Raw genomic sequence first — 104,764 nt, forward strand, 5'->3', positions numbered from 1 at the left:
AAATGAAATTTCGAAAATTGTATAGAAAATAAAAAATTTTGTTTAGAAAGTATAATTTGTCAGTTTATGATAAGAATGCAATCTATATTATCAACAATAGGATAATTTCAAAAATTTTACCGCCCTTTTTTTAAAAAAATTTTTTCGTAAATTTTTAAATAAAATTTAACCATTATTTTTAGGAAACTGAACAAATTAAAAAATTTATTTTTTTTTTTTTGTATTTTCTTGTTCATTGACACCCAAATATTCATTAAGGGGTCTACCCACTTTAGACGCTCTAAAATAAAGGTTGTTTTCAAGAATTTTTCTGATTGGTTTATATTATAAATATTGACATATAAATTGTTAGACTAAAGAAATACACTCCCGAAATACATGAAAAAATTTTTGTTATTTGTTTTTGTAAATTTTATATGCATGAAGATGGTAGTTGAAAAAAAATCCCACAAAAAATTTTTTTTCCGCGCTGTTGATGAAATCTTGGAAACGGCTCCACCGATCCTTACCAAATTTTTACCACATATTCATTGGGACCATAGCTCTTGCGCATATCAAGGGATTTTAAAAATTTTTTTTAGGCCCTAAACGGTCAAAAAACAACGTTTTTTTTACATTTTTTTCGTAAAATAGCCGCCATTTTGTCAATTTTGCATAAAAAAAAAAATCGTATGATATGCGCAATAGCTATCAACATGCTGAATCTAATACCGTTTGAATTTTTTGTTTCAGACCATCCGTGTCAAAAATTTCATCAACAGCGCGCACCACATTTTTTTTTAAACATATTTTTCAACATGTATTTTTAAATAAAAAAATTAATTGAAAAAAATCAAAAACATTTTTTTTTGCACTTCGAGAGTGTATTTATTATGTGCAATACCTCGCATATCAATATTTGTAATATAAACTTAAAAAAAATATATATGAAAATAGCCTTTTTTAGCCTGTCTAAAGTGGGTAGACCCCTTAAACGCAGGAATTTTGAAATAAACACAACATCATCATTTTTTTTGTTACCAATTTTTTCAATTGATTTGCAATTCTTTTTATATATTTTTATAAAAAAAATTAGAATTAAACCAATTTTTGTAAATTTAGTAAATGATAAAAATTTCTCATTGGTAGTTTAAAAAAATTTTTTTTTTTTTTAAAGTTCCCCGCAGATTTTTTGTCGGTGAAATTGGAAAAAATAGATTTAAAAAAAAAAATTAATTATATTGCAAATAATTTTTTTTTTGCAAACATGGGAAAAATTAAGATTAAGATGGGAAAAATTGACTCACGTGAAGATGTTCGTTTTTTCTACTTTTTATTTAAAGATAAAGTAAAGAGATGTTTTTTTTTTTTTTTTTTTTAAATTATTTTTCAGCTTTCTTCGTTTTTGTTGAAGCTTGTTGCGCCCTGATAACCTTGATGACAATTTTTTGTTCCTCAATCAAGAAGGCTCGAACGATCCTGAAAATAAAAAATCGGCAATTGTAATTATTTTAGTAATTTTATTTTAAAAAAAAAAAAAAATTTTTATTAAAATTTATTAAAAATATTTAATTAGTATTTTTTTAAAAATATTTTATTAGTAATTTTTTTAAAAAATGTTTTAGTATTTTTTTTTTTTTTTTTTGAGAATAGTTAAAAAATAATTATTTAATAATATTTTCGTAATATATTTGTAAAATATTTTATTAGTATTTTTAAAAAATATTTTATTAACGAATTTAAAAATGAAAAAAATAATAAAAGAAAGAAAATATTTTACTATTTTCTTTATTTTTTTTTATAATTATTCTCTAAATATTAAGGAAAATAATTATAAAAAAATACAATTTAATTAAATTGAAATTTACCTTTCTTTGACACATTTGTGACAAAGAACACCACCGTAAACACGTTTTACGGTCTTCTTTCTTTTGCACATTCGAGAACGTTCCATTGGACGTGCCGGTTGAATTCCTCTCAATTTATCTTTGCACTGTCCACATCTTGGGATCTTCTTTGGTTTCTTCAAATATTGATAAACCAATTTTCCACCAGGAGTGCGAACACTAAATAAAAACAAAAAAATTTTCTCATTAATCAAAAAGAAAAGAAATTATTTTTAAAAATAAAAAAATTTGCATTTTTCAACTTTTTGGTTATTAAAGAAAAAAAAAATTAAATTACAAAAATATTTCAACAAAAATTCTTAGAAAAATGAAAATAAAAAGAAGTGAAAAATAAAGAAAATACAATTTTTTGTATAACGAAAAGAAAATTTTTGAAAAAGAAATTTTTGATAATTTTCGAAATTTTCAAATTATAAACAAAAAATTTTGCAGGGAATTTTTATTTTATTTTATTAATTGTTAATTTTATTATTTTAAAAAAAAATTTTTAATTCTCAAAATATTTGTTTATTTTTAAATATTAAATATTTGTTAATTTTTTATTCTTAAAATTTGTGTTAATCTTTTATTCTTAAAATATTTAATTTTTGAATTTTAAAATATTTATTAATATTTATTTACAAAAATATTAAAATATAAAATATTTAATTCAATTTAATATTAATATTTAATTATTAATTCAAAAATTACTCAAAAAAAAGGAATGAAAAAACCGAAAATTAAAAAAGAAATTAAAATTCTACTTCTATTTTTTAAATAAAATTTCCCGATTTTTTATTAAAAAAAATTTCTCGCTAATTATCTTTTTGTGACTAATTAACATTTTCAATAATTATTAAATAAATTAGTTTAATTTGTTTTTAAAAAAAAAATCGAAATTTACTTTTTTTGACAGATATATTTCCGAAAAACATAACCTCACTTTTTTTTTTTTTTTTTTTTCAATCCCACTTTTCCAATTCGACAAAATTTTGGTTAAACAAAAAGAAAATTAGAAAAAAATAACGAAAAATTCCAGGAAAATACAAATTATTTTTTAAAATTTTTAATTAAATTCAAATCCACGTGGAAGTTAGCGTCGACAATTCAAAACATAACCTGATTTTTTTATCACCGAACGAAAGTTTTATATTTTTTTTTACGCCCACGGAAAAAAAAATTCGTAATAATTTTCGAAAAAAACAAATTCCAAAGGAAAAGAAAGCAAAGAGAATAAAAAAAAATAAGAAAACTAAAATAAATTATATATATTCAATATTTTAACTCACACTCGTCTCCTGTTGCTGTTTGTGTTGTACGACAATCGTCGTCTATAGGTTAAACGCTGGACCATTTTCGTTTCTGTAAATGAAAATCCAATTGTTTTTCTAAATATTAAAAAAATATAATTATTAACAAAAACTTGGATTATTTTCGTTTATCACAATATAATATATTAAAACATTTTATTAACGATTAATTCATAAAATTAGGATATTATAACATATCCTGAAAAAAATAGACACAAACCTTTTACAGAGAACAACAGGAAAAGGAAGTTTCGGTTTTGCGCACGCGCAAAAAGTTAAAATTACAATTTTTAAATACCAAATCACAATCTAAGCTTTGATCGTTTTTTTTGTTTTCTACGAAAACACTATTATTATTTTTTATTAATCATTGAGAATTTTAAATTTTTGATATTAAATTAATAATTTTTTATTATAAATTATTTAATTAAGAAAATTAAATAGAAAATAGAGAAAAAAGTGATCGCAGCGCTGTGGGAATTTTGAGAACTCAAAGAATCAATACTCCGTCGATAATAAAGGATGTATATAAAAATGGTATTTTTTTTGTATTATTTTTAATATTTTGTATTATTTGTTACATATTTATAAATATTTATAGTATATTTCTATTTTATTTATAAACAATTGTTTTTTGGAACTAAATGTATGTTAGTTAATGGTCCGTTTGCATGAGCCAATAGAAACGTTTGGTTCAATGGAAATAATTCTAATAGAGAGTTCTCATTGGCTTTCAAACGTAAACGTTTAATTTCCCCCATTAAGGTGCCGTCACATTTCGACGTGAAAAAAAAAACCATCGACGGTAAACGTAAACCTTCTGAGTGAGAGAGAGACAAAAAGTTATCACTATCTTTGTCACTCTCATGGTTTACGCTTTTCGTTGACGATTTTACGGTGACGTAAAACGGAATACGTTTAAGGTGCATTTATACCTCCGTTGTTTCCGGCTCTGACAAATATTCCATTTCCGCCATTATAAAGGTGGTTTCACAACAACTTAATTAGTAATTAGTAATTATAAGTAGTCTTTAATTAATAATTTATTTATTTTCGACAACTGGACACTGTTGCGCGCGCACCTTTTTGACTTAACAAAGCAAAAATCTTTGACAAGTTGTTGTGGAAACACCTTAAAAGATTTAAACGAAAATGGAATATTTACTATTTTGGTCAAGCAATCGACTGGATTGAATTTTCACGCTTTCTATCACTGAATTCGATTGGCTATGACAAATATTCCATTTCCAGTGTGAAAATTGAATATTTTTTAGAACCAAATAAATTCAATTCAAAATTCTCCAAAATATTGGAGTTATGAAAGCACCTTTAAGGTGCTTTTATACCTCCAGTATTTTGGTCAAACAATCGGCTGAATTGGATTTTCACGGTTGTATCACTGAATTTGATTGGCTCAGGACATATATTAGATTTTCACTGTGATAATTGAATTTTGTTAAAGCCAATCAAATTCAGTGATTCCTCCGTGAAAATTCAATCCAGCCGATTGCTTGACCAAAATACTAAATGAGGTATAAAAGCACCTTTACCCATGTAAAGAAAGTATATTGTAAAACAGCCTTAATAAATTTTGTGGCGGTATTTGTCCAGTGAAATAGAAAAGGACACAAATATATAAATCTTTGTTCTTTTCTTAATAGATTTCTCAATTTACATTAACTATAAGAATTTTTTGTTTAAAAAAAAGAATCTAGCATAAATTTTTCTTTTATTCGGAAAATAATGTTTCGTCATAAAAAAAAACAAATATACTCGAGTTTCTTACATAAAATAAATTAACAATTGAAAATAAAAGGTTATGTTAATTTATTAAAAATAAAATATAAGTTTTCAAATAACTTTCTAAACTGTAATACATTGAAATTAATAAAAACATTAAATTTTTATAAATTATTAAAAAAATAATTATATGAAATGCATAAAACTTATTGATTTTAATAATTATACTATCAATTTCATCATTTTTTTTTTTTTATACATTTTAGACAAAATTTCAATTTCCACGAATTTCGTGGACCATTATCGTATAAAAATCGCGATTTCCAGAGTTTATTAAAATTTGTTCCACTTTTGCACATCATCAATCGAAAGGGCGTTAAAAAATGTGTCAAAAATAAATGCATGTATTCGATTTATTTATAATTTATCTAAAGGAGAACATATTACCCCATATAGAACCAAGTCTAGATTATTGAATGTATAGCTATACTAGACGAAAATATTTTATGGGAAACTTGCTTTTTTCAATTTTTAATAACAAAAGTCCTCATTATCTTTTCAATTTTTTTTTTTGAGTTCAAAAATCAAGATAAAACTATACTCAGTAGGCTTCGAGATAGAAAAAATATTTTAAATATTCCACAACATCGTACTTGTAAAATGCAAAAATCGTTTGTAATTAGGGGTTCTAGATTATGGAACAAAATTCCTGTTAAGATTAGGGATGCATCGAATCAATATATTTTTAAAAATAGTTTTTTTAAGCTGTTAATTGAGAACGAGAATGAATTGCTTAATATTACTTATTGATAAAAACATAATTGGATTATATCAACTTAAATTTATAATTTTTTTTTACACACTGTTAAAATGCTTATATTTCCGAATATTTTTATATAATTCTGAGAAATTATGAATGAATGAGAGTATATGAATGAAAGAATAAAAGATTGCAAGATATCTTTGTGCAACTGTTATCTTGTTTCTTTTTTTTTTTTTATTCATAAACTGTTATTTTTTTCAAGTTTTGTTATAACTAGAGATTTGTTTTTTATTTTGTTTTTATTTTATTTTATTATATATTTATCATTATTACTATCATTGAAATATTGTATGATTATAAAATATGCTCTATGTAATTGTTCCTTGGAGGGCTTATAAGCCCTAAGGACTTTATCATCTAAATAAATAAATAAAAGAGGGGAAAAATAACAAATACTTTACAATTTAACGAATTCGATCAATAAAAATCCTGACTTTCAGAGTTTATTAAAATTTGTTCCACTTTTGCATATCATCAATCGTAAGGACATAAAAAAAAATGTGTCAAAAACAGAAATAATTATTTCCAAAAAAGAGCCTAAAATTTTCCGTTTATTAGTCGCTAATTATTTACAGTTTGTTTGGAAAAATTAATTACCTTTAATTTAAAAAAAAAAAGGAAAATTTTTAATCCGTCCACTTAAATCGAAAATAAAAAGTAAAATATTATTTTTCATAGTAAAAAAAAAATCGAATCGTAAAGGCAAATTAAAAATAACAATCGCATTTAATATAATTTTTATTAGTAAAGGATTTTTTTTTTTCGAACATGCGGTACAACACACACACATTCGCCAATGGAAGCGTTATTTATTTTTTTTTTTTAATTAATTTAAATCTTGACTTTACAAACGACGCAAATATACATTTCAAAAAATCTTCATTTTTAAAAAAGATATGAGACAATAAAAAATTTTTTTTTGATGGTCATATTTAATATATTTATATATATAATATATATTGTATATCGTTTTACAAAAAAAAAAAAAAAGAAAGAAACAGTCAATATATTTTCATAATTAATTAAATCTTGTCAATGATTTGTATTTTTTATATCAGAATTTATTTCGACGACACTTTTTCAAAAATTGTTTATTCAAAAAAATTTTTTCTTTCATTTTTTTTTTCTTCTACAGGCACATTTGACATCAAAAAGTCTTTTCTCTTTTTTTAAAATTATATTTTTTTTTTTTAAATGTCAATGTCAAAAGTATCGTCACAGGAAATTTTTCTTTCTTTTTTTTTTCCTATTTTATGCGAGCAATTCCTTTTTTTTATATATATTTTTTTATGCGATACAAATGCCGGGGGAAAAAAAAACATCTCGAAAAAAAAAGTTGACGAGAGTTTCAAAATATCGAGGTTTTTTTTTTTTTTATTTATATTTATATATTTAACTTTTATTTTATTTATTTATTTTTTTTTTGATAAATTGTGACTAAATTGCCAAGTCGAATTTTACGAAAGACGAAGAATTCTTTCTCTTTTGTAAAATATCGACAGATTTTTCCTTTCTTTTGGTAGCGTTTTATTAATTCTTATTATACGAGATTATTATCATCATCATCATGTATAATAAAACGAGAAAAAAAATTAATACAAAAATTATCTAAGCCTTGGTAATGAAGTTTTTTTTTTTTTTTCTTTTTTTGACGAAAAATAATCCTCATTTTTTTTTTTTGTTTTCATTGTGGAAAGCATGGAAATCTCCCTGAGATTATTTGAGGAATTTTCACGTCACAAACTCCAGTGTCGAAGCAAAAAAAAAAAAAAGAAAAATAAAAAAAAAGAAGAAAAAAATTCTCTAAACAAATTAATCTATTTCGATCATTTCTTGATCCTCTATGTTGTGCCTGTTGAGGATGAAAATAATTTTATTATTTATCTAATAAAATTAGTTTTCAATAGTAAATTAGAAAAAAAAATTTATAAGACCTGTGATTTGGCATTCGTGAATTGTGATTAAGATGCGTCCCTCTTGGAGAGAAACCTCTCATATAAACTCTGCGTGGACTTCTCGCGTGAACGACTCGTGGTTGTGGATATTCGTCCAATAAACTTGGAGCTACATAAGTAAATCCCTAGAAAAAAAAAAATTGTTTTTAAATTCTCAATTGAAATTATCGTTCTGGACACCCTCTAAAAACTTTTTTAACGGGCCCCCCAGAACACAAAAAAAAAATTCTGCAAAAATTTGAAGCAAACCTCAAAAATTAAATTTGCACTCTCACTGAGTGTATGCTCAACTGGCGAATCAATTGGATCCGATGCAGTGAAACGTTGATCAAATTGTGAGACATCATCTTCACTAATTAATGTTGGTGTAAATGGTGGATTCATACGTCGACAAATAACATCATTCCAATTGATTTTTTCAAAAAATTTATGATTCTTCACATGTTCAGCGTCAGCTTGTCCCGAGCCAAGTCTTTGTTTAACTTGTCTCTTGAGCAATTTACGTATTAAATCACGTGCATCGGCAGTTAAATACATTGGCAGCATTAATTTACCTTTTAAAATTTTATCTATTGTTTTTTTACGATTTTCACCAGTAAATGGTGGGGCACCAGTTAACATATCATATAATAATGTACCCAAACTCCACCAATCAACTGCTTTACCATGACCGCTACGCATTAAAATTTCCGGTGCCATATATTCAATTGTACCACAAAATGTATGTGTTACAGTATCATCTTCAATATGTTCTTTACATAGGCCAAAATCAGTTAATTTAATATGACCCTCAGCGTCAAGAAGAATATTTTCTGGTTTTAAATCACGATAAATAATACCCTGACGATGTAAATGTTGTAAAGCAAGAATAATTTCACATAAATAAAAAATGGCAGTGTCCTCAAGGAATATACCCTCTTTATTTAAATGACGAAATAATTCGCCACCGCACATATATTCAAGAATTAAGTAGAGTTTACCGCCTGTTTGAAAGGCGTACATCAAATCCACAATGAATGGATGCTGTAAAAAGAAAAAAAAAAAATTGGAGGTGAAAAAAAAAAGAATAAAATTTTTACTCCAGAAATAGTAAAATTTACTCCTGAAATAGGAAATATTCTGGAAATAGTAAATTTTACTATTTCTGCAGTAAAAAATTGCCAGAAATGCGCAGAAACTGCGGACAGTTCAGGTTTTATTTTTAAAGTATAGTAAAAGTTAATTTATTCGTTTTTCCATTTTTCTCCGTGTCATAATTATTTTTGAGCCGAATTTTTATTGCTTCAAATTAGTATTTTGCAGAATTTTCATCAAAAACAGTTTTCTACAATACAGAATTTCTATATAACCGAAAATTCACTTCACAGAATTTTTACTTGTTCGAATTTTTATTTGTCAGAATTTTTATTGGCTAAAATTTTATTGCATAGAATTTTCATTTTATTCTTTCAAATGAATTTTCATTTATTCGAATTATTATTTGATATAATTTCCAGAAATACCGATTTTTCTACAGAATTTTTAACTTAATCGAAAAATTATTTATAACAGAATTTCGAATTTGATAGAATTTTCATTTGTCCGAAATTGCAAATGACCGAAACAACAATCGATTTTGGCGCAATTTTTAAATTTTATCAACCAATCACAATTTTATCGATTATTTTTGATTGGTTATTAATTTAAAAATCGCGCCAAAATCGATTGTTGTTTCGGTCATTTGCAAATTCGGACAAATGAAAATTCTGTCAAATTAGAAATTCTGTTATAAATAATTTTAGCCAATAAAAATTCTTTAAAATGCCCTATTTATGTTAAATGAAAATTCGAGTAAATAAAAATTTGAAGAAATAAAAATTCTGTAAAGTGAATTTTCGATTATATAACAATTTTGTAATATAGAAAAAATTGGTTTGGTAAAAATTATGCAAAATACTAATTCGAAAAAATAAAAATTCGGCTCAAAAATAATATTATGAAAAATAATGAAAATCTAACTAATGATTTTTAGGATTTTTAACAAATTAATGTGAAAAATTTTTTTTTAAATAATTTAATATTTGACTAAATTTTATTGAGACTTTAAAAAAAAAATATTAAATTTTCGACAAGATATAGGTAATTAAAATTTTTTCAAATAATTTCATTATTAGGATTTCTATTGAAAATTTAGAAAATAATAATCGAATTTAGAAAAATTTTGTTTGATTTTCATTGAAATTTGGTTTTGAAAAAAAAAGTATTTGTCCAATTATAAATTATAATATTGAAAAATAATTTAATTTTTGGAAAATAATGGAATTTTTCACCATAATAATAAGTACATTTTTAGAAATAATTGAATTTATGGCAGATTTTAACTAAAATCTTAGAAAATAATTTAATTTTTTTTTCCAATTTTTATTACTAATTTGAATTAAAATTTTTGTAAATTAAATTTTTGGCTGAATTAAACTAAATTTTTTTAAAAAACATTATTGAATTTTTGATAAATTTAAATTGAAATTTAGGAAAATAATTGAATTTTAGTTGATTTTGAATTGAAAATTATTGAATTTTTGATAAATTTAAATTGAAAATTTTGGAAAATAATTGAATTTTATTACCATAATAATAAGTATATTTTTTTGAAATAATTGAATTTATGGCAGATTTTAACTAAAATCTTAGAAAATAATTTAATTTTTTGTCCCAGTTTAATACTAATTCGAATTAAAATTTTTTCAAAAATTAAATTTTTCGCTGAATTAAACTGAAATTTTTAAAAAACATTATTGAATTTTTGATAAATTGAAATTGAAATTTAGGAAAATAATTGAATTTTAGTTGATTTTTAATTGAAAATTATTGAATTTTTGATAAATTTAAATTGAAAATTTTGGAAAATAATTGAATTTTTGTTGACTTTAAATTGAAATTTTTTGAAAATTTTAAATCGATCTCTTCTAAAATACAATTATTTCTTAATTTTTCTATCTACAAATTTCTTTTTTGTTGAATAATTTAATTTTAATAAATTTTTAATCAAGATTTTCAAAAAATTCAATTATTTAAAACAATTTTTCAAATTTAAAATTCTCCAAAATTTAATTATTGTCTAAAGCTCTTAAAATATTTATTAGAAATTTCAATTTATGAAAATTTTAAAATAAAAAAATCTCCTTATATTCAATTAGTTTCAAATAAATTTTAACTATTGCTATTTTAAAACTCAATTATTTCATAAAAATTTTAACTTCAATTTCATTGTGAATTAATTATATCGGATTAACGTGTTTTTTTTTTTTTTTTTTTTGTTTCAAGACAGTAATTTTTGGATTAATTTTACAAAATAGAGTAGTTTTGCCACTAGATCATATCTGATTAATGTATTTTTTTCTGTTTCAAAATAGATATTTTTTGCCCCTAAATCAATATCGGATTAATGTATTTTCTCCTGTTTCAAAATAAAAAATCATTATTATTGTTATTTTTGGATTAATTTTCAAAAAAAAAAATTTCATTACCTTAACAGCTTCCAAAATATTTCGTTCGGCTTTAGTGTGTGCTGTATCTTTCTGATTTCTGATAATTGAAGCCTTGCGTAAAACCTATTTAGAAAAAAGTATAATAATAATAATAATGAACAATATTTTCATTTTCTTTAAAATTTTGAAAATAAAAAAAATACATTTACATATTGATAAATATTAATAAACACTCTAATTGTTTGCATTATTAATAAAAAATTTTCTTAATATATTTTATATATTGTAATAAAATGGTAGACACAAAAAAAAATTGAATGATAATTACTTTTCTAAAAATTTAAATAAAATTAAAATGAATATTAATGAAATTAATTCTACATTTTTTTTTCTTCCTGTAATCAGATACGAGAGGAACAAAAAATGAAATGGCAAATTTCTTTCAGAATTCCAAAGAAATTATAAATTTAAATTCATAAATGGAATTATTTTTATTAATAAAAATTTTTATAATTTTAATTATAAATTATAATTATTAAATTCTAATAATTATAATTATTAAATTCTAATAATTATAATTATTAAATTACAATAATTATATAAAAAAAAAAATGATTATAAATATAAATTATTATACAAAATAATAATTATCCAAAGAGATAAAATTTACCTTCATTGCAAAAAGTTTTCCACTGTCTTTGCCGGTTTTTTTACGAACTTGGAAGACTTTTCCGTATCCTCCTTTACCAATAACTTTGCAAATATCAAAATCCTGTGGACCAGCTCTCTCTCTTCCTTGATTAACATTTTTCTCCGATATAACGACCGTTTCCACTTCCGTGTCATCGATATCCGGTCTTTAACAGAGAGAATATATCACCTATCTTTCTTTTTTTTTTTTAATTTTTTTTCACTACATTCTATATTTATTTAATTAAATATTAGTTAATAATTATTTAAATATATTTATTAAATAAAAATAATTCATATTATTTTATTTTCATACTCAAATATAAAAAAAAACAACTAATTTATTTTTTTAAATATAAAAAAAACAACTAATTTAATTATTTTTTTAAATATAAAAATAAAACAAATTAAATTATTTTTTAAATATATTTATTGATAAAAAAAACCAATTAATTATTATTTAAATATATTTAATTATTAACTAATTACAAAATAATGAAACATATAATAATAGAGTTTTAATTTAATTTTTCCATGTAGATTATGAAACAAAAACAAAAAAATTTATTTCTATTTTTTTTTTTTCTCTTAAAATTAAATTACCATGTAATTTATAATATATATATATTAACTTTTTGAAAAATTAGTTTTTTGATAAAAAAAAAAAAAAAAAATTATAATTAAATTTCAATTTAACAAATTATTATCATTGTAAATGTAACTTGGGGGCATAAAAAGAAAAATGATTGGGAATTTTTTTTTTCATAATTTCCTAAAAAAAAAAATTGAGAAAAAATTGAAGAAAAAAAAAAAAATGAAAAATGATATAGAATATATTATATTTGTATTTGAAATACTCACTCGATTAATTCAATTAATTCATTATCGTCCGAATTAACTTCATACTCGACCTCCACCTGTAGATTAAAAAAAAAAAAAAAAATAATAATTTCTGAATTCAATCGTTATTCAAATTTATAAACAAAACGTTTTCGTTTATAATTTTTCTTTTTTTATTAAAAAAATAATAATTAATAATTATAATTATATATTATAATAAATAATAATTATAATTATATATTATAATAAATAATAATTAAATTTAATTTAATTAAAAAATAATTATTATTATTATATATTTACATACAAACTAAATTATTACTATTATTATTATTTTTATAATTGAATAAAATTTTTTTTTAAACAATTTTCAAATAACAATGTAATTTTTAATTTTTTAAATAAAAATAAAAATAATAATAATAAATAAAAATAATTTATTTATTTATTTCAATTTTTATTATTATTATTTATTTTATTATTTTAAATTTATTTATTAATATTTTATTAAAAAATTGATATTTTTTTCCCCGATTTTTGTTCATATTTATAATATTAAATTTATTAAGTATTTAAAAAAACGAGAAAAAAAAGTAATAATTATTATAATAATAACAATAACAAAACAATAATACAATAATAATACTAATAATGATAATAGTAATAATAAAAAAAAATTCAAAAAAATTGTACTGTAATAATAATAATAATAATAATAATAATAATAGAAAAATAATACTGTAATAATAAAAATATTTTAAAAAAAATAACTTTAATAATAAAAAAAACACGAAAATAATACTGTAATAATAATAATAATAATAATAATAATAATAATAACAATACAAAAATAATACTGTATGTAATAATAAAAATAATTAAAAAATACTGTAATAATAATAATAATAATAATAATAATACGTAAATAATACAATAATAGTATAATAATTCGAATAATAAAAATAACGAATATTAATAATAATAATAATAATAATGATACAACAATAAAATAGTTTAAGTAGACGTAAGAAAAAAAAATGCGAGAATATTCTTTTAAAATTTAAATGTAAAGATAAAGAGAAATGTTTAAAAAAAAAACGAAATTCTATACCTATAAAATTTTTTTGTCAATAATAATAATAATAACAATAACAATACCTCAACGACGTCGTCGTCCTTCTTATCTTTGATGTCATCAAAAGCAAAAATTGTTGCTGCCATTCTTTGGATTCTTTTCTCTCACATTTATTTTAACTTTTAATATACGAAACACACACACACATATAAACACATACAAAAACACAATTCACGTACAAATACACATTTAAATTACACAGACGCGCGCTCGCGATGTATTTATTTTTAATTCACGCACTTTGGTTTTATATAGGTGATTTAAGAAAAAAACAAAAAAAAGAAAAAATAAAAAAAAAATTAAAATAACCTCCAAAACAAAAAAAAATGGGAAAACAATTATTGTTTAAAAAAAAAAAAACACACAAATATTTACGAGCTCCAGGAGTGGTCACACAGGAAAACGCAAGCGAGAGAGAGAGAGAGAGAGAGAGAAAGAGGAGAGAGATGGAGATTAAACCTCAAAAATGTCAAATCTGTCGAGATAACACCAAAAAAAAAGGAGTTTTTTTTTTTTTTTTATTTTATTGATACCGAGGCTTTTTTTAAAAATCCAGTCTGATATTTAAAATAATAAACACCAACACTTGACATTTGAAAATGTTTTTCTTCTTTTTTAATATAAATCGTGGTAAATGAGAGTATCGAAGAGAATGTTGAAACACCTGGCCTCTCTTCCTCGTGGCTTGGTAGATTTATAATACACACACACACACACACTATATATATATATATTTACAAAAACGGGGTCTTTTTCTCAATCGATTTTGAATAAAAAGGAAAAAAAAAGCTTTTAAAAAAACACAAAATTTAAATATACTTTTTTGTTACTGATTTAATATACATTTTTTTAATGTTACGAAAAAAATAAACACTGGGATTTGGATATTTTTATGTATTTTTCTAATTTTTTTTTTTTTTTTGACTATATATATATATACCAATGACACGATATACAATACTGATATAAAATGGGTATAGTTTAGTATTTGGGAAAAACCTTCTGCTGATGATTTTGCAATATATATATATTTATTTTTTGTTGGTGTATGTATTAAAAAGAGGGGATGTAGTTTTTAAACCAATCACAGAAGGAGAATTTGTGTTGAACGAAGGGAATTGTCCAATGGAAATAATGGAATTTTTATGTGTGTATGAAGTTCTATTGTGTATTTACCATGGTGGGGGATGTGCACGGAGGGGAAACCATGATGTTAGGTTGATACCACAATGAATAGTAAAGGTATTTACACACCTTTATTTTTTTTTCATTAACACCTCCGTTTCTGAGTATGAGTTTTTTTTACTAATTTTGATTGGCTTTGTAATGAAAAATTTCAAAGAGAGCCAAATCAAAATTGGTCAAAACTTTGACATACAGAAATGGAGGTGTGCAAGCGCCTTTATGTAATTCGAGATGGGTGGGGGAAACTTTTGAAAACATGCTCATTTTAAGGCGCTCTCACACCTTTCTATCTGCCTGCAGGTTACCATGATAAGCTGTAGGGAGATAGAAAGGTGTGAGTGTACCATTATTCTTAAGGTGCCAATCTATTTGGTTTTTGACGAGCGACGCATTTTCACGGAGAATCACTGAATTTGATTGGCTCTGACAAATATTCTATTTTCATCGTGAAAATTGAATTTTTTGTCAGAGCCAATCAAATTGAGTGATTCTACGTGAAAATACATCGCTCGCCAAAAAACAAATGGTATAAAGCAACCAAGCTGTGAACGTACCCTTATAATTTCCGAAAACTAAAAGGTTCGTTTCCATTGTTCCCACTCGCCGCCATTTATCATAATTCTCGTCAACTACCGCACTCTGCTCTAGTAAAAATTTAATAACTTTAAAGACCTGAGCAGAATAGAAACGTAACCGTAAACGAAAGAATGTGTTAGAGAAGGATAGTCATATATTATTGTTCTTCTCTTACTAATTCTTCCGTTTGCGATTGTAATTACGATTTCGGTTACGTTTCTATTGTGCATAGGCCTTTAAGGCCAACGTAGAATAGAAACGTAACCGGAATAATGAGTTAGAGAAGGATAAACAATGCCTATCCATTTCTAACTCATTCTTTTGGTTGCGTTTGCAATTATGATTCCGGTTACGTTTTTATTCTGCTCAAGCTTTTATTGTTAAAATTAAAAATTACTATAAAGTTACTAAATTTTCACTAGAGCAGGTTGTGGTAGTAAAAGAAAAAAATCATTTTTCGAAAGAAAGTGTGAATGTACCTTTAACGCAAAACACAACGAATGCAGTTGGCAGCAGTTGCCCTCTATAAGGTTATCCAAGTTGGGTGGGGGAAAACCAAGATGAATGCTTGCTGGTGCACAAACATCCGGTCTATCAGCCAATCGGCATTCATTCCCATGTGAAAGTACCGTGAATTTCACATGGGAGTGAATGCTGATTGGCTGATAGGCCGGATGTTTGTGCACCAGCAAGCATCCATTTTGGCTTTCCCCCACCCAACTTGAATAACCTTATAGTGAAACGTGCCAATTGTGAATAACTCCACAATTTTGTTTTATTTCACAAAATTTGAATTTCGTAATATAATTGTAAAATATTTTAATCAAATAAGAATTTAATATACAGTTAATATTAAATTTAATCGATTATTTAATATTTCAGTGAAATGGCAAATGAAATGTTTTAACGGACATTTTGAACTCTTTTTTTTATTCGCTTAACTTCCCAACTCTGTTAACGACAATAATCTAAATTTTCGATATAATTAAATTAAATCGTTTAAATATATACAATCTCACAATATTTTTAATCAAATTAGGAATATTATTTACTATTCTCTAATAGAAATTAAATTAAAATAGTATTTTCAGTTAAAAAGGAAAAAAAAAAAAATTTTTTAAAACCACCATTTTGGCAACGTCGCAAAAATGTGTTGGTATCACAACATTTGTCTGTCAAAGTCAGACTGATTTCTCTAATTATTTAAAATGCCGATTAAATACAAGTGTTTTTTTAATAGAATTTCTTTAAAAATTGTGAAAATTTAATAAATAAAGTGAAAAGTGCAGTGAAACAAAAAATAAAGGATCATGTAAAATTTTCTTAAAATTCAAATGACAATTTTTCGTTTTTCTCATCTCTCATCATTAACAAGTAAGTTTTTTTTATTTACTATCAGTATAAAATATCAATTTTTTATCATTATTTATAACAAACAATTGTTAAATTAATATAAAAATTATTTTATGCGAAATATTTTTTTTTCAAAAATATCACGTGAAACATAACCTAGAAATAATTTTTTTTTTTTTCGATGTAAATATTTTTCCTATCAATTTGTTAAAAAAGTAAAAAGAAATTCAAAAAAAAAAATGGTTAAAACAAAATATATTAAAAAAATAAAAGGCAAAAATACGTTTTCCTTTTTTTTCGACAATTTGGCAACACTGGAAACATTGCTTATCGGTAAACAAATTTTTTCGTGCCTAAGTATATAAAACGTCAAATTCGGTACAGTCGACGTTAATTGAAACAAAATTGTAGGAGAAATTTTGTGATTAAAAAAAAATCAGTCACAATTAATGCTTCATAGAAGCGTTAATTTAATTAGAAATTTATCGAAATCCGCAAAAATATCGTCATCAAAAATGGTGAATCGACATCATATCGAAGGTTATGAGGAATTTGTTAATTATATGAAAAAATTTAAAGAACCCGATGTTGTTTATATTTTATATAGTGGAAGTAAATTACCAAATGGTGATAGTTGGTGTCCTGATTGTGTGGAAGGTAATTATTATTTTAATTTAAAATTTAATTATAATTAAAAATAAATATATATATATATATATATTATGAAAAAAATGTGTTTCTCGATCTACATAACCTAAAAAAATAATTATCAATTATTCCGCGATTTTTATTACGTTATCTGTATATATGAATTTTTTTTTTCGATACGAATTGATAACAAAAAAAAATTGAAGTGTTTTATCAAAATTATTATTATTATTATTTTATTTCTCAGCAATGCCACATATCGAGAAAGGAATTCAATCCGCTCCCAAAGATTCGCATTTTGTCTATGTCGAAGTCGGTGATCGACCTTTGTAAGTTGTTTTTTTCAGGTTTTATTGTTTATAAACATTGGGTAAATTTTTTATTTTATAAAATTTAATTTTATTTGAAAAAATTTTATTTTATTTGAAAAAATTTTATTTCATTTAAAAAAATTTTATTTTATTTAAAAAAATTTTATTTAAAAAAATTTTATTTCATTTAAAAAAATTTTATTTTATTTTAAAAAATTTGTTAAATAATTAATTTTAATTAAATTAAATTTATTTTATCATTCAATTGAAATTAATTATATTTAAAAAATTAATTTTCATTAAATTTATTTTTAATTAAATTGAAAATAATTTGAATTAAAAAAAATAAATTTAATTAAAATTACTTTTTAAATATAATCAATTTCAATTTAATGATAAAATAAATTTAATTTAATCAAAATTAATTAAATTTAAATAAATTTAATTTAAATTTAATTTAAAATAAGTTGAATTAAAATTACTTTTTTTTATTTGTACCAAAGATTTTAAATATAATTAATTTAATTTAAAAAAAATAATTTTCATTTAATTAATTTTGCTTTAATTTAAAATAAATTTTAATTAATTTTATTTAAATTAAATTTATTTTAAATTAAAGTAAAATTAATTAAATTAAAATTCAATTTTTTTTTAAATCAAAATTTATTTATTTTCATTTATATTTTTTATAAAATATATTATTAACTAATTAAAAAAAAATTTTAATATATAATTAATTTTTATAAAAAAAAAAATACTTCTTTTTTGTGAGGAAAAATTATTAAAATAATCTTATTTATTTCTTATTTTATTGTTAATTTGATTGTTATTAATATTTATTTATTATTTATTAATAGTTTTTTTATATTATTGTTTATAATTATAATTTTATTTCACAGCTATTATTTATAATAATAAAATATTTTTTCCAAATATTTATTATTTATTTATTCTTTATATTTATTTTAATTGGCAGTAACTAATTAAATTATTTATTTTATAATTTATTTATTTTTTTAATAATTATTTCCAATTGTTTATTAATTATTTCATTAAATATTTTGTTAATTATTTTATTTATAAATTCTTTTTTAAATTATTATCTATTTTTAATGATTTTTTAACATTTCGAAATTTATTATTTATAAATCTATTTTCAATTATTATTATTAATTTTAAATAATTGTTATTTCGGTAAAGAAAAAATTTTTTATTTTCAATTAAACATTTCTTTTTTTTTTTTGGTCTTTAATAAATAAATAATAAATATAAATATTTTAGTTGGAAGGACAATAAATGTCCATTTCGAACGGACACAAAGACAAAATTAAATGTTTTGCCAACATTATCAAGATGGGGAACACAAAAACGTCTCGAGGGCGATGATTGTTCGAAAAATGAACTTTTGGAAATGTTAATCACCGACGAGGAGGATTAAATTAATAAATTGTATTTATGTAATTAATGAAATTTAAAAAAAAAAAAAAACGATTTTTATTTTCAATGACTTGCTTTTTTTTAATATTCCTTAAAAAATAATATTCATATAGTAAATAAAAAAAAAAATTCTACAAATTTTTTTTTTGGCTTATTTCTCATTGATAATTTTGTTGCTTTTTTTTTGTTTCGTTTTCATTCGCTTATAATAAATTATTTACAAATTGCACATGGGATAAGAAAATAGAAAATAATTTTTTTTCTTTTCACTTTTTCACTTCTTCCAAAACGTTCGTTGGAGGCAAAACTCGTACGGAATAATGAATTTTTTTGTTTCTCAACAAACTGTATGAATTGTCGAAAACGAATGAATCTGAAAGAAGAAAATAGTAAATTAATTTCAAATTTGGTGGAGTTGTATTCTAACAAAAAAAAAAAAAAAAATGGTCATGTTGTGTTTATTGCAAAATTCCTGTGTTTAATGAATATTTGGGGGTGTCAATGAACAAGAAAATACAAAAAAAAACAAATTTTTAATTTGTTCAGTTTCCTCAAAATGGGGGTTTAAAGGGTTCGAAAAATGTCTTTTTTGGTCACTTTTTGAAGTACTATAAAAGGAGGGGGGCATAGAAACCTTTAAGGGGGCTGGTAGTAGTTGGTCAGCTTATTTTGTTTAGTGTTCTCCTTTTTTTTTACCAACCCCACATAACCTTGGCATGTGGAAGCCAAGGTATCTGTATACAGATTTCCCAAAAGTCCCTAAGCAAAAAAAAGGGGGAATTCGCAGTTGTAACTTTCAAAAAATCGATTTTTTTTTGCATTTTCTTAAAGTATATGTTGTCAGAAATATGTCTACAAAATTTTAAGATGATCCGATGAAAATTGAATGAGATATACAGGCTGAAAGGGAACGTTCATAAAATAATAATAATAATAATAATTTTATTATATCTTTATCATTATTGTAATTATTTTTTAAATAAAATATTTATAATCTATTATTACTATTATCAATATAATATTTATTAATTAATTAATTAATAAATATTAAATTGATAATAATAATAGATTATATATTTTATAAATAAATAATAACAATAATAATATAAATATAATAAAATTATTAATATCCTATTATTATTATTATTTTTACATACTTAAGTACATTAAGTAAATTAATATTTTTTTATTAGGAAGCAATATAATTAACAAAAAAAAAAAATAAATAAATCCAATAGTGAAAATATTTTTATATTGCTTTATTAACGTTTTCTTATTATTAAGCATTTTATATAAGCGCGCTTTTTTCGACCTATAAGAGAGGGTGTTTTCGACGTTGACACTCTGAGAGCTCGAAAAGGTTCTCAACCACATTTTATTATTTTAGTGTATTTAACCTAATTTAACCTAACCTAATCCAATGCAATCTTCTCACTACGCTTTCAAGACCGGTGAAGACCACGCTGTTGCATCATGGAGGAAAGAATAATTTTAAATGATTTAGTTTTAAAGAACAATAAAACATTATTCAAGAATAATGGTCGCATTTCATGCGACGTAATGAACGTTGATACGAGTAAATATTAATTTTAATGTAATATTTATATTTTAACAAGATTTTGTACAATTCCTATAGCGTTAACGTAATTGACTTCAGGGTTTAAATTTGCCATTTTTGAAAATTTTCCGTTATTTACTTTCGCACTCAGAAAACACGCTCGGTTTATTAAACAAGATTGAGAAACCAGAGCACGAGCACAGCCCGAACGCATCCAATTTCAAATAAAGCATGCAAATAACACACCCTTTTTTGTGCACATCACCTAAAACTGCAGCCCGTATCACAAACATGTCACTTTTAGCATGCTTTAGCCAATCATAATAAGTTATGGCTAATCATAATTGGTTGAGAACCACTTAACACTTTCAGAACACTCAGAGCGTCGACGTCGAAAACACCCAGAGTTGTCGTAGCGCAAGCGCAGTAGCGTTTAATTGGCAACTCATGCATTTGGGCGAAGGAACCAATTGAAACGTACCTTAAGTAAATTTAAATTCAATTTGAATTTCATTGCACACTGACTCAATAGTATATATGAATGATCTGATTCGAATTGAGAGCTAGAAAGAATAAAAATAAAAATATTATAATTACATGTACTCGAGCCCTCGCATGTAACAACGCCAATTTCATCCATTTGATGTGCCGAAACTCGATGAATTGGAATAATTTCCATTTTCCCTCCCTCTTCCGTTTTTCTTAATATTCCAAATTTAATATCATGATCCTCGGTACGAAATTCCCAACTATTAACAAAAAAAACATTTCATATTACAAATTTTTTTTTTATTTTCTATAAAAAAAAAATATTTTTATTTATTTATTTTTTTTCAATAACCTTAAAATTGAGCCACTTTCGTTCACGGGTAATTCTAGTTTTAATTTTTCACCTTTCTTCACCGTGGCAGTTGTAAAATCGTTTTGTTTTTCCTTTTCGTTTTTATTAATGTACATACTTTTCGGTACTTTGCCTCCTTGAGAAATCTGAAATTTTTTTTTTTTTTTTTAATGTAGATTTAAAGTATATATAGTTTCAAAGTGGCTTAAATTTGCAATTTTTGGATAAATAAAAATTCGGCGTTTTAAGAATTTTGTAAAAATAAAATTTAAAGAGAAATTGTTTAAGTAAATTTTTTTTGTACTCTTAAAAATTGAATTTAAGAAAACAATTTCTTTTTTTTAATCCTAATTTAAAAGAATATATGTAATTTACTTTTGTCGTTAGTCGTGGATTTCCATCAGGATCCGTGAGTGTTCCGCCAAAGTGCATAGGAAGTTGATCAGCGTTTACGAGTTGAAGGATAGCCGGTTTCCATTTATTTGGATCGGCTTTGATAATTTGAATTTTCGAAAGTGTGTACTCGTTCATGAATCTTTTTGCAATAGAGAAGGCAAATGTGAATACTTTCGGTGCTGAAAGAAATAACTTTTTTTTTTACGAAAATTTTTTATTCTCACTTCTTTCTTTTTTTCAAAATTAGTAAAAATTGTTTTTATTACTCAAAAAAAAAAAACTCACCGTTTATAATGAAACATGTTTTCAAAATTTCCGGATAATTTGACTCGTACATTTGAATTAGGGCTAAAACAACTTCTCCAGCTGTAAAAGTATTTTTTTTTTTAACGGTGAAGAAAGATGAAGAATTTTTTTTTTTTTTTTCTTATAGAAAGAATTTTTTACCCGGTCGCCACATATATTGACGAAGATTAAAACCCTCCATGTCAAAAATAATTGTTATTTGTCCAGCGATAGGGCCATGTTTTTTTGCTTGTTCGTTGCAAATTTTTAAATAGCACTCCAAATGTTTTACCGTTATTTTAACCATTTCTTTTTTTGAGACCACGTGCAGTATTCCATACATGTCGAGTCCAGCGAAAGGTACTATCACCACTGCAAAAAAAAAACGAAACAATTTTTATTTTATAAATAAATTTTATAAGTTATTAGGCCAAATATTTCCTCTTAATATGATTTATTTTACGTTATTTTTTTTTATAACGACGCTTCGGCAGCTACCGCTACTTTTTTTTTTTTTAATAAAAAATGGTTTTCCAAAATAAAATTTTCCAATATAAAAAATCAAATACAACATTAGCTCAACATGCCACAGAAAATAATCACAATTTTGATTTTTAATAAAATATCAATTCTGAACACTGAGGAAAATTATTTTTAAAAGAAAGTTTATTAAAATGGTTTATATATTTCTAAAGATAAACATTCAATAAACTTTAAAACTGACATAGAAAAATTAAGTAACATCTATTAAGGTTTTTTAAATATCTAAAATTTTCCTTTTCTAAAAAAATACATGACATAAAAAGGTCGAATATATCGAAAACTCTCGAAAAAATCGAACTTTTAATTAAAAGCATGGGAAATGTAAAATCTTAATAGAAGGGCGAAACATATCTCTAGATTAGAAATGTACAGGTGGAGCTAATGTTGATTTCGTCAAAAATAAGCGGTAATATTTAAATTTTATATTACACATATTATAAATCTTATATTTATCAAAAACACAAACTTTGAAAATGTTTAAATTGCATACAAAAAATTAATCATTACACTATTTTACACAAAGCGGAAATAAATTTCGAATCTCCTTTAACGTTTTTTTATTATTCTTTTAGATTAGAGAATAGCTGTTACCACGAAGTAGTATAAGAAGACCCCACTCTATAAGCGAATTAAAAAAAAAACATGTAGTCGGTTTTCCAATTCTTTTTCAATATGTTATATTAGCGATACTAGCGCAGTCTTCAAAGAAAAGCGCCGCAACCACTGGAAATTGCAAATGGCTGACTGCATTATGTCCTTTTAAATTGACAGTTGTAGTTTTCCAAGTATTTATTAATAATCGTGTTTTTAATATTCTAAAGTTTTGTGATGGGTCACTGATAAAAAAGAAAGATAAAAGTTGTTAGTGTTACAAGATAAATGGAAAATAATTTAAGGATTATTATAAGGCTTTTGTTATTATAAAATACACTTTCTTGTGTAGATTTATATATTATCACCAACCTGCAACAAGTGTGATATATATTTCATATCTGTTTTGTAATAAATAAAAAAAATAAAACTTCGCTAGTATCGCTAATATAACATTTCGAAAGAGAATTGGAAAATCGACTAAATGTTTTAAAAGGAAGTGGGGTCTCCTTATACTACTTCGTGGTTGTTACGTTGTGGAAATGAACATAACCTATTCAGTTAAAGCCATCTAATTGGTAGCAATAATTAGCGCGCGATGATTTTAAAATATGTAATTCATTTTAATATAACATTTAAATAATATAATATATTATTTTCCTTTGTTATTAATAAATAATTTATAAAAAAAAAAAAAATTAACATAATTACAACTGTAGGTAGTGAAAAATATTGTTATCAAAGAAATTTTTTTGAAAATGATTAGCGCTAGAGAGATTATAGCGTAAATCACTCTCTCTCTCTCTCTCTTATTTCACATTCATAAATTTTTTCTTTACATTTTGAATCGATATGAAATAAAAAAAAGAAGAAATTAAATCATTTTTTTTAAATGAAATAAATAAAATGAAAATTGAACAGAAGCAACGAAGACGGCCGTCAGAGGCGCTAGTTTTAAATAATGTAAATTGACATGAACATATAGTAATCTGAAATACCAACACTACATGAACGAATATAAATTAATATGATAATATCGTAATCTGAAGTATCAACACTACCTCTGAACCTCTAATATACTTTTTGTTGGGTGTTTCTAAAAAAGAATATTGAATAAATTACACTTGTTATTCTAATAATTATTAAAAAGGGTATTAAATGAAATTCTGAATTTTAAAATTCTATTAATTAATAAAATTTCTCTAAAAAGATTAAGAGAAGGAGGGGCAGCTATATTAAAAATACATAATAAAAATCAAAATAATCTTAATTGAGGAGTTAAATTTATTAATCCTTTATTAATAATTATTCTTCGGGATTTAAATCGAGAGTAAGATAAGTTTACAATAAAAAATAATGCGGAGGAACATTATTTTCATTTAAATTAAAACAATGACTAACCTCAAAATGAGATAACCTCAAAAATATTTTTAAATTTACAAAATAAAATCACTGAAATATAAATACAATATTTAATTGCTTCATTTTGATGTTAGAAAATAATTATTGACAAATTATATATATTTATTCATTTTTATAATGTTAAAAAAAATTTTCCAGTAATATTTTAATATAACTTGATAAGGGTAGCGGTAGCTGCCGAAACGTCGTTATAAAAAAAAAACGTAAAATAAATCATATTAAGAGGAAATATTTAGCCTAATAACTTACAAAATTTATAAATTTCTTTTGCTTGCTATTAAATTTTTTTATTTATTAATTAATTTTAAATTTTTTAAATAAAAATAAAATTGAACCTGGAGCTCCGTCTTTGTCATATCCACACACTCCATGAGGAAGATAAACATTAAATAATGGATGGTCCCAATTTTCCAAATTATCTGCGTCCCATTGTTTCCGCCACTCCATAGACTTAAATTTTTAAAAAAAATTTATATTTGAATTTAAAAAAAATTCCTATTTATCATTTTCTTCTTTTTTTTGTCATTTATAATGAGTGTTATCTCTCTCTTTCTCTCTCTCTCTCTCTGTATATAATTATTTTTAAATTGATAGAAATTATCATAATGCAACCACTTTTGACCTGACATTTTCTTATAAAGTGCCCCGCTATTTAATAATTCCGTTAAAGAATTTGCGTAAAAATTTTGTTATGCTGTTAATATTTAAAAAAAAAAATTATAATACTCACATCGCGAAGCATTTTTTCCGCCGCTGCTGCATCCCATTTTCTTGCTACAAATAAATATTTATTTTTGTCAAATTTTTATTTTTTTATTTTATTTAATTTTTTTTTTTTCAATTACCTCTCAACCATCTCAATAAAAATTGATCGTCATGTTCGGGCTTTAAACAATCTTGTACGCTTCTTCTAAACTGAAAAAAAAATTTATATTGTTTGTTTATTAATTTATTTAAAAAACAATGGAATCATTTAATTTGATACTAAATAGTTATTATTTTTTTTTTAAATAAATTATTTCTTTTTAATTTCTGTTTTGTTTATAAAAAAAAAAAATGCAATAGTTTTTAAATGTAAACATTTTAAAGAAAGAATTTTTCAAAATTTCGTGCAGATAAATATATGTATTTTAACTGTACACCTTGACCGAATAAAAATAGTTTTTCCTTATATATTCTTGCACGCAAATTTATGAAGAAAGGAAGTGAATTATGTCAAAAGAGTTGTAATTTCCGTTAGATTAGTTTTCGCGCAAGTCCATATATGTATATGTATATATATATATATATGTCGTAATAATAAATATTATAATTGTAAATATTGTCCGATTTAGAAATAATTATTTTTCTATTCAAGGGCATTTTTAAATTAAAATAATTTTTTGAAATTATTAAACATTTTTTGATATTAATTATAGTTTTAATTAATTTTTTTTTTTTTAAATTTATACTCAAATTAGTATTATTATTTGACATTTTTTGGTTTAACGGAATATCTAATTCGCATCTTCTACGCGTTGATTTTTTCAATTTTTTTTTTTTTATTTAAATTTTAGCGTATAATTAAGTTAACAAAAAAAATTTTCAATCTGAAATTTTAATTTCATTTCCTTTTTAGTTCCAGTTTTTGTTTTCATTTTTTATTTTAGTTAAATTAATATTTAAATTTACAAATATTAAAAAATGAATTTTAATTTCTAAATTTATTATAATTGCAAATTAGTATATAATTATAAATGTTCATAACTATGTTTTTTTTTATTAAAAAACTTTTTTAATATTAAGCGGATTTAAGTTTTTTTTAAAATTTCATATTTAAATCGATTTTTTTTATATCGAATTCTTGAGAGTTTCAAATCTATTATTACAAGGAATTTTTTTTTTTTTTCTTTTCATTTGCAACAAAATATCGAGTATATTATTTAAAATAAAAAATAGGAAGCAATTAGTGAACATAATACATATGGAAAAATCAACGAAATGCAATTTATCTCCTTTATAATGAAAAGATAAAAAAAGAAAACGAAAAAAAAAAAAAAAAAAAATTTGAAAGTAAATTGATGGAAAGTCGCAGTAAATGCGCAGCTTGTTTGAATCTAAAAGCAATTTCTTCTATTATAGATGTATAACTGTGTGTTTACCGCGAAAGAAATTATCTCGAGTAAGAATATTGATGATGTTACCTCGGGAGAGCGAAATTGAAATAAAATTACCATGAATTGGAATGAATATCAGGAAAAATTGTTTTCTTAGGTATTAAATTTTTTTATTATTATATTTTTATGTTTATTTTTCATTTTATTTATTTATTTATTTGTAAAATGATTTTTAAATATTTACAGAGAGTTGATATAATAATTTACGTTTGTTTTTTCATGTATATATATATATATATATATGTATTTTTGTTTTTGTAATCTGATCGCAAAAAAATTGTTGCAAATCAACTTTCTAAGATTGTTGCAATTTTTTGTTATTGCCCCCTTCGTGTACAATCTCGTGCGAACAATTGGAGCGAATGATTTAAACTTTCTCTAAAACTTAATAAGAAATTATGAAATCTTATCTCAGGACCAAATGATAAATATATATATATATATATATCGCCGCGATTTGTAATATCAAATGACTAATTAATTTATATTTCTTACGTTTAATTCGCTTAATCGATTTTAAATTTGACTAGAAAATTTTTTCGATTAATTGTCATTTTGTTAGATTAACGTTTAATCGATATTAAATCGATAATACTATTTGCGATTAATCGATTTAAAGTCGATTGTTTGCAAAAATCGATTAATCGATTGAAAACATCTACAATTAATCGATATTTGCAATTAATCGATTGTGAACTCTACGATTAATCGATTTAAAATTTATTTTTTCGATTAATCGAACTTTAAAGTCGATTAATTGTCGAATTTAGAATTTACAATTGATTGATTGCAAAGATCGATTAATCGATAAGAAACATTTAAAATTAATCGATTTTTTCGATTAATCGATTGAAAGATCTACAATTAGTCGATTAATCGACGAATATTTAATCGATTAATTGCAAAGATTGATTAATCGTAGAGTTCACAAGTGATTAATTGTAGATGTTTTCAATCGATTAATCGATTTTTGCAATTAATCGATTGTGAACTCTACGATTAATCGATTTAAAATTGATTTTTTCGATTAATCGAACTTTAAAGTCGATTAATTGTCGAATTTACAATTGATTGATTGTAAAGATCGATAAAACGATTGAAAGATCTACAATTAGTCGATTAATCGACGAATTTTCAATCGATTAATTGCAAAGATCGATTAATCGTAGAGTTCACAATTGATTAATTGCAAATGTTTTCAATCGATTAATCGATTTTTGCAATTAATCGATTGTGAACTCTACGATTAATCGATTTTAAAATTTGATTTTTTTTTCGATTAATCGAACTTTGCAATTAATCGATTGTAAATTGTAGACCTTACAATCGATTAATTGAAAATATCGATTAATCGAAAAAAAATCAATTTTTTTAATCGATTAATCGTAAAGTTCACAATCGATTAAATTGCAATTATCGATTAATCGATAAAAAAAAGAGTTAATTTAAATTAAGAACATTTTGAAAATCTGGTACATATAAGTAAAAATAACATTTTTTTTTTTTCTTTATGCTAATCGAATACGTATCATAGAATATTATTTTTATACAATTCCCGGATATTATATATATTTAATGGTTTGTTTTGAAAATTTGAAAAAAATACAATTTATAGTATATTTATATATTATTATTATAATGTATAAGGTCATCGAGTTTTTCTGAATATTGTTTTGATAACCAGTTTTTCAAGATTCCAGATGTTCCTTGCGATATATTGTATATAGGATGAGATTTATTATTTTGAACTTGGAGAGTAAAAAAAAAAATTGGTTCATTAAAAATATTGAGATCAATAAATTCTTATCATTAAATTTATAACAATTGCCCTAATAACCTTTTTTTTTTTTTCTTTTTTTCGAATTTATTATTTCAATTATTTTAAATATTATTATTAAATTTTTTTCAACAACTAGTATTTTTATTATTATTTATTATTATTATTATTATTATTATTATTATTATATAAATTGATTAATAAATATAAAATTTTTTAATTATTACCATTATTTTAATTAATTATTATAAATTATTTTTTCGTAAAAAAAGTAACTATAAAATTTTTTTTTAATTTTCTAAAAATAATATTAAATACTAAATCTTTTCGTTAATTAAATAATCCCTTTGAATGTTGAGTGTTTTTTTACTTCTTAAAAAAAAAAAAAATTCGTTATTTTTAAATTTAGATTTATTTAAATGAGATATTTTTAATTCCTTTTTAATGTAAAAACCTTTTTTTTTAAATAAAAAAAAAAATTTCTCATTTATTTATTTATAATATAGTCTCTTTCTCTCTCTTTTTTTTGTTTTTCATTTTGCAAATTTTTTATTTTTCTCTCTTGTGTTTTTTAAAAATAAAAATCTTCAATATTATAATTGTTTATGGAAAATAATTTCCTGTAATTTGGAAAAAATATTTATTTTTCAATTGTTATAGACGGTTTCTCTTTTTGCATATTAATGAAGAAACAAGAAATGACTGTCATCGAATATTTCTTTTAAAAGTAAATTCACGTTAAGTCAATAATCGAAAACGTGACTTGCGTTTTTTTTTAAAGAACGTAATTGATTTTGTTTATTTATTTTTTTTTTTTTTTGCAAAAACTTTATAATTTTCTATTATATTTCTTATCTCTATTTTATTTTTTTTTTCTATTTTTCCTTTTATTTTAATTTCCATTTTTTTTTCTTTATTTAAAAGTATAGATAAAAAAATAAATAAATAATTACTAAATAAATATTTTTTGATTTTAAAGAATAAAATATTTTTTTTTACCTTTTTTAACAAAACACTGATATATCCCATAACGAAAATAATTTTCTCTTTTTTGAAGCAGAAAAAAATAAATTAAACTTTAATTATCAAAATACTTTTTTTTTTTCTTTACTTATAATTATTTAATTATTTTTATTTATTTATTTAATTTAAAAAATATTTGTAACTAAAAAATTTTTTATTTCGAAAAATTTAAAGTAGAATTTTTTTTTTCTTTATTTATTTATATAAAAAATGTAATAAAAAATAATTTTTGTTTTTAACGAACACTTTTTAAATCTCAACTGGATGCTGACTGAAAGTTTAAGAGGGGAACACGATCCCTTTATTTATTGAGTCGTGTGCATTAATTGAGGGAAATTGCATTTTGAGTGCGAATTAAAATAATCACAAACGAAAAGTTAATGTAGCGTTAAATTGTTTTCTCCAAGAAACACGTCAATGAAAATTATAAATTTTTATTTCCATATATTTTCATGAAATTAAATAATTAAAAATCTATTTTTATAATAATATTTAAAACAAAAAAAAACGTTATTTTCTATTTTTTAAAATAATTTTTTTAAAAATTAAAATTAATAATAATAATTTATAATATTATATTATTATTATTATTTTAAATGATTTATTTATTATTTATTTAAATAATAATAAATAATAAATTAAATTTTTTATAAATTTTTCTTATTTTGTTTGATTTTTTTTTTATTTTCCGCTTAAATCTATCGCTAGATTTTTGTTTTCTAATTAATTAAAATAAAAAAAAAAAATTTCTGGCACTCGAGCTATTATTGCAAATATATAATTTTTAACGATATATAAAGTTGAACAACTTTAGCCACAAGTTGCAATTCATTACATCATCAAATGTGGGTCACACAACACATTTTTTTTCGTGCACGTGATATAAATCGGAAATTTAACAAACAAATATTGCAAAATGAAATATTTTTGTATTTTTTTCTCTTTTTTTTTTTTGCATTCTAAAAAAAATTTTCAAATTGTCGGAATTTTTTTTTTTTGAGAATTAAAAAAAATTAATTACTAATTATTTTGTTAATTAATAAAATAATAATTCGGGAAAATTAATTTTTGAATTTTTTTTTTTTTATTAACCGTTTTCGAAAAAAAAATTTTGATAAATTTTTGTAAATAAATTTTTTTTTGTTTAAATAAAAAAAAATTATTAAAAAAAATTATACATCTATTAAAATTTTATTACTTTATTTGTAATTTATTATGTAAGGGATTTGAAAATATAAACACTATGTATACAAGAATAAATAATAATAATAATAATAATAATAATAATTTATAAAAAAAAATAAATTTATAAAAAAATAAATTTATTTATAAATAATGATGATCCTTGATTTTTTTTTATTATTGAAAGTTAATTCCTTTCAATGCATTCTTCTTTCTCTCTCTGAGAAAGTAGAACTTGCTACACGACGATGATCATCATCAATGCTTTGCGCGTGAATTAACCTCTTTTTATAATTTAAAATAAACAAAAAAAAATTGTCCGTTAAATTTTTTTTTGTTTATTTATTTTTTTTTTTGAATTTTTTTTTTTTGAATTTTTTTTCTTTTTAAGGAAATTGAAAAAAATTTAATATTTTTTTTTTAAATCGTGTTTTAAATGATTATATGTTTTTAAAAAAAAGGGAATAATTTTTTTAAATTTTCAATCACGATATACGATCTCGACCTCATTGGAATTCTTCCAGGTTAATGCGTATAAGGCTAACAACCTGAAACGATTTGCTTTCGAACGTCTTAATGTAATTTTTTTTTCTGTTCATTTATTTAATTTGCATTTTTTTTTATTATTTATTTTTCAAATCCTCGAGTAGACGATTTTTTGTTTTCCATTTTTTTTTTTTTGAGATATATTTACATTTTTTTTCTCTTTGTAAATTTAACGGTATTTTTGAGCTATTTTTAATTAATTATAATTATAATTTATGATTATTTCTGCATATTAATTAAATAATTAATTAATATTTTTTAATTCTCTATTTTATTATTTTTTTTTTAATTTTAATTTTCTATTGAATATTTTTTTTCAATTTTAATTTTTATAATTATTATTTTTTTAAATAATTTATTAGTAATAAAATTAATTAAATAAATTGTAATTATATTTTTCAAATATTTTTAATCATTTTTTTTTTTTTTAATTTTGTTAATTATAAATATTTTTCTAATTTAGTAATTAGAAAATTTTTTTAGAAATAATATTAAAATTATTATCATGAATCATTAGGGAATTATTTTAATAAATTAGTAGCGAATTATTTTTATCATTTTTTTTTTTTATTTATAGATCGCGAATTATCAGTGAATTTATTTTTGTTAAATTCCTATCAAAATATTTTTATTATTAATTTTACATTAATTATTTACATTTTTAGATTTTAATTAATTTAATTATCTAATTTTTATAAAATTAGTTAATAAATATTAATATTAAAATTAATTATTAAAATATTAATATTAAAATTATTATTAAAATGTAATTAATTAATTGAATTAATCAATTAATGAAAATAGTAATTTACGAAATTTTGCATTAATTTTTTATATATTAATTAAATAATTTTTATAAAATTTAATCATTGAAAAATTACGAGAAGTAATTTATTTATTTAATATATTTTTAATTCTTTTTTTTTTTTTTTTTTTTTTTGATTAAACAATAAATTTTAACTTTCTATAATTTTTTTTCCACCTTGAACTATGGGTCAGAGTCAACAATAAATAAAGATAATTTTACCTTCATTAGAGCAAATCGTTGATCGTCCGCAAGTTTTAATGACGGTGCCATGGTTTCAATTTACTGTCACCTTTGAATTTTTTTCCTTTTTTTTCACTTTTGTTTCCTGAACACTAACTTTTCAATATTTTGTAATTTTCTTTATTTACTATAAAAAAAAAAAATGTTTTCATTGGAATTTTTTTTTTATTACTTTTATGGAATTATTTAATTATTTTTAAATAATTTCATTGTTATTTAATTTGTAATTTTGGAAAACTTTTCCGATTTTTTATTTTCAATTCTTCAATTTTTTTCTTTTTAAATTATTGTTTATTTTTAATTTTCAATTTTGCTAATTGAATTATTAAATTAAAAAAAAAATTTTTTTAATTACAATTTTTATTATACATTTTTTTTAGCAAAAATGAGATTTTTTTTTATAATTAAATATTTAAATTAACTTTGGAATTTTAAATTCATTTTTTTTTTTTATTAACTTTTTTGTGGAATCGATTTTTCAAAATAGAATTTTTAATTTTAAATTATCGATTCAATTTTTAAAAATTTTATTTAAAAAAAAAAATTAAAATTTGTTATTCTATAGTAATTTATTTATTTATAAAACAAGACCTTTATTTATTTTTAAATTATTCTGGCAATGCAAAATATTAGGGAATTGATGAATTATTATTTTTTTTTTTAAAATTTTATTTCAACAAAAACAAACTTAAATGACACGTGTCAATTAAAAAATAAACAATACAGAAAAAAAATGTTTTTTTCAAAAATTAAAAATATAAATTTTTTTTTTTTAAATTAATTTGGAAATTTAAGTGAACTATTTTCATATAATTAGCGAATGAACTGGAGAGCGAGTTTTATAAAGTTAAATATATATATAAATAAAAAAAAACTCGCTCTATCAACGCGAAAGCTGATTGAAGACTAAACAGAAATCATAAAACTTGGAGGGACTTGAGACAACTCCAGGTCATACCCCACTATTTTCTTTCTCCTGAGGTGAGAAATGCTCATTTCGTTTCAGTAATTTAATTCCTTAAGCTTTTTGTATACATTTTATATTTACGCATTTTCAGAAATTAACTTTCGACAATTTAAAAATAATTACATTCCTTTTAATATCTATACAATTGAAACGTTGCTTTTCTTCGTTATAATTTATTTCCAATCGTTCAAACGTTTCAGTCTATTTTTATTTTTTCATTTTTTTTTTTTTTTTAATATTTACGAAACTGTGATTAAATTTTTTTTTTTTTAATTTTAAGGATAAGTTTTTGTCGATATTCTATCATTAAAAAAAAAGTCGAAATATCGATATTATCGATAATAATCGATATATCGAAGTTTCAATCGATAAATCGAGGTTTTAATCGATAATTGAATCGATATATCAAAGTCACAATCGATAATTGAATCTATATAACGACGTTTCAATCGATATATTGATAATTGAATCGATATATCGAAGTTTCGATCGATAAATCGAGGTTTCAATCGATAATTGAATCGATATATAGAAGTTACAATCGATAAATCAAAGTTTTAACCGATATATCTATTGAGATTTCGATATATCAATTAAAACTTCGATATATCGATTCTATAATCGGTTACTATCAATAATTAAATCGATATATCGAAGTTTCAATAGATAGAAACTGATAATTAAATCGATATATCGAAGATACAATCGATAATAACCGATTATAGAATCGATATATCGAAGTTTCAATCGATATATCGAAATCTCAATTGATATATCGAGGTATAAGTCGAAATATCAATTAATCGAAGAATAAATGTCTCGAAGTATAAATCGATATATCGAAATATGAGTCGATTAATCGTAGAATCAATTAATTTATCGATACATCAAAATTTAAAAAAAAATGCATAAAAATTTATTAATATATGTAATTAATGTAAAATTTAAATGAAAGAAAAAATATTGTATGTATAAATTTAGTGTAAAGTCACATTATTATCATATAGCCTACGGCCCTTACTGTTTACAATTTTTAACCTCAAAGCCACGTCAAGGTTAAGATTTGAGAGACATTTGACAATTTTTTTTTTTTGTAATTTTATTTACCTTCTTATATATATGTATTAGTCAAATTTAAATTTTCTCATTTTAAAATTAATTAAATCAAAACATTCAAAATTTACTCAATTTAGACAGTAGGTTTCGAATTATAAAATTTTTAATTTTTAACAAAAATATTTTTTTTTAATTTAGAAAAAAAAGAATGAAAATTATTTTATTGTTTCTAAAATTAAAATAATATTAAAAAAAAAAACAAAATGTTTACATAAAAAAAAATAATAACAAAAATTTTTCCTGTTTTTAATTAAAATTGAAACTTATCTTCCATCTAACGGATTAAATTCGAATGAATCAAATTGTTATTATCGACTGAAGAGCATTTAGATTATTTTTAATGTTGACATTGTAGTATTCGCTTATAAATTAAGCATTCTATAAATTATTTTTTTTTTAACTGTTAATATTATTTAATTGGTATTTATATAATATTTAATTTAATATAATAATATTCGATAAATCGATAAAAAATTCGATTTATCGATTTATGGTTCGATATATAAATTCAAAAATTCGATTTATAGTTCGATATATCGATAAAAAAATTCGATTAATCGATTTATGGTTCGATATATCGATTAAAAATTCGATTTATCGATTTATGGTTCGATATATCGATTAAAAATTCGATTTATCGATTTATGCTTCGATATATCGATAAAAAATCAGATTTATCGATTTATATTTCGATATACCGATAAAAAAATTAGATTTATCGATTTATAGTTCGATATATCCATAAAAAATTCGATTTATGGTTCGATATATCGATTAAAAATTCGATATATTGTTCTATATATATCGATTAAAATTATATTTATCGATTAATAGTACGATATATCGATAGAAAATTCGATTTATCGATTTATGCTTCGATATATCGATTAAAAATTCGATTTATCGATTTATGCTTCGATATATCAATAAAAAATCAGATTTATCGATTAATACTTTGATATACCGATAAAAAAATTAGATTTATGGTTCGATATATCGATTAAAAATTCTATTTATCAATTTATGGTTCGACATATCGTTAAATAAAATTCGATTTATGGTTCGATATATCGATTAAAAATTCTATTTATCAATTTATGGTTCGACATATCGTTAAATAAAATTCGATTAATTGATTTATGCTTCGATATATCGATAAAAAATCGACTTATGATTCATTTAAAATTTTTTTTAATTTCTCTCCTTTATCGAATTTTGATTGGTCAAATTTTTTAAATTCTCGCCAAAATATTTTTGTAGGTTATGTTTGTGTTCGGTCATTATTTCAAAATTTATAAATTTAAATTATAAATAAAATTTTTTTTTGTTATTATTATTATTATTTAAAATATAATTAATTAAATATAAATAAAGTAATTAATTATAAATTATTTATTTAAACAATATTATTAATTAATTTAATTTCTTAATTAAATATAAAAGCAATTGGCTAGAAAGGAATAATTTTTTTTTGTAAATAAAAATTTTATAAATTATAAAATATAGAAAAGGAAAAAAAATATATTTTCGTTTATAAAAAAAAAAAAAGAATAGAAAATAAATATGAAAATGCCAATAAAGACGGGGGCAATAAACGCATTTTATTGTGTCAATTATAAATTATTATTATATGTATACGTATATAGATATATATATATATTGAAGTTCACGACGTTGTTATGTATACGCGTGCGCAATAGTTTAAAGACATTTCAATTTTTCCCACGTTTGTAAAACATAATCAACCTCACACAGAGTTTATATCTGTCCTTTTGACAGTGAACCAGTGTCTGTGTTCGAAGAGATTAAATAATTCTCGTTTTGAAAAAATCCTCAATATTATAATTATATTTATTATAATAAATCAATTTTCTTCACTTTTTTTTTCACGTAAGTAATTTTAATTTTCAATTTTACTGAAAAAAAAATTTTTTTTTCTTTAAATTTTTAGTTAAAAAAAATTAATAATTTCAAAAGATAACTATTTAATAATAATTAAAGTTTTATTTAATTAATTTTTAATAATTAATAATTATTAATTAATTGTACCAATTATTTAATTAATTATTTTTCATTAATTATAACTATATAATTATTTAACAATTTCTTATTAAGTATTAATTAACTGTTATTAATTATTAACACTAATAATAATAATATTTAATTAAATAATTTATTTAATTATAATTTTAATTAAAATTAATTTTATTTAATTTGTTGTTTTTTAATTTTTTTATCTATTGAACATTAAATTTTCTAATTAATTAGAAAATTGATTATAAAGAAAAAATAATAATTCTAAAAAGAGTAATTATTGGAAATAATTATTATTTAAAGATATTTTCTAGTTGGGAAATGACGATACTTTTCTTTTTTTTTTTTCATTTGAATAATGTCAATGTAATTATGGTGCTGTTTCCAGTCTCCAATCTTTTTATATATATATCTCTCTCTCTCTTTCTCGCGGCATGGATTTTAATCTATAGCTGCGATGAAAGAGAAAAAAATTATATTCACTTTCCTTTGGCGACCGTGACTGGTCACTGGTCTCCAAAGGGACTTTGATCATTGTCGTTGTCGTCGTCGTCGTCATTATTAAAAACGACGAAAAGACGATCGAGTTTAAAATTATTCTCAATCATCAAATGATTTTCATAATTTCACAAGTGATTGAAAAATTCATTATTAATGATCTTTTTCAAGACATGCAATAGTTTGAAATTTTTTTACAACGACACAGAAATTGGAAACAAAAATAGTATTGGTATTTTTAAGCAATTTTATGCTAACAAAAAAAGAAAAAAAAATAGTAAAAAAGTAAAATAGTAGTGGTAGTAGTAGTAGTAGTAAAATAATAAAAATAAAAAGTTGTGAATATTTCTTTTCTTGGGATAGAAAAAAAATTTTTTACAAAAACACTTTTTTTTAGATTTTACCCTCACTTTTTTTTCAAAATCCTAACATAATAGACAATTTTGGAACTTGGCATCGTGTTTAGGGAGCAAAAATACATTGAAAAGCACTCCCAATATCGAAAATGAAAAAAAAATTTTTTTTTGGTCCTTACCCCCACTTTTCTTAAAATCCTGACGTACTAGACAATTTTGAAACCCGGGATAGTGTTTAGCGAGCAAAAATATATTGGAAAGCACTCCCAATATCGAAAATAAAGAAAAAAAAAATTTTTTTTGCTCCTTACCCCCACTTTTCTCAAAATCCTGACGTACTAGACAATTTTGAAACCCCGGATAGTGTTTAGCGAGCAAAAATATATTGGAAAGCACTCCCAATATCGAAAATAAAGAAAAAAAAAATTTTTTTTAGTCCTTACCCCCTACTTTTCTCAAAATCCTGACGTACTAGACAATTTTGGAACCCGGGATCGTGTTTAGCAAGCAAAAATACATTAGAAACCACTCCGATATCGAAAAAAAAAATTTTTTTTAGTCCTTACCTCCACTTTTCTCAAAATCCTGACGTACTAGACAATTTTGGAACCCGGGATCGTGTTTAGCAAGCAAAAATACATTAGAAACCACTCCGATATCGAAAATAAAAATTTTTTTTGGTCCTTACCCCCACTTTTCTCAAAATCCTGACGTACTAGACAATTTTGAAACCCGGGATCGTGTTTAGCAAGCAAAAATACATTGGAAAGCACTCCCAATATCGAAAATAAGCCAAAAAAATTTTTTTTTGGTCCCTACCCCCACTTTTTTCAAAATCCTTACGTGATACGTAATTTTGTGACCCGGGAATGTATTTAGCGGGCAAAAATACATTGAAAAGCACTCCGATATCGAAAATAACTTTTAAAAAAATTTTTTTTTGGTCTCAACCCCCACTTTTTTCAAAATCCTTACGTGATACGTAATTTTGTGACCCGGGAATGTATTTAGCGGGCAAAAATACATTGAAAAGCACTCCGATATCGAAAATAACTTGAAAAAAATTTTTTTTAGTCTCTACCCCCACTTTTTTAAAAATTTTTTTACGTGCTATAAAATTTTTGAACCCGATTTTAAGGTTTTTGATTTTTTTTTTCTCTTTAACTTGACGTGTTAGAAACATCCGTAAGATCTTAAATTAAAGCTTTCATCGTACATTTTAAGACGCAACATGCGCAAGACAAAAAAATGAATTTTGAAAAATTGGGGGTGGAGGCCAAAAAAAAAATTTTTTTTTTTTCTGTTCGATATGGGAATCGTTTTCAATGTATTTTTGTCCGCTGAACACGATTCCGGATCTCAAAATTGCCTAGCACGTCATTATTTTGAGAAAAGTGGGGATAAAAACCACAAAAACGGGTTTTTTTTGTATTTTTTCAAAATCCTAACGTACTAGACAACTTTGGGACTCGGTATCGTATTCAGTAGACAAAAATACATTGAAAACTACTTCGATAAAAAAAATGTTGAATTTTTCCTTAAATAATTTTTGTAACGAATTTCCATTTTGATTTGTTTGACGGTTTTATATACTTGCCTTTAGTAAATTAAGATTCGCGTCGGTTAAGATGACTCATGTCTTTTATAATTTGAATAAAATAGAAATTTTTTTTCGTTTCCTTTGTTTTAAAGTTTTGCAATTTTTTTTTTTTTTTTTTTTTTTTTTAATGTATGGAAAAGTGTCGTCAAGGTTTTTATCTTCACTTTTGTATCTCCATACATAAATATAGAGGAACTGACATTCGTAATTTCCTGTTTGTGTTACGAGAGATTCATATATGATAGTTTCTTCTCTATGATTTTGATAGTGATGCGTTATTATATTTTACCTAGGTTCTCATAATTTTTGTATTCATCGAACATTTGTCGAGAGCCTTAAATTAAAAAAAAAAAATAAATAATAAAAAATTATATTTTACAGATTAGCGAAAAAAATGAGGGACAAATATTTCTTATTCATTATTTTTATAATTTTTTTTAATACACTAATTCGTGACGTTTTATTATTACGTTTTTAAATTTAATAAGTTGTACTCAAAATTTATTATCTGGAAATAATTTTTATTTTAGTATTTTTTTTTTTTATCTTTTTTTAAAAGGAAATAAAACAAATAATTTTAGTACCGGCACGAATTTATTTTTATATTTAGTAAATTTTTAGAATCATCAAAAATTTCTCGTAAAAAAAAACATTAGAAATGTCGTAATAATTTCAATTTATTTATTTTTTTAATATCTATGTAAAAATTTTGCATTTGTTCTTCTTAAAGTTAAAAAAATATTTTTTTTTTATAAATTCCTGTAAACTTAAATTACCAACAGAAAGGTTTGTGTCCCTGCTAAATTTTTGCGGGAATTTCTTTATCGACTTAAAATTTTCCTAATCTGCACCATAATTCGATATATCGAATTATAAATCGATAAATCGAACTGTGAATCGATATTTAGAACCATAATTCGATAAATCGACAAGTGCATCAAAATATCGAACTTTATATCGATATAAATAATCGATATGTCGAACCATAAATCGATACATTGAATTTTTAATCGAAATATCGAACTTTATATCGACGTAAACGATCAATATATCGAACTATAAATTGATAGATCGAATTGCTAATCGAAATATCGAACTTTATATCGATATAACAATCGATATGTCGAACCATAAATCGATATATCGAACCATAATCAATAAATCGAATTCTTAATCGAAATATCAAACTTTATATCGATAAAAAAATATCGAATATAATATCGAACCATAAGTCGATAAATCGAATTTCTAATCGAAATATCGAACTTTATATTGTCATAAAAATCGATATATCGAATTATAAATAGATTTTTTTTTCTTTTATTAATAATTTAAATTTATTTTCTTTCGAAATAAATAAAAATTATTTTATTAAAAATCAAAAAAAAAATTCGATATTTTCATTTATTTCATGGAAAGAATAAATTTTTGAATTATTTGACAAGTGTAGAAATGTCACTCATTAATTGTCTAATTGGAAGGAAGTGAAAAATGAATATAAAAATTGTTGATATTTGAATTTTTGCCAACTTACGAAATTAATTTCAAGTGTATCAAAAATGTTTTGGTATTTTTTTTTCACATTCACAGAATTAACGGCAATTTGCCAAATTTTTCATTTATTTTCGTAAAGCAAAATTTTGTATTATGCAAATTTTCTTAAATATTGTGTAAATTATCGGAAAAAAAATCGCCGTAGAGAGGGGAAGGGAGGGGGAATTTTATGAAAAAAAAAATTTTTTTTCAATTAATTTTGTTACATATTTTAAGATATAATTATTTATTATTGTAATATTCAGATATAAATAAATATATCTAATAAATATTATTTGGTAATAAATAAATAAATTTTTTTGATTTATTAAATATTTAAAAATATAATATAAAAACAAAAAATTATTAAATTTAACAAATTTAAAATTGTTTTTAATTTTTTAGAAAAATTATTTTATTAACTTTTTTTAAAAATATTTTTTCATATAAATTTATAATTTTTTTTTTAATTTTTCATTTTGTTATAACAAAATATTTTCGAGTCTGTATTTTCTTGCTCTTTGCCTTGAACTTGAAACAGCGAACTCTTCAGATCACCTCGTTTCAGCGATTCTCAACTATTCGAGACAATTGAATATTATATATATATATATGTTTAACAATAAAAATAATATTAACATTTTTAAAAAATTAATTTTTTAAATTTTGGAGAAAATTTTAAAATTTTTTGAATAAATTTTTCATTTTAATATCATTTATGAAATTAAAAAAAAATTTCTTTTCTGTACACAGTAAATTAAAAAAAGATATTAAAAATTTTTTTAAAAAAGTACTAAAATTAAAAAAAAATTTTTTAATACTTTAAATAATTATAATATATATAATAAAAATAATAATAATAATAATAATTTAAATATAATTTATTTATTTATTTAATTGTTTACAATATAAAAAACTTATAATTTTTTGAATTTTAAAAATGTTTTCAATATTTATAATTTTGTTTAAAAATAGAAAATGAAAAGAAAAAAATTCAAATTTTCCAAAAACATTTTCAATTTTTGCCTTATAAAACCAAAAATTAATTTAATAAATTTTTTAAAAATATTTCAATTTTGTTTTTTAATGAAAAATTTAAAAAAAAAATTATAAAAAATAAATAAAAAAAAATTATTTTGAAAATTTTTTTATTTTTTAAAATTATGGTTTTTTTTCTTTAAAATAAGAAAAAAAATTAAATTTTTTTTTTAATTGCTGTAATATATCATAATAATAATAATAATAATAATAATAATTGAGGTTCACTGAAATGTGAATTGCTCGTTTGTTCTCGGCAATATTCGAGGCAGATCGTAAACACACACACAAACATAGTCATTTTCTGATTTGTTTAGTTGCCGCGACCATCTGAGTCCAACGACAACGCATTGACAACGCATGTGAACTGATTATTTGAAATTATATTGTCAGCTGTCCGTGACCAAAAATATATATGTGTCAGTGATTTGATTTTTGTTTAAAGTTGGGACAAACAAAAAATAAATAAAAAGTTAAAAAAAAGTGTTCTTTTTTTTTTTTTTTTAATAAAAAAATATTTTAACGAACAAAAAAAAAATTTAATGTAATCTTTACACGTCAACATATTTTTTTTTTCTTTTTAAATGTTTTAAAATGTGCCTCAAACTCATTCAAGGTCTTCTCACTTAGAAATGGTAAAAACTATAAATATATATTTAATGCTTATTCCCCCTTCCCCCCCCCAAAAAAAAAAAATTAAGTCCAAAATTTTTGGTTTTTATATATTTTTTTCTTTATATATATATATATATTTATTTTTTTCAAATTCGCGCCATAATGATGTATTTTTATTTTGTAATTACGATTTTTTAATTTTCTGTATTTAAAAAATTTTTTTTTTTTGTTATTATTTTAATTTTATTCATTTTTATAATTTTTTTTAATTTCGTTTTTTATTTAGAAATTTATTTATTTATTTATTTATAAATAAATTTTTTATTTTTTCTTATTAATTTTTAAAAATTTATTTTGTTCTTTTTTATTTTTTTAATTTAATTTTTTTATGTTTTGTTTTTTTAAGTTTAAATTTTTTATTTATTTATTTTTTTTTATTTTTACTTATTGTTACATCATTTTTTTTAGTTTTTTCAATTTTGTTTTCTTTTCTTTTTTTTTATATATTTATAATTTTTCTATCCGTTTTTTTTATATGTATTTTTTTTTAATATTTTGTTTCACTTGATTTTTTTTTTATTTTTACTTTCCCTTTTTTTTTGGTTATCAATTTTTTTTTCCTTTTTTTTTTAAATCAACTAATTAAAAACGAAACTCGCGATTTTCCGATCAGTCTCAAGCAATTTTTTTTCATCGTACCAATTATTCGCAATTAAAATTGATTATGATTCTGATTAAAAAATCAACAAGAGATGACAATTAAAAAATTTTTTTTCTTTTTTTTTTCTTAATCATTTGACTGAAATTTTTGCATTGAGAAAGTGAAGATTATTTTATAAAATTAAATGCGCGAGAATTTTTTTTTTTTCATTTTGAAAGATTTATTAATTGAAACCTCGACTTTGGCACAAATTCCCCCGAAAAATCATTGCGCACGGCCAACTAAACTCAATTCTTGATCTTGAAAGTTCGATGTGTTATATAAAAATCATTTCAATTTTTGCATGATAAAAATATCTTGGAATGTAATCGCGTTTTTTTTTTTTTTTTTTTTTATATTAACATTTTCTTAAAATTTCATGAAAAAAAATTATTTTTGCTTGTGCAATCAATTTTTTTTTTAATTAGAAAGAGGAAAGTTTTTATTGAAATTAATAAAAAAAAAAAAAAAATTGAAAAAGAAAATAAAAATTACGTGATGGATGTAAATAAAAAGTGGTTTAATTTTTTTACTGCCTGATTGAAAGTAAGCGATAGGAAGTAGTTTATTGCATAGAGTAATTGAGCTTCCTGTCTCACAATTAATCTGAGTCTCTGTAGGTAACGAGAGTTGTGATTTAAATTTGTACACGAGCCGCAAGAGACAATCCAATCAAACCACTTGGTATTTTTAGTTATATGCACTGGCACTCTTTATTCAAGGGTCGAAAGCGTCAATATACTTTTTTAAAAATTTTTTTATTGGAATTTTTAATTTTTGATATATTTTTTATAAATTTTTTATTGAGAAATTTTTATACTTTTATTTATTTTTTTTTTATTTTTTATTGAAATTTTTATACTTTTATTTATTTTTTTATATTTTTTATTGCAAATTTTTTTATTTTTTTAATATATTTTTTAAATTTTTTAATGAAAATTTTATTTTTTTTATAATTTTTAATTCAAATTTTTATTAATTTATTTGTTTTTTTTCTATATTTAGAATTTTTTAATGAAAATTTTATTTTTTTATATATTTTTTAAATTTTTTATTGAAAATTTTATTTTTTTATATATTTTTTAAATTAATAATTAAAATTTTTTATACTTTCATTTATTTTTTTTTGTATTTTTTATTCAAATTTTTATTAATTTATTTGTTTTTTTTATATATTTAGAATTTTTTAATAAAAATTTTATTTTTTTATATATTTTTAAAATTTTTTATTAAAATTTTTATACTTTCATTTATTTTTTTTTATATTTTTTCTTCAAATTTTTATTAATTTATTTGTTTTTTTATATATTTTTTAAATTTTTTATTGAGAATTTTATTTTTTTATATATTTTTTAAATTAATAATTAAAATTTTTATACTTTCATTTATTTTTTTTAATAATTTTTAATTCAAATTTTTATTAATTTATTTGTTTTTTTTATATATTTTGAATTTTTTAATAAAAATTTTATTTTTTTATATATATTTTTTAAATTTTTTATTGAAATTTATATACTTTTACTTATTTTTAAAAATTTTTATTAATTTATTAATTTTTTTTATATTTTTTGAATTTTTTAATGAAAAATTTTGTACTTTTATTTATTTTTTAAATTTTTTATTAAAATTTTTTATATTTATTACATTTTTTTTAGAAAATTTTATTCTTTTATTTATTTTTTTATATAAATTAAAATTTACAACCCTCGGGGATCGAATCCATGACCCTATACCTAACCTAAGACATATAATCTAACGCCTAAACGACCGCGCCAAATCGACTTTATTTTTTTATATATTTTTTTGAAATTTTTTATACTTTAATTAATTTTTTCAACATTTTTTTATTAAAAATTTTATTTTATTTATTTTTTTTAATTTTTTATTGAATTTTTATACTTTTATTTGTTTTTTTTTTTTGTATTTTTATTGAAAATTTTATCTTTTAATTTATTTTATTTATATTTTTTAAAATTTTTTTAAATTTTTTATATATTTTTTTATTTTTATTGAAATTTTTATTCTTTATTTATTTTTTATTTCTATTGAAAATTTTATTCTTTTATTTATTTTTTAAAGTTTTTATCGAAAAAATTTATTCTTTTATTTATAAAAAAATTTTTTTTATTTTTTTTTTATTGAAATTTTAATTTATTTTTTTGTATATTTTAAAAATTTTTTATTAAAATTTTTATTATTATATTTATTTTTTTATATATTTTTCTAATTTTATATTGAAATTTTTATTATTTCTGTCAAATAAATTTTTTTAATTCTTTTAGTTAATACAAAAAAAAAAAAAAAATTTGAAAAATAAATAAAGAAAATTAAAATTACGAATTCCAATCGATGATGTAATGAAAATAATCAATTGTTCTCGTCTCGGTCTATTTGTCCTTATTCGATGAATCGTTTTCTGAAATACTCGTAAAATGATACAATTATTTGATTATAAATCGTCACTGAGAAGAAAATAATTATTATTTAATTTTATTATTATTTTAATTTAATATAATATTGTTTTAGTATATTGTTATTTTATTATATTATTATTTAATTATTTCTTTAATTAATAATTAATAAATTATCAAATATATTTTTTAAAAAAATTTAAATTTAGCGCCATTATCTACAGTTTTGTGTTACATGGTTGGCACTACTATGCAGTTGCCGATTCCTAACCTAAAAATTCTACTACTTTGTTAATTCATAAACAGCTTTGAAATTAAAATTTCTTTTTGAATAATGTTTGTTCATGAAAAATAATTATTTTATTTAGTAAATTATTATTAGCAAATAAAAAATTAATTAAAATATTATTGAAACACTTTTTTTTTTTTTTTTTTTTTTTTAATTCAAAATAAATTAAAGCTGTATCTTTTTTTTTTACAAAAATCGAATATTGTACGGAGATTTTTTTGTTTGTTAATTGTGAAATTAAAAATCGGAAAAGAACAAACGACTGTATAATTTACTAATCTCTCGACAAATAGAGAAATATTGTCCCTGAGTAAATGTTTAGAAAAGATTTTCTCAGCGGATTAAGAATTATTCTTATGTTTGTCTTTGCCACTTTATTTCGAAAGATTATTTATTTCTACAATGCGAGAATTTAATATCGAAAATTAAAGTTTGCAATATTTTATTTAATTTCAATTTTTTTTTTAATTTCTGCAAAACTTTATTTTCCAATTAATTAAATTTGGAAATTTTCTAAAAAAAAAAAATTCTTTTTTTGTATTTATTTCTTATTTATATATTGAATTTTTTTTTTTAAATTACAGCTTGTCTTAATTTTTATTTAAAATCAATTTAATTATTTTAAAAGTAAATTAAAAAAAAAAATAAATTTAATAAATAAAAGAAATGTTATAATTTTCATTTTTTTTTTGTGAATGAAAATTAAAACGAATTATGTGAGAAAATTGCCATTTTGCATGGATAATATATACATATTACATTCACGTTATACAATGAAATTACATATATCTTTTAATGATCCCAAGAATGTTGTGCTTTCATGGCAATAAATAATTTACATATACGTCAATTATGGTAAATTTCTAATTGTCGGTGTCATTTAACTCTCAGTCAGTGGTGCCAGGCTGCACACCAATTCCACTCCCACCATGCCGCCCGTGCGCCTCCCACCATACGGCCACACACACAAGTGTAAAGCGTGCGCTTACTCTTGTAGGTGTGCCTATTTTTCGTTTTCCTCATATTCGCCCGCTTCAGCTGAGCGACTATGCCTGTTTTTACCGACAGCCGGTTAATTTCACGCGCGAACTTTTAAATTCTTTATAATATAAATATACTTTTATTAATGTTTTTATAGATATTTATTAATAAATAATTAATAAATGATTAGTAATTAATTAATAAATAACCGATAAATAATTATTACATAATTAACAATAATTTTTAATTAATAAATTAATATTTAATAATTATTAATTAATAAATTAATATTTAATAATTATTAATTAATAAATAATTATTGAATAATTATTAATCAATAAATTATTGTTAAAATAATTGTGCTTGTACAATTATTTATTTATAATTTATTGATTAATAATTATTCAATAATTATTTATTAATTATTAATTATTAAATATTAATTTATTAATTAATAATTAATAAATGATTAGTAATTAATTAATAAATAACCGATAAATAATTATTACATAATTAACAATAATTTTTAATTAATAAATTAATATTTAATAATTATTAATTAATAAATTAATATTTAATAATTATTAATTAATAAATAATTATTGAATAATTATTAATCAATAAATTATTGTTAAAATAATTGTGCTTGTACAATTATTTATTTATAATTTATTGATTAATAATTATTAAATATTAATTTATTAATTAAAAATTATTGTTAGTTATGTAATAATTATTTATCGGTTATTTATTAATTAATTACTAATCATTTATTAATTATTTATTAATAAATATCTATAAAAACATTAATAAAAGTATATTTATATTATAAAGAATTTAAAAGTTCGCGCGTGAAATTAACCGGCTGTCGGTAAAAACAGGCATAGTCGCTTAGCTGAAGCGGGCGAATATGAGGAAAACGAAAAATAGGCACACCTACAAGAGTAAGCGCACGCTTTACACTTGTGTGTGTGGCCGTATGGTGGGAGGCGCACGGGCGGCATGGTGGGAGTGGAATTGGTGTGCAGCCTGGCACCACTGCTCTCAGTTTCCTGTAATTATTTGAAGGAAACGGATGTTCTTTAATCATTCACGTTTCACACCTTTAAAATAGTCCTTTCCTCCTTTTTCTTTCAAATACATTCATTTTTTTTCTCATACTTCATAGGAAAGTTAATTTTTAACATTGTTTTGGTGATTAATTTTTTCTTTATTACATTTCTTTTCTTCTAAAATAATTAAAAAATAAAATTAAAATAATCAAACATCGATATATCGAACTGTGAGTCGATATATCGAATCATAAATCGATACATCGAATTATTTATCGATATATCGAACAATCCAATCGAAATATCGAACCATAAATCGATACATCGAACTATTAATCGATATATCGAAAAATAAATCGATATAAACAACTAATAATCGATATATCGAACTATAAATCGATAAATCGAACTGTTAATCGATACAAACAATCGATAAGTCGAACTTAATCGATATATCGAAATATAAATCGATAAACAGAACTGTTAATCGATATAACGAAAAATCAATCGATATATCGATCTATGAATTGATATATCGAACCATAAATAAATAAGTCGAACTATTAATCGATATATCGAAGTGTAAATCGATAAGTCGAACTGAAAATCTTTATATCGAACCATAAATCGATACATCGAACTTTCTATCGATATAAACAATTAAAAATTGATATATCGAACTATAAATCGATAAATCGAACTGTTAATTGATACAAACAATCGATAAGTCGAACTTAATCGATATATCGAAATATAAATCGATAATTTGAACTGTTAATCGATATAACAAAAAATCAATCGATATATCGAACTATGAATTGATATATCAAACAATAAATCGATAAGTCGAACTATTAATCGATATATCGAAGTGTGAATCGATAAGTCGAACTGAAAATCGAAATATCGAACCATAAATCGATACATCGAACTTTCTATCGATGTAAACAACTAAAAATCGATGTATTGAACTTTTAATCAATATATCGAACGATAAGTCGATACATAATGGCATTGAATCATATATCGATATTATACTTAATAGTAGAACATCTGAAATGTGAACGATATTTTTATTGAATAGAAAAATGAATTGTCTAAGCTGAAAAAGTTATTTTTATATTTTTTTCGCAGTGTCGAAGGAGAAGATATAAAATTTTGGCCTAATGTCTGTATGGTCGACGAGCACTGGACGAAATTCAGTATTTGGTGCGGAGGGTGGACCGCCCCCCTCCTCACACCTTTCAATTCATCCTCAACCACTTACACATTTGCACAGCACCACCGGACACTGTTTTCACAAAAGATTTCATAACTGCCAGGTTTGTTTATGTTTATTTATATATGTATATAGACATGTAACTATTAATTTATAAAAAATTAATGATTCGTGGAAAATTTTATTTAAATCAAATAAAAATTTACTTGAATAAAATAAATATTTATTTCAATCAAATAAAAATTTATTTGAATGTAATAAATATTTATTTGAATCAAATAAAAGTTAATTTAAATCAAATAAAAATTTATTTGAATCTAATAAAAATTTATTTGAATCAAATAAATATTTATTAGACTATGAGACAAATATATAATTTCTCTGGGTGAACTTAATAAAAAAAAATTAAATTGCAAAATTGAAAAAATAAATAAATTTGTAAAATTCAATTTAGTAAAATTTAATTTTAGTTTCAAATACAATTTTTTTTTTAGGTTTTTTATATCATTTTTATTAAATAATATGGAGTTGATTGGATTTTATTAAAAATTAATTTTTTTTTTAATTTTCTAACAATTTCCTACCTAAACAATATTATCGGTTCCAATTTTTTTTTTATTCCTGCGCTTTGCAATCTTTCTCTTTTACTTTCTCTTTTTGCACAATTATTTATTTATTTAACTATTATTAATTTGGAATTTTTTTTTTGTAATTATAATTTTGTTAAAAAATTTTAAATAAAATATAAATAATAATATATTTTTTATGTAATATATTATTTTTTATATTATATTTTATACAATATTATTTTATTTATTTTTTTTTTTTATTTTCTCTCTGCACTTTGAATTTTTTTTTCTTTTTTTTTTTATCTCTTAACGGCCTACTAACATTAATTTCAGCTTTTTTTTCTTCTTCTTCTTCTTTTTATTAATTTTTTTTCTTTTCCATTAATTAGTGTAATTGTTATTTTTTGTTTGGTTCAGCACCTGTTGGTTTTTTTGTCCTACGTGGGACTTGCTAGAAGCTCCTCTGTTGGCACAACAATTTGGTATGTTCTTCTAATTGCTCAACACACGAGCTTTATACTTAACTCTCGCTACTAACAATTCTATAAAAAAAAAAAAAAAAAATAATTCTTTTTTAAATTATTATTATCTTCATTAATTTACAGTTCCAATGAATTTTTTTTTTTGCATTTAATAGAAATTTATTTTAATTTCTTTATACAAACGTAAAAAATTATTTTAACTCCAAAAAAAATTTTCCTTTTTTAAAACTAAAGAAAATTTATTTTTTTTTTATATATTTCTTGGAGATTTTAAATTTTTTTGAAAATATTTCCTCCCTTTAAAAAAAACAAAAAATTGAAAAATAAATTTTTTATTCCAATAGTTCGATTAAAAATTAAAAAAAAAAAATTTTTTTAATTTTTTTAATTAAAAATTATTTTTCTTTTTTCCATTTTTTTTTATTAAAATTTTTTTTAGTCTAAGATGTCACAATCTGGAGATGGCCTTCATACTCCGGGATATCTTGCTTGGAGGAAACTTCAACTCAGCAGAGCAAAACTTAAAGCATCGAGTAAAACTTCGGCACTTCTCTCTGGTTTTGCCATGGTAATTATTATATTTTTATTTTTAATTTATATTTTCCTATTGGAATTTACTTATGAGTGTCACATTTGAGAAGTTTTCCCCCATCCTTTTTGTTTTTTTTAACGTATTTTTTTGTAACTTACTAGTATTTTTTCTGGGGAATTACGAAAATTACCGATGACAAAAGAAAAAGGTTATTGTAGAACAGCCTTAAGCCACACTGAAAAAATTGAAAAATTTGTATTAACGTTGTGAGTGTACCCTAATGTTCCTGGTAACTTCCAAAAATATTAAGGTACGATTGCAAATTTACTGGCAGCTTGCTTGTCCGCAGGTTGTCATGGTAATGCACAAGAGTAAGAGAGACAGTAACAGTTGTGAAGGCACCTTTTCTGCTAACAGATTGTCATGATAACGTACAAGAGTAAGAAAGACAGAGAATTTACTGTTTCTCTTACTCTTGTACGTTACCATGACAACTTGTTGGCAGACAAGGTGCCTTCACAACTGTTACTGTCTCTCTTACTCTTGTACGTTACCATGACAACCTGCAGGCAAGCAAGCTGCCAGGAAAGTTGCAATAGTACCTTAATATTTTTGGAAGTTACCAGGAACATTAGGGTACCGTCACAACATTAATGCAAATTTTTAATTTGTCCATTGTATCTTTATGAGAGACATTAAATTTTCTGTCCCTCTTACTCTCGTACGTTACCATGACAACCTATTGACAAACAAGGTGCCTTCACAACTATTACTGTACAGTAGCTCAAAACAAATACTCTAGCAAACACTACCGCATTAACAGGGTTGGATTACTATTAGAAAAAACCAACCAGAGCTCAAATATTGAAACAAATACTTAAGCAAAACACTGCCAGGGTTGGATCACTATTAAAAAAAAATAAGAGCTCATAAAAAAAACAATTTCAGGTCGCCATGGTTGAAGTGCAGTTGAACTCGGACACAAAAGTGCCAAAAGAAATGCTGATTGCCTTTGCCGTTTGCACCACACTTCTTGTTGCTGTTCATATGTTGGCATTAATGATATCAACATGCATTCTACCAAACATTGAAGCAGTTTGCAATCTTCATAGTATCAGTCTTGTTCATGAATCGCCACATGAACGTCTTCATTGGTATATTGAAGTTGCATGGGCATTTTCAACATTATTGGGACTATTGTTATTTCTTTTGGAAATTGCAATTTTATGTTGGGTGAAATTTTATGATTTTTCCGAAGTTGCCGCATGGTCAGCGTGTATTGTTCTTATTCCGGTATTAATTATATTTCTTGCATTCGCTGTTCATTTTTATAGAAGTCTTGTTACACATAAATATGAGGTTACTGTGTCAGGTATCAGGGAACTTGAATTGCTTAAAGAACAAATTGAGTTCTCAGACGCTGAAGGCGGAAGAAATGGAGTTAATACACTTCAAGGCAGTACCCATATTGTTTGATAAAAATTATTTTAAAGAAAAAAAGAAAGAAAAGAAAATGTTTTTATCTTGTGTTTACGTTCCCGTTCTATTCTTAGGCCTTAGACTGTGTTCACACGACTGCGTTCGAACCCAGTCATGTGAACACAGCCTAAAGCCTATCTAGTATTTACGTTCCTGTTCTTAGGCCTTAGGCTGTGTTCACACGACTGCGTTCGAACCCAGTCATGTGAACACAGCCTAAGGCCTAAGAATAGAAACGCAAACACTAGATAGAAAAAGACAGTAATATCGTCTGTTCTTTTCTATCTGACGTTCCCCTTCTATTCTGCTTTATGAACGATAAAATTCACAAAAGCAGAGAATTAACTTTAAAAAAAAAATTACTTTAAAAAAAAAATTTATCCCTTCTTTTAAAGACTGCATCGATTCCAGTGAGAGGGGAATTTCCCCACTTTTCTTTTTTTTTTTTAGAAAACAAAAACCGGAAAAAAGCGACTGCTCGATTCGCTGAAAATAATATTCGAGTTTCGAATCTCTGTAAATAAAATTTCTACACATTCCTTACAGTGCATAGGGACTTAAATATTGTATTGAATCGAATCTCTATTTTATTATTGATGTTTTTTTATTATTTTGTGTTTCTGGGCCTTTCTCCCCCCCTCCTTATTTCTTAAGGGTACGTTTACAAGATCGATATATTGTTCTCTTCGATACTATCCAATCACAATTCTGCAATTTCTCGATATATCGAACTGTAAACTGTGCCTAATGTTTTTTCAAGATTCTTTTGGAAACTTGAAATTTAACCTGTTTATATAAAGGCTGATTATCTTCTCATATTCGAAAAGTGAACTAGTCTTTATATATTAGATTTCAGTCGGTAGTGAAATATACATCCTAACTGCCTTCCGGTTTGATGACATTTTAAAAAGTCGTGACACTTCTATAATAAAATTAGTAAGGTGTAAAGGCCAATTCACAATTTCCGAAAGTCTTTCGCGAAGCTATTGTGCATTTGCCTTTACATCATACGCCACAAACTAATTTTATTATAGAAGTGTCACAACTATTCAAAATGCCGTCAAACCGGAAGTATATTCAATTTAGGTTGGTTTCCATTGTCCCCACTCACTATTTCGTCAACTACCGCACCCTGCTCTAGTGAAAATTTAGTGACTATTGTTAAAATTAAAGGTTACTAAAGTTTCCCTAGAGCAGGGTGCGGTAGTTGACGAAATAACGAGTGGGGAGAATGGAAACTAACCTTTAGTTTGTATATTTAATGCAATAATTTTTTTCTGAAATTAATTATAATAATTAATTAATAATGTTTCTAATAAATTAATTATTACAGTTATTAATTAGTTATTATTATTGATTAGTTGATAAATTTTGATAAGCGTTAATTGTATATCAAAAAAAATAATAATAATAAGGACAAAAACATCAACTGCCGAATTGACTGCTACCTGAAAAAATAAAAAAGAAGAAGAATTTATACACATTATTTTAGAAAATAAGTGTATTTGTAATTTATGAATCTTCATATTGTGTAGAAATAATTTTTTGTAGCAGTATTATATAGGTCATGACATTTATATTTATTATTGATTGTTTTTTTTTTTTTGAGTACTTCAATTATGATTTAATGAATTAATAATAAAAAAAAATGCAGGGAACTGAAAAAAAATTTGTATTTATTTAAGATAAAGAAAGAACTGATCCCCTTCTTTTATATTTTTATTTCAATCATAAACATAACCTATAATTTATTTCTTCTTATGTCTTTTTGTTTAGTGCGCGTCACATATATTTGAATTTTCTAAATTTCCTAATGAAAAAATAAAAATTAGCTATTGTGAAAGCAGCCTTATGGTATAAATATTAATAAATAAATAATAAAAAATTTTATTATAATATAATTTCGTTGGTAATTATGATTGTAAACTTTAAATTTTTGAGGTTATGATTGTATCGCAGTGTTTATTGGTTTTGTTGTAAGAAAATTGTAAACGTAACTTAAATTTTATTTCAATTGAATAATGGTACATTTACACTTTTGGTAAAAAATTTTTTTCAATTTGCATTTTTCGAAATACACAAACCTAATTGGCTGTCCACAAGGAATGAATCAGATTGTGGACAACCAATCAAGGTTTGTGTATGTCGGAAAATGCAAAACGAAGAAATTTTTTTTACTAAAGTTGTGAATTCTAGTTACTGTCACGTCCTGGGTTTGATGTGAAGGTGGTTTTTCGATATTCGATATATCGAATCGACTTAGTGGATTCTTTGTAACGAGCGACTATATTCTCGCTCGAATAACTTATCGATATCTCGAATTAACGATACTTACGCGCTAAATAATAAATATTCAAAATATTAAATAATTAATATTTTGTATTCTAGAATTTATTCTCACATAAATTTAGCAATTGAGGAAACTATAAAAAGTTAACTTAATTGTAAAATAATATCTTCACGCTTTAAGTATTTTCAAGTCTTATTCTCAAATCAAAGAATATAAACAGTTCTAAGAAAAGTCATAAATTAAGTAAAATAGCAAAAAGAAATATGATTCTAACTTTCCTTTAATCCCAACCATGAAATAAAAACCCTTAAAGATCATAAAAAATCCACTTGAAAAAGTTGTGGTCCTTTCTCTACAGGACACCAAACACATGTTGACCAGACACACATGTAGACTCGCTAAATCGAGAAAAGTCACGTATTGATCAAACAAAGGATAAAATATTTGTAAAGAAATATTTTATATCAACTAGATTTTTACATTAAAAATATAAATTAAAAATCATCATCTTCTCTATAGAACATTATTAAATATATAATCGTGGTGTGTGTGTGTGTGTGTGTGTTATTTACACAATAACAAGATAATAATTAATTATTACATTAATACGTATGAGTATGTTATATTGTTAATTATAATATTTATAATATAATAAATATTATGTATAAGATATACCTTGAAATATATAATTAGTAAAGTGTATAGTAAATAAGATACGTAGTGTTGTGCAGTGCAGTGTTGCTGGAAACAGCATAGAATAAGAAAATATAAAGAGCATGCGCAAAGAAGCCACATGGACTCACAGCTGAGCGCTTCTCCACTACTTGTACTTTATGCTTTACGTCAGATCTTATCTTGCCTTCGACTTGTCGAGTTCGCTCCAAGTCAACCTTGTATTTGTCTCTTTCTATATTTAATAAAAGCTTGGGTTTTAATCTAGAAGTCGGAACAATTAATAATTGGTTAATTCGTTATCTAATTATTATTGTTCGTCTTCAAGAGGATTTTCCCTCCGTTTTAACGGAAATTAATTGTGTAATTATTTAAACTTTCCCGGTTCATTTTAATGATTAACACTAAGGCTGAATCCACAAAATAACCAAGTGAAATTGCGCTTGCGCAATTAAATATACAACTTGGCTCGTAACATCTTTGTACCTTAATTACCGTTTGAAAACGGACACTGATTTGAATTTTTGTCCAATTCACTTTGAATAAATAAATATTAAAATATTAAATAAATAAACGTTCTTTTTAATTGGAAAAACCCCTTTGGGTAAAAAACCAATTTTATTTATTAATTCGCAAAAATAAATAGCACCCTAGCTCCCACTACTACTTAATTGGGGGAGGTAGCTCCGCCCATTGATTCGTCCAATCAAATGATGCCACGTCATATAACCTTGTAACGTCATATTACGCAATTCTGCTTTGACCAAGGTCATTTCTATTTATAGTTTATTTCTAACGGTTTTTATATCTATTAATAGTTTATTACTATTATTATTATAATTTATATTTCTAATTACTATATTATTTATTAATACAAATTAGATTTTATTCTAATATTGACTTAGTTATTTATATATAGAAATTATTTTTATTTAAGATGGATGGATAATAATTAATAATTAATTAATTTTTTATTTATAATTATCGTGTGGTTATTTTTACAAGTTTAAACATTAAAAATTTTCATATTTAAATTTACAAGTTCCAACAGAAATAATTTCTCTTTTAGTAATATTATGTATAGTTCAGGTTTGTCACGTTGGTATGTTACTAGAATCAATATGCCAGACGTCACATAGTTACAAAGCGCCTTTATGATGTGTGATTGTACCCTAATGGTATAATATTTTTTTCGCATACCTACCCATCTCTTTTCAGTTTTAGAAATCGTCTGCTAGTTAAGCTTTTGGCGGCATGTCTCTCTGTATTGTGGGAAATAATTTTCTTGGAATAAAATAATTTTACAGTAATTTTTAAATTTACGTAAAAAAAAAAAATAAAAGCACAGTAACTCTTTAATAATCTCCATGATTTATATTTGAAAAATTCACAGATGAATCAACAGTAAAGGTATATGTGCAAATCTTTATTTTATTTTTAAATACCAATAAAATTTATCAGTATATTACTCATAAGAATGTTTACATACGAACACACACACACATAATTAGTTATTGCATGAGATAAAAACGAGGGGAAGTACCTTTCTAGTAAGAAAAAAATGTCGTAAAAAGTGTTTTGTTTCATATTCTTCACAACACGAATATTTTTGGCTAAGATAAAAATTGTACGTAAACTTTTTTAACATTTTTAGCGATAATATAATTTCTTATTGGAAACGTTATAATCTTTTACTTATTAAAGAAACATTTTTTATTTACATTCTAAAGAAAAATCACAAAACATTATTTTCAATATTTATTAAAAAAAAAAAAGACCAAAATATTTTAGATAAATTTATAACAATCTACACATTCTTTTGAACATTTCAATGATTACATCAAGATTTCTTTTTGTTCATATACTTCTTTGTATATGAAATTATTATTCCTGTTAAAAAAAAAAAAATATTGAAATAAAAGATATAATTAATAAAGTTATTCAAATTATTATATATAAAGTAAATTTTTTTTTTTTTTAATTCATAATTAAGCTATAATTATTAAAATAAAAATTCATAGGGTTAATCAAATTAAAATAAATTAATAATAGTAAATAAAAATTATTTTATTAATTAATAATGGAAATAAAAAGATTATAAAATAATTAAAAATAATGATTAGAGGCAAATTAATTTAGATGATGGTATAAATATTAGGGGAAAAAAAAAATTCGAAAAAGTTGAATTTTTCATTTTATGCATTTTCATTTGTCATAATTATTTTTGAGTACAATTTTCAGTTTTTCGAATTATTATTTGATATAATTTCTATAAATATCGATTTTTCTGCAAAATTTTTAACTTAAACGAAAAATCATTTAATAAAATTTCTAATTTGATAGAATTTTCATTTGTCCGAAATTGCAAATGACCGAAACAACAATTGATTTTGGCGCGATTTTTAAATTATCAACTAATCATAATTTTATAAATAATTTTTGATTGGTTGATAATTTAAAAATCGCGCCAAAATCGATTGTTGTTTCGGTCATTTGCAATTTCGGACAAATGAAAATTCTATCAATTTGAAATTGTGTTAAATGATTTTTCGGTTAAGTTAAAAATTCTGCAGAAAAATCGGTTTTTATAGAAATTATATTAAATAATAATTCGAACAATTAAAAATTCATCTGAAAGAATGAAAATTCGTAAAAAAAATTTTTTTTTCTAAAACATACCTACCTACACTAATTCGTTTTGTTTTTTACTTTCTAACTTTTTTTCATATAAAATATAAATTAGAGAATTAAATAATAATGAACTTGTTGTAAAACTAAAATGTAATTTAAATAAAAAATTTATTATTTATTTAAAGGATCTTTTAAAAATTACATATGAAATTTTCAATATATATATATATATTATTTTATTTTATATTTTTTTAGACATAGTTATTCATTTTTTATTTTACCTTTATGAATTTTCTTTTTAATTAAAATTAATTTTTATTTATTTAATTCTTTAATTCTGCAAATTTTTCAATATTAAAAATTTTATAATATTCAATAATTGTTTAAAATTTTAAAAAAAATTAAATTTAAAATTCCTTAAAAATAAATTAGAATTTTCAAAAATTTTAATTTAAAACCTTCTAAAACTCTAATTACTTCCAAAATTTTCCATCTAAATTTTTCTGAAATATAATACATTCAACTATAACATTATCAAAAGTCAATTATTTTTATAATATTCTTAAAAAAGTCAATTAGGTATTTAAAAGAATTTTTCAATTAAAAACTTTTGAAAGTCAATATTCGTTTTAAAATATTTGATAAATTATATTTTTAATTCCAAAAAATTTAATTATTGTCTGAAACTAAAAAAAAATATTTTGAAATTCAGAAAATAAAGCAATAAAAGTTAGAAAGATAAATATTTTAATAAATTAATGCATGCATTTTTCTAAATATTTTATCGTTGGGCTTCATACAGAAAAATTTTATTTACTTTTTTATATTGTATCTCGTAAAATATTTATTTTAACTATATAATTACATCTTATCTAAAGGTGTGGTAGTAAATGTAAATAGGATAAGAATTCATAAAATAATATATTTTAATTAAATAAAACAATGTAGGTACATAACTAACCGACAGTTTTTAAACGAAAAATAAAGATAACTTAGTGATAATTAAAAATGGAAATAAAACTAAATTTCAAATAAGAAATAAAATTAAAAGAAATTATATATATTTATAAGACTTATAATATCGAAAAAACAATTTTATAGTTACATTAATAAATTAAATATCATTAAAGTGAAACATTAAATCGGATGAATATAATTTATTTAAATCGTTAACTAATTTAACCATACGATACTCATCTAAATACGAATCGTCTTTAAGTAAAATAAAATCAACATTCTCCCCATCAATAGTTTTCTTAATTATTCCATATTTTTTCAAATTAAAACTTTGTGGAATATAATATCTTCGATTTGTTGGAAATTTAAAACTTCTATCAATATATGCAATTCCAGCCATACTATTTAAGTTCAATTGAGTGAATAATATTTTTTTATCGGAGGTATTTGGGATGTATTTCATAGCATCTTCTTGAATTCTATGAAACGAATTATCTGTACTAAATGATACACTTTTACCTAATTCTCTTCCTAATATTTGATTGTAATGTTCATTAGAAACTAAATGTGCTTGATAAAGTGGAAATGGTTTTTTGAAAAAATGTCCAGTAACAATTTGTCTTAGGGCCAATCTCTTAAATGCAACATCTAATCTTGTTTTCCAATGTTTATCTCCTTTTAATTTACCAGAAAAATGTGAATAAATAACGAAGTAATCCTCAAATCGGATATTATTTTGAATTCCTATTGTACTCTTGAAAGCGTCAAACACAGGTGCAACATCCTGTATATGAACATGACGAAATATTCTATTAATGGTTCTCTCTGCAGATGCTAAATTTTTAACTTCATATAGAGAATTTTGAAACAGTACATCATCAATAAAAATGTTATTTTTTATTTTTAATGGACTATATAGACTTGGAATTGAACCACTTTCAAAAATATCTTTTGCCAATGAATTATAAGACAACATAATATTACTGGAACCTGGTCTTAAAATATATTCTTTTAACATTTTTTTCGCATCACTGAGTCTGTGTAGGGGTATTCTCGTGGATATGAAATCCGCAGCTTCTTCAATACTTGAACTTCTTATTAATTGTTCCACTTCTTTATTGTTAAGTAACTTTGAACTCTCTTCTCTAATTTTAATCCATTTTTCTTTTTCTATTGGCTTTTGAACTAGATCCATTTGCAAAATAGATTCTCCATTAATGTAATGGGTATTCTGTACAGTAAACTCAAGTTCCGGATATACAATGTATTGGTTTTTTAAAGTATGCTGAAATTCAGAAAGATCGACAATTCCATATTGAGAATTCATAGTTATGTGGAAACGTACTTCTTTTTCAAAGGGAAATTTTGATATTTTAGAGTCAATTGGTGCAATATCTCTCAAAAATGTAAGATCGTTAAAAAAAAATTCTTTTCCTTTCAATTTCTCCAAATCACTAACAAAAATGCTTTTCATTGATGTTTGACTAAACAATTTTGTTGGTAGTTTAAATTTGTAAGGTTTAATAATTTGTATATTTGATAATGAATCGACAAGGCTTCGAACATTATACAAATTTGATTTACTGTCTTTCAAACCAGCAATTCCTTTATTTTCAAACAAAACTAATGTCTCAGTATAATCAATGTTTGCTAATACCTTTAATAATTTTTTTTTATCGAAAACATCATTAATTCGAAAATTACCCTGCGAAGTAAGTTTTCCAGGTCCTCTTGAAGTTGACGGAATATTATCACTTGGTAAACCACCTTTAACAATTGGTTGTCTAATTTCAATCGCATTTCGATAATCAATAGCTGGCTTATTTTTCAGTGAATTTAGATTAGCGTAAAATTTATCATTGGTTGAAAATAATGTATTTAACTCATTTACCAATCTAACCATTCGTTTTTCTTTTATAATTTCCATATAGACTATTGGCAATGTAATAAAATCAGATTCTTTAACAGGTTTATCTACTTGCCAGTCATATGTAAAACTTATTTCATCAGGAACATAATACATTTGCATGGGAACATTGAAATAATAAGGATCAATGTGCACTATTCCAGATGGATTCTGAATTTCCAATTTATACAATACTACTATCTTTGAATCACTAGTTCTAGGAGTATTTTTTACAGCATTTTGTGCATTTGAATAAAAAGCCTTATGATTCATTTTAAAACGACGAAGATAATATTCAGAAAATAGTAGTTGTGACAATTCTTCTCTACTTAATTCTACAGCACGATAAAGTGTTTTTGGAATTGTAGTAAATTTATCATCACACTGTCTAAGGGCTAATCTGTATAGTGAAGCCAAAAATTTTCTTTGTGCATATGCAGTTGGTGGTAAAGTATTTGCAAAATGTGAATACAATACATAATAATCCTCAAATCGCATATTTTGCCGAATTGGAAATAACTTATAACTTTCAAACACAGCTTCAATATTCTGTAAATGAATCCCATCAAAAATATAGTTTATAGTTTTTTTCGCATCTTCCAAATTTTCAATTTGATATAAAGACTTTTTAAATAGTACATCGTCAATAAAAATATGATTCTTTATTTTCCATTCGTTAAATATTTTAGAAGGTGTAATACCTGTATTTATTTCCTTTGCCAACATTTCATAAGTAGGAACACGAGTTTCAATTGGATCGATTCTTAAAATGTAACCTTTTAACATTTCTTCCATTTCTGTTAATCTATGACGAGGAGTATTTAATGAGATAAGGCTGGCAGCATTCTCGATATCTACACTTCTTGTAAATGTAGATATTTCTTTAGTGTCAAGTAAATAATTATACTTTATTTTATATATCTGCCAATCCAATTGCAATATTGGCTTTTGTTTTAGTTCTAAAAGTAAGAAATCCCTTCCATTTTTGAATTCAGCATTTACTACCGAAAATGTGAGTTCTGGATAAACAACAAATTGGTTTTTCCAACTCTTATCAAATGCTGCTAAATCAACAATTCCATATTGAGAATCAATTGTCATGTGATAACGAACTTCTGTTATGGAATTTGATTTTTCATTAACAATATTAATTTCACTTGGACGAATATCTGTCAATAGGGTAATATCATTGAAATAAAAATCTTCTCCTTTCATTGCCTTCAAAGTATCAACAATTAGTGGTTTGTCTAATGTTTGTTTAAACCACAGTTCTTTTGGCATTTCGCACTTTTCTATGTCTTGATTCCAACGTATTCTCTCTAAATTTTTTTGTAATGTTATTAATTTGTCTTTATTTTTGTATAAATCAACCCATTTTTCAGGTTTTAAATCTTCTAAAGATAATAACATTTCACGATATTTTTGTTCACCATACATAACTTTAGATAGAGGGTTACTTAGAACTAATTCTTCAGCTGGCCTTGAAGTATCAAGAGTATTTCCACTTGGCACAATTTCTCGTGACGTACCTGGGTTGTTTGGTGTCTTATTCCATTCAATCGTATTATGATAAACTTGATAATCTTTTATTATTTTCGTATCTCCATCTAGATTTAGATAAGGCATAAGTCTCCGAAGAAGCTCTTTTCTGTCCATTCCAGAAATATCAACATTTGGCAAAGTATCCGGAGAAAGAAGTTGGTCGAATCCTTTTGATGTTAAAGGAATATCATTAGTCGGCAAACCCCCTTTTACTTGTTGTGTTTTCAGATTAACTTTGTATGGTATTATTTTCGTATCTTCAAGATAAGGTAGATTACTTCGGAGTAGATCATTTTCTCCCATTTCCAGTTTTATATTAGAAATTTCATTAGTTGCTGGATTATATTTACGATACGAGATTTTGTTCATGTTATCTTTTACTGGCAACACGGGTACTTGAGGTGAACTGCCTTCAATGGTTCTTAGTTCTGCAGTATTTCCAAATGATGATATGCATGTGGGTCCAAAGAAATTTTCACCGCCGGGATAATAGTATTGAACTAGTTTATAATTTTTCTCTTCACGCAGAACCTTAGGTATCAGACCATTAAATGTGGTTGACAGTTTCATCTTAGTATTAAGCTTTTTTAACATAGTTGTTAATATCAATTTTAGATTTTTATTTATAGCAGTCGTTGCAATTTTTTGAATCATAAAGTTATACGTCTTGTGCAATGATTTGTAGCCAAACTTGCTTAAATGGAAGGTTAATTGAAATCCAGGATCTACTACTTGTAGGAAGGAAATAGACATATCTTTTAACAGGTGCTTGGTAAGAATTTCCTGCGAAACGGATCTCGCCAACACTTTTGAAACTTGATATAATGAAGTTAATCTACTGGCACTTGCTGTACTTGCAAAAGTACTTCTAATTAAATATTTTTGGCCTGATCCAATGACAAAGTTGTCGCTTATTTTTGTTGCGTATTTTGTGGCAAGACTTACTCCAGGAAGAAGGATGAGAGCATCTGAAGGACAGCTTATTGCGGCTCCAATTTTGCTATCCGCTTTTACGCTTTCAATACAATTGTAAAATGGTACAAGTATTTTTAGAAAATTAAAAACCTTCTCTTTTGTAGTTTCATTTTTATAGTCGTCCATTAGCCTATTTACAAATTGTCTTGTCTTTATTTCGGCAATCCTTTCAATAAATGCTTCGCTATCTTCATGAGCGAATTTCATATCATTGGCAATTATATTTATTTCCATTTCTGTATATGAATCATTAGCAATTACATTACCAAACTCTTGTTTGTTATCACTTCTTACGAGTAATGACAAAACATTATCGTTATCTATAATGGCATAAAAATCTGTTTTTCCTTCTTCTTTAACTGCAAACAGTAGGTATACATTGGGGTTTATCTTTCTTGCCATAGGCGGTATCCCCATTGACGTTGGATAATCTTTAGCTTTTGCATCACTAACAATAGATTTTGAGTCTAATTTTTCTTTTAATTTACTGTCATTTAAAACTTTTCTTATTGCAATCTTTTCAATTTCATATTTTGTCTTTCTTACATTTTCAAACTGTTTCTCATAAACAACTTGCAATTCGGGTAGATTTTCTAAAGAACAACCAGAAGGAAGAGTTAATTTTACAAGGAAATGATAATATGACATATAGTTTGTCACAGATTCAGATAAAAGATTTTTAAAAGTAGAAAAGGTACAATGTTTCTCTAGTATAGTTGTTGCCAATAATCTTCGATTTTTTAATTCTTTCATTTCCTTTTCGAATTTGTAATAAAGGTTGTTTTCAAAATAATGATTTTTAATTTTATTCATTTCTAAATTAATATTTGAAAATAAATTTTCATAAACTTCATTCCAAAATTCTGCATTAAACAAAGTTTGATATTTCTCCCTGAATGTTTCTTTTTCCTTAGAGGCGTAAAAAAATAGTGCCGGTGTTGAAAAAGCTGCTAACATTATTTGATAAGTTTCGTTTCCGTAATCCTCTTGTAAATCAAACTCTCGTGTAATTGAAATTAAATCACCAAACGAAGCGTTTAGAGTTTCTGCTAGTATGGATTTGACAATTTTTAAACCAGCCATTGCGTATAAATAATCCACTTCCATTATGTTCATATCTTTATTTTCTGGCTCGGGAAATATTGGCAGAATATATTCAAAAAAAATTGTTTTAGCTGACAAAAAATTAAGTTTCGGGCTTTTGTTTGTTTTTGAACAGTAATCTATACTTGTGTAATTGTTAAAGAATTCCTGCTTTATAGTTTTCATCAACGTGGAATAAGATGTATTATCTGCCTTGTTGATTATTTTTGCTAAATAATCGTTGATATTACCATAGTGTGAAAATAGAGCATTGTTGATGATGTACTGATATGTTTCATCTACGTATTTTGTATCGAGTGTTTCATTTTCGTCACCACCGTAAAGATCGTTTCCTTTTAATATTGTTTGTAGAAGCTGGAGTTTTGTTTCGATTACATTGTTGGAATTATTAAGGTATTTGAAATAAGTATTGAGTACAGGGACAGTCTGATTTCGCTCATTCAATCTAATTAGGCCTTTGTTGTAAAAGATAACGCCGAGAGTGGTAATATAGTGACAAACAGATAGAAATTGAAAGTTTGGTGAATGTTGAACGAAAACAGATGTGTCGTTCATCATGAGTCGATTCGCTTTTTGCTGTGTTTCTTTTTTAATGTATTAACTGTTGTAAATTTTTAATATATTTTTTGCTGTTGTATCTCTACACTTTAGTGAAGTTTTAATTTTTCCTTAGGAAACCTGAAATAATTTGACATTATGTTAAATTAAGCGTTTTATTGCAACGATCGGTTGAGCGCTCGGTATGAAATTTTATTTTTCCAAATCGACCCATTTGGATGATGATATAAAAAAGTATCAACTCAGAAATCTACATCACCGACTGTCGGTAAAACAGGGGAATGTCGATACAAAAAAATTACTGACACAGAAATCTACATTACCGACTAATGTTAAAACAGGTTTAGCAATGGGCTAAAGACCGAAATATTAAAAAAAAATTTCCATGGTTCGTAAGATTTTAGCAATGATTTATAAGTAAGAGTAATAAAAATGGAAGATACAATTGCAAATGAGTGTCTAATTTGGCGTGGAATTCATTAAAAATTATTGTTAAATAAAATAAATTAATTGCATTATAGATTAAGTTAAATAAACTTTTTCTCTCATTATAACGAATAAGATTGTAAAAATTTCCTTCAGATGAAATTTTAATTTTTCCAAATAGATCCATTTGGAAAAGAAGATATAAATAATAATATAAGATTAAAAAATCTTGTTCTTTTTTTGATAAAATAACCGTTAAATAAATTGTAGGCACAATTTAAGAAGTTTAAAAAAAATAAAATTATTATATAGAATTTTTTTACTCACCGTGAATGAGCACTTGTAAAGCAAAAAAACTATGTCGAATAGTCTCTGATAGAGGAATGATGCTACGAAAACTAGAAGGATAGTTAAATATTTTAATATTTGACTTTATCAAGCAAAATTTTTATTAATTTTTTTTAATATTGTACGTCGTTAAATATTTATTTTTATTGTTGTCGACATATCGATATATTTAGTTTCAAGAATTTAATTTTTTAAACGTGTCTTATTTTTTACTGCTTTAAAATTTTTCACATTTATTAAATGAATTTCTATATATGTAAAAGAAAATATTGAAAAAAATTGTAACAACTTTTCGTAGATGCAATATTGAAACAATAAAAATTAGAAGGATAGTTAAATATTTTAACGTTTTACTTTATCAAGCAAAATTTTATTCATTTTTTTTGTATTGTATGTCGTTAAATATTTCTTTTAACTGTTGTTGACAAATCGAAACATTTTTTTTAAAGTTTAAATTTACTACACGTGTCTTATTTTTACTACTTTAAAATTTTACATATTTATTAAATATATATCTATATGTAAAAGAAATATTGAAAAAAAACTTTCAACTCACATTTTTTCGTCAATAATATATAACAAAACATATATTATTCAAAACAAACAATTTTATCAATCTTATTTGGATACATTCTTTTGTTAAGTTAATTATTTATTTTGAATTAAATATAAACTTTTTAATTTTGTCAATTAAAAATAATATAATAGATTAATTAAACTATTTTGTTAAGTCAGAGAAATTTTTTCTCTGATTATAAGGGATTTTAAAATTTTCCTTTAGATGAATAATAAGAAAAATAAGATTAAAAAATCTTGTTTTTTTTTAATAAAACAACAGTTAAATAAATTGTAGGTAGGGTCAGTTGGGGTAAATGGGGACAAGAGGTTTTAGAGCTTAATTTACAATTTTAAAATTAAGTTCAACGTCAATATTTTAACCTCAGATCACCTGCAAGAGGTATTGACTATTGCCAAGCTTTTCTCTTGACAATTGGCAGCATGATAAAAAAAGTTATCGCTCAATGTATAAAAACTTGAAAATCAAAGTCAAACTATTTCAGTATTTTGTTGAGCATTTCGAAGAAAAGAGGCATAAAAATCATACCAAATTTTTTTCTTATTCCTTATGACTCCTATAACAGAAATTCACTTGAGTTTTTCATTTTTGTCAATTTGGTTAATAATGACAAGCTGTCCCGATTTACCTCAATTATTTGAAAATTCAGGGTAAATGGGGACAGCTTGTCATTATTAACCAATTTAACAAAAATTAAAAATTCAGCTGAATTTCTGTTATGGGAATCTTAAGAAATATGAAAAAAATTTGGTATGATTTTTAAGTCTGTTTTCTCTGAAATGCGAGACAAAATATTGAAATACAAAAAAAAAATTTCAATTGGTTCAACTATTATATATATCTACTACAAATTTTTTCCAAGTTTTTCCATCCCTTACTACAGTAATATACTTAAAGAAACTTTTTTCTTAAAACTTTCTTAGAAACTATGCTGTCCCCATTTACCCCGAATTTTATGAAATTTTCTAAATTTTGGGGTAATTGGGGGGAGTTAGTTTCATGCGTTTAATGATTATCTAAATTTCTTTCTGCTGCATAAAATTAATCTTTGGAATGTAAATAACAAGTTAAAAAAAATAAACCAGCAAATATTATCTTTTAATGGAAGAAACTTACGTAATTTGTGAAAAATAGCGATTTTGTCCCCATTTACCCCAATTGACCCTACATTTTAAGAAGTATAATAAAAATAAAATTATTATATAGAATTAGTTTACTCACCGTGAATGATCACTTGTGAAGCAAAACAACTGCATTAAATTGTCTCCGATAGAGAAATGAAGCAATGAAATCTAAAAGGACAGTTAAATATTTTAATATTTGACTTTATCAAAGAAAAATTTTATTCATTTTTTTGTATTGTATGTCGTTAAATATATTTTTATACTGTTGTTGACAAATTGAATCATTTTTTTCAAGGCTTTAGTTTACTACACGTGTCTTATTTTTACTACTTTAAAATTTTACATATTTATTAAATATGGCTCGCATGATTATTCCCCAAATTTCAATTTCATAATTTTCAAGACATCGAAATTCTTATCATCTAAATATCATTCCACATAATTTTAATATTTCGAAATACCATTTAACATAATTTTTATTTTTTCTAATAATCATTTATTCTAATTTTTAAATAATCAAAATACCTTTTAACATATGTAATTTTTATTTTGACGAATTACCATTGGTTAGAAGTTTTAAATGTTCAAATTTCAATTATCTCGAATTTTCATCTAGTCACATATCCATTTAGTATAATTTTTATTGCTTCGAAATATTATTTTACATAAATTTCAATTTTCTAAACTTCATTTGATATAATTGCTATTTTTTTTAAAATCCACATGACCTAAAATTCTCTGACATTATTTGCTATTTGGCATAATTCACAAAACACAGAAAATTTAAATGTCCTAAATTTTGTTTTGCCGATTTATAATTTTTCATAATCTCTATTTCTTATAATAGTCACTGTATATAAGTTCCCATTTTCGAATTTTTAAATAACATATGATCCAATCAACAGAAATTTCATTTCACCTAAAATATCATGTCTTCGTTTTTAAGCAGTGTTTTCCCATCTATGTGTTTTATATTTTTTGATTAAAATAGTCGGTAAAGTAGATGTAGATTCTACATAAACAAAAAAAAATCTTTATTTTCTTTACTGACAATTTTAATTAAAAAATATAAAACACATAGATGGGTAATAACTGCTTAAAAACGAAGACATGATATTTTAGGTGAAATGAAATTTCTGTTGATTGGATCATATGTTATTTAAAAATTCGAAAATGGGATCGGCAAAACAAAATTTAGGACAATTAAATTTTCTGTGTTTTGAGAATTATGCCAAATAGCAAATAGTGTCAGTTAATTTTAGGTAATGTGGATTTAAAAAAAAAATAGCAATTATATCAAATGAAGTTTAGAAAATTGAAATTTATGTAAAATAATATTTCGAAGCAATAAAAATTATACTTAATGGATATCTGATTAGATGAAAATTTTAGATAATTGAAATTTGAACATTTAAAACTTCTAACCAATGGTAATTCGTCAAAATAAAAATTGCGTTAAACGTTATTTCGAAATATAAAAATTATATGAAATGACATTTCAAAAACAAGCAAATTATATTAAATGGCGATTAGTTTGAATGAATTTTAGGTTATGCAAGCATTCCGAGAATTAATAATTGTGACAAATAACCATTCGGAAGAATGAAATTTATGATAAAGAAGTTTTCGGCAAAATAAATATTATATCAATAGATAATTCTATTATTTAAAAATTAGAATAAATGATTATTCGAAAAAATAAAAATTATCTTAAATGGTATTTCGAAATATAAAAATTATGTGGAATGACATTTAGATGATAAGAATTTCGATGTCTTGAAAATTATGAAATTGAAATTTGGGGAATAATCATTTATTGTATTGTATTGTATTTCGTTAAATATTTCTTTTCGAAACATTTTTTTTCAAGGCTTTAGTTTATTACACGTGTCTTATTTTTACTACTTTAAAATTTTACATATTTATTAAATGTATATCTATATGTAAAAAAAATACTGAAAAAAACTTTCAACTCACATTTTTTCGTCAATAATATATAACAAAATATATATATTATTCAAAAAAATAATTTTATCAAGCTTATTTGGATACATTCTTTTGTTAAGTTAATTATTTATTTTGAATTAACTATAAACTTTTTAATTTTGTCAATTAAAAATATTAAAATAGATTAATTAAACTATTTTGTAAAGTCAAAGAAATTTTTTCTCTGATTATAACGGATTTTAAGAATTTCCTTTAAATGAATAATAAGAAAAATAAGAATTAAAAAATCTTGTTTTTTCTTGATAAAACAACCGTTAAATAAATTTTCGGTAGGGTCAGTTGGGGTAAATGGGGACAAGAGGTTTTAGAGCTTAATTTACAGTTTTAAAATTAAGTTCAACGTCAATATTTTAACCTCAGATCACCTGCAAGAGGTATTGACTATTGCCAAGCTTTTCTCTTGACAATTAGCAGCACAGCAAGATAAAAAAAGTTATCGCTCAATGTATAAAAACTTGAAAATCAAAGTCAAACTGTTTCAGTATTTTGTCGAGCATTTCGAAGAAAAGAGGCATAAAAATCATACCAAATTCTTTTCTTATTCCTTATGACTCCTATAACAGAAATTCACTTGAATTTTTGTCAATTTGGTTAATAATGACAAGCTGTCCCGATTTACCTCAATAATTTGAAAATCCAGGGTAAATGGGGACAGCTTGTCATTATTAACCAATTTAACAAAAATTAAAAATTCAGCTGAATTTCTGTTATGGGAATCATAAGGAATATGAAAAAAATTTGGTATGATTTTTAAGTCTGCTTTCTTTGAAATGCGAGACAAAATACTGAAATACAAAAAAAAATAAAAAAATTCAAATGGTTCAACTATTATATATATCTACTACAAACTTTTTCCAAGTTCTTTCATCCCTTTATACAGTAATATACTTAAGGAAACTTTTTTCTTAAAACTTTCTTAGAAACTATGCTGTCCCCATTTACCCCAAATTGTATGAAATTTTCTAAATTTTGGGGTAATTGGGGACAGTCAGTTTCATGCGTTGAATGCTTATCTAAATTTTTTTTCTGCTGCATAAAATTAATCCTCGGATTGTAAATAACAACTTAAAAAAAATAAACCGGCAAATATTACCTTTTAAAGGAAGAAATTTACGTAATTTGTGAAAAATAGCGATTATGTCCCCATTTATGTCTCCGATAGAGAAACGAAGCAATGAAAACTAAAAGGACAGTTAAATATTTTAATATTTGACTTTATCAAAGCATAATTTTATTAATTTTTTTTTAATATTGTACGTCGTTAAATTAATGTTCCCATGGAAATGTATTATGTTCCTGATGAAATAAGTTTTACATATGACTGGCAAGTAGATAAACCTGTTAAAGCATCTGATTTTATTACATTGCCAATAGTCTATATGGAAATTATAAAAGAAAAACGAATGGTTAGATTGGTAAATGAGTTAAATACATTATTTTCAACCAATGATAAATTTTACGCTAATCTAAATTCACTGAAAAATAAGCCAGCTATTGATTATCGAAATGCGATTGAAATTAGACAACCAATTGTTAAAGGTGGTTTACCAAGTGATAATATTCCGTCAACTTCAAGAGGACCTGGAAAACTTACTTCGCAGGGTAATTTTCGAATTAATGATGTTTTCGATAAAAAAAAATTATTAGACGTATTAGCAAACATTGATTATACTGAGACACTAGTTTTGTTTGAAAATAAAGGAATTGCTGGTTTGAAAGACAGTAAATCAAATTTGTATAATGTTCGAAGCCTTGTCGATTCATTATCAAATATACAAATTATTGAACCTTACAAATTTAAACTACCAACAAAATTGTTTAGTCAAACATCAATGAAAAGCATTTTTGTTAGTGATTTGGAGAAATTGAAAGGAAAAGAATTTTTTTTTAACGATCTTACATTTTTGAGAGATATTGCACCAATTGACTCTAAAATATCAAAATTTCCCTTTGAAAAAGAAGTACGTTTCCACATAACTATGAATTCTCAATATGGAATTGTCGATCTTTCTGAATTTCAGCATACTTTAAAAAACCAATACATTGTATATCCGGAACTTGAGTTTACTGTACAGAATACCCATTACATTAATGGAGAATCTATTTTGCAAATGGATCTAGTTCAAAAGCCAATAGAAAAAGAAAAATGGATTAAAATTAGAGAAGAGAGTTCAAAGTTACTTAACAATAAAGAAGTGGGACAATTAATAAGAAGTTCAAGTATTGAAGATGCTGCGTATTCCATATCCACGAGAATACCCCTACACAGACTCAGTGATTCGAAAAAATTGTTAAAAGAATATATTTTAAGACCAGGTTCCAGTAATATTATGTTGTCTTATAATTCATTGGCAAAAGATATTTTTGAAAGTGGTTCAATTCCAAGTCTATATAGTCCATTAAAAATAAAAAATAACATTTTTATTGATGATGTACTGTTTCAAAATTCTTTATATGAAGTTAAAAATTTAGCATCTGCAGAGAGAACCATTAATATAATATTTCCTGATTTTGATGAACAGGATGTTGCATCTGTGTTTCACGCATTCAAGAGTAAAAGAGAAATTCAAAATAATATCCGATTTGAGGATTACTTCGTTATTTATTCACATTTTTCTGGTAAATTAAAAGGAGATAAACATTGGAAAACAAGATTAGATGTTGCATTTAAGAGATTGGCCCTAAGACAAATTGTTACTGGACATTTTTTCAAAAAACCATTTCCACTTTATCAAGCACATTTAGTTTCTAATGAACATTACAATCAAATATTAGGAAGAGAATTAGGTAAAAGTGTATCATTTAGTACAGATAATCCGTTTCATAGAATTCAAGAAGATGCTATGAAATACATCCCAAATACCTCCGGTAAAAAAATATTATTCACTGAATTGAACTTAAATAGTATGGCTGGAATTGCATATATTGATAGAAGTTTTAAATTTCCAACAAATCGAAGATATTATATTCCACAAAGTTTTAATTTGAAAAAATATGGAATAATTAAGAAAACTATTGATGGGGAGAATGTTGATTTTATTTTACTTAAAGACGATTCGTATTTAGATGAGTATCGTATGGTTAAATTAGTTAACGATTTAAATGAATTACATTCATCCGATTTAATGTTTCACTTTAATGATATTTAATTTATTAATGTAACTATAAAATTGTTTTTTCGATATTATAAGTCTTATAAATATATATTTATTTATTTATTTATTCAAAGTATACGGGCAGCGCCCATTCGTACAGTGTACTATGATACGATAATTCTAATTTAAACAAAATTAATCAGCCGCGCTAACATTATTGTTCTCATCATACATAAAATTACGCAGTTCAATTATAAACTTATTTAAAGAAATACCAAAAAAGTTAACACTTGTGCTACACTGATTTGCCTCTTTACACAATCTGTTGATCACAGAATTGTTCAAATAGTTAGTTTTATTGAAAGGAATGTGAAACAATTGTTGATGTCTTGGAGATTTTAGGGGTATATGCAAATAAAATAGACTCAGCAATTCTGCACAATTAATTATGCCGTTAATAATTTTAAACAAGAAAAGCATATCGGCGTATAAAAATCGCTGAGATAATAGCTGAATATCAAATTTTAATCTTAAGTCTGTGTAGTCATGATTATGATAATCAATTGGTACACCAGTCTGTTTAGCCATAAAACGAAGAAATCTGTTCTGAACACGTTCGATATCTGTTAACAGGTAGCTTTGATAAGGTTTCCACAATACAGAGACGAATTCAATTATAGGCCTAACTAGTGCGAAATACAATTTTTTCAATACAAGAGGATTTCGAAAACATTTTGCATTTCTAATGACAAAACCCAAGGCTCGGGTAGCTTTATTAATTGTATAAGTAATATGATCTATAAAGGAAAATGAGCCGTTAATCATTACCCCAAGGTCGACAATCGTGGACACTCTCAAAAGTACCTTTTTATCAACAAAATAGTTATTATTAATGAAATTCGAAGATGTAGAAAAGGATATTGTTTTACATTTGTTGATATTTAAAAGTAGTTTATTCTTTTTAGACCAAGATAAAAGCTGATTGAGGTCATATTGTAATTGCATATAATCACATTCATTAGAGATTGCTATAAATAATTTCAAGTCGTCAGCAAATAGTGAATATTTACAAAATTTAAAAATGAAATTTATGTCGTTGATGAAAAGCACAAAGAACAGAGGTCCAAGATTCGATCCCTGGGGGACTCCAGAAGTGGCGGAAAATATATTAGAATAATCATATTTAATTCTAACTGACAAGGTTCTGTCTTTAAGATAACTTTCAATCCAAGTGATTAAATTAGGAGAAAAACCCAGAGCTTCAAGCTTTGCCAAGAGAATGCCGTGATCCACCTTATCAAAAGCTTTGGCAAAATCAGTGTAGACCACGTCAACCTGTAAACCTTTTTCAAAATTGTTAAGCACAAAATCAGAATAAATACTTAAGTTTGTCAGAACCGATTTACCTCTCACGAAACCATGCTGACTGTCAATAATCAACGAATCTACTTGTCTATATACATCGTCATGAATTATGCTTTCAAATATTTTCGCGATAGTGCTTAAAATAGTTATTGGTCGATAATTAACAACATCATTCTTGTTTCCGTCCTTATATATGGGAACAACAATTCCACGTTTCCATACAAATGGAAAAATTCCACAGGCTAATGACCAATTGAACAGAATATAAAGAGGCTCGACGAAAGAGGAACAGCAAGATTTCAAGAGAGAAGGCGGAATCTCATCTGGTCCAGCCCCCTTATTAACATCCAACATTTTAAGTTTTAACAAAATTGTTTCTCTCGATATATGACCAACAGTAATTGAATTATTTTTATTAATAACAAAGTCATTAGCTGAAATATTAGTAGAAGGTAGAGTGTAAACGGAACTAAAATAATTTTTAAAACAATTAGCAATATCTACATTGGTGCCTGCAACAAATTGATCATATATCATTTCATTAGGAATTCTAGAGGTTCCACGCAAATTATTGACAAAACTCCAGAAATATTTTGGATTTGAGATAACTGAATTCTCAACACGAGCCATATAACTTTTATAGCATAATTTAGATTTAATTTTACATTCTGAACGAAATTTTGAAAAAATTAAGTAATCGTGATGAGAACCAGTTTGTTTATAATTTTGATGAGCCGCCTTCTTCAATGATACCAATTGCTTTAGTTCCTTGGTAAACCATGATGGATAAGTGGATGATACAGATATTTTTGTAGGTACAAATAAGTTAAAGGCAGTGTATATATAATTGTAAAAAACGGAGACTGCATCATCAATATTAAGCGTGTTTAAAACATTAGTCCAATTGACATTTAGTAAATAAATATGCAGGTTTGCCAAATCTGCTTTGCTAAAATCATATCTAGCACGTGGACTACTGAAATTATCATTCACACTGTTACTATTATCAACATTATTACTTGTGGTAAAAATCAATGGTGGGTGGTATTTATAATTTCTTTTAATTTTATTTCTTATTTGAAATTTAGTTTTATTTCCATTTTTAATTATCACTAAGTTATCTTTATTTTTCGTTTAAAAACTGTCGGTTAGTTATGTACCTACATTGTTTTATTTAATTAAAATATATTATTTTATGAATTCTTATCCTATTTACATTTACTACCACACCTTTAGATAAGATGTAATTATATAGTTAAAATAAATATTTTACGAGATACAATATAAAAAAGTAAATAAAATTTTGCTGTATGAAGCCTAACGATAAAATATTTAGAAAAATGCATGCATTAATTTATTAAATTTATTTATTAAAATATTTATCTTTCTAACATTTATTGCTTTATTTAAAATGAATAAAATTTTTTTCTTGATGAAGTCAAACGTTAAATTTTAGAAAAATTGGTAGTTGCAAATTTTTTAAATATTTTTTTACATATAGACATTCACATACATTTAATAAGTTTGAAAAATTTTAAAGCAGTAAAAATAAAACACGTTTGAAAAATTAAATCCTTAAAACGAAATATATCGATATCTCGACAACAATAAAAATAAATTTGAAATAATAAGGATCAATGTGCACTATTCCAGATGGATTCTGAATTTCCAATTTATACAATACTACTATCTTTAAATCACTAGTTCTAGGAGTATTTTTTACAGCATTTTGTGCATTTGAATAAAAAGCCTTATGATTCATTTTAAAACGACGAAGATAATATTCAGAAAATAGTAGTTGTGACAATTCTTCTCTACTTAATTCTACAGCACGATAAAGTGTTTTTGGAATTGTAGTAAATTTATCATCACACTGTCTAAGGGCTAATCTGTATAGTGAAGCTAAAAATTTTCTTTGTGCAGGTGCAGTTGGTGGTAAAGTATTTGCAAAATGTGAATACAATACATAATAATCCTCAAATCGCATATTTTGCCGAATTGGAAATAACTTATAACTTTCAAACACAGTTTCAATATTCTGTAAATGAATCCCATCAAAAATATAGTTTATAGTTTTTTTCGCATCTTCCAAATTTTCAATTTGATATAAAGACTTTTTAAATAGTACATCGTCAATAAAAATATGATTCTTTATTTTCCATTCATTAAATATTTCAGAAGGTGTAATAACTGTATTTATTTCCTTCGCCAACATTTCATAAGTAGGAACACGAGTCTCAATTGGATCGATTCTTAAAATATAACCTTTTAACATTTCTTCCATTTCAGTTAATCTATGCTGAGGAGTATTTAATGAGATAAGGCTGGCAGCATTCTCGATATCTACACTTCTTGTAAATGTAGATATTTCTTTAGTGTGAAGTAAATAATTATACTTTATTTTATATATCTGCCAATCCAATTTCAATATTGGCTTTTGTTTTAGTTCTAAAAGTAAGAAATCCCTTCCATTTTTGAATTCAGCATTTACTACCGAAAATGTGAGTTCTGGATAAACAACAAATTGGTTTTTCCAACTCTTATCAAATGCTGCTAAATCAACAATTCCATATTGAGAATCAATTGTCATGTGATAACGAACTTCTGTTATGGAATTTGATTTTTTATTAACAATATTAATTTCACTTGGACGAATATCTGTCAATAGGGTAATATCATTAAAATAAAAATCTCCTTTCATTGCCTTCAAATTATCAACAATTTGTGGTTTGTCTAATGTTTGTTTAAACCACAGTTCTTTTGGCATTTCGCACTTTTCTATGTCTTGATTCCAACGTATTCTCTCTAAATTTTTTTGTAATGTTATTAATTTGTCTTTATTTTTGTGTAAATCAACCCAATTTTCAGGTTTTAAATCTTCTAAAGATAATAACATTTCACGATATTTTTGTTCACCATACATAACTCTAGATAGAGGGTTACTAAGAACTAATTCTGTAGCTAGCCTTGAAGTATCAAGAGTATTTCCACTTGGCACAATTTCTCGTGACGTACCTGGGTTGTTTGGTATCTTATTCCATTCAATCGTATTATGATAAACTTGATAATCTTTTATTATTTTCGTATCTCCATCTAGATTTAGATAAGGCATAAGTCTCCGAAGAAGCTCTTTTCTGTCCATTCCAGAAATATCAACATTTGGCAAAGTATCCGGAGAAAGAAGTTGGTCGAATCCTTTTGATGTTGAAGGAATATCATTAGTCGGCAAACCCCCTTTTACTTGTTGTGTTTCCGGATTAACTTTATATGGCATTATTTTCGTATCTTCAAGATCAGGTAGATTACTGCGGAGTAGATCATCTTCTCCTATTTCCAGTTTTATATAAGAAATTTCATTAGTTACTGGATTATATTTACGATAGGAGATTTTGTTCATGTTATCTTTTACTGGCAACACGGGATCTTGAAGTGAACTTCCTTCAATGGTTCTTAGTTCTGCAGTATTTCCAAATGATGACATGCATGTGGGTCCAAAGAAATTTTCACCGTTCGGATAATAGTATTGAACGAGTTTATAATTATTCTCTTCTCTCAGAACCTTTGGTATCAGACCATTAAATGTTGACAGTTTCATATTCGTATTAAACTTTTTTAACACAGTTGTTAATAACAATTTTAGATTTGTATTGATCTTTGGAATTTTTTGAATCATAGTGTTATAAATCTTGTGCAATTTTTGGTAGCCAAACTTTCCTAAGCTGTTGATTAATTCAAATCCAGGATCTATAACTCGTAGGATGGTAATAGATAAATCTTTTAACAGAGACTTGGTTAAAATTTCCTGCGCAACGGTTTTAGTAATTAATTCTGAAATTTGGAATAATGAATTAAATTTAGTGGCACTTGATAGGGTTGTACTGATTACATATTTTTCGCCTAATCTAGTTGCTAAGCTGGTGGTTATTTTTGTTGCATAGTTTGCAGCAAGACCCGCTACAGGGATCAGGCTGAGAACATCTAGAGAACAACTCGTAACTGCATCTTTTATGTTTTTTGCTATTATGTTTTCAATACAATTGTAAAATGGTACAAGTACTTTAACAAAAGTAAAAACCTTCTCTTTTGTAGTTTCATTTTTATAGTCTTCCATTAGCTGATTTACAAATTGTGTTGTCTTTATTTCTGCAATTCGCTCAGCAAATGCTTCGCTATTTGCATTAGATTTTTCAAGAATAGTATAATATTCACCATCCTCTATTGGGAAAGAGAGTAAATTAGTAACAGCTTTAGAAAAATTTTGCTCGTTCCTACTATTTGTAAGTAAAGTTAAATTTTTATTTTCCTCTTTAATTGCGTAAAATTCTGGCTTATTGTTTTCCTTCTGTATTGAAAATAATACGTAAATGTCATTGTTTATCTGTTGTTTTTTTACTTTATGGGTGATTGAAGGAAGGATGATATGAATGAATACAGAAACGAAGGAAATATCGTAAAGTACTCTTGCTACCTTCACAGTAACATTTGATTTCAGTTTTTCTTCAAAATTGTTTTCTACTATAAATTTTTTAATTCTGATTTTTTGAATTTCATTATATGTCTTTCGTATATTATTAAACTGATTTTCATAGACAACTTGCAATTCGGGTAGATTTATTACGGAACAACCAGAAAGAACACTTATTTTTATAAAAAAATGATAATATGACATATAGTTTGTCACATATTCATTTTCATGTTTTTTAAAATAAGGAATGGGACAATGTTTCTCTAGTATAGTTTTTGCCAATAATCTTCGATTTTTTAATTCTTTCATTTCCTTCTCAAGTTTGTATAGAAGAATATTGTCAAAAAATTGATGTACAAAATTATTCATTCTTGTATTAATATATGAAAATAAAATCTTATAAGCTTCAGTCCAAAATTCTATATTTGATGAAATTTGATATTTTTCTCTGAATGTTTCTTTTTCCTTAGAGGCATAAAAAAATAGTGCCGGTGTTGAGAAAACATTTAACATTATTTCATAAGTTTCGTTACCGTAAGCCTTTTGTAAATCAATCTCTCGTGTAATTGAAATTAAATCACCAAACGAAGCGTTTAGAGTTTCTCCAAGTATCGATTTGACAATTTTTAAACCAGCCATTGCGTATAAATAATCCACTTCCATTATGTTCATATCTTTATTTTCTGGCTCGGGAAATATTGGCAGAATATATTCCAAAAAAATTGTTTTAGCTGACAAAAAATTAAGTTTCGGGCTTTTGTTAGTTTTTGAACAGTAATCTATACTTGTGTAATTGTTAAAGAATTCCTGCTTTATAGTTTTCATCAACGTGAAATAAGATGTATTATCTGCCTTGTTGATTATTTTTGCTAAATAATCGTTGATATTACCATAGTGTGAAAATAGAGCATTGTTGATGATGTACTGATATGTTTCATCTACGTATTTTGTATCGAGTGTTTCATTTTCGTCACCACCGTAAAGATCGGTTCCTTTTAATATTGTTTGTAGAAGCTGGAGTTTTGTTTCGATTACATTGTTGGAATTATTAAGGAATTTGAAATAAGTATTGAGTACAGGGACAGTCTGATTTCGCTCATTCAATCTAATTAGGCCTTTGTTGTAAAAGATAACGCCGAGAGTGGTAATATAGTGACAAACAGATAGAAATTGAAAGTTTGGTGAATGTTGAACGAAAACAGATGTGTCGTTCATCATGAGTCGATTCGCTTTTTGCTGTGTTTCTTTTTAATGTATTAACTGTTGTAAATTTTTAATATATTTTTTGCTGTTGTATCTCTACACTTTAGTGAAGTTTTAATTTTTCCTGAGGAAACCTGAAATAATTTGACATTATGTTAAATTAAGCGTTTTATTGCAACGATCGGTTGAGCGCTCAGTATGAAATTTTATTTTTCCAAATAGATCCATTTGAAAAAGAAGATATAAATAATAATATAAGATTAAAAAATCTTGTTCTTTTTTTTATAAAATAACCGTTAAATAACTTGTAGGCACATTTTAAGAAAGTTTAATAAGAATAAAATTATTATATAGAATTATTTTACTCACCGTGAATGAGCACTTGTAAAGCAAAAAAACTATGTCGAATTGTCTCTGATAGAGGAATGATGCTACGTAAACTAGAAGGACAGTTAAATATTTTAATATTTGACTTTATCAAGCAAAATTTTTATTAATTTTTTTTTTAATATTGTACGTCGTTAAATATTTATTTTTATTGTTGTCGACATATCGATATATTTAGTTTCAAGAATTTAATTTTTTAAACGTGTCTTATTTTTTACTGCTTTAAAATTTTTCACATTTATTAAATGTATTTCTACATGTAAAAGAAAATATTGAAAAAAATTGTAACAACTTTTCGTCGATGCAAAAATGAAACAATAAAAATTGGAAGGATAGTTAAATATTTTAACGTTTCACATTAACAAGCAAAAATTTAATTCATTTTTTTAATATTGTACCTATGTCGTTAAATATTTATTTATACTGTTGTCGAAATTTATCGATATATTTTGTTTTAAGGATTTAATTTTTCAAACGTGTTTTATTTTTACTGCTTTAAAATTTTTCAAACTTATTAAATGTATGTAAATGTCTATATGTAAACAAATATTTAAAAAATTTGCAACTACCAATTTTTCAAAAATTTAAAGGTGCTTATATACCTCAAATTTCGATCAGATGAACATTATTTCTGGACCGTGAAAATGCGTGAAAAGTCATTTTCACGGCGGGTATTTTTGAATTGTTTCAAACAAAAAATGTTTTTTTAAGAAATATAATATTAAATAATTGTTTTAATATGTAAGAACACTTTAAAATAGTGATAGAAAGATGATTTGATTGAAAAATTTAGCAAATTTTGCTTTAAAACGTTTTCTGCTACAAGAAAGTGTAAAATGACGATGTTTGTGAAATGGTTTGTACAGTGCTTCTTCCTTGTGAGTGTTTCTCAGAGTTTTGTTTATGTTATGTCGGTTCTTTTTAATTTGTAATAAATAATGAGTGCTGAAAATAAATCGGTAAGTTGAAATGTTTATCAAATAAATTTAAATTCAACTAATTGTTTCGAATAACTGAAAGAAACATGTAAACATGTACACTGTACAAACCATTTCACAAACATCGTCATTTTATACTTTCTTGTAGCAGAAAACGTTTTAAAGCAAAATTTGCTAAATTTTTTAATCAAATCATCTTTCTATCACTATTTTAAAGTGTTCTTACATATTAAAACAATTATTTAATATTATATTTCTTAAAAAAACCTTTTTTGTATAAAACAATTCAAAAATACCCGCCGTGAAAATGACTTTTCACGCATTTTCACGGTCCAGAAATAATGTTCATCTGATCGAAATTTGAGGTATATAAGCACCTTAACGTTTGACTTTATCAAGAAAAAAATTATATTCATTTCTTTGTATTGTATGTCCTTAAATATTTCTTTTTGAAACATTTTTTTCAAGGCTTTAGTCTTCTACACGTGTCTTATTTTTACTACTTTAAAATTTTACATATTTATTAAATATATATCTATATGTAAAAGAAATATTGAAAAAAAAACTTTCAACTCACATTTTTCCGTCAATAATATATAACAAAATATATGTTATTCAAAACAAACAATTTTATCAATCTTATTTGGATATATTCTTTTGTTAAGTTAATTATTTATTTTGAATTAACTATAAACTTTTTAATTTTGTCAATTAAAAATAATAAAATAAATTAATTATACTATTTTGTTAAGTCAAAGAAATTTTTTCTCTGAATATAACGGATTTTAAAAATTTCCTTTAGGGTCAGTTGGGGTAAATGGGGACAAGAGGTTTTAGAGCTTAATTTATAGTCTTAAAATTAAGTTCAAGGTCAATATTTTTTACCTCAGATCACCTGCAAGAGGTTTTGACTATTTCCAAGCTTTTCTCTTGACAATTAGCAGCAAGAGAAAAAAGTTATCGCTCAATGTATAAAAACTTGAAAATCAAAGTCAATCTGTTTCAGTATTTTTTCTCGCATTTCAAAGAAGACAGACTTAAAAGTCATACCAAATTTTTTTCTTATTCCTTATGACTCCTATAACTAAAATTCACTTAATTTTTTGATTTTTATCAATTTGGGTAATAATGACAAGCTGTCCCCATTTACTCTCAATTATTATATTTTTGGGGTAAATGGAGACAGCTTGTCATTATTAAGCAAATTAACAAAAATCAAAAATTCAAGTGCATTTCTGTTATGGGAGTCATAGGGAATAAGAAAAAAATTTGGTATGATTTTTAAGTCTGTTTTCTTTGAAATGCGAGACAAAATACTGGAAAACAAAAAAAAATAAAAAAATTTCAATTGGTTCAACTATTATATATATATATATCTACTACAAATTTTTTCCAAGTTTTTTCATCCCTTAATACAGCACTGAGAAAACAATCTATTTAAGTTTAAAAGAATCCTTTTATCATAAGCGGATTTTCCTTTCAATATTTATTTGAAAGGATTTCCTCTTAGGACAAAAGGAAAGTCTTTTAAAGTGTATCCTTTAATTATTAAAAGAATTTAGTTTACTATTTAAAGGAAATATTTTTAAAGAAATAAAAATAAATAGTTTATTAATTTTTTATTTATTAGTATTGTTAATAATTAAAGAATTACTGTCATTTATTAATTTTAAATAAAATGAAATGAAATTATTTATATTTATTATTATTAATAAGTTAATAGTTTTTTATATAAAACTCGGAAAATTTTCATAATTTCTATTATTTTATATTAATTTTTTTATACCTTTTTTTCATAGTTTTGAGAGATCAATTATAAAATTAAATTTGAAAATTTTCAATTTAAAGTAAATAAAATTTATAAAGATAAAAAATGATAAAATAGTAAAAATGTCCTTTTTCATTGGTTTAATTTTACAAATTACAAGTGAATTTTTCAAATTCAATTCACGGAAATTATTTTCACTTTCAATTTCGAAAAATTTTTGGATTAAAATTTTTGAACCCATGGTAATATTAAGGTTATATTTTACAAAATCATTGATGGTCATTAGTTTTAAAACATTGAAAGTAATACCATTTTCTGTAATAAAAACAGTAAAGGAATAAAAAATTTTATTTTTAAAAATAGTACTCACCGTGAATTTACCACTTGTGAAGCAAAACAACTACATTAAATTGTCTCCGATAGAGAAACGAAGCAATGAAAACTAAAAGGACAGTTAAATATTTTAATATTTGACTTTATCAAAACATAATTTTTTTAATTTTTTTTTTAATATTGTTCGTCGTTAAATAGTTATTTTTATTGTTGTCGAGATATCGATATATTTAGTTTCAAGAATTGAATTTTTCAAACGTGTTTTATTTTTACTGCTTTAAAATTTTTCAAACTTATTAAATGTATGTGAATGTCTATATGTAAAAAAATATTTAAAAAATTTGCAACTACCAATTTTTCAAAAATTTAACGTTTGACTTTATCAAGAAAAAAATTTTATTCATTTTTTTATATTGTATGTCGTTAAATATTTTTCTTTTAACTGTTGTTGACAAATCGAAACATTTTTTTCAAGGTTTTAATTTACTACACGTGTCTTATTTTTACTACTTTAAAATTTTACATATTTATTAAATGTATATCTATATGTAAAAAAAATATTGAAAACAAGATGTAAATTCAGATGTTCATTAGATGAATATTTTGCTTCCACTTTGCGATCAGCCAAAGAATTTGCTTCCTCGTGAAGAAAGCATTAACATTGAAATAAACATACAAAAATAATATAATAATATAAACATTAGAGTACCTATACATTTGAGTAAAATTTAAAAAATTAATGGAAGTTAAAAAATCAAAAATTCATATTTTAACCGAAATTTCTAAATATTAATGAAAAATAATATATAATTATTTACAATTATTTTGATTCGTTTTCATGCAAGGAATACAATTATTTCATCTGTAAACTAATATTTTTCTATTTAAAAATTTTTTGATTAAAAAAAATTTTTTGGAAGAAAGACGATAAAATTTTTTTTTGGGTATATTTTAAAATCCTTCGGTCAGATTTGAGATATTAATATATTAATATATTAATATTAATCCATTAAAACCTGTTAAAGTTATCTTCTAAACAAAAAAGGGATCCACACACACATGCATACATACATCCGGACAATTGATCAGGATTTCATATAACATGTTTCTATATAGAGAAAAATTTATTTCCGACACTTTTGAAAATTTTTACAAACGATAAGACTACAAAGCTTCCTCCACGAAGAAGCAAAAACTTTCAACTCACATTTTTAAATAAAATAAAATAAATGAAATAAATAATGTAAAATAAAATAAAATAAATGAATTCTAGCACAATGGAGTCAATAACAAATGCGGCAGAAGATTTGGTACCTCGTCCGTATCAAATTGATCTTTTTGAAAAGGCCGTGGCAGAAAATACGATAATTTATCTACCCACAGGATCGGGAAAAACATTTATTGCTGTTCAAGTTGTAAAAAAACTAAGTGCCGCTATACAGGGGTGAGATTTGTGGTTTTTTTTTGTAATTAATAATTCTTCATATTGTCATAAAGGACCCCGCACAAAATGCATTGATTTTGGTTCTCAGTCAAAATGGCTGGTTTTTCGATATGTTGTAGTTTTAGTAATTCTGAATAAATGTTTCCTCTATTAAAATTCAAAAAAAAAAATGATAACTTTTAATGTTATCAGCCATAAAAGGTTGAAAACTCGTGCGGTATGGTTCATATAAAAACATACAACAAGAACGAAAAAAACAGATACAAGTTCTTTTTGTTATTATCGTTGGGTGGATGGTTCGATGGATGAATGAATGAATGAATAAATGAATGAATTAATTAATCAATTTTCTTTCATTCCCGTGTAGCCTGATATTCGTTAATGAGTGTTTGTTTTTCGAACCTATCACGTCTAGCACCTATGGGCATTCTCAGACCAGCTTTGATTCAATTGTTGTCTTTCTCAGTGCGGCAAAAGCCGACTGACTATTCACGATAATGTTATTTCTGATTCCTAATTTTTCTTTTTCAAGAGACCTAATGGCGCAGTTCATAAATGCACAGACTTTCGCTTGCCAAAACGTGGTACATTTACCTAGAGGTACTTTCACTTTAATGCAACCAGTTATTTGATACATTCCCCAACCTGAGCCCTTTTCGATCTTAAAGCAGTCAGTGAACCACACTTTGTCCCCAAGTGGAAATCCATTCTTCCAGTTTTTCTCTAGAAGGTAGATTTTCAAATAAGGTTTTTAAACCTTTTGATCATTTTGCTCTATACCGTTCATAATGCTAGAATAAACAAAATGGAATCTGAATAAAGCTACGAGCTGTTTGCATCTTTTAAAACTTCCAGCTAAAATCGCCGAGGTGTCCATACAATCATGCAAGGTAATCTGAAACCATTCAGTCTTCCATCCATCCATTCATCAATCCATCTATTCATTCCGTGATTCACTCATTAATTAAATGAATAATTCATTCATCCAACCATCCAACGATAATAACAAAAAGAACTTGTATCTGTTTTTTTCGTTATTGTTGTATGTTTTTATATGAACCATACCGCACGAGTTTTCAACCCCTTTATGGCTGATAACATTAAAAGTTATCATTTTTTTTTTTGAATTTTGATAGAGGAAACATTTGTTCAGAATTACTAAAACTACAACATATCCAAAAACCAGCCATTTTGACCGAGAACCAAAATCAATGCATTTTGTGCGGTGTCATTTAACTTGAAAATTCACAGTCATTGCAAATCTTACCTCATCTTTGTATGAGAGATGAATGCCAAAATTATTTATGATTAAACATTCCTTTTTAATATACTTTAGACTAATAGCACAAATTAGATTAATAAATAATTATAATTCGAGGATAATAACTAAAAATAAAATATATAAGATTGACTCATCTTATAGACTTGCATAGGCTGTGAAATGCGATCAAAGGAAACTTTATATCATATATGATATAAGGTGGTTTTAAAATATATAAAAATAATATATTTAAGGATATACAAAATTGAATTATTTTTTATTCCCCCTCCCCCCAGTAAATATAGTAGTGGATCGAAACGAACAATTTTTATTGTAAATACAGTACCACTTGTAATGCAACAAACAGATTATCTTGCAAGGCATACAGGTTTAAATGCCAAGGGTTTTAGCGGCGATACACGTGTTAAAAGTTGGGATAATAAAAAATGGCGCAGCGAAATCGAAGACACACCGGTAAAATTAAATTTTTTTTTCTTTTAACGGCAAATATTTTTTTTATATTAATTTCCTTTTTTTTAACCGAATTTTGAAATCTAATAAAATAATATTTCTAAAAAAAGATTTTAGTAATGGTAGCACAGATATTTCTCGATATAATTAATTGTGGAGCAATGTCACTTGATGGGGTAAATTTAATAATATTCGACGAATGCCATAGAGCTGTAACTGATCATCCAATGAGGCAAATAATGCAAAGATTTGAAAAATGTCCAATTGATAAAAGACCAAGAGTTTTGGGTTTATCGGCAACTTTACTTAATGCTAATGTTAATATAGATAAAGTACAAGAAACAATTGAGGTATTTTTACTTTTTTTGATTTAAAAGAAAAAAAAATTCTAAAATTAAAAAAAAATTTACTTTTAAATTTTTTTTAATTGTCTTTAGTCACTGGAAGTAACGTTTAATGCAAAAATAGCATCAATTGAATCATTAGCTATTATTGCTGGATTTTCAACAAATCCAAGAGAAAATTGTATTAAATATAATGAAATATTAGAATGTCCAAAAGAAGTTGATGATATTATAAATGAAGTGACGGAAATATTGAAAATCATTAAAATACCACAACCATCGGATAATAATTTATCGACTTCTGTATTTAAGGCACAATCAAGAAGCGAAAAATTAATAAATATTTTATTTGATATTAAGGAAAATTTATTGAATACAGGTAAAAATTTACATTAAATAAACAATAATTATATATCCAATAATAATAATTATTATTATTATAATTTTTATTATTATTTTTATTTCTTTAAAATTATAGGAATATTTGGAGGCAGTAAAGCTGTATTATTACATATGATACAAATGGAAAATATTAAAAAAGTTGTTACCGAACCAGTAAGTAGATAAAATAATAAATATTTATTTAATATCAATAATAATAAATTTTTCAATTTTAGCAAACAATATTTATCTTGGAATTTATTTTCACAAAATTAATGATTCTACGAAAAATGTTTGACGTTGAAATGCAGGGATTATCGCTAAAAGAACAAATTTATCAGTATGTCTTTTTAATATTATTGTTTAAAATAAAAAAAAATTGTTTTTAGATTCAAGTTGAAATGATAAAATATATAAGATTTTCTAAAGATATATATATATTACAAATTTTGATTTATTTAAAAATAAATGTAAAATAAATTTTTCAATGTACAGATTTTCATCGGACAAAATTCTCAAATTAATAGCAGTACTAAAACAATTTAAAGAGAGAAAAGATTCTAATCAAAAATTTTGTTGTATTATTTTTGTTAAACGTCGCTTTACTGCACAAATTTTGTATCATATTTTAAAAGTAAGTTGACTTAAAAAAAAAAACAAAAACATTTTAATTAGATTGTGAATTTAAAAAAAAAAAAAAGTTGAGTAACAATTTTTTTCTTTCTATAGAATCTTCAAGAGTCAAATAATGAATTTAATTTTTTGATGCCTAAATATATGGTGGGATCACATAGTGATTCTTTTAAAAATACTAGAGAAAGCATGTGTACTGCTAAATGGAATCAGGAGGTATTAAGAAGGTAATTAAGAGAGCTAGTCATTAATTTTTTTTTTTTTTATTAAATTGTTGAAAAAAAGCTGAGAATGCAAAATTTTATAAACTTTGAATAATAAGGCATAGAATATTAAGTTGTGATTTATGTGAGAGAAATAATGTTTCTAATCAAACAAATTTTTTCTAAAATTAGAAACTATATGTATCCCAAAAAAAACAGGTGAAATTTTATCGATTGATAAATCAGGATCTGATTTTGTATTTGCTTGCAACTCGCTAGTCGGGGGTTTTAAGGGTTACTTATTAGGAATTTTATGTCGGTTTTCACAAATTCAAAATGGCGGATCCAATATGGCGGAATTTTTTTTTTTTTGAATAGATCGAATTCGCTTAAAATTCATTACTCGGGGGTTTTCGGGGTCGCTGATTACGAATCTGATATCGGTTTTCACAAATTCAAAATGGCGGATCCAATATGGCGGAATTTTTTTTTAAATAGATCGAATTTGATTAAAATTCATTACTCAGGGGTTTTCGCGGTCGCTGATTACGAATTTGATATTAGTTTTCAAAAATTCAAAATGGCGGATCCAATATGGCGGAATTTTTTTTTAAATAGATCGAATTCGCCTAAAATTCATTACTCGGGGGTTTTCGGGGTCGCTGATTACGAATCTGATATCGGTTTTCACAAATTCAAAATGGCGGATCCAATATGGCGAAAAAAATGTAAAATTTCTTTTAAATCTATTGAATTTGCTTGTAACTCGCTAGTCGGGGGGTTTTAAGGGTCACTGATTACGAATCTGATGTCGGTTTTCAAAAATTCAAAATGGCGGATCCAATATGGCGGAATTTTTTTTTAAATAGATCGAATTCGCTTAAAATTCATTACTCGGGGGTTTTCGGGGTCGCTGATTACGAATCTGATGTCGATTTTCAAAAATTCAAAATGGCGGATCCAATATGGCGGAATTTTTTTTTAAATAGATCGAATTCGCCTAAAATTCATTACTCGGGGGTTTTTGGGGTCGCTGATTACGAATCTGATATCGGTTTTCACAAATTCAAAATGGCGGATCCAATATGGCGGAATTTTTTTTTAAATAGATCGAATTCGCTTAAAATTCATTACTCGGGGGTTTTCGATGTCGCTGATTACGAATCTGACATTAGTTTTCAAAAATTCAAAATGGCGGATCCAATATGGCGGAATTTTTTTTTAAATAGATCGAATTCGCTTAAAATTCATTACTCGGGGGTTTTCGATGTCGCTGATTACGAATCTGATATTAGTTTTTAAAAATTCAAAATGGCGGATCCAATATGGCGGAATTTTTTTTTTAAATAGATCGAATTCGCTTAAAATTCATTACTCGGGGGTTTTCGGGGTCGCTAATTACGAATTTGATATTAGTTTTCAAAAATTCAAAATGGCGGATCCAATATGGCGGAATTTTTTTTTAAATAGATCGAATTCGCTTAAAATTCATTACTCGGGGGTTTTCGAGGTCGCTGATTACGAATCTGATATTGGTTTTCAAAAATATTGTCATAAAAATTGATTTTGCAAAAAAAATTTTTTTTTTTTATTTCTACAGTTTCCGTAATGGTAAATCAAATTGTATTGTTGCAACTGATGTTGTGGACGAAGGTGTCGATATTCCTCAATGCACTTTAATTGTTCGTTTTGATTTATCAATGGATTTTAGATCTTATATACAAAGTAAAGGTAGAGCTCGTCATTCATCGAGTCAATATACAATGCTTGTACCAAATGGTGATGATAAATTTGAATCAAAATATATTGAATTTCAACAAACTGAAAAATTTCTTCAACAAGTAAGGATTTTGGTATAGAAAAGAAAAAAAAAATTAGATAATACATAAAATATAATTTTTTTTTTTTTTTTCTAATAGATACTAGTTGGACATACTGATTTTCGTACATTGCCAAAAATTGAAGATATTGAAAATGAATTGTATAATTATAAAATTGAACCCTATTTGCATATTAATGCGGAGGGTAAAACATGTGCAATAACTGAACAATCTGCCATTAATTTATTAAATAGATATTGTGCAAATTTATATAAATCAAAATTTGTCAGTTTAACGCCAACTTGGACTTTACATAAAAGTCAAAACAAAAATCACACGATAATTTATCAGGTATAATATATTTTTTTTTTTTTTAATTTGTCTCTGTTAAATTGAAATTTGTTTTAATTTCTAAAAAAAAGTGTTAAAAAATAAAAAAAAAATTTTTTGAAATATTTTCCATAAAAAAAAGAAAAATTTAATTAATTCAAGGTATCACTGAAATTACCAATTGTTTCGCCATTGAAGGAAGTGATTCTTGGCGATTGGATGGATTCAATTGAAAATGCAAAACGATCAGTTGCAATGAAAACGTGTATTAAATTAAAAGAAATTGGCGAATTAAATGATAATTTAAATCCAATTAGACCTGATGATATTCAAGAAAATGTCAATCATCTTTTTCCAAATTGGATCGATGAAGAAATAAATGATAACGAAATACCGGGAAGTTACAGTAAAAAAAGGAAACATAATTTAATTGTACGTTTTTTTTTTTTTTTTAATTATTAATTATTTCTTCATATTATATAAATTAAAAAATTTATTTTTTAGCATCCAAAAACTTTTTATGGAGCATTTCCGCAGATAAATAAAATTTTATTTCTTCATATTATAAAAATGACACCAAAATACAAGTCAAGAGATAATCGAGATTTAGTATTTTATAATTTATTAAAAGACAATGCAAGTTATGGAATATTAACAACTACCGAATTACCTGAAGTAAGAGAATTATTTTTAATTAACGATTAATTTAATACATTTTAAATTAAATAATAATAAATTTAACATTAATTTTCAGTTACCAAATTTTCCAATATTTATGAATATTGGACCTATTGAAATTAATGTGGATGTTAATTTTAAACAAATACAATTAGATGATGAAAAAATTAAGTTATTAAAAATTTTTCATTTAATGTTATTTCAAAAAATTTTAAATCTTATTCATGATTTTATGATTTTTGATGTTAATAATTTGGAAAATAGTTTTGCAATTGTTCCAGGTTTGTTGAAATTTTGAAAATAAAATTTCGGCGGGAAATTTTGAAAATTCAATTTGTTATTGAATTTAAAAAATTCGCGCTGAAATTTTTTTTTTTGTAATTTGCAATTTCGGATAATTTTAAAATAAATTCAGCTATTTCCTTTTTTTTATAAGGTAAATATAAATTAGATTTTTTTTTTTTTTTTAGTGAATAAAAATTTTGAAATCGATTGGAATATTGTTGAAACGTATCAGAAAATTGAAAATAAAATTCCACCATTGCCATTGAAAATTAATGAATATAATTATGAATTTGCATTGGTAAAGAAAAATTATTGTCGTAATGTGTCGGAAATTCAAAAAATTTATATTGTTACAATGATTTGTAATGATATTAAAGCTGATTCTAATTTTCCGGATAGAAAATTTGATTCTTACATTGATTATTATAGAGATCGTCACAATGTATTTATAAAAAATGGAAAACAATCACTTTTAGAAGTAAAATCAATATCAACGAATATTAATTTTATTGTACCTCGGTAGGTAAATTTTTTTTTTTTCTATTGAGACGCATTGATTTTTTTCCCGAAAAATTAAAAAAAAAATTCGAATATCCCATGGATATCCAATGGATATCTGAGGATATCCTTTGGATATCTTCTGGATATCTCTATAGATTTTCATAAATGTCCTCCAGACATCCCATAGATATCGTCAGGATATCCCACAGATATCATCAGGATATCACATATATATCGTCAGGATATCCCACAGATATCATCAGGATATCACATAGATATCGTCAGGATATCCCACAGATATTTTCAGGATATTCTCAGTATATCTTCTGGATGTCAAGAAGATATATTTTCAGGATACTGTTTTTAAAGTCATTATGAGACTACGAGTGAGAATATTCTGTAACCTTTAAAAATATATGTTGAGATATTAAATATCCCGTGAATATCCTAAGAATATCCCACGGACATCCTGAGGATATCCCATGGATATCCTGCGATATAATATCCAATAGATATTTCGTGGATGTCTTAGGGATATCCTGTGGATATCCTATGGATGTCCTGTTGATGTCCCACAGACCGGCGGTTTGGATATCCCAAGATATCCTATGGATATCCCAAGATATCCTATGGATATCCCAAGATATCCTATGGATATCCCAAGATATCCTATGGATATCCCAAGATATCCTATGGATATCCCAAGATATCCTACGGATATCCCAAGATATCCTATGGATATCCCTAGATATCCTATAGATATCCCTAGATATCCTATAGATATCCCTAGATATCCTATAGATATCCCAAGATATCCTGGGCCCATTCTAGGATATCGACCACTGATATGGATATCCTAGGGATATCCTAGGGATATCCTTTTGTTATGAGGGCGATCATTTAGAATTTGTTGAGATATTAAATATCCCGTTAATATCCTAAGAATATACCACGGACATCCTGAGGATATCCCATGGATATCCCGCGATATAGTATCCAATAGATATTTTGTGGATGTCTTAGGGATATCCTGTGGATATCCTATGGATGTCCTGTTGATGTCCCACAGACCGGTGGTTTGGATATCCCAAGATATCCTATGGATATCCCAAGATATCCTATGGATATCCCAAGATATCCTATCGATATCCCAAGATATCCTATGGATATCCCAAGATATCCTATGGATATCCCAAGATATCCTATGGATATCCCTAGATATCCTATAGATATCCCTAGATATCCTATAGATATCCCAAGATATCCTGGGCCCATTCTAGGATATCGACCATTGATATGGATATCCTATGGATATCCTAGGGATATCCTTTTGTTATGAGGGCGATCATTTAGAATTTGTTGAGATATTAAATATCCCGTTAATATCCTAAGAATATACCACGGACATCCTGAGGATATCCCATGGATATCCCGCGATATAATATCCAATAGATATTTTGTGGATGTCTTAGGGATATCCTGTGGATATCCTGTGAATATTATTATTCATTATATTGGCTTAACAATTTTAACCTTTAAAAATATATGTTGAGATATTAAATATCCCGTGAATATCCTAAGAATATCCCACGGACATCCTGAGGATATCCCATGGATATCCTGCGATATAATATCCAATAGATATTTCGTGGATGTCTTAGGGATATCCTGTGGATATCCTATGGATGTCCTGTTGATGTCCCACTGACCGGCGGTTTGGATATCCTATGGATATCCCAAGATATCCTATGGATATCCCTAGATATCCTATGGATATCCCTAGATATCCTATGGATATCCCTAGATATCCTATAGATATCCCAAGATATCCTGGGCACCATTCTAGGATATCGACCATTGATATGGATATCCTATGGATATCCTAGGGATATCCTTTTGTTATGAGGGCGATCATTTAGAATTTCGAATAAATAAAATATCGACTTAATGCGTAATTCGATCAATTAAATTTTCGACCTTTTTAATTTTTTTTGGGGGGGGAAAAATCATGCGCCTCTCTTTCTATTTTATTTTCTCATCAGAAAAATTGTTTTCTGTGTTACTAAATTTTTTTTTTTTTTTGAATAATAGAAACAGTAGCAAAAAAACGAGGGAAAATATTGAAAAAGAAGAACATCTTGTACCTGAACTTTGTGATATTATAAATTTTCCCGCATTATATTGGTTAAAAGCAACGGCATTGCCATCAATTCTTCATCGAATAATGCAATTTTTAATTGCCGATGAATTACAACGGGAGATTGAAAAAAATGCTAAAATTCAAGTAAATTATTGTAAATCATCAATTTTGACAATAAATGATATTGAGGAGAAAAAAGAGATAATAGAAACAATATTTGATGAATCATTAGAAATTGATGAAACAGAATTGGAACTAATGGAAATTGAAGGCACAGAATTTAATGGTAAATATTTATTTATTTAATTTTGATGTGAGAATTTAGAAAAAATAATTAGATTAGAAAAATTAATTTCTAATTTTAACTATATATATATATATAAGTGAAACAAAAAAAAAGATTTTTAAATATAAAATTAAATTTCAGTATTTAATATAAAAACCGAATATCCATGGTTAAAAAAAGATGAGCCTTTGGATTTAATATGCGATGCGGATAAAATTCAAATGATTGACATTGAAATGTATTATAAATTTATGAATATTGATGAAAAAAATGAAGATATTATGAAAAATACAAAAATTATTAATAATTATAATTTGCGGCCAAATTTAAAAGTGCCGATGATAAAATTATTATTAAATAAAAATTCAGAGGGGCTTAATAATATTATTTTAATGAAGGTATTATCTTTTTTTATTTTTTTTTTTTTTTTGGGAATTACAAAAATAATATATAGTATTGTTTCAAAATTTTTCATATATTTTAATTAATTTTTTTTTTTTTTTTAGGCTCTAACAAGTAAATTAAGTAACGATGCTTTTGATTTTGAACGTATGGAAACATTGGGTGATTCATTTTTAAAATTTGCTGTCACTTTATTTTTATATGAAACATATAAAAATTTCAATGAAGGCCAATTAACGGCATTAAAGGGGAAATTAATTGGTAATAGAAATCTATATTATTGTGGTTTAAATAAAAAAATTCCAGGACATATAAAAATTGAGGAATTTATTCCTGGTAATAATTTTATTGTTCCTTCTTTCACTGCCGATAGAGCAATTCAACAAATATTAATTGACAATGAGGTATTTAATAATATTATATTATTAATTAATAATAATTTTACTATTATTAATAATTAATAATAATTATATTATTATTATTATTATTATTATTATTATTAAAATTAGGTATTAAATAAATGTAAAATTAATAAAATAATTTATTCATAATTTTAAGATATCCTCAAATGTATTATATGAATTACATATACCGGATGAGGAGAAAATTAATGGTTTTATAACTGAATCAACTCTAAATAATATTGAGGAAAGAATTTTAAATTGGAATGATAAACCAACAAATTGTATAATGGAACATTTTTTAGGAAGGCAAAATATTGCTGATAAAATTGTTGCCGATTGTGTTGAATCAATTATTGGTGCTTGCCTTTGTGTAAGTATTAATTTTTTTTTTTTTTTTTTTAATTTTTCCAATAATTAATTTCCAATAATATTAAAATAAAAAGAAAATAAAAATTTTGTTAAAAAAAATTCGTATAAAAAGAAAATTCTTGAAATTTTAATTTGAAAATTTGAAAATACGTCTAAAAAATAATTATTTCTAATAAAATTTTTTTTTTTTTAAATAATTCTATTTAATTTTTGTATCGATATAAAAAGTTAAAAAAAAAAAAATTAAGTTTTTTTTTGTAATTATAAATTTGTAAATTATTAAATATAATTTTTTCAATTTAATTTTAAATTCAATTTTTAATATTGTCTCTCTATTTAGAAAAAAAAAATGTTTAAAATTTCTGAATTTTTTAAAAAAAATTTTAATTAGTATTGAAAAAATTAATTTTCTCTTTTTCAAGTCCCTGGGCATAGAAGGCGCTTTAAATATTCTCAAATGGTTTCAAATAATTCCATCGTTGTCGAATGTTGAATTGAAAAATATTTCAATTTCAAGGAATTCATTTAATGAAATTGTTGCGGCAAATATTAATGATCACATGCCCTGGGCAACTATGATTGAAAAGAGATTAAATTATACATTCAATGATCGATCATTACTTCTTCAGGTAGTAATTTTGATTTTTTAATTTTTTTTTTTTTGATAATTGTCTTTTTAGTTGAAAAGTATTTAAATATATTTCAAAAAAAAAAAAATGAAAAATTTAAAATAGTTAAAAATAGTTAAAAATAGAAAATAGTTAAATGAAAAATTAAAAAACGGTAAAAAAAATTAAATTATAAAATAAAAATTATAATTTACAATATTATTTGTTTTTGTAAATTTATCCATTACATAACTGAAAAAAAGAAAATTGTTCTCAGGCATTTTCTCATCCGTCGTATTCGGCTAATGGTTCAACTCCATGTTATCAAAGACTAGAGTTTCTTGGCGATGCAGTTTTAGGTAAAAAAAAAAAAAACCCAATTTTATTTATTTATTTTAAAATATATATATTTTATACTTTCCAAATGTTATAATAATTAAATTTTAATAATTAAAAATTTAATTTTTTTATATAGTTTACAGGCCTCGGATTATACAACTTTTTCGACTATTTCCAATTTTTTTTTTTTTTTTCAAAAATACGACTTTTTTCGATTTATTTTAATAAAATGCGACTATTACGACTTTTTTTTACCTTTTAAAAAAAAAATTTTTGAAATAAAATATATATTTTTTTTTTAGTATAAAATTTAGATCTTCTTTATTTCAAATTATTTAACAAATTTTTAACTAAAATTCTTCACTAAATTAATTATTTTTTAATAATTTTAATAAAATTCATCATAAATTTAATTATTTCAAAAATTATTTTTCAATTAAAATTTTTATAAAATTTAACAATTGTTTATAATTTTTAAAAAATATCAAATAAAATTTAAAAAAAAAATTTTGAATTCAAAATCAAATAAAATTCAATTATTTTGAAAACTTTCAATTCAAAATCAACTAAAATTCAATTATTACCAAAAATTTTGAATTCAAAATCAATTAAAATTCAATAATTATTTAAAATTTCAATTCAAAAATTAATTATTATCAAAATTTTCATAAAAAAATCAACTAAAATTAAATTATTATCAAAAATTTCAATTATTTTCAAAATTTTGAATTTTAAAGCTTCTAAAATTTAATTATTTCTAAAATTTTCCATCGAAAATTTTTTGAAATTTATAATATTCAATTATTTTCAAAATTTTCAATTCAAAATCTGGAAATTAATTGAATTTTAGTTGATTTTGAATTGAAAATTTTTTGAAAATAATTGAATTTTCTTTGATTTTTAATTGAAATTTTGAGAAATAATTGAATTTTAATTGAAATATTGAATAATAATTTAATTTTAGTTGATTTTTTATTTGAAAATTTTGAAAATAATTGAATTTTATTTGATTTTAAATTGAAAATCTAGAAAATAATTGAATTTTTTGTTGATTTTAATTTCAATTAAAATTCAATTATTTTCAAAAATTTCAATTAAAAATCAAAGAAAATTCAATTATTTTCAAAATTTTCAATTCAAAATAAACTAAAATTCAATTATTCTCAAAAATTTCAATTAAAATTCAATTATTTTCAAAATTTTCAATTCAAAATCAACTAAAATTAAATTATTATCCAAAATTTCAATTCAAAATTAAATTATTATCCAAAATTTCAATTCAAAATTAAATTATTTTCAAAACTTTAAATTTTAAAGCTTCTAAAATTGAATTATTTCTAAAATTTTCGATCGAAAATTTTTTTTTACAAATTTATCAATTTTAATTATAATTCTAAGAAAATTCAATTATTTTTAACTATATTTTTATAATATTCTTTAAAAAATTTTACTATCTGAATCCATTTTTGAAATTAAAAATGATTTTTCAAATTATTGTATTTTTTGTTCAATAAATTTCAAAAAATCTCAATTGTAAATTCAATTATACATTTAAAAAAAAAAAAAAAAAAAATGTTATCTGAAATTATTTGGATAAATTATTTTTAGTTCTGTGAAATTTAATTATTGTCTGAAAATTAACAAAATCTTTTAAAATTCAATTATTTCTAAATATTTCAACTTTAATTCTTCTAAAAGTATTTTAAAAAAAAAAATTGATTTAAAAAATCTGTAAAATATTTTTATTAAAATAAAAAAAAATCGACTTTTTCTTTTTTGTAATATAAATTGACTAAAACGACTTTTTTTGTGCCTTTAAGTCGATCCGAGGCCTGAGTTTAGTTTTTCTATTTAAAAAAAAAAAAAAATTTTTCTAATAAAGTTCGTTTTCTAAAAAATATATTTCTAAAATTTTTTTTTTGTAATTTTTCTAAAAGTGATAAATTTATTTTTTTAATTTTAATAAATTCTAATATTTTTTTCTCTAAATTTAATAATTTATTTTTTTCTCTAAATTTAATAATTTATTTATTTTTCTAAATTTAATAATTAATTTATCAAATTTAATAATTTACCTATATATTTTTTTTTCTAAAATTAATAATTAATTTTTCTAAAAATATTATTTAAAATTCTATTTGCTCATGAAATATTATCTTATGACCAACATTTCTGAAGATAGTTTTGTATTTCGTTTGCAGCATAAACATAAAATGGACACAAAAATAGTATATAATCTTTCGTTCAACTTCTTTTGTATATAGTAAAAAAAAAAAAAAATACTGATAAGACTTCTTCGAAGTTGCTTCCTAATAACAAAAAATGATTTCTATTTAATTTTTCAAACTGAACTTAAATATAAATTTAAATTCATTTTTAATATAAATTTAATTTAAAAAAAAAAATTTAGAAATTCACAAAATATGTTAGAAAATAAATTTTAGAATTTAAAATCTATTGGAAAAAAAAATTTAGAAATTCACAAAATATGTTAGAAAACAAATTTTAGAATTTGAGAAATTTATTAGAAATAAAATTTTAGAATTTAAAATCTATTAGACCAAAAAAAAATTTTAGAATTTGAAATTTATTAGAAATAAAATTTTAGAATTTAAAATCTTTTAGAATAAAAAATTTTAGAATTTGAAATTTATTAGAAATAAAATTTTAGAATTTAAAATCAATTAGAATAAAAAAATTTTAGAATTTGAAATTTATTAGAAATAAAATTTTTAGAAAAATTAAATTTTTTTTTTTTAATTTAAATTTTAAAAAAAGAACCGTTTTAACAAAAAATTTAATATCTTTACTATAGTATAATTATTGTTCGTTTTTTTTTTTATATATATATAGATTTTCTTATAACCGTTTATATATATGAATATTGTGGAGAATTGTCTCCTGGCGATCTTACGGATTTAAGATCAGCATTAGTAAATAATATAACATTTGCTTGTATCTCGGTGAGATATGGATTACATATTGCACTATTGTCTTACATACCAAGTTTACATGAGACAATAAATAGATTTGTAAAATATCAAGAACAAAAAAATCACGTCGTTGATGTTGAGGTGAGAAAGAAAATTTAAATAGATATATATATATATTTTTAATTTTTTACTCCCTCCCCAAAAAAAAAAGAAAAAAAAAAAAAAAAAAAAAATAATTTATTCAGTTACTCTGGACTTTACTTGAGGAAGATGAATGTAATTTAGCTGAACATGTTGATGGACCAAAAGTATTGAGCGATATTTTCGAATCATTAATTGGTGCTATTTATATTGATTCGGGAAAAAATTTGCAAAAAGTTTGGGAAATTTTATTCACAATGATGCATAAAGAATTTGGTAAAATTATTTCATTTCTTATTATTTTATCGAAAAAAAAAAAATAAATTATTTCATTTCTTATTTTATCGAAAAAAAAAAAATAATAATTATTTATTTGTTCATTTTTCCAAAAAAGAAATTTTTTGTTTCACTTATTTTGTTTCTTAAAAAATTTTCTTCAATGTGAAATTATTGAGATTAGAAAAAAATTGTGAATTTGTTTTTTTTTTCGATTTCATTTTTTTCAGAATTATTTTGTGCTGATGTTCCAAAACAACCGGTGAGAGTTATTTATGAAACTGGACTAAAACCAAGATTTTTGTAAGAAACATTTTTATTATTCAATAGAATATTTAATTAATTTACTTATTTATTTTATTTTATTTTAATTAATACAGTGATTTTTCGCAGCTAATTTATTTTTTTTTCGTATATAATTTTGTTTAATTTTATTTTTAAATTTGATAAAATAAAAATTTTGATTTCGAAATAACGAATTTTAATATTTTTCTGTTTCGGTTTTTGTGGTATCAGATAAAATTATTTGTTCTTTTCTTGTTTTTGGTTTATTAAATTTTTTTTTTAAATTCTATTTTTATTAAAAAAAAAAAAAAATTATAAAATCAATTTTAAAAAATTTTTATAAAAAAAATATGTAATAAAATTTTGATTTTTTTTTTTTCCATTAGAAAAGCAACGAAAGTAGAAGCAACTGGTCAAATAATGATACCGTTAGAAATTATTGTCGAGGGAAAACGAATATTATTCCATGGATTTGGCGCTAATAAAAAGCAGGCAAAATCCGCGGCATCGAAACAAGCATTATTAAAATATTATCAATCTAAAAAGTAAGTGAGAGAAAAATGAAAAAAAAAAAAAAAACAAAAATTATATTAATTTCATAAAGTATTAAGAAAAATAATTTTTTTTTTTTATTGATAAATTCACACACTTGAAAGTATATATTTTTTTTATTTAATATAAATTTTATTATATAAGTAAAATAAAATATAATGTCAAATTATTAAAGAATTTAAAACTTAAAATATTGTTTTCTTTGTTATATAATCGTGAGACAAATGTGGAATTATAATTATTATTTTTTATTGCTAAGAAAAAAGGAATTTTTTTTGGAAATTATAAATGAAAATTGTGATTTTATTATTTACCTTGATTTTTTCTGGAATAATTCAAAAACAATGTGTAAATTTACGAAATAAAAATTAACAAAAAATGTAATTTCAAAAAAAATATTAAAATAGAAATTCACAAAATAGTTTATAAAATATATATTAACAAAATAGAAATTTATAAAATATAAATTTACAAAATTTGAAATTTGTATAAATAAATAAATAAAATATAAATTAAAAAATGCAAAAATATAAATTTTCACAAAATAAAAGAATATTTATTTATTTACACAAAAAAGTTTTTCTGATTTAATTAAATAAAAATTACATTAAAAAAAAAAAATTTATTTAAAATATTTTTAAAAAAAAAATTTAAATTCTATATAAATTTAATTTAATGAATTTTAATAAAAAAAAAAAAAATAAATAAATTACAGAATTTTTTCTCTATATATATTTTTTATGGAATAAAATTTTATTTTCTAAAACCGCAGACCTCAAAAAAATTATTTCTTCTGAATAATACACTGCCATTTGTTTTTATTTTTTTTTCTTTGCAAATAATCTTTACCCTTTTTTTTAATAGTAGTTTTTATATTCCCAAAAGCAGCTGATGTTACTAAGCAAAAAAAATAAAAATAAAAAATTGAAGAAAAAAAATTCATTTTTGCCAAATAAAAATTTATATTTTTGTTAAATAAAATTTCATTTGAGCCAAATAAAATTTTATTTTTCTTTAATAAAAATTTCATTTTCCCCAAAAATAAAAATAAAAAAAAAAAAAAACATAAATTTATATAAATAATACTTTTTATATATTCCAAAAATTAGCTAATGTTAATAAGTAAAATAAAATGAAAATTAATTTTTTTTAAATTAAAGAAAAAAATTTTGATTTGAACCCAAATAAAAATTTATTTTCCCCAAATATATCAAAAAAATACTTTTAAAGTTAAATTTAAAAAAAAAAACTACTTTTTAAAATAATTGAAATAAAAAAAAAAAATATTCACCAAAAGATAAAATAAAAAATTGTTTTCTACTTTAATAAATTGTCATTCATTTATTATAATATTTATTATAAAATATAAATAGAAAAAAAAATGAGAATATAAATTATTTACTCAACAGAGGGCTGTCTGTACAAATAAATTAAAAAAAAAAAAAATAAAAATAAAAACATGCGATAAGGAATTATCTGAGAAAAATTTTTATCTAAATATTTCTCGAAATTTTATATTTAAAATGACATCACATAATTCTCTTATATTTGATTCTAATAAAATCTACTATATACAATTAAAGAGAAAAATTTTACAAAAATTAATTTCTTTTTAGGTGTATAAAATTTTTTTTTTTTTTTTTATTTAAATAAATATTCTAATTTTAATTTATCATAAACTTTTTTTAATAAATAAAGAAGAAAACAAATTTTTTCATAGACGAAAAACTTGAAATTATTTATATATTATATTCCTCAGAATAATAATAATTTTTATTAAAAATATAATTTTATAATTTTAATTTTTCAAATATAATATAAAATAATTATATACATATATTATATAATAATTAATAATATATTATTATTATATTATTTATTTTAATATTACAATATTTTTTCTTTTTTTAAAATAATAAATATTAATAATAAATTTAATTATAATATATTATATTACCAAAAAAAAAAAAAATAAATAAAAAACAGGGACTGAAAATATTTAATTCTCGAATATTTTTAAGACTTACTCTTAAAAATAAATTAAAACAAGCAAAAAGAAAAAGAAGTACATGAGAAAGATTTAAAAACAAAAGAACTAATGAATTAAATGTTCTACTAGAAATAACCAATGAAATTTGTGTAAATTATGTTGGATAATTTTTATCTCGCTAAAAGTATTGTGAATGTGCCTTTATGCCTACGACGAGTAACATGTGATTGGAGCTTAACACTGCTGGTGTGAATCACATTATCAAAGGATGGGAATCACCGAATTCTTTAATTTTCTAAAATAAAGTGGAGGGGGGGGGGGGGGTACACAAGCAGTACATATAAAAACCACAAATTTCCCCATGGCATTACATTTGTTTCTTTGACACAACGTGTTCAAGTCAAAAACTTCTTCAAATTAAAAGAAAAAAAAGAAGTGAGTATATTGAAATTAATTACAAAAAAATTCAAATGAATAAATTTCATATTTTTCTCATTTTAAAAATTTCAAAAGTTTAAAAATAATTTTCTTGAAAAAATAATAAAATTAATTTTACAAATATAATTTTGAAATATTTTTTTTTTTTCCTTTTTGAAAAATAATTTAATAAATCTACTTTGAATTTGAAATTTTTTAAATTACCAAATAGTAAAATTTAATAATTTAAATTTTTTATTTTATTCTTTTCGTGAAACTTGGAAACATTAGATTCGAAATTATTTTTTTCGGCATGTGGTCCGACGCAATTAAAGTTTTTGATTATTTTACATTTAAAAGTGAAATTGAATTTAATTATTTTTGACGTTATTAATTAATTGTCGTTAGGATTTTTTACGAAATTTTTTTATTTTTATAATTATAGATTAATAATATTTTTATTTTATTTTTTTTTTTACTTATTTTTTATTTATTTGTTAAATTGATGGGATTTTTATTATAATTATAATAATTTTTTTTAATATAATTTATAATAATTTCGTAATAGTATTATAACAAATATTTTAATAAAATAATAATATATAATTTTTGTTTTAAAATTAATTTGTATAATTTTTTTTCAAAATTAATTTACAATTAATAAAAAATAATTTAATCAAAAATTTGAAGACAAAAATTTTAAGTTTTTTGACTCGAGACTTTTTGAGAAAAAATTACCACTTTTTTTTTCATTGTTTGTGTGTGTATTTTTTTTTAAATTATTCTTTTTTTGTTATTTATATTGTATTAAAAGAAAATTTTTTTTTAATAATTCTTTTTTGTTAATAAAATAAAATTTGGTAATAAATATTTTTTTTATTATAATAAAATTGGTTAATAAATATTTTTTTTTATTATAATAAAATTGGTTAATAAATATTTTTTTTTATTATAATAAAATTGGTTAATTAATATTTTTTTTATTATAATATAAAAAAAATTGGTTAATAAATATTTTTTTGTTAAGAAAAAATATTTTTTTTTTTCTAAATCTATTATATAATTAAAAAATTATATAAGCACCTAATTTTATTTTAATTCTATTTTCAAAAAAAATAAAAAAAAATTTTTTATTTCCAATATATAAAAAATATTTAGAAAAAAAAAAAATTTCATGATTTTTTAAAAATTATTTTTCCAGAATATGTCTGGCAGACAAGATGGAAATCGCACTAATCAGTGTAATCCAACTCATACACCGAGTGGACCAGGACATCAAGCCGGTTATCATGGAAGTGGAACAAAGGCCGATAAGGACAATCATTCTCGTCAAATGAATCCACAAGATTCAAGAGGTTCACAACGAAAATAATTTTGAAAAAAAAAAAAAATTTTTTTCTCAATTTATATATATATTTTTTTTTCTTCACATTATGTAAAATAATGTAACAATATATAACATAAAAAAAAAATTTCAAGATTTAAATTTTCATTTACAATCAAAAAAATCCAATATATTATTAATTAATTTTTTTTTTTTTTTGACAAAAAAAATGAAAAACAAAAATTTTAACAAAAAAAATAAATAAAATTTTTTATTTAATAATTAATTTTTTTTTCTGTTTTTATTAATTTAATATTCAAAATTTGCAAGAAATTTTTTTTTGCATTTTTCTTCTCTTTTTTTGTTAACAAAAAAAAAAATTGTCAAAAATTCTATTTTTATACAAAATACAATAATTTATATTATTAATTGAATTTTAATAATAATAATAATAATAATTTTCAAAAATTCGTAATAATAAAAGAAAAATATTAAATTAAATGTGAAAGAAGAATATTTATTATTGTAACAATTTCTTGGAATTTATAACAAGGTAAGTGCATAAAAATAATATTTTTTTTTTTTTTAGAGAGAATTTATAATTTTTATTAAAAATTTTTAATTATTATTTAAAATTTAATTCAATTAAAAATAATGCTAATGTGTAGTATATTTATCTAAATATTCAAAAAAAATTATTGAAAATTCTCTGAATTTAATTTTCATTAAACAGAATTTTTTTAATTTAATATAAATTTTCATTAAACAGAATTTTTTAATTTAATATAAATTTTCATTTAGTACAATTTTTATTATTTAATTAAAATTTTTTATTTTAATCAATTATTAATTTGAATTTAATTTTATATATTTTAAAAAATTTGAATTTAGTTTAATTTTTAATTAAATCGAATTTTCATAATAGTAATTTAGAATTTATTTATTTATTTACATTTGTTTATTTATTATTATTATCATCTATTTATTTATTTAATTAAATTTATTTTTATTTATTTATTTACATTTATTTATTTACATTTATTTATTTACATTTATTTATTTAATTAAATTTATTTATTTCCCAATTTATTGAGTTAACTAT

General features: G+C 23.4%; 8 protein-coding genes across 17 annotated transcripts; 3 read left to right on the top strand and 5 right to left on the bottom strand.

Moving 5' to 3' along the window:
• Positions 1-1,295: 1,295 nt before the first annotated feature.
• Positions 1,296-3,469, bottom strand: LOC127290653 (60S ribosomal protein L34-like). Its single transcript, XM_051319382.1, has 4 exons — positions 3,396-3,469; positions 3,155-3,227; positions 1,848-2,045; positions 1,296-1,458 (listed from the first exon to the last, which is right to left on the bottom strand). Exons 2-4 carry the CDS (start codon positions 3,217-3,219, stop codon positions 1,362-1,364), a joined length of 360 nt encoding a protein of 119 aa, XP_051175339.1. The 5' UTR covers positions 3,220-3,227; positions 3,396-3,469; the 3' UTR covers positions 1,296-1,361.
• A 2,989-nt stretch (positions 3,470-6,458) lies between these two features.
• Positions 6,459-14,783, bottom strand: LOC127290636 (ribosomal protein S6 kinase beta-1-like). Its single transcript, XM_051319339.1, has 7 exons — positions 13,849-14,783; positions 12,712-12,767; positions 11,831-12,017; positions 11,200-11,283; positions 7,943-8,716; positions 7,673-7,818; positions 6,459-7,590 (listed from the first exon to the last, which is right to left on the bottom strand). The coding sequence occupies exons 1-7, from the start codon at positions 13,909-13,911 to the stop codon at positions 7,551-7,553; spliced, it is 1,350 nt and encodes a 449-aa protein (XP_051175296.1). The 5' UTR covers positions 13,912-14,783; the 3' UTR covers positions 6,459-7,550.
• Positions 14,784-16,705: 1,922 nt separating this feature from the next.
• On the top strand, positions 16,706-53,579 carry LOC127290630 (calcium release-activated calcium channel protein 1). 4 transcript variants are annotated; one of them, XM_051319326.1, is made up of 4 exons: positions 16,706-16,960; positions 49,028-49,215; positions 50,603-50,731; positions 51,644-53,579. In XM_051319326.1, exons 2-4 carry the CDS (start codon positions 49,060-49,062, stop codon positions 52,169-52,171), a joined length of 813 nt encoding a protein of 270 aa, XP_051175283.1. In that variant the 5' UTR covers positions 16,706-16,960; positions 49,028-49,059; the 3' UTR covers positions 52,172-53,579. The 4 variants fall into 4 exon arrangements, with proteins under 4 accessions (XP_051175283.1, XP_051175285.1, XP_051175284.1 ...); XM_051319328.1 differs by lacking the exon at positions 16,706-16,960 and adding an exon at positions 36,516-36,676; XM_051319327.1 differs by lacking the exon at positions 16,706-16,960 and adding an exon at positions 42,144-42,480.
• On the top strand, positions 17,265-19,402 carry LOC127290632 (thioredoxin domain-containing protein 17-like). The gene is made up of 3 exons (XM_051319330.1): positions 17,265-17,596; positions 17,835-17,916; positions 19,180-19,402. Exons 1-3 carry the CDS (start codon positions 17,389-17,391, stop codon positions 19,334-19,336), a joined length of 447 nt encoding a protein of 148 aa, XP_051175287.1. The 5' UTR covers positions 17,265-17,388; the 3' UTR covers positions 19,337-19,402.
• LOC127290628 (SEC14-like protein 2) lies at positions 19,390-33,655 on the bottom strand. 3 transcript variants are annotated; one of them, XM_051319325.1, is made up of 11 exons: positions 33,583-33,655; positions 32,683-32,830; positions 25,817-25,886; positions 25,702-25,745; positions 25,307-25,421; positions 22,578-22,787; positions 22,416-22,496; positions 22,110-22,309; positions 21,735-21,880; positions 21,491-21,642; positions 19,390-19,708 (listed from the first exon to the last, which is right to left on the bottom strand). In XM_051319325.1, exons 2-11 carry the CDS (start codon positions 32,731-32,733, stop codon positions 19,602-19,604), a joined length of 1,176 nt encoding a protein of 391 aa, XP_051175282.1. In that variant the 5' UTR covers positions 32,734-32,830; positions 33,583-33,655; the 3' UTR covers positions 19,390-19,601. The 3 variants fall into 3 exon arrangements, with proteins under 3 accessions (XP_051175282.1, XP_051175281.1, XP_051175280.1); XM_051319324.1 differs by lacking the exon at positions 33,583-33,655 and adding an exon at positions 33,392-33,507; XM_051319323.1 differs by lacking the exon at positions 33,583-33,655 and adding an exon at positions 33,295-33,453.
• A 2,548-nt stretch (positions 53,580-56,127) lies between the features above and the next one.
• On the top strand, positions 56,128-103,824 carry LOC127290634 (endoribonuclease Dicer-like). 4 transcript variants are annotated; one of them, XM_051319334.1, is made up of 26 exons: positions 56,128-56,546; positions 84,119-84,289; positions 85,847-86,024; positions 86,132-86,371; positions 86,459-86,744; positions 86,844-86,920; positions 86,983-87,086; positions 87,242-87,380; positions 87,476-87,606; positions 89,183-89,423; positions 89,502-89,753; positions 89,895-90,164; positions 90,237-90,407; positions 90,487-90,691; positions 90,881-91,214; positions 93,288-93,622; positions 93,764-94,020; positions 94,129-94,428; positions 94,583-94,798; positions 95,220-95,426; positions 95,683-95,764; positions 98,598-98,818; positions 98,923-99,094; positions 99,325-99,397; positions 99,766-99,924; positions 103,540-103,824. In XM_051319334.1, the coding sequence occupies exons 2-26, from the start codon at positions 84,123-84,125 to the stop codon at positions 103,673-103,675; spliced, it is 4,953 nt and encodes a 1,650-aa protein (XP_051175291.1). In that variant the 5' UTR covers positions 56,128-56,546; positions 84,119-84,122; the 3' UTR covers positions 103,676-103,824. The 4 variants fall into 4 exon arrangements, with proteins under 4 accessions (XP_051175291.1, XP_051175294.1, XP_051175292.1 ...); XM_051319335.1 differs by lacking the exon at positions 56,128-56,546 and adding an exon at positions 56,662-56,763; XM_051319337.1 differs by lacking the exon at positions 85,847-86,024 and having other exon boundaries at positions 86,230-86,371.
• On the bottom strand, positions 58,724-67,646 carry LOC127290633 (uncharacterized). 2 transcript variants are annotated; one of them, XM_051319332.1, is made up of 4 exons: positions 67,628-67,646; positions 67,382-67,452; positions 65,563-65,633; positions 58,724-64,929 (listed from the first exon to the last, which is right to left on the bottom strand). In XM_051319332.1, exon 4 carries the CDS (start codon positions 64,807-64,809, stop codon positions 58,882-58,884), a length of 5,928 nt encoding a protein of 1,975 aa, XP_051175289.1. In that variant the 5' UTR covers positions 64,810-64,929; positions 65,563-65,633; positions 67,382-67,452; positions 67,628-67,646; the 3' UTR covers positions 58,724-58,881. The 2 variants fall into 2 exon arrangements, with proteins under 2 accessions (XP_051175289.1, XP_051175288.1); XM_051319331.1 differs by lacking the exon at positions 67,628-67,646 and having other exon boundaries at positions 67,382-67,608.
• LOC127290635 (uncharacterized) lies at positions 75,170-82,949 on the bottom strand. The gene is made up of 3 exons (XM_051319338.1): positions 82,883-82,949; positions 79,789-79,859; positions 75,170-79,553 (listed from the first exon to the last, which is right to left on the bottom strand). Exon 3 carries the CDS (start codon positions 79,432-79,434, stop codon positions 75,319-75,321), a length of 4,116 nt encoding a protein of 1,371 aa, XP_051175295.1. The 5' UTR covers positions 79,435-79,553; positions 79,789-79,859; positions 82,883-82,949; the 3' UTR covers positions 75,170-75,318.
• Positions 103,825-104,764: the final 940 nt, after the last annotated feature.

The sequence above is a fragment of the Leptopilina boulardi genome, unplaced genomic scaffold (genome assembly GCF_019393585.1).
Source record: "Leptopilina boulardi isolate dan_hultmark-lab unplaced genomic scaffold, ZJU_Lbou_2.1 LbouV2_78, whole genome shotgun sequence".
In the NCBI taxonomy this organism is placed as follows: domain Eukaryota; kingdom Metazoa; phylum Arthropoda; class Insecta; order Hymenoptera; family Figitidae; genus Leptopilina; species Leptopilina boulardi.

Excerpts from the sequence above, each read along its gene's own strand:
- LOC127290653 (XM_051319382.1), bottom strand. The coding sequence starts at position 3,219 with ATGGTCCAGCGTTTAACCTATAGACGACGATTGTCGTACAACACAAAC. Across the intron at positions 2,046-3,154 it reads AACAGCAACAGGAGACGAGT|TGTTCGCACTCCTGGTGGAA; the intron begins GTGAGTTAAAAT and ends GTTTTTATTTAG. Across the intron at positions 1,459-1,847 it reads CACAAATGTGTCAAAGAAAG|GATCGTTCGAGCCTTCTTGA; the intron begins GTAAATTTCAAT and ends TTTTATTTTCAG.
- LOC127290636 (XM_051319339.1), bottom strand. The coding sequence starts at position 13,911 with ATGGCAGCAACAATTTTTGCTTTTGATGACATCAAAGATAAGAAGGAC. Across the intron at positions 12,018-12,711 it reads GAATTAATTGAATTAATCGA|ACCGGATATCGATGACACGG; the intron begins GTGAGTATTTCA and ends TCTCTGTTAAAG. Across the intron at positions 7,591-7,672 it reads TCACGAATGCCAAATCACAG|GCACAACATAGAGGATCAAG; the intron begins GTCTTATAAATT and ends CATCCTCAACAG.
- LOC127290632 (XM_051319330.1), top strand. The coding sequence starts at position 17,389 with ATGCTTCATAGAAGCGTTAATTTAATTAGAAATTTATCGAAATCCGCA. Across the intron at positions 17,597-17,834 it reads GTGTCCTGATTGTGTGGAAG|CAATGCCACATATCGAGAAA; the intron begins GTAATTATTATT and ends TTTATTTCTCAG. Across the intron at positions 17,917-19,179 it reads GAAGTCGGTGATCGACCTTT|TTGGAAGGACAATAAATGTC; the intron begins GTAAGTTGTTTT and ends TAAATATTTTAG.
- LOC127290628 (XM_051319325.1), bottom strand. The coding sequence starts at position 32,733 with ATGGCACCGTCATTAAAACTTGCGGACGATCAACGATTTGCTCTAATG. Across the intron at positions 25,746-25,816 it reads TTTATTGAGATGGTTGAGAG|CAAGAAAATGGGATGCAGCA; the intron begins GTAATTGAAAAA and ends ATTTATTTGTAG. Across the intron at positions 22,310-22,415 it reads AACATGTTTCATTATAAACG|CACCGAAAGTATTCACATTT; the intron begins GTGAGTTTTTTT and ends TATTTCTTTCAG.
- LOC127290630 (XM_051319326.1), top strand. The coding sequence starts at position 49,060 with ATGTCTGTATGGTCGACGAGCACTGGACGAAATTCAGTATTTGGTGCG. Across the intron at positions 49,216-50,602 it reads AAAGATTTCATAACTGCCAG|TCTAAGATGTCACAATCTGG; the intron begins GTTTGTTTATGT and ends AATTTTTTTTAG. Across the intron at positions 50,732-51,643 it reads TTCTCTCTGGTTTTGCCATG|GTCGCCATGGTTGAAGTGCA; the intron begins GTAATTATTATA and ends AAACAATTTCAG.
- LOC127290633 (XM_051319332.1), bottom strand. The coding sequence starts at position 64,809 with ATGATGAACGACACATCTGTTTTCGTTCAACATTCACCAAACTTTCAA.
- LOC127290635 (XM_051319338.1), bottom strand. The coding sequence starts at position 79,434 with ATGATGAACGACACATCTGTTTTCGTTCAACATTCACCAAACTTTCAA.
- LOC127290634 (XM_051319334.1), top strand. The coding sequence starts at position 84,123 with ATGGAGTCAATAACAAATGCGGCAGAAGATTTGGTACCTCGTCCGTAT. Across the intron at positions 95,427-95,682 it reads ATCGATCATTACTTCTTCAG|GCATTTTCTCATCCGTCGTA; the intron begins GTAGTAATTTTG and ends AATTGTTCTCAG. Across the intron at positions 99,398-99,765 it reads GGACTAAAACCAAGATTTTT|AAAAGCAACGAAAGTAGAAG; the intron begins GTAAGAAACATT and ends TTTTTCCATTAG.